Source organism: Petromyzon marinus, chromosome 18, assembly GCF_048934315.1.
Source record: "Petromyzon marinus isolate PM22_M1 ecotype Great Lakes invasive population chromosome 18, UKy_Petmar_22M1.pri1.0, whole genome shotgun sequence".
In the NCBI taxonomy this organism is placed as follows: Eukaryota; Metazoa; Chordata; class Hyperoartia; order Petromyzontiformes; family Petromyzontidae; genus Petromyzon; species Petromyzon marinus.
In genome coordinates, this window is record NC_133684.1 from 14,371,384 (window position 1) to 14,482,905 (window position 111,522).

The 111,522-nt window shown below is 48.0% G+C and overlaps 4 protein-coding genes across 5 annotated transcripts; 2 read left to right on the top strand and 2 right to left on the bottom strand.

The window, feature by feature from the left end:
* Positions 1-2,870: 2,870 nt before the first annotated feature.
* Positions 2,871-6,643, bottom strand: LOC116943695 (colipase B-like). The gene is made up of 3 exons (XM_032956786.2): positions 6,526-6,643; positions 5,430-5,552; positions 2,871-3,376 (listed from the first exon to the last, which is right to left on the bottom strand). Exons 1-3 carry the CDS (start codon positions 6,604-6,606, stop codon positions 3,251-3,253), a joined length of 330 nt encoding a protein of 109 aa, XP_032812677.1. The 5' UTR covers positions 6,607-6,643; the 3' UTR covers positions 2,871-3,250.
* An 11,350-nt stretch (positions 6,644-17,993) lies between these two features.
* On the bottom strand, positions 17,994-47,922 carry NDUFA10 (NADH:ubiquinone oxidoreductase subunit A10). Its single transcript, XM_032956789.2, has 10 exons — positions 47,632-47,922; positions 44,955-45,120; positions 37,651-37,866; positions 35,836-35,922; positions 23,649-23,770; positions 23,029-23,108; positions 22,371-22,425; positions 21,522-21,607; positions 20,450-20,558; positions 17,994-19,094 (listed from the first exon to the last, which is right to left on the bottom strand). The coding sequence occupies exons 1-10, from the start codon at positions 47,728-47,730 to the stop codon at positions 19,026-19,028; spliced, it is 1,089 nt and encodes a 362-aa protein (XP_032812680.1). The 5' UTR covers positions 47,731-47,922; the 3' UTR covers positions 17,994-19,025.
* A 374-nt stretch (positions 47,923-48,296) lies between these two features.
* On the top strand, positions 48,297-92,577 carry UFSP2 (UFM1 specific peptidase 2). Of its 2 annotated transcripts, none has more exons than XM_032956787.2 (12): positions 48,297-48,479; positions 49,957-50,035; positions 64,020-64,203; positions 66,009-66,069; positions 75,360-75,520; positions 78,290-78,545; positions 80,681-80,827; positions 81,767-81,931; positions 85,800-85,924; positions 90,390-90,466; positions 91,711-91,835; positions 92,372-92,577. In XM_032956787.2, exons 1-12 carry the CDS (start codon positions 48,477-48,479, stop codon positions 92,456-92,458), a joined length of 1,470 nt encoding a protein of 489 aa, XP_032812678.2. In that variant the 5' UTR covers positions 48,297-48,476; the 3' UTR covers positions 92,459-92,577. The 2 variants fall into 2 exon arrangements, with proteins under 2 accessions (XP_032812678.2, XP_075924015.1); XM_076067900.1 differs by having other exon boundaries at positions 48,298-48,564.
* A 2,478-nt stretch (positions 92,578-95,055) lies between these two features.
* On the top strand, positions 95,056-107,144 carry MTHFS (methenyltetrahydrofolate synthetase). Its single transcript, XM_032956790.2, has 3 exons — positions 95,056-95,314; positions 104,726-105,059; positions 106,411-107,144. The coding sequence occupies exons 1-3, from the start codon at positions 95,057-95,059 to the stop codon at positions 106,641-106,643; spliced, it is 825 nt and encodes a 274-aa protein (XP_032812681.2). The 5' UTR covers position 95,056; the 3' UTR covers positions 106,644-107,144.
* Positions 107,145-111,522: the final 4,378 nt, after the last annotated feature.

Consider the following 111,522-nt stretch of genomic DNA (forward strand, 5'->3'; position numbering starts at 1 on the left):
GCCCTCTTCGCCAACACGAGCAGTGCACCCCTGTAGGCTAAAGGGGACTCTCGAGCCCCCCGCTGACGGTCCTGGAATCGTCTAAAGGCGCCCTCAGCTGGGCAGTAGATTTCTCCCAACGCCTCGTAGGCCGCCTGTAGCGTGGTCTTGCTGCGTGAGGGAAGGGAGTTGTAAGAGGCGAGCGCATCGTCGTCCAGAATGTATGGCAATGCTCGTAGTGCCTCCTCGTCTGACCACTCGAGGGCCTGGAAGGCAGCCTTAAATCGGCGGACAAACGCCTCTCAATTTCCTCCTTCGGCCACGAATTTCTCGACGGCCCCAAGCCGGCGCGGCCGTCCTGCCACCTGCTCCCCGTGTTGGGTGTTTAGCCCTGGCGGTTCTGGCGGGAGCGGCGGCGGCTGGCATGACGAGGCTGGTTGCGGCTCCCGCCCGGCTGGCTGGTCAGCCTCCAGGTCCCGTGAGCCTTCCTCCCGTGGTACGTGTGGGAGTGGGGGTCCCGGTGCCGGCGGGCCCCCCATAGGGAGCCGCCGTAACAGCTCCTGGAGTGCCCTCTCCACGCGAGCCATGTGGTCCTCCATGGGGTCATCCCTTGGGTCCGGGACCCCTACTGCTGTTCCTGGTAGCGGGCCCCCTTGTTGCCCTGGATGTGGAGGATCCCCGGCCCCTGCTCCCTCCTATGTTGGCTCCCTTCCGCGGGGATTCTTCTTCGTAGCCATTGTGGATCCCACCGCTGCCACCAAATGTAAAGGAGAGCCGACACAAGAGTTGCAGGGGGTTCGATGTTTCGATTTAAAGCTTTCGTGACTGCAAGGATTCATCTTCTTTGGTTCTTTCGGTAAAGTTACGTAGAATGAGAATAAAATAATAAATTGATAAAATAAAATAACAATAAAATTCTCACGACGTTTCGGCCACAACACAAGTGGCCTTCATCAGGTGAAGGGACGAGACTGTCTGGAGGACAGCGCTGGAGCGAACAAAGCCACGCTCAGATCACGACCTTTAAGCTGTGTGAGAAGAAACAAAGCGCCTTGACAAAGGAATTAGCATAGAATTTAGCATTGAAATAGCTGAGTGATTAGCTTGTGACTGGTCACAGAAATGGCTATGTTAAAGTCAAGCCTACACATCTGAGCTATTCACAGTAACTGGGTATACACTACACTATATAATGAATACTATATAGTAAACCAATAAAAAACAAAAATATAAATTACCTCAATGTTATCCATAAACTCTATATATTCTCCAATCAGCTAAGCTACCAACAATAAGTCGTTATATATCACAATGCTATATGGTGCAAAAATGGGTGGATTCTTACCCTCAACTTTAGCACCACGGATAGCTACGAGCCCCGGTCAGGTGGACGAGTTCATCCATGGTCGGAACGGAGGAGGGGGAGAGAGACAGCTGCGGGGTGCTGTTATACTGTTATACCGGAGTATAACAGCGCCTCGCAGCTGTCTCTCTCCCCCTCCTCCGTTCCAACCATGGATGAACTCGTCCGCCTGAACGGGGCTCGTAGCTATCCGTGGTGCTAAAGTTGAGGGTAAGAATCCACCCATTTTTTCGCCATATAGCATTGTGATATATAACGACTTATTGTTGGTAGCTTAGCTGATTGGAGAATATATAGAGTTTATTGATAACATTGAGGTAATTTATATTTTTGTTTTTTATTGGTTTACTATATAGTATTCATTATATAGTGTAGTGTATACCCAGTTACTGTGAATAGCTCAGATGTGTAGGCTTTGACTTTAACATAGCCATTTCTGTGACCAGTCACAAGCTAATCACTCAGTTATTTCAATGCTAAATTATCCTAGTTATTTCAATGCTAAATTCTCCTGTTTGATTTGTACTAGGTGCCTCTGTGGATGTGTATGCTTTGACTTTAACATAGCCATTTCTGTGACCAGTCACAAGCTAATCACTCAGCTATTTCAATGCTAAATTCTATGCTAATTCCTTTGTCAAGGGGTGCCTCTGTGGATGTGTATGCTTTAACTTTAACATAGCCATTTCTGTGACCAGTCACAAGCTAATCACTCAGCTCTTTCAATGCTAAATTCTATGCTAATTCCTTTGTCAAGGCGCTTTGTTTCTTCTCACACAGCTTAAAGGTCACGATCTGAGCGTGGCTTTGTTCGCTCCAGCGCTGTCCTCCAGACAGTTTCGTCCCTTCACCTGATGAAGGCCGCTTGTGTTGTGGCCGAAACGTCGTGAGAATTGTATTGTTATTTTATTTTATCAATTTATTATTTTATTCTCATTCTATGTGACTTTACCGAAAGAACCAAAGAAGAGGTTCGATGTTTATTCCTCTGTTTTCATTCACACCTCTCTCCAGCCGTCCCTCAATGTCTTTCCCGCCCAAGGCCTCTTCCTGCCAGTTCTCTCCTTATATCTCCTCGATTACCCCTTCTCCTGTCACCTTCCCACCAACCCTCCTATTGGTGGGAATCCTTCGCCTGACACCCCTATAATATTCCCGAAACACGACAGTCCTCAGCCCTAAACTTAAAGCATTAACTATTTTTATTTTACCGAGTAAGGCCCACTGAGCGTCAATGTGGCTCTTTTTCAGAAGCGACCTGGCCACAAATGATAGCTCAATGTAGTGGCTTATCATGTTGGGGATTTATAGCAGCCAAATACTCTCAACTCACGTTTCTAAATGTAGAGGGTAAAACGGGAGGACCCGGAGAAAAATCCACGCGACCACGGAGAGAACATGCAAACTCCAAATATACATGCGTCAGGCTCGGGCTTGAACCCACGAACTCCTGTAGGCCAGACGAGAGAATGAACATTTGGCCAAGTCCTGAGACCAACTGCACCAAAGCCACACAAGACACGCTCGCTTGCTGCAAGTTGTATGAGATTTATTTGGGCAATCAAACAATCGTTTCTATTTGTGTTATTTAATATGCGATCTGTGCCTTTGGTTGAGGTTGAATGTATTAAAACTCATTCGATTGCTGACATTGTTTCAGTGTTCTTAAATGTAAAACTCAGTCTCACGTTCACAATGTTTACGATCTCACTGCTAGGTGTCACCGTGGCTACGGTGTTGCACGTTTTTCACAAAGCAAATGTTGCACTCACATTCGATGTGCTGGTCTCGTATGCTGCTGACGTGTGTAAATGTGAACCGTATGCAGGTGATTACGCGGCTTTGTCTGCGAGAATGTTGCAAGTGCTCGTCCTTGTAGCAGAGTCAAGAGCTGCCGCTGCTGCTGTCTCACGGGTCGTTGGGGTCGATGCAGACGCCGATATCGTTGGTGACGATGATGCCACCGATGGTGCGGTCCACGTCGCACTTGAGGCCGGACTCGCACGGACACTCGTAGTACACGTCCCGGATGCCCTGTGCACACGCCGGGGTCACCGGCCTTGTCACTCACGCTCGCGCCAGCCGCAGTTTGTTCGAATACGCGAAGCAGAGTGAGACTTCGTCTCGAGAGGTCGGTGTCGAGAACATGCACAGTAAATTAAGACGTTACAGCCGTATTCGATGCAACCTCTAGCATTGTCTCTTTACATGCTCGTGCAATAACCACCCTCAATCCGTAACAATTATAATTATTATTATAGCCCCAGCGTCTCGACAAGAAGGTGGAAGGGAACTCAAAACGAATGCCCACATTCAGGCCGGTCCCGAGTTCACGATGACACGATATAAAATGAAAGTATTGTGTGTCTGTAACTTAAATTTACCATTAATGGCTTTGAAAAGTAATTTGACTGAGCCAACTTTTAGTGCAAAAAAATATTATTTAATATTTGAATGATGATTGTGTACTGTTTTATATTTGTTCTGTAATGTTTTTTTTGCACTCGTTCTGTTTTTTAACTATTGTACTTTGTGTGTTTTGGTATGTTATTGTTTTTTTGTCATTTGGCGACCCAAGTCGCTTGCAAATGGGTCTCTCCGCGTGTTCAAAACTTATATGAACCATCCACATTAAAGAGTAGATGTATGTCTTCAAGAGCAATAAAGAGCAAAGAGAAAGTTATTCTACATTACACGGGACTACTAAATACGTTACACGTAGTTGTGTTCATGAGCAAAATAGACCCAAAGTAAACCACAGCAAGATACGTTTATGCACTTGTTTGCAATATATCATCGCGTATGTTCTAGTTTGTATTCTTAAGTGTGCTTTATACATCATGTAGGTGGTTGATTAATTTGAGTACAGGGTGTTTTAAAAATATGGACCCGATTTCAAAGCTGCTGCCAAAATGTTGCAACAAGTAGCAAACAGTTCTAATCTCTGGATTGTTTTCTGATGTTTACATGAACACATTGTTATGAAAGACACAATTGAAACAAAGTCATGCTTGAATTAATTTCACAAAACAAATAAGCAGACAATTACTTCCTGCACATGTCTGTCCTGCCGCGTAAACATTCACAATATTATTTGTACACATCCCATCAGCCACACAGCCCTCTGGTAGTGCAAAATATCAGCAGCATTGGACCGGTTTTGACATTCAGTGTCTCATCAGGAGAGTCAGGCTTGTTTGAACCAATGCTGGAGAACTGTCAGATATAGAACATGATCTTCTTTGCTAAATATGGTTCCTCGTTGAATACGACATTATATAATATATTACTCACAACTCAGCAATCACATTATGCGGAGGAACAAAATATGTGAAGGAGGCGTTTTATATGATTATTTATTATTCCTTATATTCTCCACAACGACGTTAATTATAATTTTGTGTCGGACTAATTATTGATCTGCTTCTTTAGCCAGTATCTTCTTCTCTTCTTCTGAAGGGTCCTGTCAAGCTTTTATCGCAGTCGGAGCAATGTTGCTGCTGTGCGTGATCCCCAGTTGAGTAATTTGCAGGTAACATTTTGAACATTGGGATGTTTGGCCGTTATCAGTTACACCAGCAGTGGCCAATAGGTGGATTGCATATAATATCACAGCCAATTGTCGGTCATGGCTTTCAGGTGGATCGCAGAGGAGCCGTTGAGGTCCACCAGAATGGATCACAGTGCTTTTCATAGTGGCCACTGCTGATTTACGTTGTATGTGTTTTTTAGCCAGGGGAGATACCCGGAAAACTCAGTGGAAACCAGAGAACCCACGTTTAGAGTATTTGGCTACTATACATTTCCACCTATTATGCCACTTCGTTGAGCTATTATTTGTGGCTAGGTCGCTTCTGAAAAAAGCTATGAAGGCCCAGTAGCTCAGTGGGCCTCACCTGGTAAAATAAAAAAACCCTTTAGTTTCAGAAACCCAAGCAGAACAGGGGATGAGTATACAAACTCCACACAGAGAGGCACCCTGCGAGGGACGAGTGTTACCGCAGTGCCACCCTGCGCCACCACCCTGCCACCGGTCATCATTTGCCCCCACAGCTGATTATGCGGGCATAGCCCTGCGTGGTCTCACATCGTATTGGCAGAGTTGGGTCTCGCTGGAGAGAGCAGCACAGCGGCGCGCGCCAATCTGATTTTCCCGCTTACAACATCCACTCTTGCACTGTGTTCCCACCAAACACAGCTCGCCAACGTCCTGGAATCAGCCAAAACAACAGTGACACTCACATGTTTATATATACATTCGGGAGCAAAATACATCGTGTATGTGTACACTCTGCCACCATGAAATTGAATAATGCCTGAGCCTCCCAGAGAGGAAGCAGCCACAGCATAATACATTCCCATTTGGGACAAAGCGCCATGAATGCGAAATGTGCAATTGCTGGATGATATGCCTGTATAACCCATACAAGACACGGATCCCCTGTATAGCCTTAACAAGTGCTGTTTGCGAGCACCTATGAAGGCCTGCACGGCACACGAGGGGATTGGGTGGCCAACACCACGCCCGGCCGCCTTTGTCTCCCATTTTCTGGGGTAACTGACTAAATTAACCGGCAGACACAAACCCTGGGGACCCCCCTCCGTGCCAACTTGCTGCATTTTGGCGACCCTGTGTTCCGTTGGTGTGAGCATGTATGTATGTATGCATACTCTTTGGTTCTTTCGGTAAAGTCACGTGGGTATGTATGTTGAACTTCTTTCGCACCATATATAGCCAACCGTGCTACGTGTGAGTGCTGCTCCTCCACCTGCCATTGTTGCTCGAGGGTGGCTGCTGCCAAACGGGCCGATTGATAAGCGCTGAGACTGGGTTTTGACAACACTGAATGGCAAGTCCACTCAGCTCCAAATGTACCCCTACCACACATCAGCCCATCTCATGCCGCACCCATTTAGCCTCCGCTCTATCTGGCCAGATAGACACCATTTTGCTCATGTCGTGGCTGGGTATGTAGGCCGTATGACATCTTAAATACAGCACCGTGCACTGTAGTACATTTATCTCAATTGATCAAACCATTGGGATGATCAATTTAGGAATATCTGGCCAGAGAAATTAGCATTTTTCACTAAAGATCGTACTTTTTATAAAACCGTTCAAATGTATACATTCTTGGTATAATAGCCTTGTCCCGTGTAATGATAATGAAAGTTAGACTCACCAGGAAGAAAAACTTTTCCTTAGGAGGCACAGCAGACACCACTACTATGCAGAGAGCAGCTAAGGCTAGAATGAGTCTCATCGTGGAAGCTTCTGCGATCACAGCTACAATTCCAGCCCCTGCGTGACTTTTATATGTGCTGATGAAAAACTATGTCGGGAAATCAATACTCGACTTCACACATATCTGTTTCGACTGATAACACATCTCTCCAGCATCACCTGCACCTGTTTGCAAATAATCATCTCAGCATTTTACGTGCAAATATAACACCCTTGGGTGCAGGATAAGAGATCAAACATTATTAGCAAAGCTCTTCAATGTCTACACAAGCGGCATACCACCAAACAAGTCACGCAAATGTGTATATGCGGTCGACCTCACCATGGCAGCGCAAGCAGCCACTTTCCACGACATGGAATCCACTCTGATCCAAGACCTAAACCCCATGAGGGAATATTGCCAGAAATGGAGGCTCAAGCCAAATCCCCACAAGACAACAACATTTCGATTTAAAGCTTTCGTGACTGCAGGGATTCATCATTTCCGACCAGGAACACATTGCAAGTGAACTCGAGCACGTACACCAAGCTCTCAAGGCTAATGGTTACTCCGACTACACAATCAGCAAAGCCATCACCCCAGTCATGAAGAAGGATCCTCTTGAGGAGCCATTCAAAACCATCACCTTACCCTACATTGCGGGGGTCACAAAAAAGATCTCCAAAATCCTGCATAAACACAAGATCCATGTCTAATTCAACACAGTACATAAAATCCGTGATCTGGTTCCGTCTGTAAAAGATGTGGTTCCAGACATACAGTACCCGGGCGTTTACAAACTAAGTTGCCTTTGTGGTAGCAGCTACATTGGAGAAACCAAACGACATATCTCGGACCGCATCCGTGAACATAAAGCAGACTTGAAACACGGTAAGACTAACTCCTCAGCCGTGGCAGATCACTGTTATAATTCAGTGGGCTCACATGACATTGACTTCTCCAAGACGGAGGTTCTCTGCAAGCCATCCGGCTACCATGAGAGATTCGTTTATGAGGCCATCCACATATACAAACACAGAGACAATTTCAACTGAGAAGATGGATTCTGGCTTAGTAACCATTGGAAAGATGTCATAAAGCACTTCGGTTCTTAATTGATTGTATTTTACGGTGACCTTCAGACCGCAGTCCATTTGCTGGCACTGCCTCTTAATACCTTTCACACAATAATAGGGTTTTTCCCCTTTTTTTTGGCAACAAAACTGAAACCTTTTTACAAGGATTCATGTCTGCATTAACCACAATACCTGTAGTCAAAATGCAAACAAAAACACACTATGATAATATATGCATTGTCCTTGAAACTGATTGGTCCACACCAAGGGACGGCTTTCTTTTGAGCCTCGACCCAATTGGTGCTCGACCAGATGACGCCAAAAGGCGTACAGCTCAAAGACAATGCACTATCAAAGTAATGAGGGCTCGGGGTGAGCATCTACATCATTAGACCTCCTTTGCCAATACCAAAATAGAATAATAGGGGTTTTCCCCTTTTTTCTGGCAACAAAACTTAAACCTTTTTTCAAGGATTCATGTCTGCTTTAACCACAATACCTGCAGTCAAAATGCAAACAAAAAATACACTATGATAATATAACACGTTGGTCAATGGTATGGTTTATAGGTTTATAGCATGTGGTATAAAAGTATAACGTTGTAATGTTTAACATAATTCATAAGGCAATATATAGTATTGTAATTGTATAGTGAATATACAGCAGTGTGGTATATAGTAGGGTTGATAGAATAAGACATAGTGTAATGTTACAAGGCTAATCATTTATCGTCTAAAGTATAGGGTAGTGTATAGTAATGCATTGTATAATTCAAAGGTGGAATTTTGTCTATGGATATGATATTATACCATGTAGTTTAAATTGGAAGGTATAATATTGCACTGTATAGTAGTCCAGTTTATAGCAGAGTTACAACGCAACACAGGACAGAGCAGCGTACCTTGGCTGCTCTTTTACCTTCCTTTTCTGTCTGCCCAGCCGCCACCCTCCTCCGATCCGGTGGTGGTGCTGGGTGACATGCTAATTCATATGTTAATTCCGCCCACACAGCTTAAAAGACGCGATCCATGCTTAGCAATGTTCACTCAAGCGCTGTCTTCTGGTCAGTCCTGTTCATTCACCTGAAGAAGGCTACTTGTGTTGTGGCCGAAACGTCGTGAGAATTGTATTTTATTGTTTTATTTTTATTATTTTATTTCCATTCTACGTGACTTTACCGAAAGAACCGAGAAGAAGACAACAACAGTCACTGCATTTCATCTTGATAATTAATAAGAGCGCCAAGCACACTCTGAAAGTAACCTACTGCGGCTACACTATGCGACACGACCCCACTTCAACCTATCTCGGAGTGAAGCTGGACCGTAAGCTAACCTTCCACGACCACCTGAAAAAGGTATCCGCCAAGACCAAAACAAGGGTCAACCTGGTCCAGACACTAGCAAGCACAAGCTGGGGAGCATCAGCGCCCTCGGTGCTACGGTCATAAATGGTGGCCCTCGTGTACTCTGTAGCCGTGTACTGTGTAGCAGTATGGACCAGAAGTAGTCACACTCGACTTGTTGATGTCCAACTGAACACTGCAATGCGGTATATCACTAAAACCCTCAAGTCAACCCCAACACCCTGGCTGCCCGTGCTGTCACAAATTTCTCCCCCACCCATCCGCCGCAACCCTTCGGGAAGTCCTAAGAATGCTGTAGATTAAAACAGTCACTTTCCCATTCATCAGGACCTCAATATCGTCCCTCGTCATCGCTTGAAGTCGTGCAAGCCCTTTTGGACCCATGCGCTTATCCTTCAACAGTGCGATTTCAACCCAAATGAAGCTTGGAGAACTGAACGGAGTCAAACACATCTCGCAAACATCTCGTGAAGCTCATGGTCTACCCAAAACCACATCCACTGCACAAACCATGGCAAAAGCGGATATCTGATGCACAAATGGAGACTTAAAAACTGTCCAGTGTGAGACTGTGGTAATCCAAAATAGACCGTACAACGTGTAAGGACGCAATGCTCGATCCGCAAATATGAAGGAGACACCACAGCGATGATACACTCCACTGCTCCTGACGTGGTTATCTGGCTTGACCACATGAATGTGAAATTGTAGTTGTTGCTCTGCATCGCCATCAGACATACAAACGAAGAAGAAGAATGGGCTGCACTGGTGAGTGTTTGAATTTTCATGTCACTGACTTTGATAGTTCACGGTCAAGAGGTCATTACCACACCTCACTATCTCTTCCTTCTGCCAAATCTCAATTGTACAAGGTGGTAGGTGTCTCCACACACCCCACTGCCCGGGGAAGTATGACCACCACCAAACCCTGTTTCAATATCTGCTTGTAGTTGCCGGCCAGGACTCAATCCAATATTGTACGGCTCTGGCTGTGGTTCGCGTGTCTTCTCACGGTAGTTTCACCTGTTACGCGGCATTCCAGTGAAACGGGTTCCCTGCAGGCCATGTTGCCGCCGACTAGTACCCGAAGCCATAGCCCATTGGAAACGCTGCCTCATCACGTGGTGTGTGTGTGCCACCTGGAGTCGTCTGTTGTGCCGGTTCGTGACCGGAGGAGGCTCCAAGCGGATGATTGCTGGGAGCAGTGGTGAGGCGACTTTCGCGAACATAGTGAGTGCCCTTCGGCTGTCGGGTGCTCTGACTGTACCAGCCCAGTGAACGCTGGGAAAAGCTTCTCCTTAATGCTTTGTTAAAACATGATAATTGCTCTACTCTCTAAACAATCGTGTCTTGTTTTTCTTCTGTAAGATGTCTGCAACGTCACAGTAACATCACGTTTATAGTAATAGGTTTTTACCCTACAAAAACTGAATCCTAAATTTCGATTTAAAGCTTTCGTGACTGCAAGGATTCATCTTCTTTGGTTCTTTCGGTAAAGTCACGTAGAATGAGAATAAAATAATAAATTGATAAAATAAAATAACACAATAAAATTCTCACGACGTTTCGGCCACAACACAAGCGGCCTTCATCAGGTGAAGGGACGAGACTGTCTGGAGGACAGCGCTGGAGCTCCAGACAGTCTCGTTCCTTCACCTGATGAAGGCCGCTTGTGTTGTGGCCGAAACGTCGTGATAATTTTATTATTTTATTTGATCAATTTATTATTTTATTCTCATTCTACGTGACTTTACCGAAAGAACCAAAGAAGATGAAAACTGAATCCTATTACTATATCTTGTTACTGGCAAAGGAGGTCTCATAATGTAAAAACATCACGTATGTTTATCATCACCTTGAAACAACTGAACACTCTACATAATAGAAACTGGGATCTCACCATCATCTGACCTCACACACTCAATGTTCCCAGCCCACAGCCGTTTTTACTCTTTGGAATTGAAGAGTGAGTTTTGTGTTACCCAACCATGATCTTGCGATCTCTGGCCTTGATTTTGATCATCTGTGGGTCTCCGTATTTCTCCCTCCCTCCAATAAATTAATTCTCTAATTGTAGGACTGCCACTGGACGTGTATCCTGGTGATGAGATCCTCGTCCTATAGTTCGTGGTTTTAAGAATCCACGCTACAATTGAAGCCGGCATTTGATTTTTTTATTGAGAACAACCTTGAATAATGAACTGTGCTACTCACATAGCAAACCCTATTTTAGAACAGCCCAGGACTATAGGCCTTCTAACATAACTCAATACACTGTTGATGTTAATGCACGAATTAGCACGCGTGACCACTGTCTAATGACCGCACGGTATCCCTTCACCCTTACGTGAAAATTTTGGAAGACTAAAGGCATTCTGTGGCATTTCAAAAATGCTGATTGGGAGGGTCTCCGTGCCTGATAGTTATCGTGACTTTTGTGAGGTCAAGGAAAGTCACTTCGGAAAGACATGACTGTGTGAAAATCCACAGCACGTACGAGCTGTGTTTGTTTGTTTATCACCAGTGTAGTTCGACAGCCAGGCAAGGGGCGTGGTTGTGGGAAAGTAAACACCTGATGTCTTTCGATTATGTTTCTGTGTATGGCTGCAAATAAAATGTTGCTATTTTGCCCCCAATGCGTCAATATGTTTAGAGATAAGGTGGTAGAGACCTTGTCTTAATTTTTAACCACCGAATAGACAAACATATACAACATAGTCATGCATAGGGACGTTGCTGATATAATTATAAAGAGTAAAAAGCACTTACATTTGGCGGTGAAGACTGTGCTTGTTATACCGAATAATTAAACATTTTAATTCGTATATTTGGTCCCCAACATCCATTTCTTTCTTTCTGGTTTGTGAGATCATTGTCCTGAGCGACTTTCATCTTCACAACAGTTCATGGCTACATGACAACCACGCTGGCCGTGATGCTGATTGTTTTTGGTTATAAATTGAGAAGCTTGAACAATGAGTTGACTGTGATACTTACATCGTCGATCTTAGATCGCCACACTTCCTTACATCCGTTGCTGACATCCGTCTCAATTCCATGCACGGTTAACCCTACTGATTTTACTCTCTTGGGATGTCAACCTTGACCCGTAATCTCAGCACTTTTGTAAAAACCGAACTCCACAGTGTGGAACTCCGCAGTGTGGAACTCCGCTTTGTGTTATCTTCAACATGTTGCGTCTCTTTATTATTGACTTATCTTCCACTCACGTGACCCACTCATTTGCAGACGATGGTATCTCATCATGCATTGCACTCATTTAAATCTAAGCTGAAAGACATCAAACTGCCCAACGTAGATGCTTCACTCAAATAAACAACATTATTAAGTTGCGTCTTGCCTCAAGTGCGAGATTAGAGATGCGGGCCACCCTTGCCCAGCTGCTGCTCTTGGTCTCGCCACGGACTTTCAAAAAAACAGTTCTTAAAAAGCTGGTCGTGTTCAACTAAAAAAATCACAATGATAATATGCAAGGCTGGCAATTCCACAGTTCCTTCCATCATTCAACAATGTTATTCTTTGCCATATTAAAACGATGATGGAATTGGCCATGATAATTTATAAGCCAATATATTGAATATACGATATCAGTAATCTTTTTGTAAACATTGGCCTGTTGAGTAAGACATATTTTATCAAATTGACTGGAGGGTAATTTAATCAATACAACCCTTTTGATTAGATGCTACATAGTAGTGCATTCATTCTTGATTTGAAGCTTTCGTGACTACAGGAATCCATACTCTTTGGTTCTTTCGGTAAAGTCACGTAGGTAGAAAATAAATAAAAACAAAGCGCCTATACCGAAAGAACCAAAGAGTATAGTACATTCAAGTTTGCACAGCAGATGGCTTTTCTCATTGTAATACATTTACAACACTTCTCAACTTTATTACCTCAAAATAATGTTTCATTCTCTCGCTTGTAGAAGCAGAGAATATTATTGTGTTATTATTATTAATATTATTAATATTATTGTGTTATTTTATTTTATCAATTTATTATTTTATTATCATTCTACGTGACTTTACCGAAAGAACCAAAGAAGATGAATCATTGCAGTCACGAAAGCTTTAAATCGAAATTTAACCGCCTCTACGGGGAGGGATTCCACACATCCTTAAGATCATTCAACAGACTTCGGGATAAGAAGGCTCAACTAATCGAGTCTCTCACCTTTCTGAAGAGATGCCGCGACTCTAAGGTAATACCAACCGCATTTACACTAACCTCTGCTGTTGCAACTTCTCTCAATGCAAAACGAATTCTAGCTAGAACTAGCTTCGCTCTTATCTCGGAAAAAATCAGACTTACACGCACCGAACTCGATCAGTTAGACAAGACACTCTACAAATCACACTTAAAATTGACAGCAACAATGTCTACATCGGATTGGGAACATGTAGACAATATGACTACCTCTTCGGCTGCCACTATGTTGAACAAATGTAGGGACAATTTGATTTCCAAATTCAATCACCTCTCCAGCAAAAAATCGGATCCACACACCGAAAAGATAGACGTCAACAAAGTCGTAATTAATCGCAGTAACAGTTCCATTTCTGATGGTCTGAAATCCGTTTTAGCTAAAGGTCTAAACTTTGCTGTCACACCGAGACACTTACCGGTTAATGATATCATTGCCCATGTCGACGTTGCACTCAAGGGCTTGAGTCACATCTCTGCAGACGTAGCAAGATCTGAAATCGCTGCAACCCTCAAAAACGCTAAGTTGCCACCCAGCAACATCAGCAAAGACGAACGTTTTGAATTATCTCAATTAAAAAAATTGGGATGATATTGTCGTCCTCTCAGCCGACAAAGGCAATGCCACTGTCATCATGGACAAAACAGAATATAACAACAAAATTCAAGAACTACTCAACGATGGCAGCTACACAAAAATAAAAAGAGATCCCACCAACAGCCTGGTCACCAAAACGAACAAAATAATCTCTGATTCAACAGCATTAATTGATGAGATCAAACAGTTCTCGTTGAAGCCCTCTGCTGCTAGACCACCAAGATTATATGGCATTCCAAAGATACACAAAGAAGATACACCCCTTCGTCCCATCGTCTCTACTATCAGCTCCCCCACCTACAAACTGGCACGTTTTCTTGCTGATATACTGCGACCTTTCACTGGAAAACCCACCTCTGCGGTACTAAATTCTACTCACCTGATATCGACAATCAAAGGCATTTCCCTGTCCCCAAACGACCTGCTTGTCAGTTTTGATGTGGTGTCCTTGTTCACCAAAGTCCCGGTACCTGACACCATCGCTATCATTGAAGACCTGGTTCATCAAGGACTGCATACTGATGTACCCCCCCTGGTGAGACATTGCTTAACCAACACTTACTTCACCTGGAATGGAACTTTCTACAAACAAACTGAGGGCACCCCAATGGGCTCCCCCCTATCTCCGGTTGTAGCCAACGTATTCATGGAAAAATTTGAAACTGACGCCATCCAGACTGCCACTCTACGCCCGACCTTATGGAAGAGGTACGTTGATGACACCTTTGTCATCTGGCCACATGGCCAGCCTGCTCTAGACCAATTCCGCGACCACATCAATTCCATACACCCAGCCATCAGATTTACCATAGAGGTCGAAAAAGATGGCAAACTACCCTTTTTGGATGTCTTAATTAAAAGAAGACATGATGGTTCAATGAGCCACTCTGTCTACAGGAAACCTACCCATACAGATGCTTACTTGAAACCGGATTCCCACCACCATCCATCCCAGAAGAACTCCCTCATCAAGACTCTATACCATAGAGCCCAATGCATTTCCGACCAGGAACACATTACCAGTGAACTCAAGCACGTACACCAGGCTCTCAAGGCTAATGGCTACTCCGACTACACAATCCGCAAAGCCATCACTCCAGTCATGAAGAAGGATCCTCTTGTGGAGCCACTCAAAACCATCACCTTACCCTACATTGCAGGGGTCACTAAAAAGATCTCCAAAATCCTGAACAAACACAAGATCCAGGTCCGATTCAACACAGTACATAAAATCCGTGATTTAGTTCCATCTGTAAAAGATGCTGTTCCAGACGTACAGTACCCGGGCGTTTACAAACTAAAGTGCCTCTGTGGTAGTAGCTACATTGGAGAAACCAAAAGACATATCTCGGACCGCATCCGCGAACACAAAGCAGACTTGAAACACGGTAGGACGAACTCCTCTGCCGTGGCAGATCACTGTTATAATTCAGTGGGCTCACATGACATTGACTTCTCCAAGACGGAGGTTCTTTGCAAACCAACCGGCTACCATGAGAGATTCGTTCATGAGGCCATTCACATATACAAGCACAGAGACAATTTCAACCGAGAAGATGGATTCAGGCTTAGTAACCACTGGAAAGATGTTTTAAATCATTTCTGTTCTTAATTAATTGTATTTTTACGATGACCTTCAGACCGCAGCTCTTTCGCCAGCATTGCCTCTTAATACCTCTCACACCACGGTTAATGGTATAGTTTTACAATATGGAGCATACTAGGGCCTCGCAGCTGTCTCTCTCCCCCTCCTCTGTTCCGACCATGGACGAACTCGTCCGTCTGAACGGGGCCCGTAGCTATCCGTGGTGCTGAAATTTGAGGGTAAGAATCCACCCATTTTTTCGCCATATAGCATTGTGATATATAACGACTTATTGTTGGTAGCTTAGCTGATTGGAGAATATAGAGTTTATTGATAACATGAAGGTAATTTATATTTTAGTTTTTATTGGTTCACTATATAGTACTGTGAATAGCTCAGATGTGGTCATTTCTGTGACCAGTCACTAGCTAATCACTCAGTTGTTTCAATGCTGGATTCGCCTAGTTATTTCAATGCTAAATTCTCCTGTTTGATTTGTACTAAGGGCCTTGGTGAATGTGTATGCTCTGACTTTAACGTAGCTATTTCTGCAGCAGGTACAAGCTCTATTTCTGCAGCAGGTACAAGCTAATCACTCAGCTATCTCAATGCTAAATTCTATGCTAATTCCATTGTCAAGATGTGTATACCTTAACTTAGCTATTTCAATGCTAAATTCTATGCTAATCCCTTTAACAATGGGTGCCTCTGCGGGTGTGTATGCTTTAACTTTTAACATAGCTATTTCTGTGACCAGTCACAAGCTAATCATTCAGCCATTTCAATGCTAAATTATATGCTAATTCCTTTGTCAAGGCGCTTTGTTCCTCTCACACAGCTTAAAGGCCGTATCTGAACGTGGCTCTTTCACTCCAGCGCTGTCCTACCAGACAGTCTCGCCCCCTTCACCTGATGAAGGCCGCTTGTGTTGTGGCCGAAACGTCGTGAGAATATTATTGTTATTTTATTTTATCAATTTATTATTTTATTATCATTCTACGTGACTTTACCGAAAGAACCAAAGAAGACAGAATAACATGGTCATATTCAACTCTGGTGTGGTTTACCCATCTCCACTAAATAGAAATTCACGTTTCATTCCCATGTTACTCTCCAAGCCAGTGGGTTCCCACAACCTTCTTGGTCCATGAGCTGTCCCTATCAACCCCTTCAACCTGCGTTTGTAGACCACCATGCACCAATGAAATTTTACTAATTTAAAAACCCACTATAAATCGTAGCATCTGAAGCACTTCCGCAGATATCTCACGGCATTGCGGCGCAACACCACTGGCCCTTGGACAACAGCAGCCCGGGGACCACTGCTGTTCATAAGCCACGACAGCGTGAATACTGCACCCAAATGGGGAATTTGAGCATATAAATATTGTTTAACCTCACCCAGTGCCAGAGTACAGAAAATGTCCAAAATCTGGCAGGCTGCGACAGCAATGAGATGGGAAATACCCTGACTTGAAACGTATAAACTTGCAGAAGAGTGTACAGTTCAGTTCAATGCAGGGCATGATTACTAATCGCCATAATTTATCAGTTACAAAAGTATGCATATGAACATAGTTGAGAATGCTCTTGACAAGTGTCAAAAATACCAATTAAATGTATTTACTGTTCGACATATGAACCTCATGGCGGGACCCCGGGGTCCCGAATAAACAGAAGTGAAAATCGCAATTAATGCATTTATTTTTGGCAACTCCGTCCCACCGCGCACATACACGCGGCGACCCACCTGGCGCGGATCATTCTGTTGTCGTGTCGTCCAAGCGCAGCGAGGACGAATGCGCAGAAGAGCTGAACAAGCGAATGCACTCCATGCTCGAGTATGGGCAGTATCATTAGTCTTATCCAAAGCTGCTCAAACTGCTTACACGACTGAAGTCCTTTATTTGTCATAGCGGTATGCAGTTAAACTGCTCTCATCTTCATTATTATTTGTGACCTACCAATGTCTGCAGCCAGGATATATCGATAACAATCCTATTACCTGCAGATATTTAACAGATGAGATGCGTTGCACCGTTAATTCCTCCTGTTTGATAATACTTCTATTGTCCGTATGCCTCTGTGCAGATAGGTTTTTTTGCGGTTAATTCATAGTCCCCACATACCGCTCGTATCAATGCGGATAAGTGGAGCGGCGACCAACTGTAGAACATTGGTATAAACGCTTGTTACAATATGAACAGCGCATTGAAAACGCATACTATTTTATGTACTGTTTACAAAGTGTGTTTACAAATCCACAGAGAAACACGATTGACAGAGGGGTGTAAATAATTTGTTCGATAGTGTATTTAAAGAGGTACTGCAGGTAAGTAGTTTTCAGTTTTAAAGGCATAATATAACACTTGCTACCATCATTCAAACCCATTGGTATAATTTAAACTAAAGTTTTAATTTACATTATGTTTATGTAAGAGCTTATGGGATCACGGAGTCCTGCCATAAGGATCATATGTAGAATTTTGAATATGAAAAAAATTCTGTATTGAAAGAGCTTGCCGTTATAAATTTAGAAAATCCAAAACAGGCTTTAAATGAAAACAACACACGTTTACAACTGAGATTAACCTTTATTAACCGCAGATTGATCAGTATTCAGCAGCAGCCACTCCATGTGCCTGAAGAGAGCATCCATAGATAGCAGAGTGCGCAATGACTACAACATCTGTGCTGCTAGACTAAGGGTTCTGCAACTTACGAGTGGTGTTTCCTATCTTAGACACCACGCGTGCATCGTATACCGACAACTCTGGTTACGCTCGTTTATCCAACAAAGCCTCACCGAGTCTCAATACTATTTTTCAGGAGAGTCTTGCCACGTTTTTTCCATCGGGACAAAGTTGTTATGTGTAATCCCAATTGAGTAATTTGCATTTAAATTGTGTTTTTTCTTTGGGAGAAAACTAGAGATCCCAGAGGAAACCCATGCAGAACAGATGGAGAGCATACAAACCCCACACAGGAGCCCGATTCAGAAATCGAAACTAGGCACTGCGCCACCCTGCAGACTATTGTAACATACTCGAGGCTACCAGTTGGCCAGCGCAGTTGGTAACCAGTATGCAAGTCATTGCTTGAAACAGGTTTGCATCTTCATTGTATGGTACTCTTGTTTCAGCAGTCCGACACAATAAAACATTTTTTTTAACCAACTTCATTTAGGAGTCAGGTTTTATTTAGCATTTTGACGAAAACGTTCAATATTATTTACGTGCATATCTGAGAATGGGAGTAAAATCAAGACTTTAGTATTTAGAATATTGAGTCACTATGATAAGTCAAACATAATTCATATTAGAGGATATTAAGATGTAGGTTTGTACCTAATTGCTGAATTTGGTTAAGATAATTTATCTTTCAACAACAATGACTGCTGCATAAAACATTTGTAAGCATGACAATTTACTCGCTTGGCTGTATTAACAGAAATGTGGTCTGATCACGTGGCCTAATCAAAAATTCAAGTATAATTTGGAACAGCGTTTCTTTAAGGGACAATTCAACTTCAAGGAAATGGGCATGTCTTTAAATGTTATACATTAACTTTCAAGCAAGTGTTGATGAAATTGTGTAGTTTTGATTTTACTTCAACCAGATCAACTTGTCACCCACATCTGCATTGTATCCTGGTGAGTATTTCCGCCCAGGCAGCTGAAAAACAAAAGTGTCACCATTTATATAAAAATTTGTATTAATCACTCGAATCAAGCTTGCAAGTTCACATCCTGTTTTAGGGATTGATTTAGCCCACAATCCCTCGGGGTTCAATAAACCGAGTACACATTTGAGGGGAAGTCAATCGTGGTTGTCTGATGGACTCTCCCCAGGAATGTGAATTCCTTAAGCGGGGGATGATGCTAATTTGAGCAGGAAATTACTTGAAAATTGTTGTTACAGATTTATTCGCACTGTGAGGGTATTTCCTCTAGGTTAGTGTGTTCGCTGAGACCAGCTCTTCAGGGGCTCATGATGAATGGTGAACCAAGTCTTTAGGCATAAACTAAGTCTTTCTGCACTGTCACACATGATGCAATGTGGAATAACCGGAAAATAATGTATTTGGTAAAAAAAAATAACACCAATTTTGAGTATAAACTCGTGTTAATATGGAGGCCACCTCATCCCTGTCCCAGCATGGTCTGGTGTCACTATCCTTGTAGGCGCTTGGTCTCAAGATGCTTGAGACGGCTCAGGCAAGGAAGGTACATCAGTCTGATTAGTGATGTTTAACCTTGTTATTATGATGCTAATTTACAAATTTCTGTAATTCTAAGTTCCCTAAAATGTTAATATCCATTTTGTTATTCGATTCTTTGGTCTATGCATATGAATGACCAATATTTAAAAGTTCCTTCTAAAGTTAACCAAAGGAATAGTAAGTTGAACTCAAAACTAATAGATTTGATCTAATAAAAACTAACACATTTAGACAGTAATGAATGACACTTAGTGTAGGCAATAAAGGAGCAATTTACAGAAAAACACTTCCTAAATGATTTCATAGTCGCCGTAGCTAAGCGCCTTTTCTAATTGTCACTTGTAAAGGCATTGAAATAAATGGTGCGATACCAATTCAGTCACAGATGGGTAACGAAAAACAATAATTTTGTCATGATATAATAATAGGGTTTTTCCCCTTTTTTCTGGCAACAAAACTGGTCGAGCACCAATTGGGTCGAGGCTCAAAAGAAAGCCATCCCAATCAGTTTCATGGACAATGCATATATTATCATAGTATGTTTTTTTTTGCATTTTGACTGCAGGTATTGTGGTTAATGCAGACATGGATCCTTGTAAAAAGGTTTGTTTTGTTGCCATAAAAAAGGGGAAAAACCCTATTATTACATTTTGGTACTGGCAAAGGAGGTCTAATGATGATGATGATGAAATAATTTTGTCTTGAAGGGCAATTAAGACCAATGTACTCATACTGCAGTGAGAAATATAGAGCTATACACGAGTCAATGCGTTGGTGTGGTGAAGGTGAGTGGTGGTTGGTAGCTCACATTACGGTAGGAGTAATAGATTTCTTCAACTTCGTAAGGCCCGACGGTGGCTTCTGGGACGAACATTGATGTGACGGTCAGGTTGGCCACTTTCATCTTGTCAGACATGCTGGGGGTAGAGGGTGAAGAGTGGAGGTATGTGTAGGAGGGAGAGAATCAATGCACATTTAGAAAGTTTGGCCAATACAGGTGAATGGCCAATACCAGTTACATTTGTAGTGACTGTAAATGTCACTGTGTGGTGCCGGGCTTACGAAGCCACGGCAGATAATGTGTTGGCATGATGTGTAGCCTGCTTACTGGGCGTAGTACCACCAGGCTTAGCGGGGCTTGGGTGAGTGCTGGTCAGCACGGAGGCACCACGTACAGTGTGCGGTGCGGGCTCCCGGTGAGGGAGCGAGAGGGAGTGTCAGCCAGCCAGGGTTACGTTGGGGCACGATATGCTGGTTGACCTGCCGACACGTGACCGGATGATATTGGAGGGGGGCCACCGGTGGACGGGGGCCGCTGGGCGGTCACGTGGTATAAAAGAGCTCTCGTGAGCCTTTGGGAAAGAGCTCGAGAGATCTAGAAGGTGGGCGGGGCGAGGGGCGGAGCCAGCCCCAGCCCAGTGCGATATAACGGGGGCCCCATGAGGGGCTCGGGGCTCTTCGGGTTGCTGGTGAAGAAGATCCACGTCGGGTTAAAGAAGCCTCTACCCACGCGGTCTGGGACCCAGCTTGTGGTCCGGGCCGGGATAGAGAACCGTGTCTAGTTCTGCCGTGGCGTGGCTAGATGGGCATTCAACACCCAAGTGTAGGTTGTGTTATGTTATGTTGAGTTGGTGAAATAAAGTGTTGCTCCCAAGACAACGTCTGCGACTCAGTTGGACTCACTACACATTGTATATTTTAAATTAGCTATAGCACCTGAAGGAAAGATATTCAGAACAGTGGGGAGAACATACAAACTCCACAAAGAAAGGCACCAGTCGGAGATTGAACCCAGGCTCTTCTGGCTGTGAGCCACACGTGTTACCATTGTGCCACACTGCCGCCCGATCACAAGCAGCATTCAGCAAGAGACCACTTACAAGTCACGAATGTGGTACAAGGTCACGTTATCCTGCAGCTTCCATGGATCCTTTTCCCAATTCAAGCTGATGATGTCGTCGTACACCTGTAATGCACGTTCACGCAGACGCACACACGTGTATGCGCTACAAGAGCACTCTCTGTTGCCAATGCTTTATCTACTTTTCTGCGACGGTCCACGATTCCAGGTACTAGGTGGCGATGCTGCATGTGGCCAGTAATCTGTGGAAGTGAGAGTTGAATGCATCACATGCACATTTGTGAAACTTCCTTTGCACATGGCTTTCCAGGATATGGCAGTACAGCAAGTGTATTAATTTCCATCTCTATTCCATCTGTATGGGGATCGAGTGTCACCACCCTCGCATGCATGAGTTTTCTCCGGGTACTTTGATATACTCCCACACGTGTAAACAGTGCGCTTTAAAGATTCTACAGCATGTTTAGAAGTAATTTACAAGCATGACGCTATATTTAAATACAATGCATTATCGTATCATAATAATAATTATCGTTATCTAATTCAAAAGATCTCTGAGCTCACAACTTATAATTCTGCCTTTCTATACCTAAAAATGAAGAAACACAACGTTCAAAGAAGCAGGAAGTCCTGGAGGTTTGGTGCAACTGGTTTAGTCAGATTATAAACAGGAAGAACCACAACAGAAACTCATTTAGAAAATCAGCGAGTAGTTAATCAGATGAAACCTAGTAAAGCATTCTCTCAGATGACCTTTTGATCTTGATCCTATGTGGTAATTATTCAAGTTCAAAACTTCCATTAATTTTTTTGTAAACGAGTCCACAAACAAGAACTGTATGTTTTAAGTGTGAATTGTCAAAGCTACCCGCTCAGTATCTTCTGCAATTTTCCAGTTGTACTCCAAGACCTCTGACACTTTTCTGCAAAGACAGACACACATGCTAGTTGACATCCTAACGCACAGAGGACAGACAAGTTTCACTGTATACCGTATATAACTGTAATGTCTTCAAGCGCAATTCTACTTGCAACATTACTATAGTCTGTCATATGTCCGACTGTCAGTGGTGTGAACATGCACACATTTAATAATAGGGTTTTTCCCCTTTTTTCTGGCAACAAAACTGAAACCTTTTTACAAGGATTCATGTCTGCATTAACCACAATACCTGCAGTAAAAATGCAAATAAAAAACATACTATGATAATGCATATATCATGATAATGCATATGCGAGTTCCTGCCGCCACACCTGGTGGTATATATCGACATGCCTGTAGAGGAGGTGCAGGCCCGTCTCAAGCAGAAGGCATATATTATCATAGTATGTTTTTTGTTTGCATTTTGACTGCAGGTATTGTGGTTAATGCAGACATGAATCCTTGTAAAAAGGTTTCAGTTTTGTTGCCAGAAAAAAGGGGAAAACCCCTATTATTACATTTTGGTACTGGCAAAGGAGGTCTAATGATGCACACATTTCTCAAGGAAGCTTGTGCATGTGGTGCAATAAAATACTTATATTACCTGGCTTCTGGCAGGAACTTCTGCTTGTAGCAGGCATCAATGTCGGTCAAGTAGGCAGGGGAGATGTTCTGCTCCACTGGCTGTAAGCAAATGCCAGAACCGCACGTACATTATGCCTTTCCACAACAAAACCCCACCACATTTTGATGGAACATTAAACGTCCCAAATACTAGCTTCAAGGGATTTATTTAAGCGATCTAACAAGTATATAATGTATAAACATAATTATGTTGGCGTTTCAACCAAAAGTGCCACGTCTCCCGAAAGAGCAAACATTTTGCGCGAGATTATGCACTGCTGCCAAAGCAGCATCAACAGAAACTTTGTATAAAATGTATTACAAATCTAGCCATAGACCTGTATTTTTAGTCACGGCTCAGTTCAGCCTTGGCTCTGGCTAAGATGAACCAGCTCAAATCCACGCTCAACTTGAGACGGCTCTGAGCTTGGGCCCAGCCACGTTCAGGATTTCCATGACCTGAGCCCGAGCCAAGCTACGGCTGAGCCACTCGTACGACTGTGAAGGCAGCTGAGCCATGTCAGAGGCCAGGTCAGAGCCGACCCATGACTAAGACCACGGGACGTATTGTCTGGGACAGATGTAACGGTGTGCTGTCACCTTTGCCTTCTGCTTGAGACGGGCCTGCACCTCCTCTACAGGCATGTCGATATACACCACCAGGTGTGGCGGCAGGAACTCGCATATGCTGATCGCCTTCAGCTCGTTGTAGTAATCCACACCTGTAAATGACCGAACATCATATCTGCACCTTTGCCTTTAATACATTTGAAACCACAGAGTGAAAAAACACTCAAAATAAAGAAGGGACACCCCTTCGTCCTATCGTCTCCACCATTGACTCACCCACCTACAAACTGGCCCGATTTCTGTCTACAACCATTCAGTGGTAAGACCACCTCAGCTGTACTCAACTCAGCTCACTTGGTATCGTTAATTAAGGACATCTCACTATCTCCAGGTGATTTGCTCATCAGTTTCGATGTCGTATCTTTGTTTACCAAAGTTCCTATGATTGATACCACTGCAAATTATTGAAGATTTGGTCCAACAAGGACTGCATGCTAATGTACCGACCCTGATGAGACACTGCCTCACCAATACTTACTTCACCTGGAATGGAACATTCTACAAACAAGTTGAAGGTACCACAATGGGTTCTCCCTTATCTCCAGTTGTAGCCAATGTTTTCATTGAAAATTCTGAGACAGATGCCATCCAGGCATCCACTCTACGTCCGTCTTTGTGGAAGAGATACGTAGATGACACGTTCGTCATTTGGCCACATGGCCGACCAGCTCTGAACCAATTCCTCAACCACATCAATTCCATGCACCCAGCCATCAAATTCACCATGGAGGTGGAAAAGGATGGCAAGTTACCATTCTTGGATGTTTTAATCGAAAAGAGACCAGATGGCTCAATGGGACACTGTCTACAGGCAAGCCAGCCATACGGATGCCTACTTAAAACCTGGCTCCCACCACCATCCATCCCAGAAGAATTCCCTCATCAAAACTCTACAGCATAGAGCTCGATGTATTTCTGACTGTCATCACCTAGCCAGTGAACTGGAACACGTACACCAAGCTCTCAAGATGAATGGATATTCAGACCACACAATCCGTAAAGCTATCACCCCAAACATGGGGAAAGAACCATCTGAGGACCCAATCAAAACCATCACCTTGCCATACATAGCAGGGGTCACTAATTTTTTTCCCAAAATCATGAGCAACCACAAAATCCAGGTTCGATTTAACACAGTACATAAAATTCGTGATCTGATCCCATCTGTGAAGGATGTCATCCCTGATATGCAATACCCCGGCGTCTACAAACTAAGTTGTGTCTGCGGCAGTAGTTATATTGGGGAAACTAAGCGACATGTCTTAAACCGTGTTCGTTAACATAAGGCAGATCTGAAACACGGGAGGACCAATATCTTGGCCGTGGCTGATCATTGTATTCATGTGGTGGGCTCAGACGAAATTGATTTCTCTAAGACCAAGGTACTTTGCAAGCCTACTGGCTATCAAAAGAGTCGTTCATGAAGCCATCCATATATATGTAGTGTCTTGTAAAATCACTCAGTCAGACACGTTGTCACAAGTCACCTGCTTACACTTTATTACCGTATTCTTGCACCAGTTGTAGGCACTCCTGTCTATACGGTCAATTTGTTAACCAACTTCTCCTATCTACTTTACACCTCGCTGACCTGCCTGTGGCAGCTCTTCCTCTCAGCAGCTCCACACTCACAGCTCCGCACACAGACAGCAGCTCACACAGGGCTTGCACGCAGCTGTGCTCACATAGAGCTTGCACACAGCTGCGCTCACACAGAGCTTGCACACAGCAGCGTTCATACAGAGGCTTGCACCCAGCTTCGCTCACACAAAGGCTTCGCTCACAAAGAGGCTTCACTCACAAAGAGGCTTCACTCACACAAGAGGCTGCGCTCACACAGAGCTTGCACACAGTTGCTCTCCCTCTGTGCCGCTGCCCTCGCCTACGTTCCTTCAGATCCACTCACTCGTCCGATCCGAGCGGGGGGATCAACCATCACCCGACTGGCGACTTGTGAGGGTTGAGGTCCGTCCCTGGTTTGAGCGGCAGCGGCGAGATGTCTTCACCTTGGTCCCAGCAATCCGAAATACCACTCGGCTCTCCCGCACCTCCTTATATTCTCCTCCCAATTATCCAGCTCCTCCCTTGTGTCTCTTTAGGGCCAGACAGGGTGGCGCCTGTCAGGCCATCAATCACCCATTATCACACGTCTCCCAGGTGACACCTCCGGTGCAAGTATACAACCCTGGGCCGACCCCGTCTGCACCCGATTCTCTCGTTAATGAGGTGGAGGTTTGCTCGTGCCACCTTACGTTGCACACGCGCACCTGACCGCCCTCGGTTGCCTTCGGCCGGCGGTGCGCACCGCGTATTTTACCACACTACATATAGACACAGACACAATTTCAACCGAGATGGGTACAAACTGAGCAATCATTGGAAGGATGTTATTAACCAGCTAAGTCATAACTGGCTGTGATGTTTCCATCCCACAGTGAGGGAAAAAAAGTATTTGATCCCCCACTGATTTTGTACGTTTGCCCACTGACAAAGAAATGATCAGTCTATAATTTTAATGGTAAGTTTATTTGAACAGTGAGAGACAGAATAACAACAAAAAAATCCAGAAAGACGCATGTCAAAAATGTTATAAATTGATTTGCATTTTAATGAGGGAAATAAGTATTTGACCCCTCTGCAAAACATGACTTAGTACTTGGTGGCAAAACCCTTGTTGGCAATCACAGAGGTCAGACGTTTCTTGTAGTTGGCCACCAGGTTTGCACACATCTCAGGAAGGATTTTGTCCCACTCCTTTTTGCATATCTTTTCCAAGTCATTAAGGTTTCGAGGCTGACGTTTGGCAACTCGAACCTTCAGCTCCCTCCACAGATTTTCTATGGGATTAAGGTCAGGAGACTGGCTAGTCCACTCCAGGACCTTAATGTGCTTCTTCTTGAGCCACTCCTTTGTTGCCTTGGCCGTGTGTTTTGGGTCATTGTCATGCTGGAATACCCATCCACGACCCATTTTCAATGCCCTGGCTGAGGGAAGGAGGTTCTCACCCAAGACTTGATGGGACATGGCCCAGTCCATCGTCCCTTTGATGCGGTGAAGTTGTCCTCTCCCCTTAGCAGAAAAACATCCCCAAAGCATAATGTTTCCACCTCCATGTTTGACGGTGGGGATGGTGTTCTTGGGGTCATAGGCAGCATTCCTCCAAACACAGCGAGTTGAGTTGATGCCAAAGAGCTCCATTTTGGTCTCATCTGACCACAACACTTTCACCCAGTTGTCCTCCGAATCATTCAGATGTTCATTGGCAAACTTCAGACCGGCATGTATATGTGCTTTCTTGAGCAGGGGGACCTTGCGGGAGCTGCAGGATTTCAGTCCTTCACGGCGTAGTGTGTCCTCCACTGGTGCTGTAGACACACCAGCTGTGGCCGCAATAACAGGGGCCACGGAGCCCGGGGTCGTCCGGTCCCGGGTCGCCGCCTCTGCGTCGTTGGAAGACGCAACAGGTGGGTTCCGCTTTTTCAAGAGCATCTCCTTGAAAAAGTCCACTTCTGACGCCATTTGGTGAGGCGTAAATGATGACTCGGAGGCAGATCTTCGTGTAGGGGCTTGCGCAAGTTGTTTTATTAAAGACCTCTCTTCGCACACGACTCCATGTACTGCACACTCACTGCCTACATTCCACACCCCAGGGGAAAGGTACTGGGGATTCCCTAGCACCCCCCGCAGGCTACTCTAGCCTGGTGCCAATTTCCCCCTACTCCGGGGTCCCATCGCTCCCCCAGGGGAAGGGTACTGGGGAGGTCCCTAGCACACCCACATGCTCCCCGAGCCTGGTGCTCATTTCTCCCTACCCTGGGTCCCAACTCCCAACTTCACACGTTCCTGACTCCCCACAACGACCCTGAACCCGTGACGGGTTCCGGCTTAAATCCCCCAGGGGGACATGACGTCACCGTCCTGCCCCCTGTGCATGACGTCACCATCCGGGACATCATCGTACCAGAGGGCGAGCGTGACATGACGTCACTAACTCCTACTCTACACAGGTAACAAGCTGAGATTAGGAGCACTCCCTTTAAGAGTGTGCTCCTAATCTCAGCTCGTTACCTGTATAAAAGACACCTGGGAGCCAGAAATCTTTCTGATTGAGAGGGGGTCAAATACTTATTTCCCTCATTAAAATGCAAATCAATTTATAACATTTTTGACATGTGTTTTTCTAGATTTTTTTTATTGTTATTCTGCCTCTCACATGATGTCACCGTCCCGCCCCCTGTGCATGACGTCACCATCCGGGACGTCATCGTACCAGAGGGCGAGCGTGACATGACGTCACTAACTCCTAATCTACATAACCCCCCCCCCCCCCCCCCCCGTGAAAAAAACATCAGCCGACCCGGCTGCAACCATTACGGAAGACAACTCCCCACATGGGACACCGGAACGTGTCCGACGAAGGCAGAGGACGAAGAAACGGCCCCACTGGCCGTCACCGTATCCGCACGCCCCGCGAGCGTGTGCGTGACGCCGGCCAGCTCTTCCGTGCCGCGTCGGCGTCAGAATCGGCGGTGTGCTGGCAGGTGTCCAGTCCGCCGGCCAACCCGCCAGATGAGGCACCGGTGGTGGAATTACTGGCGGGGCTTCTGCAGGCGCACACAAAGGCATGGCATTGCCCGCGCCATCACAACTCGTGCGGCCCGGCTCGGCGGACACAACAGACACCCGGCCCCTGAGTAGTGGAGATGAGGGGATTCCGGCCGGTGCGAGAGATGAGAAGAAAAAAATAACACAAATTCAGACGCGTTGGATGCACAACCAATGCCGTGATGAACCCAAATACAGTAGAACCTCGGAGATGGAATGCACCAGAACCCGTACAAATTGGTGTTGGAACAAATCGGTGTTGGAATGGCCGTCTGGAATGAATCAAGTTTGATCTCCGGGGTACCACTGTATGTTCACCTTCACCCACACAACCCGGGTGGCAGGGTTCCCCGACCCCCAGCCACCGTTCCATCCACTAGGCGGTGATAGAGCGAAGACGGAAGAACCGCCTAGCGCTCACTTACTACACAACATGCACCCTAACAACGGAGGGATACAGTCTCAACGCAACCGGACAACAACGCCCGAACACCACGAATCACCAGCCCTCTGTTGCAACGCGCCTCGGAGTGTCTCGATCTCCAGGCTGGCAGGGCGAGCCTACAGCTCCAGACGCACCACGGAGGGTCTCAACCTCCGGGCCGCCAGGTCAAGCCGTCAGCCGTGGCATGAAGGGACCACACTCTCCGAGCCATGTGAGTGCACAGCCCACTAGGCTATCCACACCACGGAGTGTTTCAACCTCCGGGCGGCCAGGTCAAGCCGTCAGCCATACCATGACGGGATCACACTCTCCGAGCCATGTGAGCGCCCGGCCCACTAGGCTATCCACACCACTGAGTGTTTCAATCTCCGGGTGGCCAGGTCAAGCCGTCAGCCGTAGCATGACGGGACCACACTCTCCGAGCCATGTGAGCACCCGGCCCACTAGGCTATCCACACCACTGAGTGTTTCAATCTCCGGGTGGCCAGGTCAAGCCGTCAGCCGTAGCATGATGGGACCACACTCTCCGAGCCATGTGAGCGCCCGAGCAACTAGGCTATCCACATCACTGAGTGTTTCAATCTCCGGGCGGCCAGGTCAAGCCGTCAGTCGTAGCATGACGGGACCACACTTTCCGAGCCCTGTGAGCGACCTGCCCACTAGGCTATCCACACCACGGAGTGTTTCAATCTCCGGGTGGCCAGGTCAAGCCGTCAGCCGTAGCATGATGGGACCACACTCTCCGAGCCCTGTGAGCGACCAGCCCACTAGGCTATCCACACCACGGAGTGTTTCAATCTCCGGGCGGCCAGGTCAAGCCGTCAGCCGTAGCATGATGGGACCACACTCTCCGAGCCCTGTGAGCGACCAGCCCACTAGGCTATCCACACCACGGAGTGTTTCAATCTCCGGGCAGCCAGGTCAAGCCGTCAGCCATAGCATGACGGGACCACAACTGACATGTTAGGCACACAACATCCCCTGGATCATCCGGGTCAGGATCTGCGCCCCAAGAAATTTGACAGCCAGCACCACAATTCTAACACTGGTAGCATGTCACCATCTCGATTTAAATGCTCCGTACAAATGAAAGCAGAGCCACAAACCAAGGCAATCATCCCCCGCACAATTGCAATCTCACACTCTCACTACACATACAATTTGAAATTTGCATTTCAAAATCCCCCTCAAAATATACCATGGGACTCAGGCATTCCAATTTGAGGAGCAGAAAAAAAATTAATACACAAAATGCCCAATAATCGCCGAATGGGGTAATACAGTATATGCAGTCTATGCAGTCTGCATACAGCCAACCATCTCGAGCAATGCTCCATACAGTCTATACACTATATATTCTTGGTTCTTTTGGTAAAGTCACGTTAAGGGGAAACAATAAAACAATAATATATATAAAAAAACAATATTGTTTTATATATATTATTATTTTATTGTTTCCCTTCAACGTGACTTTACCGAAAGAACCAAGAATATGAATCACTGCAGTCACGAAAGCTTTAAATCAAAAAGTCTATACACTGTTAACAAACACAGCACAGCTATACATTAACAATGATGAACAGTTTTCCACAGTCACACGTTGACAACACTCACAAGCGAAGCTCCATACTGTATACCCAAAACAATCGCGACTCCGCAACGGCAACCAACAGTGTCAACAAATCATTAAATCGGCAATCCACTGGATCTTAACGGAGCCCGAGACGCCCCACCTAGCCGAATTAATCATTAACTGGCTCCTTAAGATAACAATCCCCACCGTAATGAACCAATAATGTAACACGCGGACACCCGACACGAACGCCATGGACAGACGCAAGTTATTAAGAGCAATTGTACGCCCGCACCCCGGCGGGAAACCAATAATAAAAGTAACATGAACTCACAACCCGGCGCATGCAAGATGGATGAGGTGTCAACAGGGGCCGGTGTGTGTCACGTTACGCCTCGCCTGACAAGCTGTGATGAGCGGAGGAAAGCAGGGTGGAGCGCTGGGATGCCCCGAAGAATCTTGCACACCGACCACGGACTCCTCTTGCGACTGCAGACACCACCCGCGCTCGAGCAGAAGTCGGGGCGCCACCTGAACGTGTGGTACTCCACCACCACAGGTGTTGACGTCGGCGGGAATGGCATTTTGGCGGGAACCGCGCCCCCGCTCAAATGGCGGGAACGGCATTTTGGCGGGAACAGCGTCCCGGCCAGCCGCCGAAATGGCGGCCCCACCACGGCCCCCGCATGCCCTCCGGGCCTCCACCGCCAACCCTCCGCAGCGACGACGGCGTCCTCTCCTCGCGGCTCCTTCCCGCGCCACAACTGCTTCAGCAGCAGGCTGCGCACCACGTGGCACCTCCAAAAATGGCCGCTACCGACCGCTTCTCCGCCGCGATGGTCAAGATGGCGGCGGCCTGCCAGGTGGTCGCTGGAGGACCTGTAATAGAGGCCGTCTCCCCAGCGCGCCCGTTGTCCTCCACTGGTGCTGTAGACACACCAGCTGTGGCCGCAATAACAGGGGCCACGGAGCCCGGGGTCGTCCGGTCCCGGGTCGCCGCCTCTGCGTCGTTGGAAGACGCAACAGGTGGGTTCCGCTTTTTCAAGAGCATCTCCTTGAAAAAGTCCACTTCTGACGCCAGTTGTTGAAGCGTAAATGATGACTCGGAGGCAGGTCTTCGTGTAGGGGCTTGCGCAAGATGTTTTATTAAAGACCTCTCTTCGCACACGACTCCATGTACTGCACACTCACTGCCTACACTCCACACCCCAGGGGAAAGGTACTGGGGATTCCCTAGCACCCCCCGCAGGCTACTCTAGCCTGGTGCCAATTTCCCCCTATTCCGGGGTCCCATCGCTCCCCCAGGGGAAGGGTACTGGGGAGGTCCCTAGCACACCCACATGCTCCCCGAGCCTGGTGCTCATTTCTCCCTACCCTGGGTCCCAACTCCCAACTTCACACGTTCCTGACTCCCCACAACGACCCTGAACCCGTGACGGGTTCCGGCTTAAATCCCCCAGGGGGACATGACGTCACCGTCCTGCCCCCTGTGCATGACGTCACCATCCGGGACATCATCGTACCAGAGGGCGAGCGTGACATGACGTCACTAACTCCTACTCTACACAGGTAACAAGCTGAGATTAGGAGCACTCCCTTTAAGAGTGTGCTCCTAATCTCAGCTCGTTACCTGTATAAAAGACACCTGGGAGCCAGAAATCTTTCTGATTGAGAGGGGGTTAAATACTTATTTCCCTCATTAAAATGCAAATCAATTTATAACATTTTTGACATGCGTTTTTCTAGATTTTTTTTATTGTTATTCTGCCTCTCACTGTTCAAATAAACCTACCATTAAAATAAAAGACTGATCATTTCATTGTCAGTGGGCAAACATACAAAATCGGCAGGGGATCAAATACTTTTTTTCCTCACTGTACCTTCCGATGTTAGTAGTTATTTTCGACTCTCTGGTTTTACATTAACAGATTAAATGTCTCACTAACACAGTCACCGTTGCTCGTTTTCCTCGATGTGGCGGTGGCTCTGCGATCTTACATTGACATGCTAATCTCTCACAATACAATGGCCACCTCTGCAGTTTCGTCGTCGTGGAGGTAGCTCTCCGATCTTACATTTACATGCAAATTTCTCACTTTAACATCACTAGCCCTGCCCACTTCGCTTATGACCCTTGGGCTACACCCATTTCAAACCTTTAAAACATCCTGCCTCTGCAGCTTTCCCGATATTTTTTCTCCTGATGACGATTGCTTGTGTTGTGATTGAAACGTCGTAGTTTTTTGTTATTTTATATGAAACTATCTACGTGACTTCACTGAAAGACGCAAGAATATACATTCTCAAAATGTTATTGTACCCAGGCTAAGGTCAATGCAGGGTGGTCAGAATCTGTTGATTCAAGTCATTCGTACATTTGGCATTTGCACCATTCCTATTGGGCAAGGCTATCACGAAGACGCAATGTTTCGCAGACAGTCTGTTAACCAACTGCCTGTCAGTGTTATGGCCAGCAATCTGCAATACAACTCCCCGTACAAAAGATGACATGGGTGAACAGTAGTGTCACAAATCAATGAATTTGTGGATGAACTGACTTTTGACCACGTAGAATAATCCGTGGGCTACGCAACCCGAATCACTACATGAACTAAGTCTTTCTGCAGTGTCACACATGGAATAACCAGTAAATAATGTATTTGGTGAAAAATTATGAACACCAATTTTGAGTATAAACCCATGTTAATATGGAGGTCACCTCATCCCTGTACCAGTATGGCCTGGTGTCACTATCCCTATGGGAGCTGGGTCTCAATACTCTTGTGATGGCTCAGGAAAGGAAGGTACATCGGTCTCTTGTTAGTTATGTTTAACCTTGTCAATATGCTAATTTACCCAAGAAAGCCTCAGAGATTCTGAAGACTTTTCCATGAGGGTTCTGCCAAGTTTTTGTTTAGCAAGGGCGATGTTGCTATGTGGAATTCCAATACACTAATTTGCATATCAGCATTGTTATGTTTGGCCAATATCAGTCATTATTTCCCTTCTACGTGACTTTACCGAAAGAACCAAGAAGATTAATCCATGCAGTCACGAAAGCTTTAAATAAAAAAAATCAGTCACACTGTTTTTTTTGTTTTTGTTCACTATGGGAAGAAAGCAGAGAACCCGGAGGAAACCCATGCATAACAGGGGGAGAGAATATAAACTATTCACAGAAAGGCAGCCAAGTTGGGGATCAAACCCAGATGATTTATCTGTGAGGCACAAGTGTGATCACTGTGCCACCTTCTAGATAGGAGGCCAAATTATAAAAAAAATACAGATTTTTTTTTTACTGTAGAAATAGATGCTTTGGTTAATTTTCATACCGCTAACATAAAAACGTGGCCCAAGTTCTGTCAATGTCACATAAAACCTATTTTAATGGTGTGTAACTATACAGGTATCCCTCTATTTACAAATGGGATGCATTCTTTAGAAAAACATGCTTAAAATTAAATGTTGTAAATCGGAATGGGTTTTCCCAGTAATTTAATCCAAAAAAATTAGGGATATCCTAAATCACCTTTAACAATCCAAAAATAATAATAAAGAACATAAATATTAAAACGATTGAATAATCTTTTGATTTAAAGCTTTCGTGACTGTAGGGATTCATATTCTTGGTTCTTTCGGTAAAGTCACGTAGAAGGGAAACAATACAATAATAATAATATATATTGTGTTTATTAAAGCGGTACTACATTGCGAGAATCACAAAAAAGATCTCCAAAATCTTGAATAAACAAAAGATCCAGGTCCGATTCAACACGTTACATAAAATCCGTGATCTGGTTCCGTCTGTAAAAGATGTGATTCCGGACATACAGTACCCTGGCATCTACAAACTAAGTTGCCTCTGTGGTAATAGTTACATTGGAGAAACCAAAAAACATGGCTCAGACCGCATTTGTGAACACAAAGCAGACCTAAAACACGGTCCGACCAACACCTCGGCCGAGGCAGATCACTGTTATAATTCAGTAGGCTCACATGACATTGACTTCTCCAAGACAGAGGTTATTTCCAAGCCATCTGGCTACCATGAAAGATTCGTTCATGAGGCTATCCACATATACAAACACAGAGACAATTTCAACCGAGAAGATGGATTCTGGCTTAGCAATCATTGGAAGGATTTGATTGAATAATCATTAATTGCTCGCCTTTTCAGGGAACTCGCAAAAAGATCTGCTGCATGTCGGAATGACTGGCAAGGCGATGTGGAGACGTTACTGTTGCACTGCAGGGACACTGTGATGCTGTCGTGGATGAATGACGATGCAGCGTCCCGGGTGGCTTCTTGTTTGATGATCTCGTGGCGCGTGCCGTAGTGAAATTTCGTTCATGCAGAAATTCGATTTCGATAATCGAAAATTGTCCATCATCTGTCAATTGTGTTTAAGCAAAATTTCCTTAACCAAACGTTCATAAATCAAGGGATACCTGTACTAGATTCTGCACTCAATCAACATTGCAATGCATATGGAGTTTATTAGAGGGACATCCCAACACTTGTCATACTTTATGCAGCCAGTACCGCTATTGTGGATAATAACATTTATTGACTTCTGAATAACACCTGCAGTAGCTACCACTGATTTAAGTTGTAACCTATGGTCTGTTTTGGCTCTTGGCAAAAGCTGCCTCTGGGCAATAACTTGGAGAGGTGCCTCCTTCGAAAAGATGACTGCTACTTTCCAAGAATGGTTTTGGTGTTTCCTTTTAAGTGAGGATAGTGGACATTAAGAATTGTTTAATATTGAATGAGAAGAAAAGTGAGTTTGAGCAGGACAAATCGCTAGAAGAGATGATGGCCAGTGGTCGTGGCCAGCGGTGGACTGGCAGCCAGAGGGGGGAACAGGGAACACACCTAAGAGAATGTCCACAGCAGCTTGAAGCTCCTCCACGCCCAGAGACTTTAAGTGCCATGAGTGGGATGGGGGTTGGGGGAGGGCATGGGGACCGGTGTTCTTGATTTAAAAAAAGAAGCAAAGAGCTCAGTTGGCTTTATCTGGTTAAATAAAATAGTTTAGTTCTATATGTATATATTTGTTTAGTGATTTGCTTACCTTTTCTATACTTTGCACTCCTATTCTGTTTTTGTATTGTTTGTTGTTGTAATGTTCTCAACCGCCCCTAAAATACACCTTTGAAACTGAGCTTTGTAGCTCATCGGATTCCTCCAGGATAAATAAATATTCTGAATCTGATTTGTGTCATGTATGCATACCTGTCAACCCATACAGTTTTCAGGTCCATACAGCCATTTCAATCCGGGCAAAAAAAATGTCCATTTGTTTGTGTTTCTCCCATGTGATGGGACTTTGTCGGATGAACGTTGAGATTTATAATGGCACGGGGTTACCAATAAGGTCTGAATTTTCCTGTAATAAGGTAGGCACTGATAAGAGGTTGATAGGTATGTGTATGTGTGTGACATTGACATTTGCGTGAGTGATCTTTATTCATGATACGTCCGATTCTGATGCAATGAAGCAGGAGGCAACAGACGGTTTAATGGCACCTACACTGTTTGCGGACGTAGCCTTGCTTGTGCATAGCCTCCAGGAAGACAAAGTCACTGAAGAGGGACCGCTCCAGCACCACTCCCTGGCCTGTAGGGAAATCACGAGCAGAAAAACATCAACCTCCAATTACCATTGCGGTCAAACAAGAAACGTAATAAATGCCTTGCAAACATGCAACTTTGAAAATGTACACACAATGTACAGCACATATACAGGCATCCCTCGATTTACGAACGCTCGGTATACGAAATTACACGATAATGCAATTGACAAATTATTAATACTTTTCAATTTACGAAATCAATCAAATGTTTTCATCAAACAAGCCACCCGGGAGGCTGCATCATCATCCATCCACGACAGCGTCACGGTGTCCCTGCAGTGCAATAGTAACACCTCTGCATTGCCTTTTCAGTCATTCCAACATGCAGCAGATCTTTTGGTGATTTCCCCGAAAAGATGAGTCATTTTTGTTTTCAATAAATTATTCAATCATTTTAATATTTGTTCTTTATTATTTTTATATCGTGAAAAGTGATAGAGGTGTACATTTTTAGGTTAGAAGATTTGGGAGAAGACTTGGAGCTGGACTGACTGTCCGAAGCACGTCCCTGATTTTTAAAAATTAAATTAATGGGTAAAAACATTCCTATTCACAAAATTTAGTTTCACTTGCAATTTTTGAAGAACGTATCCATTTCATAAATCAAGGGATACCCGTATAGCCAATCATTAATATTATTGTTATGCTTGTTTATCAAAGAAAGTCTCACTGAGTCTGAACACTCAGGCTGAACTCAGTGAGACAGTCTTCATTAAGAACATAAATATACAACTTACATCACCTCAGCCACACACCGGCTGAGGTGCATGGAGCAGTGATATCTCGACAGCAATTATGCATGGGGGTTGTCTTACCGGTAGCTGAGCCTCTGTCAATCGCTGCCAATCGCTGCCTGACAAATTCTATGTTCATTTCCTGTAGTCCCGTCCTAGGAACTCAACGAGGTTACATCTGGAGGGTTTGAGGCTCCACGTGCGAGCAGCCGCAGGAAGGTCGTGATCAGCTGAAGTGCTATATACACTGAAGGTCGGTGAACCCACGAGCGGTTGCTGAAGTGCTCCGGGTAAAGGGATCAAGGCCTTGAGCTCGAACCTGAATCTTGTCTACGAGCTGCATCTAGAAGCTTTCCATCACTTCTGAGGCAAGCAATAGCTTCTGACAGCCACTTCAGGAATTTCAATATGCAACAGCTCCATGCATTGTTCTCGAATTAGGAAGGAAAACTCATCTCCTGCTCCCATTTCTATTTGATGTCTAAAAGTGTACACTGCTTTGTAGGGGAAACTTGAACACTTAGGTTGTGCTGCAACTCGTAATAATCGGTCAAAAAACAAAGGAAGCTGCCGCGGTGCAAAGATGAGCACACTTAACTTGCAATCCAGAGGTCACCGGTTCAATTCCATCTCCCAGCGTGGGAATTGAAACAATGGAGCAAGTTTCTTAAATTCCCCCTCCTCTGTCCACCCAGAAGTATTCATGTGTGCACCAGTTAGTGGATCGGCAGGTCAAATGCAGTGGAGTAACGTGGGTTCTCTACCTCTTCCTATTAAAATACCACTGCAATTCCCTGTTCCTGACATTCGGAACTGGTAATCAATTCTGAAAATGGTTACCTGTTTACTAGTAACAATTTGACAACACTCATTAATAGGACAATCTTTAACAAAGCTGAAACATTCCTGAGTGATTACAATGTGAATATAGCATACTCATCACCGTGTAGAGTGAACTGTGCACCCCACATTGCTTACCAGTGCTGAGCAGGTGAACCAGTGCATCCGAGTACTGCAGCATACGTATGGTGTACATCCACAGCTGCAGGCGAAAGGCATTTCCATCCGGGTTGTTTGGGTTGGCTAAGAACTTCTCCAAGCTGCAAATGCCACTGTAGCATGGATCAAGGATGGACTTGTCACCCGTGATGTGGTCCCAGTAGTGCACATCCGCAGCTGGCAAATGCAGCATGTCTAACACAAGTGGCAAAGAACAATTATTACACGTGCTACTCACATTGATCGACTTTGCGTGTAGAGGGCGCTCCATTAAATATGTAGTGGATTCAACTGAGTCGCAGACATACTTCTTCGAGGCAACATATTTATTAACACCAACACATAACACAAAGGGGTTACTGCCCCTTTACCAGATAACCTATGGTGGTGGACCACCAGGCTAACTACGCTAGTTACTTGGAGTAGCTACAAAGGACAGGACCCTAGCTGGGGTCCTTGTCCACGTGTTGGTGACTTCTTCTTGGTCAAGAACGTAGATCTTCAGATGACGACAGCAATGCTGAACCCCGGTCCCTGTGGGGACCTGGTTTATATCCTCCTGGGTCATGGCTGGCCCCACCCTTGGCCACGACCACCTTCGAGAAATCTCTTGCCGTTTCTCGACCTTTCCCGTGGGATCTCACCCTGACATGTGACCACCCCCAAGCCCCCACCTGGGGCTCTTGTGTAGATCTTACTGGTCACGTGCCTTCCAGGGTTAACCAGAGTGCCATGGCCTAGAGTAACCTCATACAATGGCTGACACTCCCTCCTGTAGGAGTCAGTACTGCGCGCCACGATTGGTGCCACTGCGCTATCCCAGCGCTCACCAAGCCCCCTCTAGGGCTGGTACTACACCCACCTACAGGGTGTCCGCGATGACAATTCATCGCACGCCATGCCTCGCTAAAGCCGGCACCACACAGTGACATCCGCGATGTCACTACATCACCCCCCCCCCCACTGTAGCACTCAGCCGTCCCAGCTGTCAACTCCACCTTAAAACGAACTAAGTGAGTAAAGTGATAAAAGTGAGTAAAAAGTGATTACTGCTATGTGTGCCTCTACAAGTAACAATAACCAATTAAATACCCAAACCCACCTATACAATATTTACACTACCTACAAATGTACATTAACAACGGGGAGAATGGTGTGAGTACAGAACATGAGAAAAAAAACAGTGCAGTGAACCGCGAACGCTCGGAATCCCCTTCATCGCCACCATCTCCCACCCTCACCGTGTAACAACAACCGCAAGCACAATAAGGGTTAGGTTCAGCCAATAACCGATACGGCTTACCGAGTGCGACAACCAACTGAGGGAGTGGGAGTGTGTGTGCGTGGGGATCACGAAACCCGAAGAATTTTAGAACGAGTTCTCGTGGCCGGGCCTCCAGGGGAGGTGGACTCGCTCTCCCTGGAGGTCCCGGGGGGAATATGCAATTGTCCCGTCGAGCCCGACTCCTCACAAAGAGCAGTAGGCCGGGTCGACGGGTTCTCCTCTCCTGAATCCAGTGGAGATGGCGCAGGCGGCGGTGCTGCTAACGTCAGGCGAGCGACACCTGGGGACGGAATCATACGACTCCCCTGAGGACCACCCTTAGCGGGCACACACCCCGGCTCGACGGATACATCTGATACTCGGCCCCTGTGATGTGGAGATGAAATGAACTCGTGTGGCGCAATGAAAGGTTTGAGGCGCGAGGGATGCACAAACGAACTCCGCCGCCCTAAGCGGATCTGGACACACTGTGGTCGAACAACCCGAATCACATCAACCGGCCCTCTCCAAGGTTTGAACAATTTGGGCAACGTACCCACCGGAACCTGTGGACAGTGCAACCAGGCTCTGTCCCCAGGCGCTCACTCATGTGTAGAAACACGGGAACCCCTCAGCCGCTCATTGGCCAATTGACGCAAATCAGAATTAACCCTAGAGGTTTCCTGCACTTCGGAAAGCTTCTGAAGGGTGAAATTTTGTCCATTACATAGCCATTGAGGAATGCTTCAGTGATCATCGCCGCTGACTGGTTGGAGAGAGGCCAGGACACAGGCCATCGTGAAAAATACTCGACTCCCACCAGCAAGTACTTATTCCCACGAGGGGTAGTGGGAAATGGACCAAGGATGTCCAGCCCAATTAATTTGTTTACGCGGGAAACCTGAATCGATTGCAATGGTGGACAACAGGGTTTCGCAGGTGGCTTCTGCCGCGCGCACTGCACACACCCTTTCAACAAATTAGCGACATCCTCAGCCATGCCAGGCCAGAAGAAGTCCAACTTAAGTGTGGCCAGCATCTTATGCACACCTAGGTGCAACAAGCGCTAGTGTACCACCCAAATGACCTTGCCCCGCAGGGCAGTGGGCACAACGATGTTGTATCGGTGCAACCCTCCGTCCCAATGCATGAGCAATCCGCCTTTAAAAATAACAGAGGCGATACCCCATCGATCCTCGCCCCCCTCAGGCTCTCTGACATGGCGTCGCAATTTAAGCAGAGAATTGTCCTCCACCTGCGTGGTCCAGCGTAACGTGCCGCCGGACCCTCAGCCAACTCAGACGTTACGTCAGCCGACGTCGCGAGGGGAGGGGACGAGGGCTCAGCGACCGGCTTATAGTGCTCGGAGCCCGAAAAGCAGGCGCACCCGCTCGTTGGTAATCGCGACAGGGCGTCAGGGTTTGTGTGACGGGAGCCCTTGCTATAGGTAACCTTAAGAAGTGATCCTGGAGGACCTCCAACCAGCGTGAAAGTTGGCCAGACGGCTGGTCAACACGCAGCGCGTATTGTAGCGCTGCATGGTCAGAGCGCACTTCAAAGTGCCTACCATACAAATAGGGACGATACTGTTGCACAAAAACCACAATGGCCAACAGTTCCCGGCATGTGACACAATACCGTTGTTCGGCCGGAGACAGCACCCTGCTGCCGTATGCGACAACGCTCTCGACGCCATTGACAACTTGGGACAGAACAGCTCCAATTCCAGTGTTACAAGCGTCCGTATCAAGGACACGGCAACAAAAAATCAGGGTAGGGGAGGGGAGGGGCGTTCACCAAGCCATCCCGGAGCGCAACAAATGTGGCCTCCTCCTCCTCCCCCCAATGGAATTTGTGACCCTTAGCCGTCAAGGCGTGGAGAGGCTTGGTGATAGTAGCAAACCTGGGAAAAAGCGGCGGTAATAGGACGCGAATCCTATGAAACTGTGTACCTCCCCCACCGACGTGTGGGTCGGCCAAGTTCAAACACACGCGGTTTTGTCTGGGTCAGTCGCAATACCCGATTCACTTACTATGTGGCCAAGATATCGAACCGATTTCTGGAGTAAGTGACATTTCTGTGGTTTAAATTCAGGTTGGCCACACGCATTTTGAGAAAGACAGCACGTAGCCGTTCCAGGTGTTCGTCAAACGTATGGCTGAAAACGATGACATCGTTGAGGTATATCAAAGCGAATCCCACTGGAGACCAGCCAGGACCAGTCCCATTAATCACTGGAATGCGGCCGGCGCGGAATGAAGACCCATCAGAAGCCGATGGAATTCGAACACGCCTTGTGGTGTACGAAAGGCTGTCTTGGGTTTCGAGGCTTCGTCGAGTAGCAACTGCCAGAACCCGGATAGGAGATCAAGGGTGGAAACGCGCTCTGGCTAGAGCATCCAGTGAGTCATCCATTCGAGGTAAAGGGTACGCATCAGCGACAGAGACCTTACTAAGTTTAGGGAAGTCAACACAAAAGCGGAAGCTACCATCGTGCTTCTTAACGAGTACAATTGGTGCTCCCCATGGGCTGGTGGACGGTGAAATAATGTCCGCGGCTAACATTTCATCAACCACCAGCCGAACGTGTTCTTTTTACGCAGGGCTCAGCCGGTAGGGATTCTGCCGGATGGGAGCGGTGTTGCCCGTATAAATGTGATGACTCAAAAGCGTAGTGCGTCCAATATCAAATTTCCCTTTACTAAAAACATCTGAAAATTCGCGCAAAAGCGCTAGCAGCTTCCCCTTCTGGACCGCGGACAAATCCGCATTCTCGGAACAAACCTTCTCCATCCACCCCTCTTCAGGTTTCTGGAGCGGCCGTGTATTCGACGCGGCACCCACATTGCCCACAATGCTTCCCTCAGGAAGCGCTGGCGACGCATGAGCTAGCACGGTACCTTCCTGGATGACCGACATATCTAACCCTGCATTAAGGACCTGAATGAAGGGCTCCTGGGTTGTTGGATACCAACGTCGGCGCCCCCACCAACGTCAAACCACGACTGACTTTATTAGCAGGACCCAAGATAATTCCTCCCGCCGTCGCCCCCCAATCTAGCGGCTTCCGCAATCGTAGGGGAACCAACATTTGCGCACCGGCGGGAATCCTCACCGTCCTACAAGTGCTTGCACGGTAGCATTTGCCATGTATAAGCGGGTGGGAGTAGGCAAAAATGCCATTTGACGGCCGGATGGTAATTCCAAACACCCCTGGTCAATCAAAATTTTCAGGGGCATTCTTCCCAAAAAATCAGTCCCGAGCAAGCAAGGAATAGCAAGGGACGTCAAAACAAGAACCTGCCATGTCAATGTAACATCCGCAATGCACACCTCCACTGTTATTTTCCCAATAATTCCCAATGAGCCGTCGTTTGCGGCGAAGCACGGAGCTTCGACAGGGCATGAGGAACAATATTTTGGGGGTCAGATGTTATAAATCAATTTTGAAATGATGGTCGCTGATGCACAGGTGTCAACGAACATCCTAATTTACACCCCTTCTATCCGTCCAATAACAGCGGATGAACCTGCGGTCACGGCCACCACTCGATGGGCCAGCTCCGACCACTGACCCGGTCGGAGCGTCCGGCCGGCCCGATCAACATCAAGATCCTCCTGCCCCGACGCGCGACCGGAACGAAACCCAAACGCACGAGATGGGTGAGGTGGATTCAGGGGCCAAGCATGGAATGTGTCGCGACTTGCATTAGGGTGCAGTGGAGCAAAGGACGGTTGGGCGGATGATGGCGGTGGTCCGGGGAGGCGTCGTCGTGGTACGCGGCAGCCCGACGAGACATGTCCCAGCAGGCCACAGCTGTAGCACACGATGGGGCTGCTCCCGGGACGAGGAGATGTCTTCCGCCGTCGCTGGTCATCCGCCCGCCGCACCATGCTGTCCCCTCGCCCACCTCCACTCTGGGTCGATGCACAGGCTGGGACGGGCTCCATGTTTTCAGGTGTATCCGGCCACTCGCGGGACACGGAACACGCCACAAACTCCTTGTGCCGTTGCAGGAGCTGGTAAGCCTGAATGCATTTCGCCACTTTTTAGTGGCATGGTTGAACATGATCGCAACTACCTATAGCCGGCAGTACTAGCTTGTGCCAGTAGGGAGTGGAAGAGAGACTGAACCTGCTGGATAATGATGACAGGCCATTGGCCCTAGGCAATCCCTGGAGGGAGCATCATGACCAACGGTCGAGACCCCAGACCCCAGGAAAGGGGCTGGGGGATGATGTCATTTTCCAGGCCCTTGGAGAAGGTCCTGGAAGGCGTGGCTAGTGGCAGAGTGAGCCGGGACCCTGTATATAAGCCAGGTCCCTGAGCGGTCCCGGCAGTCATCGTCCGGTCACCTGGAGACCTGAAGAGAAGAGCCCAATGGGCAGAGCTGAACCCTTGGCTAGGGTCGGCTTGAGCTCGTACCAGTGAGAGCTCCAGCTTATAACCAGTGAAGACTCAAGCCGCAGCAGTGTAGACATAGTGATAGCCAGTAAGAGGCGAGGTAGCCTGGAGGGACTCCCTCCATAGAGCATCGGGTGAAAGGGGCCATTATCCTTTTGTGTTGTAGTCTGTTGGTGTTGTAATAAACGTGTTGCCTCAGAATAAGCTTCCTCCAGTTTATTACCCACTACACATCCATTGCATCTCACACGTCCCAATGGGACACCCGGTGGCGGCTTTCCCTGTGCGGGCACAATGTGACTGCACACGCCCGCAAGATTCATTAGATTATCAGCAGGGGGCGATAATTGCTCCATGTACAGTCACTCCTTGCTTAACGTCGGCCCGTTTAACGTTGCTTCGCTGCAACATTGCCGATGACTCACGACCCATGTATGCATTTAACGTCGCATGGTGTCACTGTAACGTCACTTCCAGCAGGGTAACTGCGGGCAAACTGCTTTCCACGGCGGAGAGCGAGGCGGCCTCGTGCCACGCACGCTGCTAAGGAATGCCCCAACCGGGTCCAATGCATCTCTACACGATCATACTGTATGGCGAGTCCTCGCCTTCGGCTGCGCGGGTGAGTGTGATAGAGTACGAGGTGTGATACAGTACGTGGTGTGATACAGTATGCACTGTGATTCAGTACGTGGTATGGTACAGTACACGGTGTGATATAGTACCAGTGATACAGTACGAAGTGATACAGTACGCGGAGGGATACAGTACGCGGCAGCTTACCCTCGCCTCAATTCATTGTGGTAAACATCACCACCACTATACTAAGCGGCGGTTGTTATTATTGTTGTGAGAGTGAGTGGGGAGTGGTTTGTGTGCTGAGCTACAAACCCAGAAGAGACCCGAGTCTGAGTCCAGCTCACATCCACCACTACCATCACGAGTGGCAGTGATTATGTGAACCAGGTCCTGGGCCTCCCCTAGGTCGACTATCCCCTATTCACATTGTTTCTTAAGGGAAAATAGGTTTTTCTAAACATTGCTTTGCTTAAAAGTCACATTTTCCAGGGACGCAACCCCAACGTCAAGCAAGGAGTGACTGCGCGGTACCGTAATGCCAACCAAGTTACACTTCCCTTTACAAAAGTTGAAGTGCAACAACTTGGCCATGGCATTCTCTTCGATGTCCAAAGGAATCCGTTTCACTGTACACCTTCTGCAAACAGGTCTCATTGAGGGCTTTCACCAATGAGTTCCGTAGGCTCGTTTGCCATCCAACCCAGCAAGGCAACTTCGGGGGATTCATAAAAAAAAACTGTATCATGCAAAGCAGAACTTGTAGGACAAATAACAATTCATAACGTTTAATTTTTTGTTCTCCTCGATGAATTGCAGTCATTCTGAGACGTTATTCATTCTCTTCCACATCCCACCATCTGGTGTTCATGCCACACATTCTGTACTGTTGTTCTCTATGACGTTAAGAACAATATGTCCAAGTAAAATATTTTTGGAGCTGACAAAACCTGACTTCTCTTTACACTTACATTCAATATGAAGCGCTATCACAACTGAATTAACTAATCACAGGTCATGGGTATGTGGTATCTTACCCAGTTTTTTGGCGAGCTCTTTGGCCAGCGTTCTCTTGCCAGTCGCCACGTTCCCCTCCACCACAATCAGCTTGCTATTTGGCTTGAAGTTGTCCTGGATCCTCTCGCCCATGAGGTACGCCAACCAACCGCGTCTACCGCATCGTGCGCTTGAATGCACGGGTGCCTGCTTATCAAACAAGTAATTCGCAGTGAGCAGGGCAAGTGCTCAGGCATTAGCTTGAATGGTAATAAAGAAAACACTTTGAATCATGAACGAAAAAAATACTCGTGAGATCACTTGACAATTTTAAGGAAGAACCAAACTTCGAATGCACGTGAATTGGATCATTGGTGATAGTTTGTAGGTCGATGGTAGCAATTAGAGTCATTTATTTAGGATTTGTTGGAGAGCCTGTAGAGAGTAGAGGGGCACGGAGTCAGAAGTGAGTCACTGAACCGAGAGCAATTACAGAGTCAGAAGTCACTGGTCAGAAGGGTCAGTAGAGAATCACTAGTAAGGGGAGTCAGTAGAGAGTCACAGGTCAGGAGAGTCAGTAGAGAGTCACTAGTAAGGAGAGTCAGTAGAGAGTCACTAGTAAGGAGAGTCAGTAGAGAATCACAGGTCAGGAGAGTCTGTAGAGAGTCACAATCCAGTAGAGAGTCAGTAGAGAGTCAAAGGTCAGGAGAGTCAGTAGAGAGTCACAGGTCAGGAGAGTCAGTAGAGAGTCACAGGTCAGGAGAGTCAGTAGAGAGTCACTAGTAAGGAGAGTCAGTAGAGTCACAGGTCAGGAGAGTCAGAAGAGAGTCACAGGTCAGGAGAGTCAGAAGAGAGTCACTAGAAAGGAGAGTCAGTAGAGTCACAGGTCAGGAGAGTCAGAAGAGAGTCACAGGTCAGGAGAGTCAGAAGAGAGTCACTAGTAAGGAGAGTCAGTAGAGAGTCACAGGTCAGGAGAGTCAGTAGAGTCACAGGTCAGGAGAGTCAGAAGAGAGTCACAGGTCAGGAGAGTCAGAAGAGAGTCACTAGTAAGGAGAGTCAGTAGAGTCACAGGTCAGTAGAGAGTCAAAAGAGAATCACAGGTCAGGAGAGTCTGTAGAGAGTCACAGGTCAGTAGAGAGTCAGTAGAGAGTCACAGGTCAGGAGAGTCAGTAGAGAGTCACAGGTCAGGAGAGTCAGTAGAGAGTCACAGGTCAGGAGAGTCAGTAGAGAGTCACTAGTAAGGAGAGTCAGTAGAGTCACATGTCAGGAGAGTCAGTAGAGAGTCACTGGTCAGGAGAGTCAGTAGAGAGTCACAGGTCAGGAGAGTCAGTAGAGTCACAGGTCAGGAGAGTCAGTAGAGAATCACAGGTCAGGAGAGTCAGTAGAGAGTCAAAGGTCAGGAGAGTCAGTAGAGAGTCACAGGTCAGGAGAGTCAGTCGAGAGTCACAGGTCAGGAGAGTCAGAAGAGAGTCACAGGTCAGGAGAGTCAGTAGAGAGTCACTAGTAAGGAGAGTCAGTAGAGAGTCACAGGTCAGGAGAGTCAGTAGAAAGTCACAGGTCAGGAGAGTCAGAAGAGAGTCACTAGTAATGAGAGTCAGTAGAGAGTCACAGGTCAGGAGAGTCAGTAGAGAGTCACAGGTCAGGAGAGTCAGTAGAGAGTCACTAGTAAGGAGAGTCAGAAGAGAGTCACAGGTCAGGAGAGTCAGTAGAGAGTCACTAGTAAGGAGAGTCAGTAGAGAGTCACTAGTAAGGAGAGTCAGAAGAGAGTCACTAGTAAGGAGAGTCAGTAGAGTCACAGGTCAGGAGAGTCAGAAGAGAGTCACAGGTCAGGAGAGTCAGTAGAGAGTCACAGGTCAGGAGAGTCAGTAGAGAGTCACTAGTAAGGAGAGTCAGAAGAGAGTCACAGGTCAGGAGAGTCAGTAGAGAGTCACTAGTAAGGAGAGTCAGTAGAGAGTCACTAGTAAGGAGAGTCAGAAGAGAGTCACAGGTCAGGAGAGTCAGTAGAGAGTCACAGGTCAGGAGAGTCAGTAGAGAGTCACAGGTCAGGAGAGTCAGAAGAGAGTCACAGGTCAGGAGAGTCAGTAGAGAGTCACTAGTAAGGAGAGTCAGTAGAGTCACAGGTCAGGAGAGTCAGTAGTCACAGGTCAGGAGAGTCAGTAGAGAGTCACAGGTCAGGAGAGTCAGTAGAAAATCACTAGTAAGGAGAGTCAGTAGAGAGTCACAGGTCAGGAGAGTCAGAAGAGTCACTAGTAAGGAGAGTCAGTAGAGTCACAGGTCAGGAGAGTCAGAAGAGTCACAGGTCAGGAGAGTCAGAAGAGAGTCACTAGTAAGGAGAGTCAGTAGAGAGTCACAGGTCAGGAGAGTCAGTAGAGTCACTAGTAAGGAGAGTCAGTAGAGTCACAGGTCAGGAGAGTCAGTAGAGAGTCACAGGTCAGGAGAGTCAGTAGAGAGTCACAGGTCAGGAGAGTCAGTAGAGAGTCACTAGTAAGGAGAGTCAGAAGAGAGTCACAGGTCAGGAGAGTCAGTAGAGAGTCACTAGTAAGGAGAGTCAGTAGAGAGTCACAGGTCAGGAGAGTCAGTAGAGTCACTAGTAAGGAGAGTCAGTAGAGTCACAGGTCAGGAGAGTCAGTAGAGAGTCACAGGTCAGGAGAGTGAGTAGAGAGTCAGGGGCATGGGGAGTTCAGGAGAGACACAGGCCCGGGGCCTTGTCCCCGTCACCTTGAACGCCGCTCTCCCCTCCAGGACAGGGCCCAGAAGCGGCCTCGCGGCGGCGCTCGTGCCGCGCAGGAGCAGAGTGGCTGCCAATGCCGCTGCCATCGCGCGCTGCTACTGCTGCTGTTGTTGCTGCTGCTGTTGCTGTTGCAGCTGCTGTAGCTGGAGCCGCTCGCTCCGCAACTTTGACCTCAGTTCCCACGGAGCGCGGATCTCGACTCTCCTCCCTCACACGGATCCAGGCCCCAAGCCGTGACGTCGAACCCACGGCGAATCTGTGATGACGTAATCACGTATCGAAACGCAATGACCGAGGGGCGATACGTGGTGACGTCACCTCGCAGAGCAAATCCGTGGGAACGCAATCGTGGAGCGAAACGCAACGGAGAGGACGATTGGCGGTGACGTCACCACGCACGGTGAATTTGCGGCGACGTAATTACGTAGAGAAACGAATGGACCGAAGGGCGATACGTGGTGATGTCGTCACGCACAGCGAATTTTCGGTAACGTAATCACGTTGCGATAAGCAATGAAGGGAGGGCGATACGCGATGACGTCTCCACGTACAGCGATCCACGGTGGCGAGTAACGATTCGACACGCGACCCGAGTGTGGCTGCAGCTTTCAGTCCATCAATTGAATCGATTTTTAGTAATCACGGTGATGTAGCGAATCGTCGCTGACGAGCGTGAGAAGCTCCGTGCTGCCGTGTGGGCGACTTGCAGTGGTGGCGAATCGCGGCAGAGTCGACTCCTTCCTCACCCCAGCGGGCCCGCGAGAGACACCGAGACGCTGACGCAGCCTCCGTCCGCCAGCGAAAGGGGGCAGCGGCGGCGGCAGCGGCAGACATGGTGATTACGGCTCCCTTCTCCTGCATCTGCTCACTCCTCCTGCCTCTGCTCCCTCCTCCAGTCAGTGTCTTCAAAGGCCTCTCTGGTGTCTAATGCAAACCTGTCACACCATACCGTATTCAGGTCCATACGGCGGGCAAAATGTTCCGTGTCTATTTGTGTAGCTCCCTTGTGATAGAACTTTGCAAGATGATCGTTGAGATGGAAAGGGCACGGGGTGACCAATAAGGTCTGAACTGGTCTGTAATAATGTAGGCACTCACTAAGGGTTGACAGGTATGTTCATTTAAACACGAGGCTTTTGAGAATGCTGTGGTATTGACATTCGAGACGGGCTATAACTTGGGTAGTTCGCAGTGCTTGAGACACAGCCGACTTGGTGACCCAACCCAGCAGGGCAATTACTCGACGGTATAACCTCAATCCTTGACAATAGTTTACAGGGCCATAATCGTTTTTGGGTTAGATCGCGTAAATCTAAATGTGTTAAACCCGTCACCACCCGATAGCCAATTAGCAAGGTTTGTCACGTAAACAAAACATGCCAATTAGTTACGAGTTCAGCACACCGGTGTTGGAGACTTGTAAACGTTTACTCTGACGTGACAAACATTCTTGCTAATTGGCTGTGCCGGGTGGTGGCGGGTTTAACGACACATTTATATTTACGCGATCTAACCCCCCAAAAAGCCTCTTATTGATAATATTGTTCACTAAAGCCTCCAATGTGTAGAACAGTTTAAAGAGCATCCAGAGATGGCAGCTGTTCCCGTGAGGCACACGCGACTTGGCACGCGGCCTGCGAGCGGCCCCGCTCGTGATGACTTTGCGCGCCATCCCGACCGGGGTCATTTAACGAACAGTTTTTAGGACTTGGAAAATGTGCAACGGGATCCCGGCACACAATCGCCTGACCTCGTACATAACGTCCACTGCGCAGTCGACGGCGCGTAGTATGTTCTGGTGAATACACCCTGCAGTGATAACCAGGGCGTCCTGCTGAATTCGCACCGTCAACCGAGACAAAGATCATCCCCCGTGTGTAGCTTGTAAGAGACTTGGGGCAAGTGCTGTTCGTGAGTAGCATCTAAGGCCGGCATGGCGCACGAGGGTGTGGGTGGCAAACACCACGCCCGGCCGCCTTTGTCTCCCCAGTGGCGATGTTTACTGCACACCGCACCAGATACTCAATTTGAGGCCGAGTCAACCTAATGGCCCCACACACACGAATACCCAGCGCCATTCGCCACTAAGTGATGGTGACGTCACCACGACGCCTGTGCCAGGCCAGGTGCACTTTGAGGCGACGTGAAGTGTCCAAGGCTCTCTGACAGGTGCCATGGGTTGACTGAGATGGCTGGAAAATGCACCACCTGTGTCCCCTACTGTGCCAACACACACACATATACAGTACTGTATACACACACTTGGATCCTGGGGCTTTTGCATGCAGCACTAAGTAACTGTGCTTCCGCAGGTGGTCCTGGATGGCAGTGACGTCTTGTTTCGACTGAGAGGCTGCCTGGACCTGGATATCGTGTTCCGTGACACTAAAGGTATTTCTGATGGTTACTACCCTGGTGTTTGGAGCAGAGACTTTATTACCAGTTATTCGCGGGAATCATTTGCGTTTTAATCAAAATATATCATGATGAATTTGTGTAACGGCACCTGTCCGTGACAGTCCAGGTGCTTGGCATAGAGAGGAGGTTGTGAGGCGTAGTGCAGGTGTGGGGGCTAATGCCCCCCTCCCCACGCCCTATTAGGTGGGGGCTGATCTCCCCCTTCCCACTCCCCGCGATCGGGTGGGGTGCGACGTCTGCCTCCCCCACCCCCGTCCCCTCCGCGTTTGCATCTTTCGGGGCCCCCCGCACCCCCGAGCGGGTGACCGCCCCCCCCCCCCCCCGTACCAGGGTTCTCTCGGACCGATATAGCGAGCGGCTGGTCGACTCCGCCTAGGGGCTGAATACGCGCGTGCCCTCCCCCACTCGCGTGTCCTAACTGCGTGGATTACGTGTTTGACTCGCTGCTGTGTGGGAATAGTTAATTTCCCCTAAGCCGTTGTGTCAACAAGGCGAACGCTCGTGCGCGGTCCGGATAATAATAAATTAATCGGCGCTCACACGGCCCTCCCCTCCACCCCCACTCGCGGCTGTTTAGAGTTCATTATTTCTACTAAGCCGTTGTGTCAACAAGGCTACCGCGCGGAATCAATTAATTAATCTCGGCGCGCTACGCTCGCGGCGCGGTCAAGCGTTGGTATTTTAATATGCGCGCGTCACACCCACACTGATTTATAGTCATCCACACACCGCTCTTCACACGCACACATGTACCAATCGCGTCACAATGTCAGTCTGTGCTTAGATTTATTTCCCGGAGCGAATAGGGACCCCCGTTTATGGCCCCCTCCAGCCAGCACCCTTCCTCCTATCACCTACCCATCGCAGAGTGCGTCTATCCCCTAAGCTCGAGCTGACTGAATTGACCCCCTCTTTTCCGTATCCACTCACCTCTTCAGCTGCCCGATGGGGCTGGGGAAGATGCTCGCCTTGGGGACTTTTTCTGACCGATCTTTTTCAGCTCCACCCTGCATGCGTTGGACGGACGCTGAGGACGGCTGGCCTCTCCCTCCGCTCCAGAAGGACTCTGATCTAATTTTTCCTCCTGCCCCCCTTATGTTCCCAAAACCCCTTGCCCCCCGGGTCATATGACGTCATCCTGCTCATCCAATCGAATCCTCTTTGCGGTCGTTTTGAGCGCTCTGGCCATTGGGGAGGGGGGGGAGGGGTCGCGTCATCCCCCCCACCCTTCCCATTGTCTCTGTACCTGCGTCCCTCGCCGTTGACTCGTCGATAATCCCCTCGCCCACTCCCACTGAAGTCAACTCTTGGCCTAGGGGCTTTTCCCTCCCACCCCACTGTTTACTCTGCCGCTGGGTACTGGTTGAAGATCCCACCCCCCCCCCCCCCCCCCCCGTGTTGTGTATGCTTCATCGCGGCCGGCCTGTAAAGCTCTATGCCCCCTTTTTGGGGGGCCGCCATGTAATCCGGTCTGGGGGGCTCAGCCATTTTCCTGGTCCGGGGAAACCGTGGAACGTCCCTGCTAGTGGGATCCTCGGGTGAAAACCCATCGTACCAGGTGATCCCTCCTCGAGACCCTACGGGGGTGCATGCGAGTGTTTAGTGGGGCGTGCGTGCGTTCGTGGGGGAGGGGTGCGAGGAGCAGGTAGCGCCGGCCGAGCTGCTCCGCTGCGGTGGCACCACACAGGGTGACTGGCAGAGGAGAGAGATGCAGGGAACGACCGAGATCGATGGCGCAACGGTTAGCGTGCTGCGCTACGAATCCCGGTGACCCAAGTTCGATTCTCGGCTCACGGCCACAACCAGTGACAATTATCTGAACCGGTCCTGGGCCTCCCCTAGGTCGACTCAGCCTCAAATGAAACAAAAACGGCCGGGCGTGGTGTTGGCCACCCACCCTCTCATGTGCCGTATCGGCCTTAATAGGTTCTCGCTAACAGCACTTGCCCAAACAGTCTGTTAAGGCTATACGTGGGATCTTTGTCTTTGGAGGTGGTATCTTGTCTCTAACCCTACTACTGGCGATGATGGGAAGCCAGTGGGGTAGAGGTGAAGGAATCTAGCGGAGCACGACACAGGTGAGATTGTTTTGCGACCGTTGGAGTTTCATGAAGTTACTCGATGAAGATCGGACAAGGACGGAGGTGTAATAATTGAGGCGAGATTCAACGAATGTGCAGGCAAAAGATTAGGAGATATTGGGGGTGGTGATTAGAGGACGTAGAGGTTTGTTGTGGGTCGATATATTTCCAGGTTGTCTTGCTGGATGCCTGGTTTCCTGAGCAGCGAGGTGACTTGACCGATTTTGTAGTAAGACGAGAAACATCGGACTGCGAAAGAAGGTTTGGCAATATAGGCAGGGCCGTCCCTAGGGTACGGACAATCGGGGCAACCAAAACAAACTAAACAATTGAATTTTATCAGGAAAGGCCCACTGAGCTACATAGCTCTTTTTCAGAAGCGACCTGGCCACCAATGGTAGCTCAACAAAGTGGCTTATCACGTGGAAATTTATAGCAGCCAATCACTCTAAAACGCATGTTTCTAAATGTGGAGGGGAAAACCAGAGGACCCAGAGAAAAATCCACGTGACCACAAGGAGAGAGACGCCGCAAACTCCAAATATACAGGCATCAGGGTTGGGATCGAACCCATGACCTGTATACCAGGCGATGTAGTTAATAACTTGCCATCGTGGCGCCCCACGCATTGGGTGCCTCCGCACTTCGCCCCATCACAGTGTCAGATGTAATGCTTCCGGTTTAGTTTGAAATCAACGGGGGGCCCACACGGTGTGATTTGCCCTGGGCCCCGCACCCCCTCTATGGATGGCCATGGATATAGGCGATCATGGTGGAGAGTCCTGTGGCACACTGAACTGCGAATTGGGGAGTGTGTTCAGAGGAGACAACTGGATATGCAGTGCTTGCATGAGGGAGAATACATTCTTTGGCAGCACGAGCGTGATGGACGGGAATGTTGCAGGAGTCGGGGTGTGGGGTGGTGCAAACTCCCCCCTGTTCTGCATGGGTTTGCTCCAGGTTCTCCACTTCCTATAATTAAAACCAGACAATGTTCCTGGAATTAGCCAAATGTCATAATGCTGAAAAATTACCTGCAAATTGCTCACTTGGGATTACACGCAATATTACACTCTTCTACAAAAACTGACAGGACCCTCCCTGAAGAAGGGTCTTGAGACTCAGCAAAACTTTCCTGGGTAAACGAGTGTAATAATAAACAAAAATATTGCATCTTCCGACACGACTCCAAACATTTGAGCAGAGGTTGTCTGGTTTCGGATGTGACTTGGTGTGGAACTTTTGTTTTATTCTAAAGTGTTTTTGTGGCTTTTTACCTATTAAACCCCATTAAAGAGAACACATTGGCAAGTAATGTTTCTATTGTTTTTTACTGTTTATGGGGAAAATATGATCCGGTTTACGATGATGGGGTTTCCAAGAATGCATTGTTACAATCTTTATTTGAAGCTTTCGTGACTGCAGGAATCCATACTCTTTGGTTCTTTCGGTAAAGTCACATAGGTAGAAATAAAATCAAACAAATCGCGACGTTTCGATCGCAACACAAGCAATCTTCATCAGGTGGGACAACCATAGCAAGAAAATGCTGAAGTCGGCGGGAGAGCTGCCGTGGCAAGAGGTTATATAGGTAAGAGAGGAGGGAGGAGGCAAGGGGGGAGAGAGAGAGGGGGGTGTGGGGTATGGGGAGGGCCGTGTGAGCGCTAGGGGAAGAGGACGTGAGGCTGGGGGGGGGGGGGAAGTGGGCGGGGCTAGAAGTGGGAAGTTGGGGAAGAACAGATAGAGGACGTGAGGCTGGGGGGGGGACGTGGGCGGGGCTAGCCGTAAACCGGCAGGTAATGATGGAAACAACAACAAGAACAACAAGTTAAGGCATTACCTGGTTGATAACATCCTTCCAATGATTGTTCCATTTGTATCCATCTTCTCGGTTGAGGTTTTGTCTGTTTATATATCTGTGTAGAGGTGTTAACTACGCGCTGTTGCGTAACCTGCGTTGCCACCAGGGCGGTGCAGCATTACCCCTGGGTACAACGGTTGGGGTCAGTCGAGGTGAAACGGATCGTGGCCAGGGTTTGGTGCGAACCAATCAGACGGTTCCACGTGGGAATGTATGATTGGTTCTACCTGGCCACGAAGGGGTATAAGACGGGTGACCCAACGGACCTGGAGGAGTTCTCTCCCTGCACGAAGACAGAAGACTGGGCTGAAGCCTAGCTAGGACCCTGGACCAGCCTTTCAGCCCTTCTAAGGGCTAAGGCTCGGCATACCCAGTGGTCAGGACCCACCGGGCCAGCGGTGGGTCAGATAGCCTCCCCTAGGTCCTAGCCGGAGGACTAGGATAGCGGTAGACGTGTGAGTCCCGCCAAGTCCGGAGGTTGTACCTCCTTAGGTATCAAGGAGGTTAGCGGTAGACGTGTGAGTCCCGCCAAGTCCGGAGGCTGTACCTCCCTAGGGTATCGGGTGAGGGGACCGAATATCCCTCTGTGTGTGTTAAGCATTGTATAAGGAAATAATACAATAAACAGAGTGTGCCTCCATAAGAAGTCTGCTCGTCCTTACAACACTACAACTGGAGTCAGAAGTGGTTGGAAATGGAAACCAGAAGTTCAGCCCACGCGCGGAGCCAGAACGAAGATAATGCTGTCTCACCTGCATGCACCGGCTGCTCCGCTGAAAACGCTGCCGCGTTGACGGCCGCCCAGCCACCGGTTGAGCAGCCGGTTGCTTCCCCTGCCATGGGGGACGGACTCAAGGCAGCACACGGCCGTCTCGCTCAACTCCTACATGCCGCGGCCTCCATTCTCGAAGAGATCAACTTGGAGGTTGCGGGCAGGCCGAGTCAACCGCCGGCAGACGTTCCCGCCATCGGCCAGGGCAGACATTTTGATTTTCCCGCCGGGGAACCACGTGATTCCGCCGGAAGCGGAAGCCAGGGGCATCCTGGGAGCGCGGGGGGCCCATCACAACCCGCAACGTCATCAGCACGCGACGCTGCGAATTCAAGTTTCCCAGCGGACGCCGCGTCATCACTGTACCGACACGGTACAGTAGACTCGATCGGCCGGGAAATCGCCGATCTCCGGCTCGAGACGGTACAAGCTGAGGGGGAGACGACGTCCGCCCTCCAACAACGCCTGCCCATCTTCCGAGAATTCACATCTGAAGGGGGCGACTGGGCAGCGTTCCAGCGTCGCTTCCTGAGCCACCAAGAGATGGTGGGCTGGTCGGACGCACAGGCGCTCCGAGCACTACCGGCCACTTTGGATGACGACGCTCTCGCCTCGCTCCTCACCATCCCCAGGCAACAAAGGGCGACTCTTCAATCGGCCCTTCGACGGATGTCCGACGTGTACGGGCCTCCATCTGACGTCCGCAGCCGATTTTACGACAGGCGACGCCGCCCTAAAGAGTCTCTGTTGGCATTCCGGACCGCTCTACTGGCGATGGCAAGAGCGGGTTACTCTCGCATGGACGACGAGGCCATCGATGCCATCGTTCTCCAGAAAATGCTGGAGCTGGCGCGCGAGCTGCGCATCATCATCATCCAAGCGGTGGACGACGACAGTATGTGCTCGCTACGAGCCGCTCGGTGCATCCACGCACATCTGCTGCTCCACACGGAATCGACCATCGCCGCCTCGGCTTCGACGTCGGAGCCTGCCAGCAGGGATGCCGAGTTCTCCCCCGACCGGGCCTTCATGGCGACCAGGTCAACGGGCCGGCGATCGTCCGACCACGCTGGTCGCCGCAACGACCAGCAGCGGGGACGGCCTGCTCCACGCGGCGACTTGACGTGCTTCAACTGTGGCCGACGAGGCCACATCTCCTCTGACTGCCGTGCGCCTCGACGACGCCCCTCTGCATCCCGGGGCCAGGACTACAGGACGTCCACGGCATCGCGGCAAAACCAGGCAAGTCGCGACGCCTCTCACGCTCGGCCCTCATTCACACCATACACACTGCAACGCACCATAAGAAGGGCTCGCGATTCGGCGTGTGATGGGGGGTATTCTGGCGTTTGTTCGCGGCCACTCGGACCTGGGCAGTGGTCTGAGTTGGCCCATAGGGTAGTCGCGGCGACGGCAGGTTCGTCCGTGGTTGTCGGATCAATCGAGGGTGTGGAATTTCGCGTGTTGGTCTATACTGGTGCGTCGGCTACGATCATTTCGGATCTGATTTACAATATACTGCCCGTACGATGCCGCCCCTTGGAACGGGTTTCTATCCCGTGTTTCGCCGCTAATGGCAGTTCACTTGGCATTATTGGGCAAATTCGGGCGCAAATTTCGATTGGAGACATTAAATTGGCAGGGCCTATTTTGGTCTCTTCTTCCCTCGCCGTGCCATGTTTGTTAGGCACTGATTTTCTCGCGAAAATGCCTATTAAGATCCTTGTAGATCAAGGCTGCATCGAACTCCCGTCGGGTCGACGGATGGCGTTCTTGCCCACACCCTCACATCCGCGCATGGCTAGTGCCTCGGTGCAGGCGTGTGTTGCGAGCACAGTCCGCATTCCGCCAGGGACACAAATGCTCGTGCCCTTGCAACTTAAAAAACCGCTAGCCCCGGAGGCCTCGGCACATGGCATTTTGCTGGGGCCTTCAAACGCAGCTGCTAAGGGGTTAGATTTGGTGGCTGCACAGACCCTCGTAGCAGCCGACAGGGAGCCGTTCTTGCAGGTTTTGAATGTCGGATTGTCCACAACCGTCATTCCGCAAGGAACTGTGCTCGCTCACGCGACCCCGGTGCCGTTGGGGACCGGAGTCGCGGGACACGTGCATGACACGCCGCAGGTCCCACCTCCTTCCGAATCGGATGAGAGATGGTTGGACGCGCTCTGCACAGACACGGGTGATCTGTCTCATTCGCAGCGAATTAAATTGCGCGCTCTTCTGCGAGAATTTTCCGATGTCTTTAGTAAATCTAAATTTGATATTGGCTGCACCAAGCTGCTGCGTCACCACATTGATACTGGTGACGCTGCCCCGATTCGACAAAACCCGTTTCGGCTTAGCCCGGCGGAGAAACAGCATGTTAAATCGGCTGTGGATGACATGCTGAAGGCCGATATAATTTCTCCCTCCACTAGTCCCTGGGGTGCTCCAATAGTGCTGGTCAAAAAGCACGATGGCAGTCTCCGTTTTTGCGTTGATTTTCGGCGCCTAAATAAAATCTCGGTAGCGGACGCCTACCCTCTCCCTCGTATGGACGAGTCATTGGATGCCCTGGCAGGGGCGCACTATTTCTCCACCTTGGACCTTCTGTCGGGGTTTTGGCAACTCCCCCTCGACGAATCGTCAAAACCTAAGACTGCTTTTCGGACACCACAGGGCCTTTTCGAGTTTAATAGATTGCCCATGGGTCTCCACTCGGCCCCAGCGACGTTCCAGAGGCTCATGGAGCTGGTCCTCGCTGGGCTCCAGTGGGACTCATGTCTCATTTATCTTGACGACGTCATCGTCTTTAGCCGCACGTTCGGCGAACACATCGAACGGTTGCGTGCTGTCTTCTTGAAAATGCGGGCCGCTAACTTGAAATTCAAGTCGCAGAAGTGTCACCTTCTGCGTGAGTCTGTGCGCTATCTGGGCCACATAGTTAGCCGCTCGGGCATTTCTACCGACCCTGAAAAAACCAAATGTGTTCAACATTGGCCGACCCCTACATCTGCGGGCGATGTTCGTAGTTTTATTGGTTTTGCGTCGTACTACCGCCGGTTTGTTGCTGGCTTCGCGACGATTGCCAAGCCGCTCCACGCCCTTACGTCAAAAGGGGTGGCGTTTCATTGGGGGGACGCAGAACAGGCTGCGTTCGACTCCTTGCGGAACGCGCTCGTGACGGCACCGTCCCTTGCGTACCCCGATTTTTCCGTGCCATTCGTGTTGGACACCGACGCTAGCAATACGGGGATTGGGGGTGTTCTGTCACAAAAAGTTGATGGCATTGAAAGGGTTGTTGCCTATGGTAGCAGAGTCTTGTCTCTTGCTGAACAAAGATACTGTGTGACCAGACGTGAGCTGCTGGCCATTGTTTTTTTTATTCAGCAATACAGGCCGTACCTGTATGGTCAGCATTTTACCGTGCGATCTGATCATTCGGCTTTACAGTACGCTCTTCGGGTTGACCAACCGTCCGGGCAGCTTTCTCGGTGGCTCGAAGTCCTTCAGGACTACGATTTCAATGTCACTTACCGTAGGGGTGCACAACACACGAATGCCGATGCGTTGTCTCGCCTTCCGCCGGCTCAAAAATGTGCGTGTTTTTTGGGCTCGGGCCGTTGTAAGCCGCCACTGCCTGCGCAGGTCGCGCCTCTCACAACGGTGTCAGCCGCACTTCCCGCCGCCTCAGCGCCGATGTTGGATCATGCAGATCCAATGGCCAGTGACGATTTGCTGGGGCTAACTTTGGCCGAATGGGGTCGGCACCAGGGCGAGGACATGTCATTATTGAGGTTGCGTCGCCACGCGAATAATGCGGTTCCAAGACAGGGCAAATTTAATTCATTTGTCATGAAGCGCGGCTTGTTGATGCATTGGGATGCTGACTCGTGTCAACATAAAATCGTCGTGCCATCCGCCTTGCGATGCAAGGCCGTATGGGCGGCGCATGAGCGTTTATTGCACCTGGGTGTTCATAAGACCATTGGGTTGTTGCGGTTGCAATTTTTCTGGCCGGGCATGCTGCGCGACGTCACTGACATTTTGCTGGGATGCACCCATTGTGCGCAACGTAAACCGCCGGCTAAACCGGCATGCCCACCCCTGCAACCCATTTCGGTCTCTCGTATAAATGAGTTGGTGGCTCTCGATATTTTGGGCCCCTTTCCTACTACGCCACGGGGTAATAAGTACCTTCTGGTTGGGGTAGAGTATTTTACACGGTGGCCTATGGCCTGGGCCCTCCCCAACCAGTCGGCGGCGGCCGTTGTGGACGCCTTTGTTCAAGGCTACGTCCTGGACAAGGGTGCACCAGAACGGTTGCTGACCGATCAGGGAAGAAATTTTTCAGGAGCCTTGCTGACTGATGTGTGCCGCCTGTTGGGCACTAAGAAAGTGCGCACTTCGCCCTACCATCCCCAGACCGACGGCATGGTGGAGCGCCTTCATAGAACTCTCACCGCTATGTTATGCCATCAGGTCGATGAATCCCACCTCGATTGGGACTTGCAGGTTCCGGGGGTCCTCGCCGCATACCGTATGGCACCTCACGCGGCGACGGGATTTTCCCCGTTCTTTCTAATGTACGGCAGGGATGCCTTTCCTCCCGCCGACGTTCGGCTGGAAATCGAACAGCCACCGCAAAAGTCAAAGCTCGTTGACCACTTGCGATTCAACCTCCGTAAGTTGGCCGAGGCACGGGAGGCCGCCATTGAAAATTCGGCTTCCCGCCAACGGGCGAATTTGCGACTGCGGGACCCTCGGTCGTACACGCATCGGTGGGCACCGGGAGATAGGGCATGGCTCCACTGCCCCCAGGTGCCGGTGTCCACATCGGCCAAACTTCTCAGACCATGGCGAGGCCCGGTTGAGGTAGTGGAAGTCCTGCGTCCCCAATGTGTTAAAATTAGCTGGGGACGGCGTCGCTGGTGCGTTCACCCTTCTCGGTTAAAACCCTTCGTCACGCCACGCGTCCCTCCACAACACACACGACATGGGGGCCGAGTGTGCGACGCGTCCGACGAGCCGGATGTTGCCCCGTTGGTGCCTAACCCACAGCGCAGGCGTGTTATTCCTCCTGCAGATGACGTGGGAGTGACGGCTCCATGCAGGCCACGTTCGGCCTCAATGGACCGTGGAGCAGCACGTGTCCCCGTGGAGATGCCTAAAGGCCCACCGGATGCTCTGGCTCATCCTCCTCCTTCCCTTGTGCCGCCGACAAAGCCTGCCATCCCCTACGATGGCCCCGCGAAACGCACGCGCGCGAAATCTCGCCGGTTGTTATAATGTTTTTTTGGCATGTCTTGTGCCTTGTACATACGTTATGTTGTTAAGGGGGGGTATTTATAGGGGCTTAATTGTTCTTGTTGTTCGTGAGGCACACTCACAATTCTTCTACCGTTGGTAATTTCAAAGTTTCCCATTGTTGCAGCCGGGACGGCTGGAGCTTCCGAAGGAGGGGGTGATGTAGAGGTGTTAACTACGAGCTGTTGCGTAACCTGCGTTGCCACCAGGGCGGTGCAGCATTACCCCTGGGTACAACGGTTGGGGTCAGTCGAGGTGAAACGGATCGTGGCCAGGGTTTGGTGCGAACCAATCAGACGGTTCCACGTGGGAATGTATGATTGGTTCTACCTGGCCACGAAGGGGTATAAGACGGGTGACCCAACGGACCTGGAGGAGTTCTCTCCCTGCACGAAGACAGAAGACTGGGCTGAAGCCTAGCTAGGACCCTGGACCAGCCTTTCAGCCCTTCTAAGGGCTAAGGCTCGGCATACCCAGTGGTCAGGACCCACCGGGCCAGCGGTGGGTCAGATAGCCTCCCCTAGGTCCTAGCCGGAGGACTAGGATAGCGGTAGACGTGTGAGTCCCGCCAAGTCCGGAGGTTGTACCTCCTTAGGTATCAAGGAGGTTAGCGGTAGACGTGTGAGTCCCGCCAAGTCCGGAGGCTGTACCTCCCTAGGGTATCGGGTGAGGGGACCGAATATCCCTCTGTGTGTGTTAAGCATTGTATAAGGAAATAATACAATAAACAGAGTGTGCCTCCATAAGAAGTCTGCTCGTCCTTACAACACTACATCTGTATGGCTTCATGAACAAACCTTTGATAGTAGCGCGAAGGTTTGCAGAGTACCTTGGTCTCGGAAAAAACAATATCATGCGAGCCCACAGCGTTATAACAATGGTCAGCTATGCCAGAGTTATTGGTTCTGCCATGTTCAGATCTGCCTTGTGTTTGCGAACACGGTCCGAGGCATGTCGTTTCGTTTCCCCAATGTAACTGCTGCCGCAGGTACAACTCAGTTTGTAGACTCCAGGGTATTGCATGTCAGGAATGACCTCCTTCACAGATGGGATTAGATCACGGATTTTGTGTACTGTATTGAATCGGACCTGGATCTTGTGTTTAAGATATGATTGGAACCTTGTAGATAACATGACTGTTTCTTCTGCCACAACAATGTCCTCCAAATGCAAGGTTAACCTTATTGCTAAATTCAACAACTTGTCAAAAAAGAAACCAGTGCCACACATTAGAATGCTAGATGTTAACAAGACTGTTATCAGAGTGGATGATATAATTGCCCAGGTAGATGTAGCCCTCAAAGGATTGGGACACATCCCAGCTGACGTGGCAAGATCTGAAATTGCCACCCTCCTTAAAAATGCTAAGAAACCCATTAGAAACATCGGCAAAGATGAGCGGTCTGAACCCAGAGCTTTCGTGACTGCAGGGATTCATATTCTTGGTTCTTTCGGTAAAGTCACGTAGAAGGGAAACAATAAAATAATAAAAATATAAAACAATATTGTAGAAGGGAAACAATAAAATAATAAAAATAGGAAACAATATTGTTTTATATTTGTATTATTTTATTGTTTCCCTTCTACGTGACTTTACCGAAAGAACCAAGAATAAAAGAGGACATAGTCATCCTCTCAGCCGACAATGAGCAATACTACTGGTTTACCCCGAGCCCTCATTCCTTTGATAGTGCATTGTCTTTGAGCTGTACGCCTTTTGGCGTCCTCTGGTCTAGCACCAATTGAGACGAGGCGCAAAAGAAAGCCGTCTATGGTGTGGACCAATCAGTTTCAAGGACAATGCATATATTATCATAGTATGTTTTTTGTTTGCATTTTGACTGCAGGTATTGTGGTTAATGCGGACATGAATCCTCGTAAAAAAAGGTTTCAATTTTGTTGCCAGAAAATTTGGCGGAAAATCCCTATTATTAATGCTACTGTCATCATGGATAAACCCACATATAACAACAAAATCCAGGACCATAATGATGGCAGTTACACCAAAATTAACAAGGATCCTACCAACCGCCTGGCTACAAAAAACAACAATATCATCAACAATTCTACTTCTCTAATCGAACCATTCAAGCGGCTCTCCCTAAAACCCTCTGCTGCGAGACCACCCAGATTCTATGGTCGTCCAAAAATCCATAAAGAAGGTACTCCACTTTGGCCCATCGTTTCCACTATCAACTCACCTACCTACAAACTGGCCCGGTTTCTGTCTGAGACCTTGTTTCCATTCATGGGCAAGACTACCTCAGCAATACATAACTCAGCTGACTTGCTCTCTCTAATCATGGGCATTTCACTGTCTCCAGATGATTTGCTTGTTAGCTTTAATGTAGTCTCTCTGTTCACCACGGTTCCTGTACCTGACACCTTAGCAATAATTTAAGACTTGGTCCAACATGGACTGAATCCTGATGTATCAACTTTGGTTAGGCATTGCCTTCATAACACTTACTTCACCTGGAATGGTACTTTATACAAACAAACTGAAGATACTCCCATTGGTTCCCCCTTATCACCAGTGATAGCGAATGTTTTCATGGAGAAATTCGAAACAGTTGCCATCCAGACATCCACCCTACGTCCTTGTGGAAGAGATACGTAGAGGACACTTTCGTCATTTGGCCACATGGTTTGCCAGCATTGAATCAATTTCTCAACCACATCAATTCCATACACCCATCCATCAAATTCACCATGGAAGTGGAGAAGGATGGTAAGCTACCATTCCTGGATGTTCTGTTTGAGAAGAGGCCTGACGGCTCGTTGGGACACTGTCCACAGGAAAGCCACCCACACAGATTCCTATCTAAAACCTGATTCCCACCACCATCCGGCACAGAAGAATTCCCTCATCAAAACACTACACCATAGGGCCCACTGCATCTCCGACCAACACCACCTAGCCAGTGAACTGGAACACGTACACCAAGCCCTCAAGATGAATGGGTACTCAGACCACATTATTCGCAAAGCTGTTTCTCCAACCATGGAGAAACAATCTCCTGAGAATCCAATCAAAACCATCACTTTACCATACATAGCAGGTGTTACCAAAAATATTTCCAAAATCTTAAACAAACAAGATCCAGGTCCGGTTCAACACAGTACACAAATCCGTGATCTAATCCCATCTGTGAAGGAGGTAATTCCTGACATGCAATACCCTGGAGTCTACAAACTGAGTTGTACCTGTGTCAGCAGTTACATTGGGGAAACGACATGTCTCGGACCGTGTTCGCGAACACAAGGCAGATCTGAAACATGGCAGAACCAATACCCATGGCATAGCTGACCGTTGTTATAACGCTGTGGGCTCGCATGATATTGTTTTTTCCGAGACCAAGGTACTCTGCAAACCTTCGCGCTACTATCAAAGGTTTGTTCATGAAGCCATACAGATATATAAACATAGACAAAACTTCAACCGAGAAGATGGATACAAATTGAACAATCATTGGAAGGATGTTATCAACCAGGTAATGCCTTAACTTGTTGTTTCCATCATTACCTGCCGGTTTACTGCTAGCCCCGCCCACGCCCCCCCCCCAGCCTCACGTCCTCTCCCCTAGCGCTCACGCGGCTCCCCGCTACCCCACACCCCCCCCCCCCCCCTCTTTCTCCCCTCTTGCCTCCTCCCCCCTCTCTTACCTATATAACCTCTTGCCACGGCAACTCTCCCACCAACTTCAGCATTTTCTTGCTGTGGTTGTCCCACCTGATGAAGATCACTTGTGTTGCGATCAAAACGTCATGATTTGTTTTATTTTATTTCTACTTACGTGACTTTACCGAAAGAACCAAAGAGAATGCATTGTTACATTAAAGCAGGGCACCGCCTGCATTCTAATTTTCCTTGAAGTCTGACAGACACCTCAGCAGTTGTCATTGCAGTGTGGCATCGTGGTGTTCTCACAAGGACCCGCTTACTTGTTGCAGATGACAGCATCGAGGAGGCCATTGTTGAGGCAATGAAGGGTCTGCGGCAGAAGGTGGCTTCTCCATCAGTGGTTTTGCACGTGGAGAAGAGTGCCGTGTTCGTGTGGCCTCATGCAGGAACCTCCACCCTCCCCGACCAACTCAAGGATGACACTCCATGCCGCGTCCTGTTGCAGTTCTCGACGTTAGTGAGGCGCTTACCAGTCCTCTTCTTGCACATTCTCTTATTAATATCGCTTTCCAACTAATGTTGAATGCATTCGTGAATTAGCTCTGTCTATCCGACTGTAAAAGGGGTCACGATAACTCGTGTAAAGATGATCAAATTCAAGTGTAAATTTGTATTGCTAGCAGGGACTCGCTGTATAGAAAATCGGCAATTTGATCAGAGGGTTGCCTAAAACTTGGTGATAAAAAACATTAAATGCATTCCACTTCGGCCAAGGCAATGGCACATGACGCTATTACACTAGTCATTGAGTAGAGTAGTAATTTTTTACACATCCTATTGTAGAGGATGGGATGGAACAGTAGTGTAGTGTTGAACACGGAGACAAACACTTTTTCTTGGAGGCAATACATTTATTACAACACCCCAACAGGGTAACCACATAACGTACACTGGTTCTACATCTAGGTAATAACTACATGGTTAACTAGACCACAACGGGGTAACTACATTACCGGGTCAGTCAGTATCACACTGCCTGACCCACGATGTCGAGCGTAACATCGAAGACTGAGGATCGAAGAGACGTAGCACCGACGGGTTCCAATCCAACAGAGCCTCGATCGCTCTCAGGACTTCCCTTTTATGCACCCGAGCGTGGTCTCGCTCCGCCCTCGGCCACGCCCCCTTCTAGATCCTACTATAAGGCTCTGGGCCATATCACGTGTCCCTCGAGCCCCCTTTCGAGCCCTCTTGGTACCCTGCCCCCGTCACGTGCCCTCTCGGGTTCACACAGAGTATTATGATCTCGCTTGCTCTCTCTCCTACCCTCACCAGAACTATGCCCCCTAGGGCCCGCTTCCATACCACATCCACTCTGATGCCAGAGAGAGGCTCAAGACATACAGTTCCACTCTTGTTACAGTAGTTGGCGCTAAATACCATAGGGACTCCATATAAGTCACTACAGTAGTAAGAGATGAGAAAATCAAGATAAGGTGGGACAAGACCATGAAGGGATTTATAGACTAGAGTGAGAAATGAAAACAGGCAGTGATAGTAGGCAGGTGGCCAGTGGAGTTGGGAAAGTCGAGCAGAAGTATGGGAATTGTGGGTTAGGTTAAGACTGGTCCAGGCTGAGGCATTTTGTATCTGTTATTGAAGAGGAGTGGAGGTGTAGGCAGGAAGGCCGAGAAGAAGAACGTTCTCACCTGGTTGAGCAAACTCAACTTGAATACTGCCTGCTGATATTTGTCAACAACAGGCCCTAATGGAGAGGATCTTGGCCAATAAACATCTAGAGTATCTGGCAGTTGAGCAGCATTGGTTTAAGCAAGCCTGACTGTTGATGAGACACGGATTGTTGAAACTGGTCGAGAGTTTACCTTGTGTTGAACCAACGCTGCAGACAATTAATTTCCAGAAGGCCGTACGGCCGATAGGATTTGTAAAAAAATATTTAACTTTTTTTATGTTGAGAGACGGATATGTGAAGGAGGCATATTTATTGTCTGCTTACTTATTTGTTGTTTTTAGTAAGGTCAGGTGGCTCACCGGTGAGTACCTCAGAGTGGGCAAAATAAACACCACATTCTTGGGAAGTAAACAGTGGTTATCCTATGGATAGACTGTCCACCATCGTAAGAATGTGGAATATACACCACTGTCTCAGGGTTCTAAATGTGAGATGAGCACCAACTTCATGCTAATTTGAGCAGTAAATCACAGTGAGAAAGGTCAGATTAAGTGATATACAGAGCACCTGCCCATTTGCTGAACGTTCTCTTGTGAAGACAAAAGAGTGAATGGTGTTTGGGCAGGGATGCTGCTGAGACCCAAAAGAAGCTGCAAGGCAAGAGGAGAGAGAGAAAGATTCAACAGGTGAGTTGTGTGACCAGTGCTTGGCAAATTTGCTGTTGAGATCATGTTGTTTCACTGTTTATATCATAGCACAAGTTACACATTTCAAAATTACCCCCAAAATTGTAAATAAGTATCCCTGATAAACTGTCACCTCAATCTCCTGGGAATTTAATAACCACAATACTTGTGGTCAAAATGCTAACAAAAAACACACTGATAATATATGCATTGTCCTTGAAACTGTTTGGTCCACACCATAGACGGCTTTTTTTTGAGCCTCGTCTCAATTGGTGCTAGACCAGAGGACGCCAAAAGGCGTACAGCTCAAAGACAATGCACTATCAAAGGAATGAGGACTCGGAGTAAGCATCTACATCATTAGACCTCCTTTGCCAGTACTAAAATATAATAAAAGGGTTTTTCCCCTTTTTTTCTGGCAACAAAACTGAAACCTTTTTACAAGGAATCATGTATGCATTAACCACAATACTTGTGGTCAAAATGCAAACAAAAAACACACTGATAAATATGGATTGTCCGGACACGCCGGAGACGCATGTGCAATCACGGAACCCTCCTGAATGACCGTAATGTCCAACCCGGCATTAAGGACTTGGATAAATGGTGCCTGGTCCCGGGAGACCAGCATCTTAGCCGCTACGAGTGACATCCTCCGACTAAGCTTATTTGAGGGACCCAACACAATACTGTCCCCCACAGCGCGCGCATCGAGCGGTTTACGAAATCGAAGGGGGCACCAACATTTGCGCGCCGGGTGGAATCCGCAGCGTTCGGCACGCAAGCGCTTGCACCGTGGCATTAGCAGAATACATGCGGGTCGGAGACAGGAGAAATGCCATACGCCGTCCCGACGGCAATTCCAAACAGCCCTGGTCGATACGAATCTTCAGAGGCATTTTGCCGAGAAAATCAGTGCACAGCAAGCACGGAACAGCCAGGGCCGTAGAAACCAAAACATGGCCCGACAATGTGACATGGGCAATGCGCAAGGTAACAGTAATCCGACCGATTATCCCCAACGATCCTCAGTTGGCGGCGAAACACGGAGCATCCACCGGCTCCAAAACCCGACACTGGGGGGGCAAAATATTGTAAATGAGGTCGGAAATAATGGTTGAAGATGCACCGGTGTCAACAAGCATGCCAATTTCAACCCCCTCAATGAACCCAAGCACAGCCGACGACCCCGCGGTCGCCGCAACCACTCAATGTGCCAGCTCCGACCACTGATCCGGTCGGAGCGGTTGCGCATCGCGAACACGCACCGACTCCCCCTGAAACCGCGCGTGACCCCGACGCAAATCAGACCCCCCCGATGGGTGAAGTGAACCCCGGGGCTGAGTGTGAGGTGCGTCGCGCCTCGCCTTAGAGAGCAGGGAGTCGTAGGAAGGCGGACGTCCCGGGGGCCGCCGTCGAGGAACCCGGCAGCCCGATTGAACGTACCCCAGTAGGCCGCAGTTGTAGCACGTGACCCGTCAACTGCTGGACTGGGACGAAGCAGACCTCACCCGCCGCCGGTCGTCCCGCCGCCGATCGCCGTCACCCTGACGATCGCCGCTCCGCTGATGCAGCGAGCACGCGAGAGCAGACTCCTCGTCCGCGTGGGCCCTGGGCTCCGCGGAAGGCGCAGAGAACGCCACCAACACCCTGTCACGTTGCAGGGTCTGCTGCACCTGTATGCACCTGGCGATCTTGAGTGAAGACACCTCTCCGTCCTCGGCGGGGAGCACAGTATGGAGGTCTTTGACGAGTCCCAACATCTTCTCGAGGACCAAGGCGTCAAGGCCATCATGTTCCATTTTTGGGAACACGGCCTTTGCCAGCGCCAAGAGCGCACTTCGGTAGGTGAGAGCCGACTCACCATCCCCTTTGCGCCTCACAGTTAACTTCTGACCAGAGCGGCCATCTGGTCAAACGCCTGCATGAGGGTGGACCTCTCGGACAGCGGAATGGCGAGGAACGCCGCCAAGGCATCATCGTTGATGGCGGCGGGCAGCGCTTTCAGCGCGTTTCCCTCCGACCATCCCGCCAAGTCGGCATTTGTGAGAAATCGTCGCTTAAACACCACCCAATCGCCGCTGGCGACAACAAATTATTTTAATGAAGGGCAGTCGACGGCAGAGCGACTGGATGTCAATCGACGAGGACGTCCCCACTTCGAGCGTGAGCGCGGGCAGCGGCGATGGCATTCCCGCCTTCTGTGAAATGGCGTGGCCGAGTCACTCCATCCAGACAACTCCGCCGCTCCCTCCTTCTCCATTGAAGGCAGGGACCGCATCTCAACGAGGATCAAGGACACCGCTTAGAGGAGACGGCTGTGCGCATCCCTGATGAGCTCATCCAACGAAGGAGAGGTGCCGCACGCTACGGCAGAACTAGACACGGTTTGCTATCCCGGCCCGGACCACAAGCTGGGTCCTGGACCGCATGGCTAGAGGCTTCTTTTACCCGACATGGATCTTCATCAGCCATGGCGGCGTTGCTCACCGGGCTGCGGCTGGATAAGCCACCGGGAGACGGCGTGTCAGCGCCGTCTCCATTGTGGCTGTTTCCCGCACGCGGGAAACCATGGAGATGCAGCCCGCGCGCACAGCCGACATTTTGTTGGACGAGCGGGACGCGATTCTTGCTATAATGGACCTCCCGTCAAATTCGCTTCAAGAAGTCCCCACACTGAGGAAAAGGCTCCCCTTTGTGAAGGAGAGTTTTCAGCTGCAGGTGGTGACTGGGCGGTATTCCGCAGACGCTTCACCACCACCTGCAACCTTGCGGGATGGACGGAGGTGGAGGCGCTGCGGGCGCTTCCCACCTCGATGATGACGCCTTGGCGGCATTCGATGCCATCCCGCTGGAGGACAGGAGCACGCTGCGTCGGGCTCTCACCGAGATGGAGGCGATCTTCGACCCGCCATCCAACGTGCAGCACAGGTTTAGTTTGCTGCACGAAGGCGGGGGGAGGCCGAGACGCCCCTCGCTTTCCGCAGCGCACTCATGTCGCTGGCAAAGGCAGTGTACCCCAAGATGGACCATGAGGGGCTCGACTCCCTGGTCCTCGAGTGAATGCTGTCACTGGCCCAGGAACTCAACGTTGTCCTGCCAGCCACGGAAGAGGACAACTTGTCGTCACTCAGAATCGCACAGTGCCTCCAGGCACACTTCAATTTGAAGAGGTGGGCGAGCATGGCTGCATGCGCCGGACCCTCGGAGGTGATGGGAGCGCCCGAAGGCGCGGAGCCTTCCCAAGCCTGCGCTTCACTCGGCGGCGGCGGACGGAGGATGGACGAGACATGGCGACAAAGAGGGCGAAACCTCCCGAGGGCGACCTTCTCTCACCCGAGGACCGACCCCGTCATCTGTTGAGGTGCGGCCCGCCAGGACACGTCTCGAAGGGATGCCGTGCCGAACGAGGGAGACTCCACAGCGCCGTCAGCAGCTACCCGGGCATCCTCCACTCCGCTGGGTCCTCAGGCGAGTCGCGGCACACCACACACACAGTCCTTGCAGTCACCTCATGCATCGTTTTCGCATCCGGATTCGCATGTTGTTGATTCTCGTCGGGTTGCGGAGTGAAAAAGTTTGATATTGGCAGGAAATGGGTGGCCGCGCCGTCCTGTTGAGTGGTCGGCGTTGGGCTACCGTATTGTTGCTGCGGCAGCAGGATCATCTTCCATCATTGGTACCGTGCAGGGTATAGAGGTGCAGGTGCTCATTGATACCGGAGCATCTGCTACCATTATCTCGAAGATGACTTTCGTCATTTGCCGCCAAAACTGTGTGCCATCTGGCCCGTGGAAATTCCGTGTTTTGCCGCCAATGGCGAGTCCTTGGGGATTATTGACCAAATATCGGCCACGGTGTGCATTGGGGACATCCAATTGACAGGGCCGGTGCTTTTTTCGAAACCCCTGGCCGTGCCCTGCCTATTAGGAACTGATTTCCTAGGGAAAATGCCCCTGAAGATCCTTGTGGACCAGGGCTGCATTGAATTGACATCGGGCCGCCGAAAGGCATTTTTGTCCTCCCCAACTCGTATGTGCACGGCTAATGCCTTTGAGACTGCGGAAGCAGCTCGACCGAGAAGCGACTGCGGGAGGGATTCTCTTGGCCCCCTCGAACAAGGCGGTTCAGGGCCTTACATTAGTGGGGGCACAGACCTTGGTGTCAAACGACCAGCAACCTTTTATTCAGGTTTTGAACGCAGGTCTGCATACGTCCGTCATCCAAGCTGGCACTGTTTTGGCTCACGCGTCGATTGCATCTTGTGAAGTTGATGGCGCCAGGGATGTGGGAGTTGTGGTGACTGTGGGGCAGGGAGAGAGGTGTGACGACTCAGGGTTGGAGGCACTCTGCTGCAAATGCCCCGAGTTGTCTGATGCATAGTGCCGAATTGCGTGCTCTTTTATTGGAATTTTCTGATGTTTTTAGTCAGGGAAAATTTGATATTGGCCGTGCGTCTCTGTTGCACCACCACATTGATACCGGGAGTGCCGCCCCCATTCGCCAAAACCCCTATAGACCCAGCCCTAAGGAAAACGACCACGTGTGTCAGGCGGTCTACGAGATGTTGGCCGCTGACATCATTTCCCCCTCTAACAGTCCGTGGGGGGCTCCCATTGTTCTTGTTAAAAAGCACAATGGGAGTCTGAGGTTTTGCGTCAATTTCTGCAAACTCAATATGGTGTCCGTGGCTGATGCGTACCTGCTCCCACGAATGGATGACTCCTTGAACGCTTGGTCGGGAGCGCGGTTCTTCTCCACCCTTAAGTTGTTGTCTGGGTTCTGGTAATTGCTTTTGGACGACAGTTCTAAACCAAAGACTGCGTTCCGCACACCCCAAGGGTTGTTTGAATTTAACCGGCTCCCGATGGGGCTCTGTTCGGCTCCAGCCACATTCCAGAGGCTCATGGAGCTGGTGTTGGCAGGTCTCCAATGGGACGGTTGTTTTGTTTACCTCGACGACGTCATTGTGTTTGGACGTACATTTGAGGAATATCTACAACGCTTGCATGCTGTCTTTCTCAAAATGCGGGCTGCGAACCTCTTATTTAAGCCACAAAAATGTCATCTGTTGCAAAGGTCCATTCGCTATTTGGGCCACATTGTCAGTGAATTGGGTATAGCAACGGACCTGGAAAAGACTGCTTGCGTGCGCACATGGCCAACCCCCAAGTCGGTGGGTGAGGTACGTAGATTTATCGGATTCGCCTGCTATTATCGATGGTTTGTACCCGGGTTTGCCACATTCGCTAAACCTCTCAACCTCTCCACGTCCTCACTGCCAAGGGTCAGTATATTCGATGGGGGGGAGGAGGAGGCTGCGTTTGTTGCGCTGCGGGATGGCCTGGTCAATGCACCTCCCCTTTGATACCCTGATTTTTCCTTGCCCTTTGTCCTTGACATGGACGCCAGTAACACCGGTATTGGCACAGTTTTATCACAAGTAGTGGATGGAGTGGAGAGTGTAGTAGCATACGGAAGCAGAGTGCTGTCCCCGGCTGAGCAGCGCTACTGTGTGACGCGCCGAGAGCTTTCACCCAACAATACCGTCCGTACCTCTATTGCAGACCTTTTGAGGTGCGCACAGACCATGCGGCTCTCCAGTATGCATTGGCTGTCGAGCAGCCGGAGAGCTCTCCTGATGGCTGGAAGTCCTTTAGGACTACTTCAAAATATCATACAGGAAGGGTGTTCGTCATGTAAATGCGGACGCACTGTCACGACTGTCACCAAGTGACCACTGTGTTTGCCTTACGGGTGCTGGGTGGTGCAAGCCCGCTGAAGTGGGACCATCCCCCACTGTGGTCACTTCAGTGGACGTCCTACACACAGGGACGGCTGAGACTTGTGATAACACGATCGGCCTCACCCATTCAGAATGGGGGCGACTCCAAGCGGAGGATGCCTCCTTGATTAAATTGAGGTGTTGTGCAGGGAACTCAGAGGGTGGGAAGAGCCGACGAGGGTTGTCCCCTCTGATCCTAAAAAGGGGTCTGCTAATACGGTGGGATGGTGAATTACAACAGCATAACATTGTGGTGCCCACCGTTCTGCGGGGCAAGGTTATAATGGCTGTGCATGAACGAGTGATGCACCTGAGTGTCCGCAAAACATTGTCGACTCTTAAACTCGATTTCTTCTGGTCAGGGATGGAAGGAGACATTTATAATGTTTTGAAAGGATGCATGGAATGCGCCCGCCGGAACCGCCCTCCCCCCCCCCCCCCTCCAATATCCATATCTGTGTCCCGAGTTAACGAACTCGTCGCGCTCGACATCCTTGGAGGTTAAGAGTCCACAGTGTGTGCGGATCCAGTCTGGTCGCCGGCGTTCGTCTATCTGTTGCGACTGAAACCGTTTGTTCCATCGGGCGGAATCCCTTCATCTCCACTACCCAGGGGCCGTGTGTCTGGTGTGTCCGGCGCAGTCGGGTGTGCATCCACGGAGGTTGTGCCTCAGGAGATTTCTGATTCTGCGTCCACAGGATCCCAGCACATAGCGCCCTTCAAGCCGCAGGTCGCACCAACTGGAGGTGGATTAGGAGTATGGAGCAGTCGTCACCCACACCTCCTGTTGCTGGACTTCCGTCTACTTCCCAGGATGGGCCTCACCCGTTTGGCCATCTTTAAGTTGTCCCCAGGACCTCCAGGGAGCCCACACCTACCCCACCTGGGGGTCCGGCGACAAGGGCCCGTTCAAAGACCGTTCACTTTAAATGACTCTCATCCAGTGGGAAAATTGTCCCTACACCGTCTGGTGGTCACACACGCGAGCCAGATGGGTCATTGGATGATCCTGGCTCTTCTTGTGCTCGCGGGTGGTGACACGCATACGGGGATAGGGTTGTGCTTTGTCTGGAGGTTGGTTCGGCCATTGTACATTGTTCACATTTTTCTTCTTTTTCCCCTTCTCCCTTTCTAGGTGATTGTACATATTGTTCATTCAACGGTTCTTGTTATTGTTCTATTTAAAAAATTTGGATGCTTGGTTCTGTTGATTTCGGGGTAGTAATCAGCCGGGATGGCTGTGTTTTATAAAGGGAGAGGGGGGGTGAAGTAGTGACGTAGATTGAGTCACTGTGGTGTTACCACTAGCCACTGTGAGAGGAATGTAACTGAGCGGAGCAAGGCCATGCTCCGGGTATAAGAAGGGGGTCCTGTGAGCTGAGCGGGGCTGTTATCTGGGATCAACCTGTCGTGCTACGGTCTTTGGTCTTCGCTCTTCGCTCTTTGGTCTTCGGCACGACATCGTGGACCAGGCAGCGTGTTAGCTGACCTGGTCCGATAATATCGTTATCCCGTCAAGAGTGTATATAGTTATGTAGTTACTCTGTTGGGGTGTGTAATAAACGTGTTGCCTCCAAGTTAGAAGTGTCTGCCTTCATGGAACCCACTACCGTAGTATCAACAAACTCTACAGTATAAATACTGACTTTACAGTATCTAATGACTATAGTAGTATCTACGGAATCTATAGTCATATATATTGACTCTATAGTAGTATCCACTGACTATTCCCCCCAGAGTGGCCTCGCCGTGCCCCCGGCCACGCCTTCTTTCCTGAACTGTCTCAGCCAATCCCGAACATCCCCCCATGGTTCCCTCCTGTAATTATCCCTTGTGACCACCTGGCCACGCACTGTCCCTATCCCCTTATCTCTCTCTTTCCGCACTGTCGCGACAGTATTAATTTACTCTATAGTAGTATCCACTGACTATAGTAGTAACTACTAACTCTATAGTAGTATCTGCTGACTCTATAGCAGTATCTGCTTACTCTATAGCAGTATCTACCGACTCTACAGTAGTATCTACCGACTCTACAGTAGTATCTACCGACTATAGTCGTATCTATCAACTCTATAGTAGTATCGAGTGACTCTACAGTAGATTCTACCGACTGCAGTAGTATCTACCGACTCTATAATAGTATATATCGACTCTGTAGTAGTAACTACTAACTCTATAGTAGTATTTACTGACTATATAGCAGTATCTGCCTACTCTATAGCAGTATCTACTGACCCTACAGTAGCATCTCCCGAGTTAACAGTAGTATCTAACGACTCTATCGTAGCATCTGCCGACTGTATAATAGTATCTATCGACTCTCTAGCAGTTAACTACTAACTTAACAGAGTGCTGTGGTGAGGCCTAGTCCCGTGCAGAGCCCCTGGCCTTGCCTAGATTGCCCAGCCGGCCGAGGTGGCACCGTGGCAGGCTGGGGCTGGGCCACTACCCCCCCCACCACTATCCCCCCGCCCGCTCTACAGTAATAGTATCTAAGGACTATAGTAGTATCTACCAACCCTATAGTAGTAACTGCACACATTGGGGTGGGGGGGGGGAGAAGAGGACATCACACTTTGAAGAATTTACCTCAGTGTTGTGTTTTTGTTGTTGTTGCATTTAACGCAAATGATAATTTTCCCCCACCCTCACCGATCGCGTGTGTGCTTTGCTAGGACAGCCACGGGTCAGCTTTTCTGCGCATGCGCAGATGCGTGCTTTGGCGCGCGCTCGGCGTAGTAATATATTAATAAATAGTCATAAATTTATCATTTAACTACTTTACAATTGACGTATGGGAAAAAGAAATAGTGATTTGTCGGTCAGGAGCTTATTGCGTCGTACGTTTGTAGTCTGTTGAAATGTAAAGCAGCAGTTTGTGAGTTAAATGCGTCACAAGGTGTGTCCACACACACACGGACACAGACAGACAAAAATTACTTTTATAGGTAAGATGTTTCTGAAAGGAAAAAACTAAAACAATAAAGGAGAACATTTTTCCTAGGTCTCCATTTCAAAATATATTAATTTCAGTGAACACTCACTTGGTTGGTGACATGGCCCAATGGCAACAAGCCACCCTGATTATTACTGTGGGTTTATTAACCATAGCATACGTGCTGTCTGCTTCACTGGTCGATAGAGATCCTGTGACCTCATTCACAATGAATAGGCCATGGTGTTTTGGTGTCTTGTCCAAATTTGCTAAATTAGAAAAATGACTCGCAAAGTCATGTAATTGGCAATACACATAACAACATTGTCCGCTATTGGGAGACTAATGTCCCTTTGCAGACCAGGCAACTACCCCTGGGGGAGATGTCAAATTAAATATCTTGAGATGAGAAATTATGTAAAGTGCTCTGCAACACCCCGATGTAAACGGGTGATATTTCAACACCAAATCACTATCATTATTCTCATTATTGGATGGTTGGATAGAGAACATGCAACCGATCCTCGCTTGCAGGCGTAATGCTGTGCCCTGTGCTGGAACGTTCAGCCGCTGGTGAACGTGAAGCTGCTGCTGGAGCTGACGCGGGCGGAGGGGATGGCAGAGCGGAGCCCGGCTCTCCACGTGACAGAGCACCGCGGCCCCGCGCACCTTGCCCGCCTCCGCCTCGACGTGCTCTCCACCTGCCCCGCGCTGCACACCTGGAAAACGTAGGGCACCCCCTCCGCCGTGGAATGGCTACTGCCGGTGGGCGGTCCGCGTGCATCGCGCGCTCATGGGCCCACATTCTCTATCGCAGCTCTAGCTCGATCTCCGACACGGCTCGCCTCAGGGTCGAGCCGTGCAGTCTATTTCAAGATGCAAGAATTAGCGGTTTGGCCGTGGCTTGGCTCGCATTCAGCTTGTCGGAATCCTGATCTTGGATGGAGCCGGTGCTCGGAGACGGCCTGAGTTGCGTGCGGCTTTGAACCGGCTCACTTGAGGCAGAGCCAAAACTGAGCAAAGCCGTGACAACAAAATGCAGGCCTTAGTTATTTGAAAAATGACAAAATAGCACAACGGTATTCAAACGTTTGAATTATTGTTGCCATATTTGGGGAAGAGCACTCCGGTCCTACCTCCCTGTATGCGATAGAATTCAGCATAGAGCAGTCAGGTTGATTTTAACCCTTTGCCGTTCCGACATGTTTGCAAGTTGCAGGGTGGGTCCCGTTCACTGCTAAATCTCGGAATGCGCAAGCTGTTAGCATTGGAAATGTATTTAGAGGCATAGCACCATTGTTTTTAAAGACATTGTACTCACCGCAGAGAACCGTAGCGACACTACAGCACTCTATGATAGCTGGCGCAAAACTGTGCGATGCCCCCCCGTATGGCCTTTTACAATTCTGTTCCATACGTTATTGGAACGGGAAAGGTTTAATGATGCAGCACAGTCCTCAGTGATTCACTCCAGTCTCGTGTTCACCGGTGGTCAGTCACCTCCTTATCGCTCTTGTATTGCTGCTACCATGGCTACTATCCCAATGAACTTCAGTCAATGATTAATCTTATATTTAGGACTCATTCTACCATCCACACTGTTCATACTGCAGGTGAAATCCACTCACCCACTCACTCTCACCTACACTCTCACCCGCCACACTGCAAGTCCCAACACATCTTTCTGCTTTTATCCTTGCATTACTCCACTTTGAAATCCCTTCCCATCATTTCTTTCTCCAAGCTCTTATTATAATCTTTCTCAATTCAAGAAACGCATTAACTCAATCAGGAATCACAATCTTAATTTATCCTGGAGGAATCCAATGAACTATCAAGCTATTTTTCACAGATGTCCATTAGGTGACTTATTTATTATAACTTTGATAGTGCCGTTTGTTGCTGGCTGCTTGACATTTTGGGCCTTTTGGTCTGTGCTCAGCAAATGTTTAAAATAAAAACTTAACATGTATAATTTTCGGAGCTAATATGATGATTCATAATTGTTTGATGGTTAGGCCACGTAAGGATCTGACCAAATTATTGTCGTTAAGACAACATTTTTGTTAAGTGACTTATGATGACCCTAACAATTATCGCCCTATATCAATCTTATCACCACTGATTCAGTTATTTGAAAAATCATTAAATACCCAAATAAGTAAATATCTTTCAGAAAAGAAGCTGTTCCTCTCCAAAGAATCAGGATTTCATAAAAAATACAGCACAACTGCTGTCATAGACTCCCTAAACTTTGTTTTCAATAATCTACAGAGCAAATAATACTTCGCCTGCCTATTCCTGGATGTATCACCACTACTCGCATGTGAATTTGTGCCCAGCTGCCAATGTATGAAGAGGTAGACAAGGTACAATTATGAATTGCCTGTAAGTGACCACTTTTGTGCATTGTGTTTACACTAGGTTTTTTTATGCTTTGTTTTTTCCCCTTGCTATAATGCTGCCGTGTTTTAGGCTGTATCTGCATTCCAATTAATATTGCACATTTAAAATAGTATTTTTTTTATATAAAGCGTACTAAATAATAGAAATGTATTTCTATTTAACTAAATTTTTCTGAAAAATAAGAAAATGTTTTATATTGCGATTATTATTTGCTATCAACTTTTTATTTTGCTTATCTGTTACAGTTTATCAATTTATTTTACTGTGACTTTATACGTTTGTTAGAGAAGCGGTATTTTTTATGATGAAACCCGATTTAAGAGCTTTTGGCTCACAGGGTAATTAAAAATAAACTTAAACTGAACTGAAGACCTCCACCACCTGACATAGCCAAACAAATTAAACTGTTGCATGGTGTACAATAATTGAATGGCGCACTGATTGCCGTTTTAGCTCACTTGCCAGGGTGATTTGAAAAACAATCATTACAGAAACTAGCAGAAATTACGCACGCGATGCTTTATTTTAAACTATGGCAAACATCATCAGGACAATCTCCATAACCGTGTCACCTGACTAGGCTTTCTTAAATAGGTGTCATGACCTCTTAAGGAACAACCCATGAGATTTAAATCAGATATTAACCATTGCAATTTAGTTTTCAAATGTTATTATAATTATCTGGGCCAATGGTTAATCACTATAATTACTCATGAATATTATAACCAGTGGCAGGATAGCATTGTTATGTTGGCTGAAGCTTAAAACTAAGTGTAAAAAATGTTATAGTTGATTATTTTAAATATCACCGAATTGTAATAACGTTTCCAAGCTGCACTTAATTTATAAGAATCAGCTTAATTGAAGTTATTTTTCGCTATAATTTTCTTTAACCTCTATTAATTACAAATCATGTTATTGGCTGCAATAAACCTACGGGTTAAGGAACATCCCGAATCACTGCGATTCATTTCTTTGGAAGACTCGCCCAAAAGTAGAAAAATCGAGCGTAACAGAAATATGAATTACCGGGCATGGTGCCATATCTGCTGTCATTGACACCCCCCGCTACGGCGCTGCTGCTGCTGCAGGGCAGTTGGCGCGCTGATGCAAGCCGTGGAGCAGCAGCTGTATGAGGCCGAGGAGCACGCGCTGCGCTTCCGCTGCTTCGCGTCGCCACGCGGCGGCACCACGGCCGTCGTAGTCGTGCCGGAGCCGCTGCATTTCATTGTGCCGCACGGAGTGCTGGACAAGCGCGGAGAGGGAGAGCGGAGAGAGGGAGAGCGCATCGTCACCGTGATGCTGCCGGCCGGCGTGGGTGATGAGAGCCTCATCGACTACCGCAGGGTACTCGCTCGCACTCAACACTTGCACACACACCACGTACTCACACAACCACGTACTCATACAACGACGCACTCACACAACCACATATTGACACAACCACATATTGACACAACCACGTACTCGCACAACTATGTACTCGAACAACCACGCACTCGCACAACCACAACCATGCACTCACACGAACACACTTGCAACCCCACACTCAAAAAGCCAAGCACACACTCACACTCGCACAACCATGCATACACACTCACACTCGCACAACTAAGCACTCATACATTCACTCACACAACAACGCACTCACACATTCACTCACACAACTACTCACACTCACACAACTATGCATTCACACTCACACCACCACGCACTCACACAACCATGCACTCACACACTCGCACCATCACACACTCACACACCACGCACTCACAAACTCGCACACTCACTCGCACAACCAGGCACTCACATCCAGGCGGTCACACAACCATGCAATCACACAACCATGCACACACTCGCACCACCACGCACTCACACAACCATGCACTCACACACTCGCAACATCACACACTCACACACCACGCACTCACACACCACGCACTCACACACTCACTCGCACAACCAGGCACTCACACATCCAGGCGGTCACACAGCCACGCACTCGCACAACCACGCAATTGCACAACCAAGCACTCACAACCACGCACTCATACACTCACACAATCACGCACACACACTAACTCACACTCGCACAACCACTCACACAGCCACGCACTTACAAAGACAAAGACCCCCCATATAGCCTTAGACTGTTGGAGCAAGTGCTGCTAACGAGCAGCTATGAAGGCCGGAACAGTACACGAGGGGGTGGGTGGCCAGAACCACGCCCGACCGCCTTTGTCTCCCCAGTGGCGATGTTTACACACCACACTGTGTACCCATTTGAGGCTGAGTCGACCTAGGCGAGGCCCAGGACCGGTTCAGATAATCGTCACTGGTGTTGGCCGTGAGCGGGAATCGAACCCGGGTCGCCGGGTTTATCGCGCAGCACGCTCATCGCTACATTACTGCTCCCCACACTGACACAACCACACACAGCCACACACTCACACACAACCACACTCACACGCACACACTCACACAACCACACACATATTAGCACATTCACTAACACACAACAACACACACACTTGCACTGTATTAGTACGTGTGAGTGTTTGTATGTTCTCCCCCTGTTCTGCTTGGGTTTCCTCAGAGGTCTCTGGTTTCCCATATATATGGTTTTATTTTGGCAAAACCCATTGGGCAATAAATGATTATTCGTTCGAGATCTGGTGTACACCATAGACCCTTGGTTACTACAGCAAAAAAACATGCGAATAAAGCAACCCAAAAACAACCACTATACATGGTCACGTTCCAAATGGCTAGGTTCTACATCAGCATGGTACAACTTGTACAAAAAATACAAGGCGAATATAACACATCAGATCATAAAACATATGTAATTTAAAGTATGCTTAGCAGAGCGATCAATTGCACTTACACTCGAAATAAAATCTGACGTCCAAAAATGATTAAAGTAGGAATGGGAACAGGGAGGAGCTTCTAACAATACGGGAATTTACCAAAATATATGGCTGAAAAGACATACACAGTGTAACTGGAATTGGCCAAACATCTCAGTGCTGAAAAATTACCTGCAAATTACTCCGTTAGGAATCACAAACAGCAGCAACATTGCCCCCTACTGCAGTCCCCCTACTCACCAGGTCATGGGTTCGGTCCCAATCCTAGCGCCTGTATATTTGGAGTTTTAATGTTCTCCCCGTGGTCATGTGGATTTTTCTCCGTGTCCTCCTGGTTTTCCCTGCACATTTAGAATAACATGTGTTTAGAGTATTTGGCTGCTATATATTTCCACGTGATAAGCCACTTCGTTGAGCTATCATTTGTGGCCAGGCCGTTTCTGAAAAAGAGCTATGTAGCTCGGCGGGCCTTACCTGCTAAAATAAAATAAAATTGTTTATGGTTTTTATCGTTTTAGCTTGGGAGCACCCTTCTGAAAAGAGTCTTGAGACTCAGGCTTTTGTAGACGAACAAGTGTAGTAATCAGAGCGTTTATGTGCATTGCTCCCAAGGAGCTACATGCACGCTTCTTGCTGCCGGCCGACCGGCCTCTCTTCCGGAGAGCCAACGTGCACACGTTCCCAGACGAGCAGCGAGACGACGGGTACCTGCGGAGCCCACACCTGGGCCTCCGTTCACCTCAGGTGGAGAACGTCAAGGTGATGTATGCCACTGTGACTTTTTCTGCTCGTCAAACACAACAGATTGTGGCACAGTCGCTGGGCACAGAAGGCCGAATGGCCCAAACATGTCAAGTGGACGACAGTAAAGAGCACCATCAAAGTTGTGATAGGTAATAGCTAATATACGTTTCTTGAATGGAGCAAGATTATGATAAATAGTTTGGGAAAACAGACAATGGGATGGAATTCTAGAGTGGAGCAGTGTGAGGGAAGAAGCAGAAAGAGAAGGTCTGTGACCTTCAGTGTGGTGAGTGAGAGAGTGGGTGAGTGGGTGGGTAAGTGGATTTGAGCTGCAGTTTGAACAGTGTGGGTGAGACGAAAAAGGTCATGGGTATAGTAGCAATGGTGGTCGCAATACAAGAGTGATAAACAGGTGACTTACCACTGGTGAGCAAGAGACTGGAGTGAATCAGTGAGTATTTTACTACATCATTAATCAATGTGAATTCTCTATGCTCAATTTTTGAAATCCTCAACATGGTAGCAGTGTACAATGTAGTAGTGATAGAAAAATGTTAAGGGGACAATGAACCACCAGTGAGCGAGTTACTGGAGTGAATCAGTGGCTGTTGGAACATCCAATTACCCCGACTGCTATCCTTTGAATTCTATCAAGTGCAGCGAGGTAGGAATTCCATTCTGCACCCTAGATATGACAGCAGTGTTTCAACCTTGGCCGAATATGTACTCTATATCATCATAATAATTGTTCGGAGTTGAGGCTTCGATAGAAAACACTGAGACGAGTCCGAGCCTCTGGCATGAAGTCCAAGTCAATCTCATGAAATCTCTCTTGTTCTTGCCTCTTTATCCCCCTTCCTATTCTGCCAGTGTCTGGTACTCATGGCGCTCTCTCATCCCCTGCTCCCCGTCGCTCTCGCCTCTCCCCTGTGCATCTCTCCCCCACGCCCACAGATCCTACTGGTGCAGGGCACGTACACCTACCACCACTACATGCAGGAGCGTGTAGATGACAAGGGCTGGGGCTGTGCGTATCGTTCCCTGCAGACCATCTGCTCCTGGTTCAAGCAACAGGGCTACACACAGCGCGCCGTGCCCTCACACAGGGATATACAACAGGTGACGTAAAACTCAATGCATTCGTTAAATAACACATTCGACCTGAAAATGAACAATATGCACTTAAAGCTTTCATGACTGCAGGAATTCATATTCTTTGGGTATTTCGGTAAAGCCACGTAGATAGAAAAAAATAATAACAATATCACGACGTTTCGATCGCAACACAAGCAATCGTCTTCAGGTAAGAAAAGAGGGGGAAATCTGCCGAGGCAGGCTGTTTATTAAGGTTTAGAGATGGGCGGGGCAGCTAATGTTAATGTAATAGAGGTCTCCGTAACCTACAGTAGGTCTACACCAATCAAAGAGCTGTTTACAAATGGTTTAGAGATGGACGGGGCAGCTAAAGCCAATGTGGGGGAGGTACTACGGAGCTGTGGGGGGTGGCCATTGTATTGTGAGAGATTAGCATGTCAATGTAAGCAGGTGACTTTTATATAGTAAGTTAAATAGTGACAGTGCTGGTACCGAGCCTTGAGGGAGACCATTATTCACAGTTCTGTTGTGGCTAGTTCACCGGCAAAGTGCACCCGGAGAGTTCGGTGGCTGAGCGTCGCGTCGCTTACGTGTATAGTAGGAAGGTACAGTGAGGGAAAAAAGTATTTGATCCCCTGCTGATTTTGTACGTTTGCCCACTGACAAAGAAATGATCAGTCTAAATTTTAAAGGTAGGTTTATTTGAACAGTGAAAGAACAAAAAAATCCAGAAAAACGCATGTCAAAAATGTTATAAATTGATTTGCATTTTAATGAGGGAAATAAGTATTTGACCCCCTCTCAATCAGAAAGATTTCTGGCTCCCAGGTGTCTTTTATACAGGTAACGAGCTGAGATTAGGAGCACACTCTTAAAGGGAGTGCTCCTAATCTCAGCTTGTTACCTGTATAAAAGACACCTGTCCACAGAAGCAATCAATCAATCAAACTTTCCACCATGACCAAGACCAAAGAGCTCTCCAAGGATGTCAGGGACAAGATTGTAGACCTACACAAGGCTGGAATGGGCTACAAAGACCATTGCCAAGCAGCTTGGTGAGAAGGTGACAACAGTTGGTACGATTATTCGCAAATGGAAGAAACACAAAAAAAAACTGTCAATCTCCCTCGGCCTGGGGCTCCATGCAAGATCTCACCTCGTGGAGTTGCAATGATCATGAGAACGGTGAGGAATCAGCCCAGAACTACACGGGAGGATCTTGTCAATGATCTCAAGGCAGCTGGGACCATAGTCACCAAGAAAACAATTGGTAACACACTACGCCGTGAAGGACTGAAATCCTGCAGCGCCCGCAAGGTCCCCCTGCTCAAGAAAGCACATATACATGCCTGTCTGAAGTTTGCCAATGAACATCTGAATGATTCAGAGGACAACTGGGTGAAAGTGTTGTGGTTAGATGAGACCAAAATGGAGGTCTTTGGCATCAACTCAACTCGCCGTGTTTGGAGAAGGAATGCTGCCTATGACCCCCAGAACACCATCCCCACCGTCAAACATGGAGATGGAAACATTATGCTTTGGGGGTGTTTTTCTGCTAAGGGGACAGGACAACTTCGCCACATCAAAGGGACGATGGATGGGGCCATGTATCGTCAAATCATGGGTGAGAACCTCCTTCCCTCAGCCAGGGCATTGAAAATGGGTCGTGGATGGGTATTCCAGCATGACAATGACCCAAAACACACGGCCAAGGCAACAAAGGAGTGGCTCAAGAAGAAGCACATTAAGGTCCCGGAGTGGCCTAGCCAGTCTCCAGACCTTAATCCCATCGAAAATCTGTGGAGGGAGCTGAAGGTTCGAGTTGCCAAACGTCAGCCTCGAAACCTCATTGACTTGGAGAAGATCTGCAAAGAAGAGTGGGACAAAATCCCTCCTGAGATGTGTGCAAACCTGGTGGCCAACTACAAGAAACGTCTGACCTCTGTGATTGTCAACAAGGGTTTTGCCACCAAGTACTAAGTCATGTTTTGCAGAGGGGTCAAATACTTATTTCCCTCATTAAAATGCAAACAATTTATAACATTTTTGACATGCGTTTTTCTGGATTTTTTGTTGTTATTCTGTCTCTCACTGTTCAAATAAACCTACCATTAAAATTATAGACTGATCATTTCTTTGTCAGTGGGCAAACATACAAAATCAGCAGGGGATGAAATACTTCTTTCCCTCACTGTATCTGATGCTTTGGGCCCATTCAGCAGCAGGCCTCGATGCCAAGCTGTTGTCTTAGCAGCAGAGGAGTCAATCATTGCTGTGACATTTTTTTGTTGACGCTGGAAACCAGTTCCAGTGAGGGTGGGGAAGGCATCGATTCGTTGGCAGCAACTACAGCCGGTTCAGAATCCGGCTCGTTCAGGAGGCAGTTGGGGGTCGATAGTAGAAGACCGTCTAGCAAGACGTGGGGGGCACGTTCGATAAGCTTGGAGGTGCAGGACACGAGGGATTTGGCTCTGTCGCTGGAGGGTGAGTCTTGCCGCTTGAATGGTGATGACTCTGTCTTGCTTCCATTTTTGTATTTTGCCGTCCTGTGAATGGAAGTGAAGAGGGTTTGCAAGCCGTATGTTGTCCATACAGTCCCAGATTATTTTTGGGAACTCGAGGCATCGTTTCTTTGGATCTGTTGCTTGTGGTAGTTGACTCGCGGTGATGGTGAGTTATTTCCGGACATCTTGTTTGGGGGGGCTTGCCCATGGTGTCTCTGGCCAGGACAGCAGCGTGGGAAGCCACAGCATTCGCTATTGCAAGGAGGCATATTGTCTGCTTATATATTGTGTTACGTATGTATTCTCCACAATAAAGCTGAAGGTCAGTACACTTGCCACTTCAGCCTGTTTTCAAGGGGTCAACAGTTAACTTTTTCTCAATTACTGAGACTTCCCTTCCTTTAAATGTTAAGTAAGTAAATAAAAGGGTTTATTTTATAATGAGCTATTTTATTTACTACTTGCCTTTCTTATGCTATTCGTTGCGCACGGTTGCACTTTATTTTGCGCGTGGTTGCAATTTATTTCACTCAGTCGGTGTTAGCCGTTGAGGTTTTGGCTTGTTTCTATTTTCACTCTTGTTGCTTCTTGCCCCCAGTACTGCTCCGTGTTCTGCTGTCATGTGCACTTATGCCTCCTTTATTGAGGGCGATATTGGCATGTAAAATAAATATCGATTGATTGAGTTACCCAGGCTGTTGTTTAACAGCAGACTGGTAAGTTATGATAATTTATATTAATTTAGTACCCTTAGTATTCACGCCATTATCATTGCAGAAAGGCTATCACAAAGCTTTGGATGTTGCTGTTTCCCAGTGAGGTAATTTGCGGGCATTATTTCAATTTGGACTGTGACGCTGACACAATGGCCCACTCATTTCAAATGATGTCACGGAATCTTTGACCTCCACTGTGAAGCAGACGGCACGTAAAATTTCACGGTTAGTACCATTGCAGTAATAGCCGGCGGTGGTGAGATGTTATTTCCCTCTCCTGGTATGCAGGAAGTAGTGGGTTCGATCCAATACCCTGACGCCTGTATGTTCGGAGTTTGTATGTTTTCCCCGTGGTCATGTAAATTATTCTTTGGGTCCTCTGGTTTTGCCCTCCACGTTTAGAAAAATGTGTTTGAAGTGCTTGGCTGCTATAAATGATAAGCCACTTCGTTGAGCTATGATTTGTGGCCAGGTCGCTTCTGAAAAAGAGCTACATAGCTCAGTGGGCGTTACCTGGTAAAATAAAAAAGTAATAGCCAGGGCAGCCTGTGGTATTGCAACTACGAACCTCTGCAACAAACGGTGAATGCGCTACCACCGGGCCACGTCTATGGTAAACGTGCATCTGCACACATCTGCACGACCGTTAGCATTTGCTCATGTGTGCCCCAGGCACTGATGGACACGGGGGACAAGTCCTCTTCGTTTGTGGGCTCCAGGCAGTGGATCGGCTCCATTGAGGTTCAGACTGTGCTCAATCAACTCCTCAATGTCACCTCCAAGATCATGTTCATCAGGTACAATGTGCACACAACAGGCGTTCACGTCCTATGCCTTCAATGAAAATCTCCGTATTCTGAGGATTATGTAAGTAGCCTTTGTATTAATGCACAAGCACTCGTGTTTTTACAATGCTGCATGCAGAACAAGCTCGTGTGCGCATCTATTGCGCATGTCATACTGGTTTGCACTTGGCACACAGCCCAACGGGTGCTCACTATGGAAGGGGTTACACCGTATACACACGCCCCCCCCTAGCCCACCCCCTACAACAACCGCCGTTCACCACTAAGTGGAGGTGACATCACCACTTGTGCAATGCTTGGTGCACTTTGAGACCACGTGAAGTGTCGAAGGCCTGCTGACAGGAGGTCACGGAACAGACCCAGGTGCCATGAGTTGACTGACTGAGAGGACTGGCAGAGGCACCACCTGTGCGCCTCACTGCCATCTTGATGTGTCTTAGCTGCCCGGGCTCTCCGCTCGTTTTTGCTTTTTAGCTATGGAAAAAACAAAACCTGGAGGAAGCTCATACACAACAGGGGGAGAACATACAAACTTACCCCCTATACCACTCTACAGCTTGCCCCCCCCTTCAAAGACAAAGATCGTGAGCACCTATGAAAGGGGTTGGTTGGGGTGGGTGGACAGAACCACGCCCAGCCGCCTCTGTCTCCCGAATGGCAATGTTTTTACACGTCACACCAAGTACTCAATTGAGGCTCAGTTGACCAAGGGATGGCCTAGGGCCAGTTCAGATAATCATTACTGGTATTGACCGCAAGCAGGAATTGAACTCGGGTCGCCGGGTTTGCAGCTGAACGCGCTAACCGCTATACTTCCGCTCCCCATACACACACCCCTACCCCAGTCTACACACACACACTCCTACCCCACTCTACACACACCCCTACCACACTCTACACACACACCCCCTACCCCATTCTACACACACACACACACCCCTACCCCACGCTACATATGCACATACCGTCTGATTTCCTTCTATAGCTAAATAAAATCACACAATGTAACTGGTATTGCCCGGACATTCCATTGCTGAAAATTAGCTACAAAGTACAGTACCAAATTTCGATTGCACAGAGCAACGTCGCCCCTAACTGCAAACACTTGGCATCGGGTCTTACAGACTCAATTAAGCTGCCCTTGGTACATAAGTGTAATAATATTTTCAATTTTCTTTGGTTCTTTCGGTAAAGTCACGTAGAATGAGAATAAAATAATAAAATAACACAATAAATTCTCACGACGTTTCGGCCACAACGCAAGCGGCCGTCTTCAGGTGAAAGGAACAGACCTGTCGGGACGACAGAGCTTCAATGAACGATGTTAAGATTCGTAGCGACTTTTAAGCTGGTTGGGAGAAGTGAGGCACCTTGATAAAGGGGTTTACATATCAAATAGCTGAGGGATTAGCTTGTGACTGGTCACGGAAATGGCTATGTTAAAGTCAAAACCTACACATCCACAGAGGCAACTAGTAATTTAGCATTGAAATAGCTAAGGGATTAACTTGTGACTGGTCACAGAAATAAATGTTAAAGTAAAGGCCTACACATCCACAGAGCTTCAATGAATGCTGTTAAGATTCGTAGCGACTTTTAAGCTGGTTGGGAGAAGTGAGGCACCTTGACAAAGGGGTTTACATATCAAATAGCTGAGGGATTAGCTTGTGACTGGTCACAGAAATGGCTATGTTAAAGTCAAAACCTACACATCCACAGAGGCAACTAGTAATTTAGCATTGAAATAGCTAAGGGATTAGCTTGTGCAAATAGCTGAGGGATTAGCTTGTGACTGGTCACGGAAATGGCTATGTTAAAGTCAAAACCTACACATCCACAGAGGCAACTAGTAATTTAGCATTGAAATAGCTAAGGGATTAACTTGTGACTGGTCACAGAAATAAATGTTAAAGTAAAGGCCTACACATCCACAGAGCTTCAATGAATGCTGTTAAGATTCGTAGCGACTTTAAGCTGGTTGGGAGAAGTGAGGCACCTTGACAAAGGGGTTTACATATCAAATAGCTGAGGGATTAGCTTGTGACTGGTCACAGAAATGGCTATGTTAAAGTCAAAACCTACACATCCACAGAGGCAACTAGTAATTTAGCATTGAAATAGCTAAGGGATTAGCTTGTGCAAATAGCTGAGGGATTAGCTGGTGACTGGTCACGGAAATGGCTATGTTAAAGTCAAAACCTACACATCCACAGAGGCAACTAGTAATTTAGCATTGAAATAGCTAAGGGATTAACTTGTGACTGGTCACAGAAATAAATGTTAAAGTAAAGGCCTACACATCCACAGAGCTTCAATGAATGCTGTTAAGATTCGTAGCGACTTTAAGCTGGTTGGGAGAAGTGAGGCACCTTGACAAAGGGGGTTTACATATCAAATAGCTGAGGGATTAGCTTGTGACTGGTCACGGAATTGGCTATGTTAAAGTCAAAACCTACACATCCACAGAGGCAACTAGTAATTTAGCATTGAAATAGCTAAGGGATTAACTTGTGACTGGTCACAGAAATAGATGTTAAAGTCAAAGCCTACACATCCACAGAGGCACCTCGTACATGGACGCCAAAGGGGGGCTGCAACAACTCAACTGTCATACAGTAAACCAATGTGAAAAACCTTATTCTGAATTACATCAATATAATAAATGTACTCAATATATTCTTCAATAAGCTGAGCTATTAACATTAACTGGATATACACTACACTATATAATGAATACCATATAGTAAACCAATAAAAACTAAAATATAAACTACCTCAATGTTATATCACAATGTTATATGGTGAAAAAACGGGTGGATTCTTACCTTCCACTTCAGCACCACGGACAGCTACGAGCCCCGCTCAGACGGACGAGTCCATCCATGGTCGGAACGGAGGAGGAAGGAGGGGAGAAACCGCTGCGAGGCGCTGTTATACTCCATGTTATAAACCATACCATTAACCGTGGTGTGAGAGGTATTAAGAGTCAGTGCCAGCGAAAGAGCTGCAGTCTGAAGGTCCTCGTAAAATACAATTAATTAAGAACCGAAATGGTTTAAAACATCTTTCCAATGGTTACTAAGCCAGAATCCATCTTCTCGGTTGAAATTGTCTCTGTGTTTGTATATGTGGATGGCCTCATGAACGAATCTCTCATGGTAGCCGGTTGGTTTGCAAAGAACCTCTGTCTTGGAGAAGTCAATGTCATGTGAGCCCACTGAATTATAACAGTGATCTGCCACGGCAGAGGAGTTCGTTCTGCCGTGTTTCAAGTCTGCTTTATGTTCGCGGATGCGGTCCGAGATATGTCGTTTGGTTTCTCCAATGTAGCTACTACCACAGAGGCACTTTAGTTTATAAACGCCCGGGTACTGTATGTCTGGAACAGCATCTTTTACAGATGGAACCAGATCACGGATTTTATGTACTGTGTTGAATCGGACCTGGATATTGTGTTTATTCAGGATTTTGGAGATCTTTTTTGTGACCCCTGCAATGTAGGGTAAGGTGATGGTTTTGAGTGGCTCCACAAGAGGATCCTTCTTCCTGACTGGAGTGATGGCTTTGCGGATTGTGTAGTCGGAGTAACCATTAGCTCTGAGAGCCTGGTGTACGTGCATGAGTTCACTGGTAATGTGTTCCTGGTCGGAAATGCATTGGGCTCTATGGTATATAGTCTTGATGAGGGAGTTCTTCTGGGATGGATGGTGGTGGGAATCCGGTTTCAAGTAAGCATCTGTATGGGTAGCTTTCCTGTAGACAGAGTGGCTCATTGAACCATCAGGTCTCCTTATGGAAGAGGTACGTGGATGACACTTTTGTCATCTGGCCACATGGCCAGCCTGCTCTAGACCAATTCCGCATCCACATCAATTCCATACACCCAGCCATCAGATTTACCATGGAGGTCGAAAAAGATGGCAAACTACCCTTTTTGGATGTCTTAATTAAAAGGAGACCTGATGGTTCAATGAGCCGCTTTTAACATAATTTCGGATCATTATGCATTTTTTCCAATTTCATTCAATTTTATTATTTTTAGTAAATTTTCAAGACCCGGCATATAAACAAACCGGTCTCTGGTCAGCTCATGTTAAACAAATGCTGCTGAAAGAATTAACTCCCAAAAGGCAATGTGTGGCCGGTTGGGATGTGTAAAAAATACGTTAACATGGTATGTGGAGGGACAGATATGGGAAGGAGATGTGTTCTGATTATTTACTGTATTACTTATGTTCTCCACAGAGACGCAAATTATGATATGCTATCTCATCTCGGAGTCTAATACTAACAGACTCTGGATATCTGGTACTAAGTGACACCGTGCCTCGCCTGGCTGCAAGGAAGTGCAGGGGACGTTTGTTGACGTCAACATCATTGGCCTCAATGACTTTTTTATGTCGATCTCTGCTCTCCCTTTAACTGGGGATCTTTGTCTTTTGTGAATCGCTGACAGCAAAGGCTCAGAAATGGCATCCACTGGAAGGGAGCTGTCGATGCACTTTGAGAATGAAGGAACCCCAGTGATGATCGGTACCGAGCACAAATCCACACGCGCCACGCTACGCACTCGTGTTTACAACCGGCAACTGCACGTATTTGTTGTCAGTGATGCACGCTCCGATGGACCAAATTGAATTTAGAGCTTTGTGTGAACAGCTGGGCTACATGATGGGCAGCAGAGGGAAATTCAGCAAAATCCATGCTTCCGACCTGATTTACGAAAGGGATGCTTTCTTCCAAAAACACGCGTAAAACTAATTTCGTAAATCGGTATGGCTTTTCCCAATAATTTAATACAAAAAATTCCAATTGTACTGCTAACATAAAAATATACTTGAATATTACTTTTCACTATATCATCTTTCACAGTACAATAATAATAAAAAATAACATACATATTAAAACGATTGAATAATTAATTAAAAACAAAAATAATTAACCTCAGGGAACTCAATCAAAGATCTGCTGCATGTTGAAATGATTGGCAAGGCGATGTGGAGGCATTACTGTTGCACTGCCAGGGACACCGTGACGCTGTTGCGGATGGATGATGCCTCAGCCTCCCAGGTGGCTTCTTGTTTGATGATTTCGTGGCGCATGCCGAAGTGAAATTTTGCTCACGCGGAAATTCGATTTCGTGAATAGAAAAATGTCTATAATTTGTCAATTGCGTGAACGCGAAATTTCTTAAACAGAACGTTTGTAAATCAAGCGATACCTGTACACTATGTACGCATCAAAAACATGAAGAAACAATGTTACGCTACATCAGATAGATCATTTCACAAGTGGAAGGCAGGCCGTTGCACCAAGCCAATTATAATCTCATGACTCCCTGAGCACGTGCACGATGTGGTGCCTGTGCACCCGATAGGCATCCTTGCCCATCGGCAATGCACCGCGAGTCCTGCCCTAGTGTTTGGCGGCAGCGCGGTGGTGACACTCGTGCCTCACAGCAAGAAGGGCCTGCATCCGATTCCCGACTCGGGCGTCTTTTTGTGTGCAGTTTGTATTCTCTTCCCCTGCTGTGCATGGGCTTCCTCCACGTTCTATGGTTTCTTCCATAGTTAAACAAAAAAACGGTGTAACTGGGATTGACCAGACATCCCTATGCTGTAGACCGAGCTACAATTGGGTTGACACACAGCAACATCACCCTCTACTGCAAAACCTTTACAAGACGCTACTGAAATTAAGCCTTGAGGCTTTAGTGAGGCTTTCCTGGGTGAACAAGTGTTAACAATAATAATTATATATTTGTGTGTGTGGCCCAGGCGGAGGGCTCCTGGCGCACACCATCGTGGGGGTGGCGTGGAGTGAGAGCTCGGGACAGATCCGCTTCCTCATCCTGGACCCCCACTACACAGGGGCAGAGGACCTGAGCACCGTGCAGGACAAGGTGCAATGCACGCCAGTAGAAACGTTTAGATTGTCATGGTTCGCAACATGTAGCGGTTTGTTCTGGTTAACAGTTACACTTATGGTTCGATTCGACTCCCCTGACTCGCTCATACTGTGATCGTGAGATGTTAAAAGGTGTATTCTAGTCGCAAGCATTCACATGTACCGACAACTGTGGTGACACACCAACGATGTGCTGATGGATGTTCACCGTGGTGTGCTGTGTCCATGGAGTCCGGAGTTGTGTCTAGAGTAGTTTCACTGGGCAGCCAGGTGGCCCAGTAGTAGAGTGTGTGGTTCACAATGGGAAGGATGGGCATTGATCAGCCCATCGTCCCTTTGGGATCCACAGAATAAACACCACTTTCTGGGGAAGTCAACAGTGGTTGTCCCTATGGAGACACTCGCCCCTGTCATAGCAATGTAGGATATTCACCACCGGCTTAGGGCTGTAAAAAATTAGCTCCACCTTCATGTTAATATGTGCAGGAAGTCACTTGACGTTTTGTTTACCTGTAGCCATTCCCTCTGCAGGGTTGGTGTGGGTGGAAGGGACCGGACTTCTGGGACCATACTGTCTACTACAACATGTGCCTGCCGCTGCGTCCCCGCGAGCTGTGAGCCGCGAGCGCAACGTCCCTGCGCCGCTCTGTAGCGCACCGTCCCTGCGCCGCTCTGTAGCGCACCACGTGGGGAATAAAGAACAGACGCACAGGGGTGTCGTGTGCGCTCGTCTTGAACTGTCTGTAATGTCGGTGTGTTCCGCGACGACAACTAAAGCGGGAAAATAAAAATTTCCCTCCATGTATATGTAGTGGGTTCCAGTGACACGGAGACGGTAGAGTAGAGGCAGCACTTATTTATTCATAACAAGGGGTCACACTGAAGGGGTAGCGGCCCCTTCACCCGAATCCCCCTAGGCTATCTAGCCTAAGACTATGTTCCCCGGTTCCTCCAGCTAAGGGCTCTAGGGGAGACTGTCTGATCTGGCCCTGGTTAAGCTCAGATCACGGCACCCCACCAACCAGACCGGCCCTTAGAAGGACGTCGGCTCTGTGGCTCCTGGGGCCGTATCACTGGCTTGCCCTGCCGATCCTGAGGAGGACAGCGGTCAGGGGAGTCCCAGGGTTCTATTTAGCTGGTCTTCCTTCTTCCCTGGTACTTCATTCTTGGCCCCAACACTCTGCCCCGAGCTCTCTCACTCCCCGCCCTTTATACCCACAAACCACTGGGCGGGGCTGTAGAAGCGGACGTGGTTGTAGCCACCTAAGATCATACCAAGGATCGGCTGTACCTCTGCATCTCGCAACACCCCTACATATAATGCAATTTATTTTGAGCTATTCTGCAGATCAATAGGCAAAAATCATCAAGCATAAATGTGACTACCCACCGAATTTCCAAGCACTAGTGCAATGGGCTATACCATTCGACCATTAACCACACTACATCAAGACAACATTAACAAGTCTTAATATTACCACTGCTTGTTTACCATGAAAAGTTTCATTTTTTAAGGAGGGTCCTGCCAAGTTTTTGCATTTGAGGGTGATCCTGCTGTGCCTTCCACTTGAGGTAATTTGCAGGTAATTTTGGACGTTTAACATGGGACATTTTCGCCAATGTCAGAAATGGGAGGAAACCCATTGTAGAACAACAGGGGGAGAACTTATGAACTCCACACAGCCTGGCATTGTGAACCAAGGCGATGCTTTGTGAGGTGCAAGTGTTAAAACCGTACCACTCTGCCACTGTCTTAAGGAAGATGCAGACCTAGACAATGTTAGTAACGTTATTTTACTTGAGTGCGCATCAGATAATCTTCAGTTGTAACCCTCTCATAGAATTCTCCAGCTTAAATTGGTTGTGCAAGACCTATGATTTGCCAAAAATAGAGACGCAAACAATTTCTCTCCCCGTATCTCCACATAACAAATACGAGTATTGTTTACACAGTCCATAGTCCTCGCGTCCCCGCGGGAGTGCATGATTTCGGCAGCATTGGTGCAGCACAATAATACTCCGGGACTGATCTTCTTTGGTTCTTTCGGTAAAGTCACGTAGAATGAGAATAAAATAATAAAGACAATAAAATTATCACGACGTTTCGGCCACAACACAAGTAGCCTTCATCAGGTGAAAGAACAGAACTGTCGGGACGACAGTGCTCTCATTGGAGCTCCAATTGGCCAATGCCAATTCACCAATGCCAATTCACCTGATGAAGGCTACTTGTGTTGTGGCTGAAACGTGAGAATTTTATTGTCTTATTTTATTATTTTATTCTCATTCTACGTGACTTTACCGAAAGAACCAAAGAAGATGAATCCTTGCAGTCACAAAAGCTTTAAATCGAAACTCTGGGACTGGTTTCGACACAGCATCTCGGCAGCAGCAGCCCAGGCCTGCTCCAATCACCAATGCTGCTGAAATTATGTACTCGAGCAAGGCCAGGATCACGGAGCAAAGCCACGTTTCTCGTTGGACTCCGCGTGGAAAGCATAATGTCTTGTCACATAAATCCGTTTGTGCCGAACTAAGAACCTCAATCCTACAGAGAGGGACCTCGCCTCTTACGTTTTGCAATTCAGCAGCATGGATGATTTATTAAAGCGGGCCGGACTGCTGCTAATGAGACGCTGTGTGTTGTCCAGAGTCTGCTTTTACTGAACCAAAGCTGTTAACAGGTCCCTGCAGGGTGGGCTTGTAGGACAAGTCTCTGCGCTGTCTATTGCTGATTTTACACCCAACAGCACGAGATTTCACTTCGTTAAAGTATTGAAAGGGGACGGACGGACGGACACATTAATCTATTGCAGGCTGGTACACTCAGTTTACAACTTCGTTCCTACCAGTAAAATCATGCACTCCAAGCAGGGACGTGGTTGGGGTGGCGATGGTCTGTGTACACAGGACTTGTTTTAGGTATGTGGAGACGTGGACATGTAAAGGAGACATTGTTATTTTGTTATTAATATGCCAATGATTATGTTGTGACTCCCAATAGTTAATTATGGAGTGATAATGTGTTGGCAGTGGCGCGCAAATAACACAAACACATTCACCAATAACAGCCTTAAAACATCATCCATTTGCTCCGGAAGGCATGAACGATTGAGGTTTGTTATTTAAGAGTAAATGGCCGCGGTCCCTCAGGGAGGGGTGGGGGGGGATACGCACGCGCATTGGGCCGCGTGCGAGACGGGCGCAGCACAGCCAATGGCAACGACGCGAGAGAGCGGGGGGCGGGTCCGGCCTGAGGGGGTCTCCGGACGCTGCCCTCCTCGCGCCACTCGCGCGCGAATCTCTGGGCCGCCGCCGTTTCTCCCCTCCTGGCAGTCGCGGTACCCACCCGGAGTCGCCATGCCATCGGTCGTGCGAGCCGCAAAGCGCGCGCTGCGGAGCGAAGTGAAGGCCGCGCTGAGGGCGATGGCGCCCGAGGAGCGTGGACGGCAGCAGCTGGAGCTCACGAGGCGGGTGCGCGGGGCCTGGCGGGGTGGGGCGCGGTGGGGGAGGCTCAGGGGGGAGACTTGATTCGAAGCTTTCGTGACTGCAAGAATTACTCTTTGTTTTTTTCGGTAAAGTCACGTATAAAAAAAAATAACAATAGCGTACGACGTTTCGGTTGGAACACACGCAGCCATCAGGTACAGAAGAGCTAAATTTACGAGAGAGAGGAAACACATAACCCCAGATGTATATACAGACACCCAAGTAGGGGGGAACTAACACAGATACAACAGGGTACAACAGAGAAGCATACCAAACAATCAGGGTTTAGCAAAATTTGGAAACCATATAAAGCAACACAGACGGTCGGTCGAGTAGGCTCAGGGGGACCCGCGCGGGTCGTGAGCCAGGCGAGGTCACTGACCAAGTGGGCGGCTCGTCTTTACGGCCACAATCAGAATTTTTACTTAGACTGGAGGAGGAATCCGATAAGCTATAAAGCTCTTTCGCAGATGGCCAGTCGTGGCGGGTCGGTAAATTATAACAAAAAAACTGTAGGAAAACACTAGGAGTGCAAAGTATAGAAAAGATAATGAAGTCTCTAATAAAACAAATATAAATACAATTGCATAAGTACAGTACATAATTCCTGCCTATACAGTTCAACCTTGGATTGCGAGTAACTGGGTTTGCGAGTGTTTTGCAAGACGAGCAAAATTTAAAAATAATTTGATAAACGAGCGATGTCTTGCAATACGAGCAGTACGTACGGTATACGCTTTGTCTGCCGAGCGTCACGTGATCACAACTGAGCCAATGGTTCTCTCTCGCTGCGGGATTGTGGTAAACCATCTCCCATGCTCGGTCTCAGTCGGCGTGCCTCGTATAGACAACACACGTGCGAGCGTATACTGTTTACTATAGTACTATAGTGTTGTGACCACGTGTATACTGTTTACTATAGTACTATAGTGTTGTGACCACGTGTATACTGTTACTATAGTACTATAGTGTTGTGACCACTTGTATACAGTTTACTATAGTACTATAGTGTTGTGACTACGTGTATACTTCTAGATTTAAAGCTTTCGTGACTGCTAGGATCCATACTCTTTGGTTCTATTGGGTAAAGTCACGTAGGTGAAAATAAAACAAAAAATCACGACGTTTCGGCCACAACACAAGCGGCCTTCATCAGGTGAAGGGACGAGACTGTCTGGAGGACAGCGCTGGAGTGGAAGAAGCCACGCTTAGATCACGACCTTTAAGCTGTGTGAGAAGAAAAAGACCAAGCGCCTTGACAAAGGAATTAGCATATAATTTAGCATTGAAATGGCTCATTGAAATAGCTAAGTTAAAGTATACACATCCGCAGAGGTACCCCTTGACAAAGGAATTAGCATCGAATTTAGCATTGAAATAGCTGAGTGATTAGCTTGTAACTGGTCACAGAAATAGCTGTGTTAAAGTTAGAGCATATACATTCACCGAGGCACCTAGTACTCATCAAACAGGATAATTTAGCGAAACACAACCACGCTCAGACATCGGACCTGTGTGCGAGCAAACAAGGTGTTCTGACAAAGAAATTAGCATAAAAATTAGTATTTGATTGGCGGATTTTAGGAAAGAGGTGGTGTACGTGCCGGTGACTTGCAGTTTGGCGCGGGGGGGAAGGGGGGAGGGGGAGTTTACCTATTGATGGTGTGAAAAGGGGGAATTTATAAGAGCTGCGAAAGTTTGGGGTACCATTACTTGAAAAATATACTGTACCATTGAAATTAGTTTAATGTTTAGTTCGATTTAGAACATGTTTCCAATGGTTGCTTAATTTGTATACTGTTTACTACAGTACTATAGTGTTGTGACCACGTGTATACTGTTTACTACAGTACTATAGTGTTGTGACCACGTGTATACTGTTTACTATAGTACTATAGTGTTGTGACCACGTGTATACTGTTTACTATAGTACTATAGTGTTGTGACCACGTGTATACTGTTTACTACAGTACTATAGTGTTGTGACCACGTGTATACTGTTTACTACAGTACTATAGTGTTGTGACCACGTGTATACTGTTTACTACAGTATAGTGTTGTGACTACGTGTATACTCTTTACTACAGTACTATAGTGTTGTGACCACGTGTATACTGTTTACTATAGTACTATAGTGTTGTGACCACGTGTATACTGTTTACTATAGTACTATAGTGTTGTGACCACGTGTATACTGTTTACTACAGTTCTATAGTGGTGTGACCACGTGTATACTGTTTACTACAGTACTATAGTGTTGTGACCACGTGTATACTGTTTACTACAGTATAGTGTTGTGACCACATGTGTGTGTGTAAAGCATCTTTTTTTATTTTGTGTCCAAGTGTAGTGACTGTTCTTTAGTAACTGTACTGCAAGTGAAAGTCGTCCTACACAATAACCCTCCTCTCTTCTCGTCTCCCTCACACCAGCCACGATTCAATGTAATTAATCAATTTAATTCATATTAATTTTAAATAATAAAAATATAAAAAGGTATTTTGTATTAATCATTTTTATATGAATACAGTATTTTTGGGTTGTGGAACGAATCATCTTAAGTTTCGATGATTTCTTATGGGGAAATTCGCTTTGATATACGAGTGCTTTGGATTACGAGCACGTTTCTGGAACGAATTATGCTCGCAATCCAAGGTTTCACTGTATTTCAAAACTAAACGCAAGCTTGGACAAGGCACAACAATAGTCCCACACCAAGAACACAGTAGCCTTTCAATTAAATTGCACATGAAATGTAACTCGATACGGCACGGGTAAGGATCAAAGTTACAAATCACATTTGCAAATGCGGTTGTATCCGGCGCAAAACTTTGCTTCGGGATATCTTTGAGGGAAGCGTTGCGGTGTTAACGCAGGAAACGATGTGATTGATGGCTGCTGCGCGTTCTTGAGGAAGCCGAGTGCCAATGCGGGAGGCTCCGGTGGCCAGGAGAGGGCTTCAGGAGAGAGTCCGCGTGGTCGTTGTCGCTTACGCCTCCATTGAAGCAGTGCAGAACTACGGAGTGGCTTCCTGTGCGGTTCAGTTTGGGTTGCCTGGCCACAATCGCACCGCTGTCGCTTATCTTTAATCTCCCGTTCATGAAGGAGATGTGCGCATTGGCCTGCTAATGCTACCATGCGGTTGAAGGTTACTTCAACAGGGTTTTCGAGAAGGAATGTCAAAGCTGGGAGGTGCGGTGATGTGTGGGTCTCGAATGAGGGTATTTATCATGGACGTTCACGCTGTTCCACTCCGTTCAGCAGCATTCTTGCAGATTCTGTTAATAAGGGGGATCTGTTGAAGTGGAAAGTGGTTATGGGAGTATTCGGTCGAAGTCTCCAGCGATAGCAATACATCTCCATTGCAGTGGCCATCGGCTGTTAAAGGGTATTCCCAATGTGCTTGATGTGTATGTCCTGTGCAGCAAGTGCTACGCCATCTGCATATATGAACTTTTTAAATGATGTACAGTGAGGGAAAAAAGTATTTGATCCCCTGCTGATTTTGTACGTTTGCCCACTGACAAAGAAATGATCAGTCTTAATTTTAAAGGTAGGTTTATTTGAACAGTGAGAGAAAGAACAAAAAAATCCAGAAAAACGCATGTCGAAAATGTTATAAATTGATTTGCATTTTAATGAGGGAAATAAGTATTTGACCCCCTCTCAATCAGAAAGATTTCTGGCTCCCAGGTGTCTTTTATACAGGTAACGAGCTGAGATTAGGAGTACACTCTTAAAGGGAGTGCTCCTAATCTCAGCTTGTTACCTGTATAAAAGGCACCTGTCCACAGAAGCAATCAATCAGATTCCAAACTTTCCACCATGGCCAAGACCAAAGAGCTCTCCAAGCATGTCGGGGACAAGATTGTAGACCTGCACAAGGCTGGAATGGGCTATAAGACCATTGCCAAGCAGCTTGGTGAGAAGGTGACAACATTTGGTGCGATTATTCGCAAATGGAAGAAACACAAAATAACTGTCAATCTCCCTCGGCCTGGGGCTCCATGCAAGATCTCACCTCGTGGAGTTGCAATGATCATGAGAATGGTGAGGAATCAGCCCAGAACTACACGGGAGGATCTTGTCAATGATCTCAAGGCAGCTGGGACCATAGTCACCAATAATACAATTGGTAACACACTACGCCGTGAAGGACTGAAATCCTGCAGCGCCCGCAAGGTCCCCCTGCTCAAGAAAGCACATATACATGCCCGTCTGAAGTTTGCCAATGAACATCTGAATGACTCAGAGGACAACTGGGTGAAAGTGTTGTGGTCAGATGAGACCAAAATGGAGCTCTTTGGCATCAACTCAACTCGCCGTGTTTGGAGGAGGAGGAATGCTGCCTATGACCCCAAGAACACCATCCCCACCGTCAAACATGGAGGTGGAAACATTATGCTTTGGGGGTGTTTTTCTGCTAAGGGGACAGGACAACTTCACCGCATAAAAGGGACGATGGACGGGGCCATGTACCGTCAAATCTTTGGTGAGAACCTCCTTCCCTCAGCCAGGGCATTGAAAATGTGTTGTGGATGGGTATTCCAGCATGACAATGACCCAAAACACATGGCCAAGGCAACAAAGGAGTGGCTCAAGAAGAAGCACATTAAGGTACTGGAGTGGCCTAGCCAGTCTCCAGACCTTAATCCCATAGAAAATCTGTGGAGGGAGCTGAAGGTTCGAGTTGCCAAACGTCAGCCTCGAAACCTTAATGACTTGGAGAAGATCTGCAAAGAGGAGTGGGGCAAAATCCCTCCTGAGATGTGTGCAAACCTGGTGGCCAACTACAAGAAACGTCTGACCTTTGTGATTGCCAACAAGGGTTTTGCCACCAAGTACTAAGTCATGTTTTGCAGAGGGGTCAAATACTTATTTCCCTCATTAAAATGCAAATCAATTTATAACATTTCTGACATGTTTTTCTGGATTTTGTTATTGTCTCTCACTGTTCAAATAAACCTACCATTAAAATTATAGACTGATCATTTCTTCGTCAGTGGGCAAACGTACAAAATCAGCAGGGGATCAAATACTTTTGTCCTTCGCTGTACATGGCAGGTCATCTATGTGTAGTGAATAATTGTTCGATAGCAGCAACAACTGCAGGTGGGCACTTAGCGCACACGCCACTGAGCATATACGTGGGTGTTCCGGCAGGGAGGAGGAACTGGGGCAAGGGTCATGGTAGACCTCGTGTGGAAGCCCCTGGAATCCTTTGGAGGGTTCGAGAAGGGAGGCATGGCGCGGGTAATATAAGCAGCGGAGAGCGAGAGCTCCGAGCTGCCGGTTCTGGGATTGGATTTGTCGTCGTCGCCGCCGCCCTTGTCGCTGCCGCCTTCACCTGATCATTGTGTGGCCGGACAGTTGGCTGTCCCGGTCGACGCCGTCGGTGCAACGCAGAAAGGGTCATGTCTGGGACGGGTCGTGCGGCAGCGGGGTCATGTGTGGGAGTGAGAGGGGGCCCGAGTGGTGGCGTGAGCTCGGCAACAACAAAGGGCAGATCGGTGCCTCCTGCGACCACCTCATCTCCGGCTGACTGTGCGACGCACGCCATCCACACGCACAAACGACACTACATTTGGTGTAAGAAGTGGGGTATAAAAGCCCACTGGTAGTGTCATTGGGACTAGGACGGCGAGACGGTCGACCCTCCGACAGCCCTGGGATCCGGGAACCCAGTTAAAAAGCCCGTGGCTGTTCGGCAGCGGAGAAGCTGCCATGGATTGGCGGGACAGCTGCTGCGCAAAAATTGCGGAGTGGGCAGCTACGCATCCGCCGAGGAGAGAGTGGCTGCACAAAGAGGTGGGAGTAGCTACGCAAAGAGGCGGGTGCGGCTACGCATTGACAGAGAGAGGGTGGCTGGGCGTCAACGGCGGGAGCGACTACGCAAGGAGGTGGGAGCGGCTGCGCATCGACCCGGGCGTCGACGGAGAAGCTGCATGTCGACGGAGAGAGAGTGGAAGTTGCATGTCGACGGGGAGAGCGGCCGTGATTTTCCCGTGGTCAAGCGCCAACCACACAGCACGGCGGGAAACCACCATGTGGACAGAGGCGCGGGCCGGCATGAGGCCCGGACCGGCATGAGGCCCGGACCCCAGGGGACGGCGCAGAGTAGAGCAGGGAAAATGGAGGAGCTGCCGTTGGAGCAGGAGCGGGGGTCTCTGGACGGGGGACCACGCACATGGTGTGCATCATTTTGTCATTGGAGGACCTCATGTGGCCGAGGGGCGCCATTTTCAGGCGAGAGCGGGAGCGCACGGAGGCGCGGCGAGTGAGGGAGCTGCAAGAGGCAGCTCCTGATCTGGCACGGGAGGCTCGCACAAGATTTATCCAGAGGGAGCGGATGGAGGATGAAACGCCCTACGCCTTCCGGCCAGCGCTGCTGGTGCTGGGACGCGGGGCATACCCACTTGTGGGTGAGGGGGCGCTCAACTTCCATGTGGCAGAGAGGCTGCGAAGGCTGGTGAGGAGATTGAGGGTTGCCCTGCCCTCCGCCGTCGGCACAGAGATTTCTTCCTTGATAGTGGCCATAACCATCCAGGTCTGTGACGAGCGGCAGCAGCGGGCAAGGTGGGAGGCCGCAGCGTGGAATTTATAAGATATGGCGACGGCGGTGGAGAGCAGGGGAGCTCGGGAGTTAACACCCCCACGGGAGGACCCGCGGCGGGAACAACTCCCTCTACCGTGGAGATCCGTGCTGAAATGCTTCGTGTGTGGTCAATCGGGCCACACCGTTGCTGACTGCCAGGGTGACGAGTGACATCGGTGGAGTCACCCATGTTCGTTGGGCCGCCGGTACGGTAACTTAAGCCCCGTCGGACCAGGTCTCTTTGGCCTACCATGACCGCCAAGTGCGAGGCCTTAGGGACCGGACCCAGGCGGGCGATGCTGAGCGGCGAGGGGCTACGCCCTTTGAGCTGAGGACTCCGTCTCCATCGTCTCTTGGCCCTCCGGGTTCCGGAGGTGCAGGATCCTGCTGGGACGGGGTGACCTGCGCCATGGACTGGATCACGTGAGCTACGTCCCTGATTGGGGGGACTCTCCTTTGCACTGAGAGGGAATCCGGGGGTGAAGAGGTGTTGGGGTTAAGGGCCTGGGTTAAAGGGAAATGAAGGTGATGTGCCGATTCGCGAGCTCGAGGTGCTGCGTGTGTGTGGGGGGGGGGGGGGGTTGCCGATTCGTGGATGGGGGGCTGTGAGGGAGTTGCTATTTCGTAAATTCAGGGATGCCGAGTGTGTATGGGGGTTGCCGATTCGCAGATGGGGGGCTGTGAGGGAGTCGCCGGTTCGCGAGTTCGAGGACACCGTGTAAGGGAATGTTGGTTTGTTATCGGGGGGGGGCACCGGGGAGCAGTGGAACATGTTGTTGATTATGGGAGATGTCACGGTTGTAACGGGATTGAGGGATTTTTTTTCATCGTTGAGGTTCCTCGGTTTAAGGGGGTTGCCCTGCCAGTTGCTGCTGCTGTGTTAACAGCAGGGATGGCTGTTTTTTTAACGGACGGGGGGGGGTCATGTAGTGACATAGCGCTGACTGTTGGACAGCAGCAACTGCAAGTGGGCACTTAGCGTACACGCCGCAGAGCATATACGCGGATGTGCCGGCAGGGCAGAGGAACTGGGGCAACTGTTATGGTAGACCTCGCGTGGAAGCCCCTGGAACTCTCTAGAGGGTTCGAGAAGAGAGGCGCGGCTAGGACGGAGCCGAGCCGTGCCAAGGGGAATATAAGCAGCGGAGAGCGAGAGCTCCGGGCTGCTGGTTCTGGGATTGGACTCGTCTCATCATCGCTGTCGTTGTCACCTCCCTCGTCGCTGCCCCCTTCGCCCGATCATTGCGCGGCCGGACAGTTATCTTGCGATTTACTGGAGAGGTGCACCCTGAGAGTGTGGTGGCTGAGCGTTACGTCACTTAGGTGTAAAGTAGGAAGGTATCTGATGATTTGGACCAATGGAGGAGCCAGGATTTTCAGGTAGGGGGGGAAACCCCTCCAGCAATGAAAAATGATAGAAGTTGTTATTAAGTAAGGACTTGTCCCTTGCTTTTTGTTCGACGCGTGTGTGGCGATGGCGCAGCCATCGATCGAGGGTCGAATTCGAACCGTGTGATTGGCATCGCGCTCGATGAAGGTATGCCTTCAGGGAAGTCGTGTACTGTATACGCAACTGCGCACAATTCTGAGTCACTTATAACTGCTTTTCTGTTACTTATTGCCAATTATGGACTCAGACTATTGTCTTATCACAGGGGTCACCAAACTACGGCCCGCGGGCCGGATTCAGCCCGCGACGTCAGTCCATCAGGCCCGCCGACGGTACTTGAATTTGGTTGATAAAACGTATGGAACACGAGACGTTGAGATACAATTTAAATGTTTAGAATACTAGGAGATCTCCACGCGTTATGTGCCTTAAATTTACTATTTACTAATTATTGTATCTAGATTTTCTTGTTTATTGTAATGTTTGCTTATTTCGTGCCATCCTAAGTCCTTCCCCGGCTCGTGGTAGCTCCGCCTACGCTCTGACGTTACCATGGTTTCTATGGCAACACACAAATACGCATCTTTCCCACCCCCAAGTATTTGAACAGAATGATTATGCGGCCCGCACTCGTCATTCTATCAGTTATCCAGCCCGCTGTGAAAAAAGTTTGGTGACCCCTGTCCTATCATCTCAGAGTCCCTGGCATAATATGCTACACAGTGGCAATGTGGGTCACAAAATGCCGATTTATTACGAATAAACCCCAATGATCTAATCGAAATTAGGGATTTTGATCGGATCATTGGGGGGGCACGTGCCACCCACCCCCCACTGGCTCTGCCAGTGATTTGGACCAACTTCTTGGACTAGTTGGATAAACCCAAAGAGGTCATGGGACTGTATGGAAGGCGAGGCCGTTGGGTGGGGCTTGGTGACGCTATGCTAGCCGTGTCTTCAAAGGCAGAATGTGGAGGCAGCAAGAGGCCTGAGTAAATCGCATGCAAAAAAAAGCTGAATACAATTTTCAGTCAATTACTCTTTAATCCGCGGATCGAGTCTTCTTATTACGTAGAGAGAAAAGCCTCACTGAGACAAGACTTTTCAGGAATGATCTTGCCAAGTTTTTGCGGTAGGGGGGCGATGTTGCTGCTGTGCGTAATCACAATCGAATGATTTGAAGTTAATTTTCAGCAGTGCGATGTTTTAGCGAATACCAAATCCATTGTGCGTTATTTTAGCTGTGGGAAGAAACAGAAGAACCCATAGGAAACCAAACTGCGAGACATAAGTGTTACCACCGTTCCACCATTCCGCCCAGATATCGTGACAATCATATCATGAACATTTGTCTCGTATCATACTGTGACAAAACGATATTGTGGCAACTTCGCCAATTGCAATGCCTCAGGTTATCTCTCACCCACGATTCCTGGCGGCGCGTCGCATCGGCATCTATCTGAGCCTGCCGGAAGAGCCCGACACTTCGGCCATCCTGGAATCGGCGTTTCTCCGCGGGATGGCTTGCTTCGTGCCCCGTTACGCCCATGGGGCCCCCGCAGGCCGGGCTGGATCGCCTGCATCACCAGACTCCTCAAAATCACCGGCAGCAGCAGCACCGCCACCGGACATGGAGCTGTTGCGAGTGGCGTCCATGGAGGACGTGCTTTCTCTTCCGCTGACCCCATGGAGAATCCCGCAGCCCGCGATGGATGATGATTCCCGGGAAGATGCAATCCAGGGCGGTGAGGCCAGAGGAAAGGGCTTTTACCCATCACACCATCTCCACCATACTTTTCCTCTGGCTGAGGTTATTACAGGTCACCTGCGTCAGTCTACAGCTACCTGGAAAATGTGACATAGTAAGCCATGACAGAGACCTATGAACTTAGAGACCCGCAGACTTACTCCGGAATTATAATTCTAAGAGAGGCTCGCATAGACGCACATCGAGACCCATAAATTTACTCTCGGCATAATTTTCGGTCGGGACTGTCTGGTTCAGCGACATAGAAAAAATGTCCTCACCTGGTGACATAGCAGAGTATACCCCTGGCTCTGGCTGACTGCATCTGTCTCACAGTGGACATCATCATCGACTGATGTTATCCCAACGAGCTTTGGCCACACCTACCAGTGGCACGATTCAAATTGACTCACAAATTACTGGTTTGGGTAAACCACGTAGCAATATCGTCCTCTACTAGAAGATTAATGCCAATTTCAAAGCCAGTGCTGCGTCAGGGCAGCTGACACTGTGGGTTCCCTTGACAAGACACCACAGTGGGCGCCACAGTGGTCAGATGTTAACTACCTTGCCTGGTATACAGGAGATTGTGGGTTCGACCTTGACCCCTGTATATTTGGAGTTTGCATGTCTCTTCCCGTGGTCAGATTGATTTTTATCCATGTCCTCCGGTTTTTCCCTCCACATTTAGAAACATGTGTTCAGAGTATTTGGCTGCTATACATTTCCACATAAGCCAATTCGTCGAGCTATAATTTGTGATAGCCAGGTCGCTACTGAAAAAGAGCTATGCAGCTCAGTGGGCCTTATCTGATAAAATAAAAAATGGTTTCGTTTGAGTTTCTAGACTGCCACAGACAGGGCAATGGAATGGTTGAGATGAGGTGTGTGATGCAAGGCACCGAGTTGCTGAGACACTTAATGAAGTGCCCTGTACATGCAGTCATTTCCCTGTCGATGATGTAATTGTTGCTGTTATTGTCAAACAGGAGAGCTGTACCCCGTGATTGTTGTCGTTTTTTATTATCATCATTGTGGTTGTAGTTACCAACTGGCCAGGTGGCTCAGCAGTACGGTGAGCAGCCTGCTAATCAGAAGGTGTACGAGTTCAAATCCAGGTTGGGGATTGACTTGGCCTATCTTCTCTTTGGGATTGATAAAATAACTACCCCTCTGCAGGGAAATCAAAATTGGCTGCCCATAGGAGCATGACATTTCCACCATTGGCTCAGGGTTGTAAACTGTAGACGAGCACTGCTCTATCGAGCAGAAAACCACTTTAACTTGAGATGTTACTCTCTTGGGTGTCGCTGCAGCTATCGCTCTTTGTTGTTGTGGTTGTCACACAGGAGGGCTGGACCTTTTGATCGTCCCGGGCCTCGCGTTCTCCCGTGATGGCCGTCGTCTCGGCAGGGGGAAAGGATTCTACGACCGCTTCCTGTGCCGCCTGCGCTCCGCCGCGCGGGGGAGCGCGCTGGCACCTCACCCATACACCCTCGCCGTCGCCTTCTCCGTGCAGATCCACGAGGACATCCCTACGGAGCACGTGGACGAGCTCATCAACGAGGTCCTCACGGTGTGAGGGCCGCGGCCAGGGAGACTGGATGAAGCTTCTCCTTTAGCCAAGACCCATAACCTGCAGCATCAATATTCACGACGTGATTATTACTACGACTGTCAATTCCCATCACTTTTGAACCGCTTTGCCTTGTTAATGCATCGCAAAAAAGGTGGCAAGCGTTAATACGTTCGCGCCGTCCAAGTGTCTGTAATAGGGATCACGAAAACTCTCGCGATAGATAACTTCATATAAATGAAACTATAGTTGTTGCTTACCCCATAAATAAATTGCCATTTTGATCAAAGATTGCCCAAAACTTGAAAATAACAATCGGGTGCTAGGCATATCAACATTTTTGTCCAAGGCGATGACATGCATCATGCGAGCACTGCAACTCCCCCTCCTCTCCAGGTGATATCAGGAGGCGTGATGTCATTACCATATCATGCTTCATGTGACAACCCATGTGACTTGAAATGTATTATCCTGATTGCTCATTAAATACTTCCTAGGCCAAACGAATGGAAAGTTTTCCAGAATCAATGCATTTTTATGTTTTGTTTTCCCAAAACCTCCAAACAATGTTCATCTACTGAGTGCTGGTTTGCGTCTTCCAAGTGTTGGCCAACATTTAATCATTGACTGCTTTTCAATAAGGCGAGTTACTCACAGAAGCACAACTTTGCGTTAATGTTGTATTTTGGTTCATGATAGTTATCTTGACCCCATGTTGACAGAAACGATTTAAAAACCTAGTGGCTTCTTGATGTCTTTCCCTAGAGTGAAGGAGCAATGGTCCAGCGGCGTTCCACAAATGTACGATTCACGAGATTAGGTTAATCAGAAAATGGACATTAATTGCACGTTTATATCCGTGTGATGTCACTGCTGTACGGCTTCCATAATGCAATGTGGGAGCCAGCACAAGTTTTGTCTTGAACAGCCTGTAGCTGCATCGATTAAACATAATTACGCTAATGGTAGATTAATCTAATTCTGCGAGAATAGATTATCCCTTCTCACATGTTGCATGATTGGATGTGAACCCTGCAGCCACTAGTGGCGCTACTTTAACTACAATGGGAAAAAAAGTATAATTGATTCAGTCGTGACGAGGGGGTTTAATCGCCACATCGCTCATGTCAAAGTAGAAGTCATTTAATCAGTTGGCATCGGGCTTTAGCGCTAATACATTACTAATCTTCAATGAATACATTATAATCAATTATCATTGAAATTATATTCAACATTGGATCAGTTTTCATCTCCATAACCCTTCTAATTGATCTCAACACATCTCCAAACCATCTAAGTCTAGCCTGCCTTACCTTCGAGGATATCAGTGACCTCTGCTATGGGTCTTAACTTAATCATTCTGCTTCCTTTGCCATATATTCCCAATATCCTTCTCGGCTTTCTCCTTTCAATTAGTGAAATGTTCATAATATGGAAGCGCAACAGAATCCAGCAACAATGTATTTCATTTCTTAAAACTAAAAGAAACGCAAGGCCATGATGTACTCGAGCCATGTTAGGGCAGGTCACTGGCAAGACGTTTACTGTGAACAACTGTAGCAACTTGGTATGACAGTTGGCAGTGTGACAATAGAGTTGTGTATAGTTAATTAACACAGTTTAAAAACAACTTTTCTGGAAAGGGCTGGGTCTCTTACATCAGAGCGCTGAGCTGGCACAACTGAAATCTTGGCTTCGAGTCTGGGTTTCAACCATCCAAACATAATAAATCCGGTATCTCAAGGACTGCGAGTTTATGGTCTCAGCCCGGTCAACAAAAAAATATATTTTGGTTTTGCACTTGATTTGGCAAAATTCCAGCTTTGACTATCGATTTAACAGTTCACCAATCGCTTTAGATACATATAAGAGATGTCAAAAAAAGTAGAATAAGTCTTCATTGCACAAAACCTCGGCGTATGCGCATTTTATCTGTTATCTGATTCAGAATCAGAATATTTAGCCTGGAGGAATCCGATGAACTATGAAGCTTTTTCAGCGATGCCCAGTTACCCACTAGGGGGGAATCGATCAGATTGGGCAATGACACGTTTACAATAGAAAATTGAACAGCAACAATTTCAGGTGGCAATTGCTATAAAATGTATCTGCATTACCAAAATAAAATATTAAAACTAATGTTAGTGCCTCGACAAACAAATCTGGTGGAAGTTGCTCATGCAAAATCATGACGTAAAAAGCAGCTTGAATTAGGTTCCATGTGTTGTGCAAGTGTTCGTTTCTCAGTCCACTTGTCCAAGTGAGGGTCGCGGCGGCAGCTTGTTGAGTAAGGCGGTCCAGACCTCCCTTTACCTGGCAACATACTCTAGCTCTTCCTGGGGAATTCCCAGGCGTTCCCAAGAAAAACCGAGCGACAGTCCTGCCAACGTGTCCCTGGCCTGGCCCCTCGGGGTCTTTGCTCAGTGTGGAAGTTGTCTTTTTCATATATTTATTCATGCCTTTTCATAATTGTATCTCGATTGCGCTGTCGGGTAAACGGAGGACGTAAGTATAAAAAAGAGCAAAGTCGATCCAAGAGGAATATTGAAAGTCAACAGCAAGACCTGGAGTAGCATCGGACATTGGATGCCAGGGCATTTCACCAAAATGGGAAGTCAAAGCCAGAGATGCTTTACTCTTTTGTTTCTTTCGGTAAAGTCACGTAGGAATAAAATAAAATAAATAACGTTTCGTGCACAAAACAAGCATCCGTCATCAGGTGGGACAACCACAGCAAGAAACAATTGCTGAAGTGGGCAAAAGGGCTGCTGTAACAAGAGGCTATATAGGCAAGAGCGGGGGGGAGGAGCCAGGGAGGAGAGACAGAGAGGGGGGGTAGGGGGAGTGGAGTGCTGCTGAGTGAAGAGCAACTAGAAAAGATTAAAGGGCGAGCAGAGACAATGTCGGGGGGAGGGGAAAAGAGCAGGGCTGGGAGTGGGGAGCTGAAGCAACAGGAGATGCGGATATTAAGGCAACACCATAAAGCATTTAAGGTTTTACCTGGTGAATAACATCCTTCCAATGATTGCTCAATTTGTATCCATCTTCTCGGTTGAAGTTATGTCTATGTTTATATATCTGGATGGCTTCATGAACAAACCTTTGATAGTAGCCCGAAGGTTTGCAGAGCACCTTGGTCTCGGAAAAAAACAATATCATGAGAGTCCACAGCATTATAGCAATGGTCAGCGGAGGTATTAGTCCTGTCGTGTTTCAGATCTGCCTTGTGCTCGCGAACACGGTCCGAGACATGTCGTTTCGTTTCCCCAATGTAACAATCACCACAGGTGCAACTTGGTTTGTAGACTCCAGGATATTGCATGTCAGGAATAACATCCTTCACAGATGGGATTAGATCACGGATTTTGTATACTGTACTCAATTGGACCTGATTATTGTGTTTGTTTAAGATTTTGTAAATATTTTTGGTAACGCCTACTATGTATGGTAACGTGATGGTTTTGATCGGCGTCTCAGGGGGTTGTTTCTCCATGGTTGGAGAAACAGCTTTCTGGATGTGGTCCGAATATCCATTCATCTTAAGGGCCTGGTGTACATGTTCCAGTTCACTGGCTAGGTGGTGTTGGTCATAAATGCAGTAGGCCCTATGGTGTAGTGTTTTGATGAGGGAATTCTGTGCCGGATGGTGGTGGGAATCAGGTTTCAGATAGGAATCTGTGTGGGTGGCTTTCCTGTAGACAGTGTCCCAAAGAGCCATCAGGTCTCTTCTCAAACAAAACATCCAGGAATGGTAGTTTACCATCCTCCACTTCCATTGTGAATTTGATGGATGGGTGTATGGAATTAATGTGGTTGAGAAATTGGTTCAATGCTGGCAGGCCATGTGGCCAAATGACGAAAGTGTCATCCACATATCTCTTCCACAAGGAAGGACGTAGGGTGGATGTCTGGATGGCATCTGTTTAAAATTTCTCCATGAAAACATTCGCTATCACTGGTGATACGGGGAACCCATGGGGGTACCTTCATTTTATTTTTCGATTTAAAGCTTTCGTGACTGCAAGGATTCATCTTCTTTGGTTCTTTCGGTAAAGTCATGTAGAATGACTTTACCGAAAGAACCAAAGAAGATACCTTCATTTTGTTTGTAGAAAGTACCATCCAGGTGAAGTAAGTGTTGGTAAGGCAGTGCTTAACCAGAGTAGGAACATCAGGGTTCAGTCCATGTTGGACTAAATCTTCTATTATTGCTAAGGTGTCAGGCACAGGAACCTTGGTGAACAGAGAAACCACATCAAAGCTGACGAGAAAATAATCTGGGGACAGTGAAATGCCCTTGATTAGAGAGACCAAGTGAGCTGAGTTATGTACTGCTGAGGTAGTCTTGCCAGTGAATGGAAGCAAGGTATCAGACAGAAAACGGGCCAGCTTGTAGATAGGCGAGTTGATATTGGAAACGATGGGCCGAAGTGGAGTGCCTTCTTTATGGATCTTCGGAAGACCATAGAATATGGGTGGTCTAACAGCAGAAGGTTTTATGGAGAGCCGTTTGACTGGTTCGATTAGAGAAGTCGAACTGGTAATGATATTGTTGTTTTTTGTAGTCAGGCTGTTAGTAGGATCTTTGTTGATTTTGATGTAGCTGCCATCATTAAGGTCCTGGATTTTGTTGTTGCATGTGGTTTGTGGTTGTCCTACCTGATGACGGACGCTTGTGTTGCACCCGAAACATCGTGATTTAATTTATTTTATACCTACGTGACTTTACCTAAAGAACCAAAGAGTATGGATCCCTGCAGTCACAAAAACTTCAAATCTAGATCAGAACTTCAAATCTAGAACCCAAACTGTACGTGACAATCTGTGGGAATACCACGACCAAGGGGAAGAGCAAAGTGCTGATGGTGGGAGACCATCAAGGCTG

Bases quoted from the DNA above. Each gene is read 5' to 3' on its own strand.
- LOC116943695 (XM_032956786.2), bottom strand. From the start codon at position 6,606: ATGAGACTCATTCTAGCCTTAGCTGCTCTCTGCATAGTAGTGGTGTCT. The intron at 5,553-6,525 runs GTGAGTCTAACT...GGCTGATTCCAG, and splicing joins AGGAAAAGTTTTTCTTCCTG to GACGTTGGCGAGCTGTGTTT. The intron at 3,377-5,429 runs GTGAGACCACGC...GCGTGTGCACAG, and splicing joins CCCAACTCTGCCAATACGAT to GGCATCCGGGACGTGTACTA.
- NDUFA10 (XM_032956789.2), bottom strand. From the start codon at position 47,730: ATGGCAGCGGCATTGGCAGCCACTCTGCTCCTGCGCGGCACGAGCGCC. The intron at 45,121-47,631 runs GTGACGGGGACA...TTTGATAAGCAG, and splicing joins AGGGGAGAGCGGCGTTCAAG to GCACCCGTGCATTCAAGCGC. The intron at 35,923-37,650 runs GTAAGCAATGTG...ATTTCCCTACAG, and splicing joins GGTTCACCTGCTCAGCACTG to GCCAGGGAGTGGTGCTGGAG.
- UFSP2 (XM_032956787.2), top strand. The intron at 66,070-75,359 runs GTGAGTTGTGTG...TGGAACGTTCAG, and splicing joins GAGAGAGAAAGATTCAACAG to CCGCTGGTGAACGTGAAGCT. The intron at 85,925-90,389 runs GTACAATGTGCA...AATCGCTGACAG, and splicing joins TCCAAGATCATGTTCATCAG to CAAAGGCTCAGAAATGGCAT.
- MTHFS (XM_032956790.2), top strand. From the start codon at position 95,057: ATGGCAACGACGCGAGAGAGCGGGGGGCGGGTCCGGCCTGAGGGGGTC. The intron at 95,315-104,725 runs GTGCGCGGGGCC...GCAATGCCTCAG, and splicing joins AGCTGGAGCTCACGAGGCGG to GTTATCTCTCACCCACGATT. The intron at 105,060-106,410 runs GTGAGGCCAGAG...GTTGTCACACAG, and splicing joins GGAAGATGCAATCCAGGGCG to GAGGGCTGGACCTTTTGATC.